This window comes from Rhinopithecus bieti, unplaced genomic scaffold (genome assembly GCF_001698545.2).
Source record: "Rhinopithecus bieti isolate Rb0 unplaced genomic scaffold, ASM169854v2 scaffold_34876, whole genome shotgun sequence".
Lineage (NCBI taxonomy): Eukaryota > Metazoa > Chordata > Mammalia > Primates > Cercopithecidae > Rhinopithecus > Rhinopithecus bieti.
Window position 1 is genome coordinate 1,156,234 of NW_016814760.1, and position 133,585 is coordinate 1,289,818.

At 44.4% G+C, this 133,585-nt stretch overlaps 3 protein-coding genes, 1 long non-coding RNA gene and 1 pseudogene across 7 annotated transcripts in view; 1 reads left to right on the forward strand and 4 right to left on the reverse strand.

Annotated features, from left to right (window-relative positions):
* The window catches only part of BATF3 (basic leucine zipper ATF-like transcription factor 3), a 14,516-nt gene extending 11,193 nt beyond the window's left edge, over positions 1-3,323 (forward strand). For both annotated transcript variants that reach the window (XM_017851958.1, XM_017851959.1), the window contains exon 3: positions 2,761-3,323. In XM_017851958.1, coding sequence (XP_017707447.1) covers positions 2,761-2,949 — 189 coding nt within the window. In that variant the 3' untranslated portion in view covers positions 2,950-3,323. The remainder of the gene's footprint in view (positions 1-2,760) is intronic.
* A 32,347-nt stretch (positions 3,324-35,670) lies between these two features.
* Positions 35,671-36,192, reverse strand: LOC108515230 (riboflavin kinase pseudogene; annotated as a pseudogene).
* Positions 36,193-58,996: 22,804 nt separating this feature from the next.
* Positions 58,997-61,322, reverse strand: GARIN4 (golgi associated RAB2 interactor family member 4). The gene has a single exon (XM_017851933.1). The coding sequence runs from the start codon at positions 60,890-60,892 to the stop codon at positions 59,108-59,110; it is 1,785 nt and encodes a 594-aa protein (XP_017707422.1). The 5' UTR covers positions 60,893-61,322; the 3' UTR covers positions 58,997-59,107.
* A 3,654-nt stretch (positions 61,323-64,976) lies between these two features.
* On the reverse strand, positions 64,977-119,001 carry ATF3 (activating transcription factor 3). 3 transcript variants are annotated; one of them, XM_017851934.1, is made up of 5 exons: positions 76,753-77,009; positions 75,193-75,268; positions 70,503-70,746; positions 67,542-67,649; positions 64,977-66,403 (listed from the first exon to the last, which is right to left on the reverse strand). In XM_017851934.1, exons 2-5 carry the CDS (start codon positions 75,246-75,248, stop codon positions 66,206-66,208), a joined length of 606 nt encoding a protein of 201 aa, XP_017707423.1. In that variant the 5' UTR covers positions 75,249-75,268; positions 76,753-77,009; the 3' UTR covers positions 64,977-66,205. The 3 variants fall into 3 exon arrangements, with proteins under 3 accessions (XP_017707423.1, XP_017707425.1, XP_017707424.1); XM_017851936.1 differs by lacking the exons at positions 75,193-75,268; positions 76,753-77,009 and adding an exon at positions 118,850-119,001; XM_017851935.1 differs by lacking the exon at positions 75,193-75,268 and having other exon boundaries at positions 76,753-77,073.
* Positions 119,002-128,237: 9,236 nt separating this feature from the next.
* Positions 128,238-133,585, reverse strand: part of LOC108515234 (uncharacterized) — a 7,973-nt gene continuing 2,625 nt past the window's right edge. Inside the window, exons 2-3 of the long non-coding RNA XR_001881465.1 lie at positions 130,213-130,249; positions 128,238-128,455 (exon numbers count right to left, since the gene is read on the reverse strand). This is a non-coding gene — a long non-coding RNA (uncharacterized LOC108515234). The remainder of the gene's footprint in view (positions 128,456-130,212; positions 130,250-133,585) is intronic.

Sequence of the window (133,585 nt, forward strand, 5' to 3'; positions counted from 1 at the left end):
GTGAAGCCACATGTTCCCAGAACAGCCTGCTGCCCTGGAGAGTGCTCCAGAACACCCTGGGAGCCTGCCTGGGGAATGGCTCAGATAGACTTTACAGGCAGCCCTGCCAGACCCCTTGCTTCTGAAAGGGAGGAAGATGCCGAGAGTCCATTATGAAAGGAAAGGATGGAGTTAAAGAAAAAGCAGAGGATGAGGGCTGAGGAATCACTGAGCATGTAGATGCTGGTGGTGTGGTGCATCAGGTGGAGGTAGAGGAGAGGAGTAGCAGAAGTTCCTAGGTCCTTTACATTTCTGATCTTTGGGGGGAGACATTACTTAATATGAATGAGATTGAATATGATACAAAATAGAATAGAACACATAATAAAAGATGTGGTTCCTGTAGGTACTGTGGTCAGAGAAGCCTTCCTAGAGTTGGTGGGCTTGAGCTGAACCCACGCAGAAAAGGAGGAAGGCAGTCCAGTTGAGGATAACTGCATGAGCAAAGGGGCAGGATTGATAATTTGCATGTGTCTTTGGGGGCTATAAGATCAGATTTCTTTAGTGATACTCCCTTAAAATTACTACTCAGAGAGAAAGTGTGAAGAGTAACACAATTGGGCCCTGAGCTTGGGAAATGCATGGTGTGCATGATACAACAAAGCCTTACTATAAACTAGAAATGAATGAAAACATTTCAGCAAGATTTAAATGAGATTGCCAGCCTAGAGAGGGTCTCTATTGGCATGCCGTAGAGCTCTGCTATTGGCTATTTATTGTAGAACTTATTAATGACTTGGATGAAGAAAAGGAAGACCTGCATGTTAAGTTAGTGGATGGCTTAAAGCTGTGTGCTATCATCATTCATGAGACAATGCAATTGAGATTCAAAAAGATTTTGCGATTTTGCTGGGCTGGAAGATGTCCAAATAAGGAATGAAATTCAGTGGAGATGGATGTAAAACCCTACCCTTAAGCCCCGTAGCATCCATCATCATCCAAGGACAGACAAAGAAGCAGCACAGGCAGACAAATCTTGCATTTCTGTGTAGGCTCAGGAAGAATCCTCAGCAGCTTGGGCCCAGCACAGGAGAGGTCACTGCCACACGTTTGCCCTTGGCATGGTCTCCAGAACCATGCATTGCATCCTGGGAGCAACATTTTCTGAGATATTCTGGCAAATTGGAGTATGTGTTGGTGAGGGTCCCCAGAAGGGCAAAGAAAAGCCTGATGCAAGGAACTCAGAGGACCTGAGACAACTGAGTTCAGAGAATATGTAAAGGGAAGTGGTACGGGGCTGTATCCTAACATTTCAAGAAATGCGATGTTGAAAAAAGCATTGGATCTACTAGGTGTGGTTCTATTAAATAGAACCAAGCCCGATAGGTACATTTGAAAGTGGGAGAGTTTGGATCAGTACAAATAAGGGCTTTTTCTTTTCTTTTCTCTCCCTCCCTCCCTTTCTCTCTCTCTCTCTCTCTCTCTCTCTCTCTTTCTTTCTTCTTTCTTTTTTGTGTTGGGATCTTTCTCTGTTACCCAGGCTGGAGTGCTGTGCTGTAATCATGGCTTATTGCAGCCTCGAAATCCCAGGCTCAAGCAATCCTCCTGGTGGAGCCTCTCAAGTACCTGGGACTATAGGTGTGCATCACCATGCCTGGCTAATTAAAAAAAATTTTTTTAGAGATGGGGTCCCACTGTGTTGTCCAGGCTGGTCTCAAACTCCTGGCCTTAAGTGATCCTCCCACCTTGACCTCCCAAAGTGCTGAGATTACAAGCTTGTGTCACCATGCCCAGCAAAGAGGATTTTTCTTTTTTCTTTTTTTTTTTTTGAGACGGAGTCTCGCTCTGTCGCCCAGACTGAAGTGCAGTGGCGCAATCTCAGCTCACTGCAAGCTCCACCTCCCGGGTTTACGCCATTCTCCTGCCTCAGCCTCCCGAGTAGCTGGGACTGCAGGCGCCCACCACTTCACCTGGCTAGTTTTTTGTATTTTTTAGTAGAGACGGGGTTTCACCATGTTAGCCAGGATGATCTCGATCTCCTGACCTCATGATCCGCCCGTCTCGGCCTCCCAAAGTGCTGGGATTATAGGCTTGAGCCACTATGCCCAGCCCCTAAAGAGGATTTTTCTAGTAGAGCAGCCCAGAAATGACAGTCTGTCCATTGAGGGCAGGAGTGCCCAGAACAAGCTGGATATGGATGGTTTCTACATTGTGTGGATTGGGATAAGGTTTCTCTCTGATCCCCTGCAGTTCTACGCCTCTGTAAACTCTGATGGGGAGGACACTGAACAGGTGAGTGCTGGAGCAAAGCCAAGGCAAGGGATGTTTTCGTTTGTTTGTTAGTGCAATCAACAAACATTTGTTGTGTTCCAGGTACTGTTCTAGGTGCTGGGAGTATAGCTGTGAACCCAACAGAGATCTTTGGAAGCACATCAGCATTTGGGGGAACTAACTGCACGGGGGCATGAGGGAGCTTTTTGGAGTGATGGCAATGTTCTGTGTATTGATCAACACAGGTGTATACATTTGTCAAAACTCACTGGATCATACTTAAAATAGATACATTTTATTTTATGTAAGGTATACCTCAATAAATAGTTTCTCCCAGTGGGAGGGGAGAGACACTCATCAAATAGACAAATACCTGAATATCTGAGTGGTGGAGGGGACATGCGTAACGAGACAGCTTTCATGGGCAAGAGGCAAGCAGTGCAGCACAGGAGGACGGAGGAAGGGAAGACCGCATCAGAAATGATGTTGCCCATTCTTTGTCTCCTCCAGGAATATGAGTGCCTGGAGCAAGAAAACACCATGCTGCGGAGAGAGATCGGGAAGCTGACAGAGGAGCTGAAGCACCTGACAGAGGCACTGAAGGAGCATGAGAAGATGTGTCCGCTGCTGCTCTGCCCCCTGAACTTTGTGCCAGTGCCTCCCCGGCCAGACCCCGTGGCCGGCTGCTTGCCCCGATGAGGCCAAGGACACTCCTCTGCCCAACGAGGAGCCTTGGTCATTTTCATACCAGGGAGGAAGGGTTTCCCTTCACAATTGTATACAGGGGGCACCTGTGGCCAGGCCTCCTCCTGGGAGCTCCAGGACTAGCCAGCTGTGTCCCCTGCAGACTGGGCTCAGCATGACATCCAACAGGCGCAAGACTCACAGAGCCCTTGTGCAGATCCAGCATGGAGGCCACCCTCAGGAATGACTTCTCATCCACCCTGGCAGCTATTAGGTTCTGCTGTTATGCAGAGCCATTTCCTCTAGAATTTGGATAATAAAGATGCTTATTGTCTCTCCCTTCTCCAGTTCTTGGAATTTAGAGGCACAATACACTTCCTTTTCCTGGAGAGGTCATCTTTTGTCTTCTCCGGGTGTTCTGTGGCTCATGGGTCTTGCTTCCCTGCCTGGCTACTCTCCCACAGCCACCTCCATGGCAGACAGGGGAGGTGGCTTTAGGGGGCTGTGTTGGAGCATAAACCAATGGGACTTCCTCGCCACTTCTAGGCCTTCAGAAGTCTTTGACTCAGCTGGGTCACAAAGGTGCATGCTGGGTGTGACCCGTGTCTTTGTCATGCTCTGCACAGCCTTCCACCTTGGCCAACTCTCACACCCATGCTGGACTTGCATGGGACATTTTCTATTCCAGGTTGGTTTTCTCAACTGCACCGTCCACTCCCAGGCCACCTTCTTGTTCTGTAGTAGGTGTAGGATGGGGGAGAAACTTTGTATTAGTCTGAGTCACAACTGAGTGGAGAAATTTGTCTCTTTATTTAAACAAATATTTGGGTAGATGAGAAGAGCAATTTCTTTTCAAAAAGCCCTGTCTGCCCGACTCTCGTCTTTTGGGAAAAGCAGAACCAAGCCAGGTTGAAGATGGCCCCAGCAAGGAAAGCCAACTGGGAAGACACTTCCCATCCTCCAATTCTCTTTTTCCCTGGAAGAGACGTGGTTCTGGAGGGTGGAGCCATTCCATCATAAAGGGAACAAGAAATGGGAACAGAAAGGAAAGTGCTTGGTTGTAAATGTAGATGGTTAAAGAAGAAAAGAAACAAGAAAGAAATAGAAGGCAGCCCCCTCCCAGGGGTGAAGGACTTGCTGACTCTGGGCTACTCCTCTCAACGCCCCCTTTCCTAGGGAGAGTTCCCCTTCCTACTGGAGGCCTGCCTGGTCTCTAACACTCACAGGCTGAAGGCTGCAAACTTGCCCTTGTCAGGCGTGTTGGAAGGCTGCTGTTAGCGAACAGAACTCTTGCCTGCTGGGAGTTCAGGGGCAGAAAGCATGATGCAAGATTTTAAAACAAGAGACATTAAAATAATTCATTCTGAACCCTCCACTTTGCAGAGAAGGGGCTCAGGTGCAGCGAGGGGAAGAGACTTGCTCAAGGTCCCCCATGGGTGAGCAGCAGAACAAGGCTGAGACCTCAGGTGGTCTCCCACCTGATCCTCTGTGAATTGAGTCAGGTTGATGCAACAAGGAGATAAACTGGGTGCAGCTCAGCTAGTGTCAAAATGTGGCCTGTCTTTCCTTCTGCACGGTTCAGATGAGCACCCTGTCTGTGGTGGTGGACTTAGAGCCGGGGCCCCGGGGGTCTCTGCAGCGGTGAGTAGGAACATACGAAGTGTGTGCCTGGCACATGCAGGAGTTTTGCTGCTGTTGACTTTCAACTCCAGGAATTTGTGGCCTCCAGGAGTCTCAACTTGATCCTGCAGAACTTCCAAGTTCTCCAGGCTTGTGGACCCCTCTGACTGACCCGACTTCCAAAATCCAGCTGTCCTGACTGTCCACTGACCTGCTCTGTCCCTTGTGGTCATTGCTGTTCTACTGTATGCTCTCCTACTCCACTGCTAACTCCAGGGTGTCCAGGCCTGCTGGCCCCATTGGCCTGCTTGTCCATAAGCCCTATCCAGCCTGACCTCAGGTAATCCCCTGGCTCCACGTCATAATCCTCATTAGTCCCCTAGCTTCCATTTGAGTAGAAGGCCTTGCCATCCCCCAGCCCCTCTACTCTGGCTGGGAGGCTGGGGAGGAGAGGGTCCATGGGGGATGAGGCAAAGGACTATGTCCTGGAGGTGACGGTGCATCACTTCCCCACAGTTCAATGGCCAGAACTCGGTCACCTGGCCCCATCCAGCTACAAGGGAGGTCAGGAAATTAAATTTAGTCAAGCGCTCAGTAGGAGGAAGAACTGGGTTTGGTGAATATCTGTCAGGCTCTATCATAGGTTCCAGCCTTTTCTCCCACCCTCTCACTGAAATTGCCTCCTTGGAGTTTACCAGTAAGCTCTGGTTAGTAAATCTAATGGTCACATCTCACGTCTTATTTTCCTTTACTTCCCAACAGCCTATGACAACGGCTTTTACCTTTGTTCTTTGTTCTACCTGCTTCTTCTTAGCCACCATCTATCTCTACGCTGATAACTTTCCCATCTGTATCCAGAGCCCAGTTATCTCTCTAGGGGGCAGCCCTGTGGATCCATCCAACTGCCTGTTAGGTGTCCCTCAGAGGATGTTTCAAGGCACATCCCACTCAATGACTCAACATGGCCCAAGATACACTCATGATCTCATTGTCTTCCCCTCAAACATGCTTCTTAATCTGTTTTTACCTATTTAATCAAGGGTCCGTCACCCACCTGGCTAGAAACCTATTGATTTCTCTATGTTCCCAAGCTAATCTACCAAGTCCTGTCCATTGTGTCTCCTAAATGTCTCCCAGATCCAGCTGCTTTGCTGCAATATGTTAATTGCTTTATCTGTCTGTGATCGAGAACTTTATTCAAATTGGCCACTGAATCAGGTGTCCTCCTCCCTAGCTGCTGTGTTGAGCTTGAGGTTGAGCTTGAATTTTGGGAGGATCAAGACTGCCTCTACTTTCAATGTGAAAACAATACATTTGGAAGAAGGGAACCAAAACTAAGGCAGCCCATGGTGCTGAGGGTCATATCCCCTCCGAGATAACTGGAGACGGGACCAGAGTCCTGAAAAACAAATGTCCCCTGGGCTACTCCTACCTGAAAAAGTAAAAATTCTGCAGAGTATAAGCCTGAGAAGGTGCTGCATTCTTCCAGGAGGGACTAGGGGAGTAGACAAGCTGCTGAGGACTGGATTTGTGTGGTTCTATTCGTACTGCCGCTGGGCACCAGGCCTTGTGCTGGGCATCTGTATCTCAAGTCTCAGAGTGGCTGCCTGCTGGGTTTGGAAGGAAGGCAGCCTGAGAAAGGCCCCCTCGGCATAGAAAGTGTCAGAGAGGGAGGAAGTCCTTCCTTCACACCCACACAGTCACACCACTTCCTGTCCGCAATCCCGCCCTATATTGCACCAGCCAGCCTTGAACCTTGGGGTTTCCATTCAGTAATCAGGACCCAGTTTTGACCCCAGATCTTGGTAAAGAATGATGACTCTAACAGACAGGAAAGCGAGAGTCCCAAAAGCCCCTCTCTTCTTTCCCACCACTAGGGTCTCTGCCACCCGGGGAGGTATTTACTGACACAGGGCTGTGGGCTTTGCCCCAGCAAGAACTAGAAAAAAAAAAAAAAAAAAAAGGAGGCCCCAGCTCTCAGTGAAACACCTTCCCTCCCTTGAGGTCCAAGAAGTCCTGGCAGGGTCATCTGTGCTGCATGAAGGAGGCTTGTAGAAGAGAGCCAGGGAGCAAAAAGAAAGAAGGAAGAATGGAGAGGAGGAAGGGAAGGAAAGAGGGATGGGAAAGGGAAGGAGGGAATGGGGATCCTTGTTCTCTGAATCTAACTCATCCCTTCTCCTGGGGAGGTTTTGCTGAATCCACAAGAGGGTGTGCTGGGGGAAGTTCCTCCACACTCCCATAATGCTGCATAATTTGAGATTTGAGGATGTGGCCAACCAAGGCCCGAATCTCTGGAAACTGCTGTATGCTTGGAGTCATGGGAACTTTTCTGGAGTGCCCATTTGGAAATGGACTACCTTGATGAAAGTATCCTACCCTATCTATGTGAGACAAAGGAGATAGGTGTGGTCAACACCACCACCATGGACATCGTCTCCATTAGCGTGACCCACACCAAAAGTTTGTATTTAGCAGTGGTGGTGCTCTTGGGATGGTACGCTTGAAGGGCTTGAACCCCTAAGTCCAAGGCTGTGTTCATTACAAACTGCCCCTTGAAACAGCTCACCTGCTCTCTTGGCTGTTCTAGCATCACCTTTTTCTGGTATGATATTCTTAAGAAGACCAGAAATATCATCACAGATCAGAACAAAGGCTACTAGACCAGAATTCTAACCATAGCCCTGAGGGAAAGTGCAAGGGAGAGTCCACTGTTTGCATTCTACCACACCATCCTGAAAGGCCAGAGATGGGCTCTGGAACTTCCCTGATTTCCCTTAATAACCTGCTACTTATCTATTCATTTCTTCGTCAAGACTCATCTAGAACTGGGTTTTCAGTTGCCTTGTGTAGGATATAAGCTTCTGCTGTGCTCTGAGTTGGCCCCTGTGTTGTCTGAACTTGAGGGTGGCAGGTTATTGGACAATGTGTAATCATTACTGTTGCCCAGAAACCTGAGAGGAAGGACCATTTTCCAAGCATCCTCAGCTTTCACAGAGCTTCCTTAGGCTTTCCTTCATGCTAATGGTAAGACCAAAAAGTACCTTCCAGAATGTCACAAACCCAGAGAAGATTCGATTCACCAGGCAGTACTTTCTGAAATTGAGAAAGCAAGAAAGTTTGAGAAACAACAGTGGCGGCCAGCAACCTGAGGCTGAGAGTGGAAAGAATAAATGAAAGTACCTCCCAGAAGTTATTTAATTGTTACAGCTAATTTGCAAATTAGCTGTAACCATTTGGAATATGGAATCTTTATTAGTAATAAATTATGCTAATCATAAATCATATTAATTATAAATATTTAAATATTAATCATTTTTGCAAATTATAATCATTACTTTCAATAAACTAATTTTATAAAATAAATACTAATATAAAATAATTAAAATACTGATTAGTTATTCATTTACAAATTATTGTTCAAACAATGAAAGGTTAAGTCCCCATTGTGTACATCATGGGGAAACAAGACACACAAGATAAAGACACATCCCTCACCCACATACACCTGAAAGGGCCCCTTGTCATACCGCTTCCGAAATCTCACCTCCAGACCTGTCTCATTTTGATTAGAGGAAATCTAATGCTCTCCACCATCTGGTCTGAACAGGGAACATGCCTACTGAGATTGTAAGCGACAGGTCAGAGAGTGTTTTATTCATTCCTATACGCCTGGTTGCTTAGCACCATGCCTAGCACATGGTAAGCACTAAAAAAAAAAAAAAAAATCTGTGTGACTGACTGACTGAATGGGTACTCCCTCCCTAGTTGTCTTCATCCCAGGTAAGCCTTTACCCCCTACTCCAACCCCTACAAAATCACTTTCATATTTGTGATATGAATTTCTCATTGTTGTTTCCCCATTTAAGAGCATGGACATAACCTACTTTCTTTGCTCCTAGAATTCATCATCCAGGTCAGTTTGCCTGTTGTAAATGTGGCGTTCCCATAAATTAGCGAAGACGTTGCTTAAGAAAGGCCTTGTAATAACAGTGATGAAAGTGACAATAGGCTGATGATGACGATGGAGATGTGAGACAGAAATAGACACAGGACACAAATCTCTTCAGTTGTTAACTTTAATTTCATTTAAATGCTGTAAATACAGTTATCACATTTCTATCTGTTCTACATCATTACCGTGTAAGTCCTTAATATTTGCTTAGGATTACTTCATTTATCATGTGTGCACAGAGGAGTTGGGTACACAAATCACCCATGGTCCTGGCCAGAGGAGACAAAAAGCAAGAGAATTTGACAGGCTGGCCATGTAGGGAAAATGTGCAAGAGGTAACTATGCATTGTCTAGAGGACACCCCTCAAGTTATCTGATAAGAGTCTTGCAGTGTCTTTGAGCTTTGACAACTCTGTCAATTGTAGCTGATTCATAACAATGCAAAGTCATTATCTATAGACATGCAAATTATGTCCTCCCGTAGATGATCAATTTATTTCCCTTCCTCTCCCTTGGAAAGACCAGTTTGCCTCCATTTGCACATTCATGTTGATATTCCAAATCTGGAAACATGCCTGTTTTTCAGATTATCTTTTGAACTGGTTACAACTGCTTGGCTCCCTCATTGATTAATGATTTCCAATAAATAAAAGTCTTAACACTTGTATATTTCGTATATAAATAAGAGCATGATTTTGCCTTTTAAAACATATTTTAAACAGTGTCAAATGAAGCTAGTGTTTTGGAAGATGTTTATTTACCCCAAATGCACAGAGACACCGAGAAAGTCAGGGCATCATGTATTGACTGTGTAATTTCCAAGGAGCAGAGAGTCCCTGGGCCACCTCACCTGTTCCGCTGTCCTGGGCTGCCTTATCCTGAATTAGGCCCTCCTATCTGCTATTCCTCCCCCTCATTTCTGTCCAACTCCTAAGCACCTTTAGGGCACAGGCTAGACGCTGCTTCCTCAGAAGACTTCTGTGATCTCTGACAAATTTGATCAGAAGCTTTTCCCATGTGCTTCCCTTGACTCTGAATCACAGCATGCATCCCATTATATTGGTTGGGTTTTTTTGTTTGTTTTGTTTTGCTTTGTTTTGTTTTGTTTTGAGACAGAGTCTTACTCTGTCACCAGGCTGGAGTGCAGTTGCACGATCTCAGCTCACTGCAACCTCCACCTCCTGGGTTCAAGCGATTCTCCTGCCTCAGCCTCCCAAGTAGCTGGGACTACAGGTGCGCGCCACCATGCCTGGCTAATTTTGTATTTTAGTAGAGACGGGGGTTTCACCATGTTGGTCAGGCTGGTCTTGAACTTCTGACCTCAGGTGATCCACTTGCCTCAGCCTCCCAAAGTGCTGGGATTACAGGCTTGAGCCACCGCACCCGGCCATATTGTTGTTGTTTGTTTAAGTAAATAAGTAAACAAATGACTGTGTCCTGATGTGAAAGATGCCACAGCATCTTGTATCCACCTCTTCCAGTGTCTGGTGTCTGACTTCAAGGAGAAAAACGCCTTGGGCCTCAGTGAAATCTTTGTGGTAGCATTTCCCTTTCCTCTTCCTCAAGGGACGCATCACCTTCTTTGTTTATTATGTATTTCCACATGCTTGGGAACCCTTACTAACCACCTGTTCCACCTTTTCTTTTTCTTATTTTTCTCTTTGTTGTTCTTGTTTCCTTCCTTTATCCTCTTTAAATAAACTGCAGAACACATATTCGAACATGTATTTGTGACAAAATACTTTGAAGGCAGCGAGATCCCAGTTTCTGTCTGTCCTCCCAGAGGCCAGGGACACTTCATGGGCACAGTAAAGGAGCGAGCAACTCCCTGAGCTCGGCCTGTGAGTGACCTTGAAGCCAGTGTGAACAGGCCCTTCCCACCTGCAAAAGAAAACAGTAGCATGTGCTCCTGTGAGGCATCTGACCCTGTAGAAACTAGGAAGGTACAAAATTGGAGAAAACTAAGAGGCCCTCTGGGACCCAGAGCTGACTTAGCAAATCTGTGCACTTACCTGGACCAATTCTTTACATAGATAAGGAGAAAGATGACACATTTTAGAAATATCGGGACCCCCTTTCAAACCAGATTCCAGAAAGGCTCTGTGGCGCAGCCCCATTTCACCCCAGGGCTGTGCAAATGTGGTTGGTGGTCACTGAAGCTTCTTTGCCTCCAGCTTATTGGGTGAGAAAATATGGAATCCTACGTCTTTAAGAACTGAAACCATCTAGAAACAGGATTTGATACAGGAGACTTCCCTTTTGCTGTTCAAGTTTCATCTTCAGTTATCAGGAACTGAGCGGGGGCACCAGGACTTGGAGCTACAGCAACACAGGTCTGTGAAGCTGCTGCTCTCTGGAGATGAATACTCTTGTTTCTTTTTGAATGTACCTCACCACCGTGAAAAGTACGTTTAAGAAAAGTCCCTGGTAGACTCTGCATGTCCCATGGGTTTGCTGGAAAAGAGGAACATCAGCTCTAGTCCCAGATGCTGGCCAGTCCCAGGCCTCCCTGGCACTCCCCTTGCCCAGCACTACTCCTGTCTGCCTGGGGTTGAGCCACAGTCTGTGCTTGGTGGGAAGGCCAGCTGACTTACAGCAGAGTCAGGGGACTCTCTGTGGAAGGCTACAATGTTCACTCAACTGAATGGTCCAGCCTACTCATTTTGCAGCCAAAGCAGTCGAGGCCTAAGATGCCAGCAGCATGCCTCCCAGAACACTCAGTGTGCGTGGGGGTGGGGATCCAAGAGTCCTGACTTCTGTGCTATGGTTTTTCTGTCATTCCTCCAAGTTACCCATGCCCCTGCTTTTACACAGGCTGTGTTCCAGGGTGGCTGTGTTGGTATCTTGTTTGCCCCTGACCCTACACACCTGGTCCATTCTCCACTCTTCTTTGCTCATGCTCCCCTGATGGCCGGCTTCCAATCACCATTAGCCAGTGGGAGGCACCAGTTGGAGACTGAGGGATAAGGAGGGTGGTGATGGGGTGTATTTTTTGTCTGCGCTCACTTGATTCAGAGGCTTGGCCTGGCAATGGCTGCATTCTTCCAGGAGCCCAGCTCCTCCTCTATGGCTCCAGTCTCCACTGGGCCTCAGTAATACCATCCTCTCCCTCTGCCCCTTCTGGCCTCCATGTGGTAATAGCTTCCACCTTGGAGAGCTCCTGGGTGCCTCCACATCCCTGGTCGGCTCCCTAGCCTGGCTGTCATCCCTGGAAATATCCCTTTATTAAAATCTCTTCAGTGGAACAATGTGAGTAGAATCCTGGAACTAGACTCCACGGGTCAAATTTGTTCCGGCATTCTAAACCAAGGGACAATTGTCTAGGGGCTAACAAATTCTATGCTAAACAACAAAACCATGGAGAAAATTGCTTTATAGTAGCTCAGAGCCCTAAGATTCAGCAGCTGTCCAACAAATGCTCAGAGCACACCTTTCTCAGCAGCAGGGTCTGCCCCATGGAGGTAAAACCTAAAGGGCAGCTGGGGTCAGCCTGTCTCCAGCTCTCTGCCCTGCTGGACCCACTTGGGGGGACTGAGTTTCTGAGCTCTCTGGAGGGTGTGTAGAGATCATTTTTCTCTCAACCTCTCTCTCATCCCCACTGCCATGCATAAAACTAATCTGCTTTCCATTTCCCAAATCCTGGAATATGAAATCATTATCTACCCAGCTGCCCAAGCTGGAAACCAGAGTTAATTGGATTTTTTTCTTCCACCAAGTCCAGTTGGTGTTCATATCCATCCTCTCTTCCAACTGTTCTCCCTTCTCTGTCCCCACAGGCACCACCTTGTTTGAACCCGTAGTTCTCAACCAGGATCAAGCAGGAAGTTTGTTTTTTTTGTTCAAAATTCAGATGCTTACCTGAGCACCCAGATGCCGGCACTGTTCAGTCATCTCCTTTGAGGCGCCTCCCTTGAGTCACCTAATCAGAGCTATTCTTTCTTCCTCTGTGCTATTGCAGAACCTCATGTGTGTCTTTGTCACAATCTTGGTCTTATATTTTTCTATTTTAGATTCATTGTATTATTTTTTAAATTCTATGTAAATTTATATGTCAGAATCAGCTTGTCAATGTCTAAAAACTCCAGCTGTTTTCACCCAGGATTATGTGAATATAGATTCTATATTGAATCTATAGATCAATGTGGGGGAAACTGACATCCTGCTAATAGTGAGTCTTCACTATTCATAGACGGTGATACAGTTATTCATGTATTTAAATATTCTTTAATTTTTCTCAGTGATTGTTTTTTTTTTTTTGTGAGACAAGTTCTTGTTCCGCCACCCAGGCTGGATGGAGTGCAGTGGCATGATCTCCTAGGCTCAAGCGATTCTGTCGTCTCAGCCACCGGAGTAGCTAGAACTTCAGGTATGCACCACCATGCCTGGCTAATTTTTGTATTTTTTATAGAGATGGGGTTTCACCTTGTTCGAGACCCAGGCTGGTCTCGAACTTCTGTGCTCAATCCATCCACCCACCTTGATCTCCCAAAGTGCTGTGATTACAGGCATGAGTCACCATGCCCAGCCTCAGTTATGTTTTATAATCTTCAGTGTAGAAGTCTTACAAATCACTCATTAAACGTATCCCGAAATATTTCATGCTCTCCAAGGCTATTGTAAATGGGATTTATAAAATTTTAATTTTTCAGTTGTTTGTTGCTAGTATATTCATTTTTGTATATCACCCTGGTATCCTTTAACCTTGCTAAATTCTCTTATTAATTCTAGAAGGATTGTGATTTTTTTTTTTAGATTCCATAGGATTGTCCATGTAGATAATCATTTTAACCTGTAATTAGAGAAAGTTTTACTTTTTCTTTCCTATCTTTTATGACTTTTATTTCTTTTTGTTGCCTTAGACATTGCTAGGGGTTCCAGCACAATATTTCATAGATATGTTCAGAGCAGTTATCCTTTTATTGTTCCCTATCTTAGGGGAAAGCATTCAGTCTTTCACAATTATGTTGTTAGCTGTAATTTTTTTCAGATTCGCCCCTTGTCAAGTTGAAGAAGTTCCTGTCTATTCTTAGTTTGCTGAGAATTTTTATCATAAAGAAATATTAATTTTGTCAAATGCATCTTCTGCATCAATTGAGATGATTATTTGATTTTCTCTTTTATTCTGTGGAGAATTATTAATACATTGTTTTTTTTTTTTTTTTTTTTTTTGAGATGAAGTCTCGCTATGTTGCCTGGGCTGGAATACAGTGGCAGTTCACAGGAGTGATCATAGTGCACTACAGCTTCACACTCCTGGGCTCAAGTGATCCTCCTGCCTCAGCTTCTCAAGTAGCTGGGACTACAGACATTGATTCATTTTTTAATGCTGAGTCAACCTTTCATTTGGTCATGCATATTCATTTTATATATTGAGGATTCAATTTGCTAATATTTTGCTGAGAATTTTTACATCTATGTTCCTGAGGGATATTGGTCTGTAATGTTTTCTTTTCTTTCTTTCTTTTTTTTTTTAGACAGAGTCTTGCTCTGAAGCCCAGGCTGGAGTGCAATGGTGCGATCTCAGCTCACAGCAGCCTCTGCCTCCTGGGTTCCAGCTATTCTCCTGCCTCAGCCTCCTGGGTAGCTGGGATTACAGGTGCACGCCACCATGCCCGGCTAATTCTTGTATTTTTAGTAGAGACAGGGTTTCGCCATGTTGGCCAGGCTGGTCTCGAATGAACCTCAGGTGATCCACCCACCTCAGCTTCTGAAAGCACTGGGATTACAGGCGTGAGCCACCGCGCCCAGCCTGTAATGTTTTTCTTAAACGGTTTTTGTCAGATCTTAGTATAAAGTTTTATTTTTTATGTTACAATTTAATTTTGATCAAAAAATGCATAATTTAAAATGCATTAAGGCTTATGAAATAATTAGAATTACTTTTAGCAACAAATAACAGAAAAACCCAAAATATTTGTGCTTAAACAAGATATGTATATATTTTCATATAAAAGCAGACTAAGAAGAAGAGAGCCAAGCTGAGAGGGCAGCTCCACTGTGTCATTAAAGGCCCAGGCTCATTTTCTTTTCTGTTCATCCTTAAGGTCACTACATATTCCAAGATGATTGCCAGAGCTCCATCCGTCAGGTCTACATTCCAGGGCAACAGCAAGAGAAAGGAGAAGAAAAAGAAAAGGGTGTCTGCTCCTCACTTTTACAGAGCCTTTTCCAAAAGTCTCACATGACATTTCTATTTATGCTTCATTGGACATCATTTTGTCATATGGCTACATCTAGTTGCAAGGAAGGCTGGGAAGTGTAATCTTTCAGCTGAGGATATTGCCCAGGATGCAGTTTCTAAGGAAGAAGGAGAGGATGGATGTGATATTATGCTGAGCAAAAGGAGCCAGGACACAAAAAGAGTACATAGTATATGATTCTACTTCATAGTGACAGAAAATAAAATCTAACTTATAGTGACAGAAAACTCATCGTTGATTGCAGACCAGGATTGAATGAGACAAAGTACAAGGAAACTTTTTGGGATAATGGAAATGTTCTGTGTTTTGATTGTGGTGATGGTTATATGACTATATGAATTTGTGAAAATTCTTCCAAATGTATACTTAAAATAGATGCATTTTTGCATATAAACTATACCTCAATAAAGTTGATTTTTATAACTATGGAAAATCCCAATGCTATAACATAACTACTCTTAAATTTTGTTCATTTTCTTTAAGTCTTTTTTAAATTTGCTTATTTTACATAGTTGAAATTGGAATGCACGTACTGACTACGGATGTTTGCTTTTCTCACTTTACATCATAAAAACTTTTCATGCTGCCATATTAATCTTCACAACCATAATTTTTAAATGACTGTATAATCCTTTGGGAATTTAAAATGTAATATATACATTACATTTATATTTTAAAAAATCAAAAGTACCAAATAATACACTGTGAAAGTAATTCTCCCAGGTCCGGCCTTTAAGACCCTTTACTTCGTGGCTCACGACTGTAATCCCAGAACTTTGGGAGGCTGAGGTGGGTGGATCGCTTGAGCCTGGGAGTTCAAGACAAGCCTTGTCAACATGGTGAAACCTTGTCTCTACCAAAAATACAAAAACTAGCCGGGTGTGATGGCGTGTACCTGTAGTCCCAGCTACCTGGTACCTGTAGTCCCAGCTACCTGGGAGGCTGAGGTGGGAGGATTGCTTGATTCAGGAAGTCGAAGCTGCAGTGATCCATGTTCATGCTCCTGCACTCCATCCTGGGTAACAGAGTGAGATCCCATCTCAAAAAAAAAAAAAAAAAAAAAAAAAAATGCCCTTAACTTAGAAGCAGTGGCTATTCCAGGTTCTAAGATATACAACCAGCAATATTCTGTGCACATAAAGACTATACATGAAGACCGTTTCCTCTTCTTTTAGGCACAAATGAGGTGATACTAGATACAGTTGGCCCTCTGTATCTGAGAATTCCACATCTGTGGATTCAACCAACTGTGAATTGATAATATTTTAAAAATCCAATATAATAATAAATAATACAAATAAAAAACAACATAGTATAACAACCACTACATAACATTTACATTGTTTTGGGTATTATAAGTAATCTAGAGATGATTTAAAGTATATGGAGGATGTGCAGAGGTTATATACAAATAGTATATACCATTTTATATAAGGGACTTGAGCACTTTCAGATTTTGATATTCTTGCATTGTTCCTGAACCAATCCCATGTGGATAGGGAGGGACGACAGTATTTGCTTTCTCATGTAATACATCCTGGACACTATCTCATGTTCACACATTGAGACAGGCCCTATTCTTTTTAACTACTGCCTAATACTCTATGGCATGGACATTCTATACTTTATTGAACCAATAACTGGTAAACATTTAGGGTTTTCCCAGTTCTTTTTCTGTTATACATGCCACAAGACATAATATTGAAGTTTTGAATCAGCTACCAAGTTATAATAGATGTTACTTTCTAAAGGAAGTGCTAGGCTGTATACAAAATTTACTACAAAAGAAGTTTAAGACTGGTTACCTGACTGTTGAAACCTCTCAGTTACACTGAAGATATAAAAGAGTGGAGACAGGAGAAGATTGCAAAGAGATTCGTGAGGGCTTCCTCCTTTCCCTGAAGTCAAGAAAGGGGTATCCAACAGGTAGCTCAAGAAATATCCTTGTTGCTCCTACTGATCTGGAGGCCAGCTGCCAGGGTCACGGTGTGTGAACCCACCCACTTGATCTGTTTTTGAGGCCAAACCCCAACAAGGTCTAGTACCAGCTGTCCTCAGAACACTGCCACTTGCTCAGAGAGAACCAGCCCTTCTAGCATCATTGGGAGCAAAGCAAAAACTCTGCAAGTCAAGTCATTGCCCATGAGGACAATATCCAACAGGTGCTTCTTGAACTTCAATGTGCATTGAAAGCACCTGGAGATCTTGCTAAACTGCAGCTCCTGGCCCAGCAGAATCAGGAACTGAAGAGTCTGCATTTCAATCAAGCTTCCAGGTGATGCCAATGCTGCTGGTCTGCAGACCAAACTTGGAATGTAGAGGACTTACAAATACATCCCAAATAATACATTCCAAAGCCAAAGTCACTTTATAAAAGCATTCTTTTGGGTTATCTCATTCATTCAGAATAATTGAGGTAGGGAAGATATTCTGAAAATTTGAGGAAGTAAATTATTTAAAAATTGTAAAACACAAGTGCCTTTATTTTATTTTTTTTTGAAGGCTATGTATTTTCATTGCATAGAGTGACAGAGGTTGACAAGAAGGGGGTTCTGTGAATCTACCTCAATAAAAAGAATAGAATTATTTGAAATTTCTAAGTCTGTTTTTTTACTAAACTCAAGACCCTTGAAACAACTTGAAAATGCCAAATTCTCTCCCACAGGCTAAAGTGCTACAGCTGATATTTCATGCTAATAGCCATTTTTAGGGTTTTTTTTTTTAAGCTCTCCTTTATTGTGTTCGCATGTACACATTGAATAAATGAGCAAATAGTTGAGATCCTTTGCTTATAGATTAGTTCCCTCATAAATGGCACAAAAGTAAGCTTTGGTTCCATCACTAAGTTGTTACAAAGTCTGTGCACTGTCCAGATGAATGACACTTTTCTAAGACCTGAGCCAGCCTGACACCAGTTTCCTTCCCATGCCCCACACCCCCAAGAATTAGCCAGGGATGGGAGAGTGTGTTCTCCTGAACAAGGCTGAGTAATCATTTTTGCTGCTCCTGCAAAGACAGCTGGTAAGAGCCTGCTTATTATCACCTCCCCCTGCCTGTGTGGGGGTGCGGGTGGGTGAGGTGGGTTGGCAGGGAAGTGAAGAGGCTGCTTCTGGAGCCTGCTAGGTAGATTACTGTGTGGCTTCTCCCTGAGTCATCAGGGCAGGGATGAGGCTGGAGGAGTGGGGTTTTCCTACTAGTATCTGAGTTTTCTTTAGGTGTGAGAGGACATAAATGGTTCCAGCAACCAGGCCCACAGCTGCTGCCTCATTTGCATGATGATTTATATGGAAGTCCAAGGGTAGGCATTTTTCTAGGGTGTTTAGGCAGATTCATCCTTTATGCATATGTATACAAGTTAGGAGTTGTTGGGGGTGAAGAAGGATCAGGGCACTCTGTTTTTGACGGTTTCCCCATTTCTGCATTTCCACCAGCAGTGCCAGCTGCTGATGTCATCCTAGCTGTGAAGCCCAGCATCGAACCAGAGCCTACCTTACCAAAAGCTTTATGTGGGGCTCTTGGGGTTAGAGAGGAAGGACGTGAAGAGAACTAGTGAGCACAGCCTTGGCTTTTGAGGAACTGACAGGCGGGAGCAGAAGCAAATACAGATCCTGAGAACCCTTATGAAGGAGCTTCTGTGCAAATGGCTGTAGAGAGCACAAGGGTGGTGACCACATAGAAAACTTGGGTGCTATGGCCTGGGGAAAAGCAGAGATGAATTCACTGTGGCCTCTAGGTCTCAATTTCCTCCTGCTACAGTGAGACTAATAATACCTACTTTGCTCTGTTGCTTTGAGGATTAAATAAGATCATGAATGTAAAATGCCTAGAACAGTGTCTGGCTCTAAGTGGTATCTGTCATAATATTAATTATTATTAATAAGACAAAACCATAGAGAAACCAAGATCCTGTCTTGCATATCCTACTTCTTTGCTGCCTTTTCTATTGTGAGAAAAGCCTGCCCTGCGCCCTCACTCCTTCAAACCTTGGGTTTTCTTTGGGATCTGCAAATATCAACAAATGGCTGGACAGACTGCAAGGTGCCATCTGTGGCCCCCAAACAGGACAGACCAAGGTGTGACCAAGTAGCTCACTTGAGGGTAAAACCTGGGACTTCAGCCTCAGGGACAGCGTAACTTCCCACTCTGCAACCAGCAGGCTGTAATGAATTGGGAAATTGGGGCTCCATGGGTAGAGTAAAAAGAATGCAGGACCAAACTATATTCAAATCTCGGCTCTGTTACCAGGTGTGTAACTTTGAGCAAGTTGTTTAACCTCTTTGTGCCTCGGTTTCTTGATCTGTTAAATGGGGATGATAATAGTACCTACCGCATAGGGATGTTGTGTGAATCAAAAGTGTTAACACATACAGTTGTCTCTCAGTACCTTCGGTGGATTGGTTTCTTTGGGTAAAGAGAACCCAAATACTGGCAGGAAAACCTCGCTCCTCCAACTTCATCCCTGCCCTGATGACTCAGGGAGAAACCACACAGTAACTTACCTAGCAGTCTCCATGGACATCAAAATCCAGAGATGCTCAAGTCCCTGATATAAAATGGCTTAGTATTTGCATTAACTTATGCACATCCTCCTGTTTACTTTAAATCAACACCCGATTACTTATAATTCCTAATACAATGTAAATGCTATGTAAATAATTGTTATACTTTATTGTTTAGGGAATAATGACAAGAAAAAATGTCTGTAGATATTCAGTACAGATGTTTGGTTTTTTAAAAATACTTTCTATCCACAGTTGGTTGAACCCACAGACATGGAAGGCTGAATGTATGAAGTACTTGGAACGGTACCTGGTCCAGAGTAAATGCAAGACAAATGATCAAATTTGGCTTTTGAAAATTTTTGATTGAGGGGTGATTAGGGTGTGAAGGATGTGTGGCCAGAGGACTGAGGACAGCTGGGTGGGCAGACAGAGACCTCCACTTGCCATGGTTTATGCGTCTTTAGGGAAGGAAAGGACAAAGATGGTGGCTGGGATGGAGAAGGATGCGCTTCTGCAAAGTCAAACAAAACTCCAAGGAACTCTCACTAATATCCTAGGAGCTTCCACAGGATATCAGGGCTCTGCCCAGGCCACCATCTCCTCATCCTGCAGAGGGAGGATGGATTCTGTCTGTGTGACCCTTCTGTGAACCACACCTGCCAGCTGCAGCCTGTGCCGCCCAGCCCCGCTGGCCTGCTCCTCCTCGGGTACATTGGTGCATGAACCTTGCCCTGGGGATGTCTGACTTCTCTACCACTATTTTTCCTTCTTTCCATTACTGCTTTGCTTTAAAAAACTTGCTGAATGATTTGTATTAATATTTGTATAAGCCATCTTAAGTTATTCCTGGAATAGGCAGAGAAATAAAGAAATAAACCACCTAGTTCCTAGTGTTTTTAACTTTCTTAAAGTTTTTATAGCAGTGGTTTTCAAATTTATTTTTTTTAAAGGATCCCCCTTTTAAAACATGAAATCTTTTCTAGAAACCCTAACATATGTAAACAACCTGATCATGTTAAAGCAGGGAAAAGGACCTCAGCACCCACCCGCTGCTCACCCGCTGGCCACTCCCTGCCCGCCTTGCCTACCCCCTTGTCCCCCAAGGCGTCTTTACCAAGTCCTATCTCTGAGGGGCACTGTTTGTAAACCATGAGTCTCTTCCATGGAAACCACACTGTAATGTTCGGTATTTCATTTTGGTGCAAAAATAAGGAAGTGAGATGGTTTCCTATGACCTTTTGGACAATTTCCTAATTATTGCTGCTAAACAGCAATATCTATACCTGCTATATCTATGTCTGCTATATAGACATTAACTGCTAAAGAATGAATATTAGTTAACCTCTAACAGGAAATAACAAAATGAAAAAAAGCGAAAGTCCTGTTTACCTTTCTATTACAGAAGATAATCATTTGTGAGTTTAAGTAACAATTGAGCTTTAATTATCACTGACAGAATGAAAACAAGTAACAGCTAGATGCAGATCTTCAATGTGAAACACAAACAAAATACAATTCAAAAGTAGTTTAGAAACTGAGTTTTAACTAATAATCAGTACAACTTCTACATCAGCTACCCCCAGTCTCCACCAGTACAGGGAATTCTCCATTCCTCAAATTGTGTCTACTTTCCCATCCTTTCGTGTTTAACCCTTTCCTCAAATCCCAGCTCCTTCGTTCGTGAAGCCTCGTGTGATCTACCTAGTCCAAGCTCAGTGGCACTTTATTAAATACAGTCTGCTCTATCTTAGGGTGTGGGCTGAGTCCCCTCACTGAGGGGGCTGACTTGGCATCCGGGCCACTTTCACACAGTGGTCAGCCCTGCCGAGCGCAGTGGACACCCAACCACTGTTCCTTCCATTCTCTGTCTCATTCTCCCTGGTACTCAAGATGGTGCCTGCTTCCGAAAGAGTTAAACTTTATATGACTGTGTTGGTAGAAAGACAAATACATTAAATTCTCTTTCAACATCAAGTTCATTTTTTTCTGATTTTAAAAGAAGTTAAAATATTTACATAAGCCCCTAAAAGCATGACGGGCCCTTGGTGATGCTACTGTGCACGTATATAAAGCTGCCACTTTACTAGCTATGTGGACTTGGTCAATTTACTTAACCACTCTGGGCTTTAGTTTTCTCATTTGTAAAATGGGGATAATGATAGCGCCCAATCCGCAGAATTAAATGTCAGCTATGACTTGCCTGCATTGCAAAGTTAAAAATAGGGAAACACAAAGGATAATATCTTCTTGATTTCTTTTTATGCTCTGATCCAATATCAAATTAGCTTTTCAGCTTATTTTTGGCAAACATAAACTTCCTATTTCAAAGGAAAAGCACTAGAAAGAACAAATGAAACCAAACCAAAAGCTCTTCCGAGACATCCAAGGACTCTCGCCAAACTGCAACTTGATGAGTTCACAGTAAATGAATCAGAGACATATGGTTTAGATTCCCCACTCAAAGTCCTCAGAGGGAAACAGGAAGGCCAAGGACTCCAGAGAGCAGCTGGCCGTGTCATCCCCACTCTGCCAGCTGAGCAAGAGATTACAATGCCCTGGAGCCCCTCAGGCATCTCCCGGATGGTCCTTTCCGCTGGGCTCAACTCATGTTTCTCATTTGACTCTGTCTTCCTCCGGAAAGAAGATGTCACCCAGGAACTCTAACTGGAAACCGGATAGTTACCAGGGCACCCAAAACCCAGTATTTGATTATTACTTCATCCTTGACCTTCATTCCATTCATTCCCAGCTGCAGACAGTAGGATTTCTAAGGAAGAGTTAAGAGGGTAGAGGTGGTAGACTGTCTCTCCGTGATTGTTGTTTTCCAGGAACTCAGCTTGTTGCCAGAGAGAGGTCACACACTAGAATGTTCCCAGTGACCAGCAAGGGAACTCTGGAATGACTCATGTGAGGACCTGCACCAGGAAAGGGAGGGTTATGGCCTAAAACCACACCACCCCCCTCACGGTATCAAACTGCATCCTTTTCAGTGACAACTTCAGCCCCTGCCCTTCCCCCACCAGGAAGCCTTCCTAGATGAACCAGAAGCACTTTCTACCCCAAGCCACCCTCACACCTCCAACACTTCATTTGCATATGTGGTTAGCTTTTCAATGATATCAGAGCAATCTGTGAACAGCTTCAGCAGGTGGCCCTCTGACGTAATTGAATAAATTGGATGGTTAAAGATCTGATTGAGGCCAGGTGTGTTGGCTCACTCCTGTAATCCCAGTGCTTTGGGTGGCCTAGGAGGGAGGATTGATTGAGCCCAGGAGTTTGAGACCAGCTCCAGGCAACATGGCGAGATCCCCATCTCTAAAATACAAAATAAAAATTAGCCAGGTGTGGTGGCAGGCACCTGTAGTCCCAACTACTCAGAAGACTGAGGTGGGAGGATCGCTTGAGCCCCAGAGTTTGAGGCTACAGTGAGCTATGATTGTGCCACTGCACTCCCGCCTGGGCAACAGAGTGAGACCCTGTCTCAAAAATTAAAAAAATATATATATGACTGAGAGCCAGCTTGGTAAGTCCTTCAGAGCCAATGTGTCTGGCAGTCAGTCAACACACATGGAATGATTGCGCACTGGGGAACTGCAGTGCAAGACAGAGATGTGGAGGAAAGACCTGACTCTCAGAGATAGAAAAGTCAGGAAAGACACAAATAAAAACCCCAAAGAACTCCCAGACACAGACCTCTACAAATTGACTTATTAACCTTTTGGACCCGATCACAGCGGAAGCAAGGGCTTCACACCATACGAAACTGGGTCAAGGCTAAGGTGTCGGGGCAGGTTCTTCTCCTCTGCTCTAGCAGGCTTTATGTGGCGCACACTCTCTCCAGGACACAACACAAGCACCATACCCCCACCACCCTGGCCCCCGTCACCCTCTCAGAAGGGGCTCCCTGGCCTAGCAGAGAGCAAAAGGCTACAGCTCTCACCACTCAAAGCTGGGCACGACCCGCCCCAAAGCAGAGAAGTGGAGGTGAGGACACTCGATAACTGCGCCAGCAGGGCTGTGCACGAAGCCAGCACCTGAAAGAAGACAGGAGGGAGGCAGAATTGAAGCCAGAGGCTGTGGTTTGTGGTGGTCACTATGGCCCACTCTGATTACTATGCACCAGGCGAGAGCCTGTGCTGGGTGCTCCTGAGCATACAGATATGCAAGACACGGCCCTTGGGGGTGGGATGTCCTATAGGAGAAATTAGCCAAAAACACAAGGCTGCCTGCATTGAATGCCAGATGATGGACACACACCGTAACTGTCAGAGGAAAAGATATAATATTTACTGAATACTTACAACGTGTCAAAGCACCTCTAAATGGTTTAGATGTATTTAATTTTTCCAACAGCCCATGAAGTGATTACTAGTATTATTTCCACTTTATGGATGAGAAAATTGAGGCTCAAAGAGTCCTAAAGAACTTGCTTGGTGTCACACGATTTTTCATGGTAGATCCAGATTTTCAACTCAAAATTCTACCTCTCCATGTGCGCGCGCGCGGACCCACGCACATGCATGGTTTTCCTGATGGGAGAGGACTCTGGCTTCTACGCATAATTTATTTTTGACACAGAGGGGGAACTTCGATGGCTGAGTTTTCAAGCAGAGGTATGTCTTCCAACGAAGAGTTCATTTTTGATGTTTAGTTGTGCAGTCGTTAAGTCTGCGAGTTGCGATCCTGCTTCAGCTGTGCTGTGGGAGAGCAGTGGCCCAGGACTGACTGGCAGGGCTGGGGAGGAACACAGGGAAAGAGGAAGGGAGGGCATGGGAGGGGAGAAGCAGCTGCCCCCGGCTGCCTAGGAGTCACTGGGGAGTCCCAGCCCGCCCTTGGGCCTAGGGCTCCCTGATGGTGCCTCCACTCTTCGCAGGGCCAGGCGGCGAGGAAGGAGGAGGGAGGGAAGAGGAATCCCAGTGGGGAGTGGGAGAGCGTCCTCCGCAATCGCTTGGGTCCTCCGAGGGGCAGCCTCGGAGAGGGTGGCTGCAGCGCTCGGAGTCTCCTGGATCTCAGCGCCATCTCGTGGCTGCTGGCAGGTTTGCCTTGGGCCCTCTTGGCGCACACAGAAAACCGGAGCTCTTCCCAGCAGCGGCAGGTGCTCTCCGACCAGCGGTGAGTCCCAGGGGGCTTTCTCCTGCGTCACCGAGCCAGGAGGGGAAGCGGGCATGGGTGCTGGGACCAGATTTGCCTGGCTCTGTGCTCCTGGGTAAGGACTGATTGTCAAGAGTGGGCCTCCAGTTCTACCCCAGGCCCTGAGGGCCTCTTGTCCTTTTGCTGGGAGCCCCCACCGTTCTCCCCTACTCCCTCCTGTCTTCTCAAAGGATAGCATAATGGAAGAAATCATCCTTCGAGTAGGCAGGCCAGAACCCTGCCCCGTTGCTTATAAGCTGTTGTTCGCGCCTCTCTCTGGGTCTCAACGGTGTCATCTGTTAAAGGGCATAGTAATACCAGGAGGAGAATATATTGTAAAGCCTCTGGCACAGTGCCTTCAAGTAGTAGGAACTTAATCCATCCTTGAAGGCGACATCATCTTCAGTGGTTACAACAGGTCTCAGTGTTGGGGAAGCTCATGCTTAGCAGATGGTAGGTGCTCCGGGAATATTGCAAACGAGTAGCCATGCCTTCTTAGCTCCAGCCCAGGAATGGGACAGTCCTAGTGCTAGATGTTTGCCTAGTCCCATAGATGATAACAGTCCAGCTGGTCTTGCAAACCTAATAAAAATAACTGTCTATTCTACCCATCAGCCCGGGAGAATGCTCCAGTGTCACTAGTGACTCCTGCTCCCACATCTGCCTGCAGGAAGCCCTCTTGGAACAAAAGCGTCTCACTTCTAGGAGGCATCAAGGTAGTGAGGGGAGAGGGCAGTGGTGTGGGTTACATAGACCTGGGGCTCCCTTACCAGGTGAGGACCTGGGACAGGCCACTAACCTCACCAAACCCCATGTTTGTCCTCTGTAAATCAGGGATATTATTATACTTCTCACCTCTTTAGGCTTTTATGGAATTAAAAGAGATTATTCATGTAAAACACTTAGCATGGTAGTTTTAGTGTGCATCAGCATCACCTGAGGATTTATTAAAACAAGAGTTGCTGGGCCCCACCTCAAGTTTCTGAAGCAGTAGGACCGTGGTGTGGCTCAATAATTTATTTGCACTTCTAATTTGCATCTCGGGGGATGTTGGTGTAATCTGTCCAGGAACCAGACTTTGAGAAGGACTAATCTAGCACATACTAGACCTTCAATGAATTTTTATTGTCATTCCCCACTTAAAAATCAAAAGAGAAAATGAGGACATACAAGGAAATGCAACCCAAATCCAGTCAAGTAAAACTATGAAACCCACATCTAGCTAGACATAAGAACAGTTCAATTTACCAAATGTTAGTTGAATGCCTTTTTCTATTTCTTCCATATATTTTGTTGGGCAGGGATTCACTCACATGCCCCATCTCTTCAGATGCTCATAACAATCTTGTGAAGTACATTAAGAGGTGAGTGACTTGCTTACAGGCACACAGCTCTGGAAGGCAGAGTACAGTCTCAGTTGGAATCTGCTGACCCAGCTGGGTCCTTTGTAGTGCGTCTCAGACACCTCTGCGTGCGGGTGGAGGCCGGCTGGGCTGATGTCAACGTGTCTCAGGCGCTGTCTTCTGAGGGCTTCCGTCTTGACTGACTTTCCTGGCCAAGCTCACTCTCTTAACCAGCTCACACTGCTTTGGGGTCAAGTGTGGATTGGTTTATCCTTGCCAGGCTCACTTGCTCTCTCTTCTCATCCACTGAACACTTGGTACTTTCAGAGCATGGCTTCCAGCAGAAGGATGCGGCCATCAGGGCCTGGGGTAGACTGAAGGCTCACCCTTGACAATCATTCCTTATCCAAGACCTCTAGGTTTCAGGAAGAGTCCCCTTCTCCCCCATCCTGGGCATCTAAGAGGCCTCAGTAGCAAGCCACCTGGAGACGTGGGAGGAGCTGCCATCCTTCCCTACTCTGTGCCTCCTTTGCCTCTCCCAAGTGGGGTGAAGGAAGGGAAGTGCACTAAACCTGGGTGGACTCTGGGATGCCAGGATTTTCTCTTCCAGTTTCCTCCTACAGAACCCAGATGGTTTGGGTATTCATGGTTGGTGGAACGAACATGGCCTTAAGAGCAAAATGACCTGATTTGAACCAATGCCAGGTCTCTGCTACCGAAATACTTGGTGGTCGTTAGGAAGTCCCTTAACTTCTTTGTGTTAGTTTCATCAGCAAAAATAGGCACAGGAGGACTCGCCTTTCAAAACTGCTGTTTGGTTTGAGTGGCATCTGTGTGTTAAAGTTGCTGGCACCTAACGAGCAGTGTCTTAGTCCATGCAGGCTGCTGTAACGAAGTACCATAGAGTGGGTGGCTTACATAAAACCGGAATTTATTGCTCACTATTCTAGAGGCTGGGAAGCCCACAGTCAAGGTACTGACAGATTCAGTGTTGGGTGAAGCCTGCCTTCTGGCTGTGTCCTCACATGGTAGAAAGGGTGAGAGGTCCCTCTTCAGCCTCTTTTATAAGGGCACTAATTCCATTCAAGAGTGCGCCACCATAATCACCTCCCAATGGCCTATGATTGGGAGGTAATCATCGATAAGGCCCCATCACCTAATACCATCATATTGGGGTTAGGATCTCAACATATGAGTTTTTTGGGGGGTGGAGGGCACAAACATTCAGACCAGAACAAACACCAAATAACTCTATTTTCCTTCATTTGGTATTAACTAAGCACTTACTGTGAGCCTATCTGTGGGGGTACACAGGTGAGTAAGCCAAAGTCCTTGCCTGCTGGGAGCTTCCACCCCATACCCTTGGCCTGTGTGGACAATGAGGCAGGCCTGAGACCAGATCTCACTGGGGGAGTTGGGTGTAGGAGGCAAGGCTGCCGGTCTGGGGGTGAGCGCTCAGGGTGTGAACTCTGCAGCCAGGGCGACTGAAGCTTGCTCTGGGCCTGCTGGACTTGATTCACAGCTAATGGTTTTCACAGCTTTGCCTTGGAGGCATGGAGAGCCCCATGACTCACCGAAGCCTCCTCCACTCAGCAGGCTCTGCTCTGGCATCCTTTGTTACATGTCCATTTTCCCAGTCATTCATTCATTCCTTCCACAAACATGTGTCAGGAACCCAAAGTGTGCTGGACCCTGGGGTCTGGAGTGTGGAAGACAGACTTGACAGGGAGGCTGAGCGGGGATTATACCCCACCCATCTTACCTCTCCTCACCAAGCCCTAAGAGGGGTTGGGGGTAGGGGAGTAGGAGCTTTTCTCCAAGTTGTCAAGGCTCACCTCATGGGGTTCAGGGAAGCCTGATGAAGGAGAAGTTTCTGAGGTTAATTGGGCTGGATGTGGCTCTAGAAGGGATATGGGATGAGGAAGGAGGAGGCATTGTGCTGGGGGACCAAGAGAGGAAGGTACCACTGACACCTGGCTTGGAGGAAAGGAAACCAATTTGGGTTCAGTGTAAGTGTTCCCTTGAATTTCTTTTCTTTTAGAAGATGAAAAATGAGTGAAGAGGCACAGAGTGGGGAATTGGTGGATAAAAGTGAGCACAGAGAGAGGGCGAATGCTTCCAAGGCCCTGCTCCCTCGAGCCCTCATGCCCTGTCCCTCTGTCTCCTCCACCTCCCTTCCTCCACAGGCCATCCTCTACTCTCTCATCTCGTCAATGTCCCCCCTACCCTCCAGACTATGTCTGAAGCTCCCAAGGAATAACTGAAAAGTGCAGTGACCCCTAAACCTGCTCCCTCCCATCCCACTCCACCTCTGCATCCAGATTTTGCTTCAAAGTTCTGTCCCAAGACTTATATCCAGAAAAGAAGTCCTACTAAGAAAAACAAGTTGTCTTGATCAGAAGGTGGAAGGAGCAAACAGCCTCCTTCACACTGAGTTACGGGTTACTCTGCTAGTGAGCTTGTGAGCTGTTGTTAGTGGGTTGTCAATGCCAACTCCAAACCCCATTTAAATCCTGGGGAATAGGGAAATTGCTCTTAGAGGTCTCGTTCAAGGTTAGCTGACGGATGGTGACAGTTGAGTGACTTGTCTAATGATACGCCATAAAGATTCGTTCTCTCCTCTTCCTTCTCGAATTTCCTTAGGGAGGTCCCAGCCATTCTTAAGAGCTCCCTTGTCATCTCTGTGGCCACAGACCAGCTTCTGACCTCTTCCCCAAGCACCAGAGCCTCATGGTGCTTAGGAGCTTTGGAGTCAGGGGCCTGGGTTCTTATTAGCTGTGGGAACTTGGGCAAATACTTAATCTCTTGGAGCTGTAATGTCCTCATCTGTAAGATGGGGATAAAAATATCTACCCTTTGGGATGTTATGAGAATTAAATGGGATAATGCATGTGAAGGGCTTATCATGGTGCCTGGTAGAGAGTAATCTCTTAATGTTTGTCAGCCAATACTAATGATAGTAATAACATCTCCACTTGGATGACCTACAAGTACCTTAAACTCGGTATTTCTTCCCTATAAACCAGCTTTCTGGCCTCCCTTTCTGGTTCCCTGTGAGGGAATCAGCATTCTTCCTACAAGTCTTTGGGGACAAGGTCACCTGGATTCTACTTTGTGCCTTTCTTGTGACCTTTCTACCATTCCTTTATGGCCATGTTCAGCCCTTCATTATGTCTTCCCTGGAGTCCCTGATGCCAGTCTCTCCATTCAATCCTGTCCACATAGCCACCATATTTGGCTTTTGGATTATGTCGCTCTCCTCTTTAAGAACCTTCAATGGCTCTCTAGTGTTCACTACCAAAGTAACCACATACTTCTTACACTTCTCTCCACAATATGCCCCAATACACCTGACCACCCACCTCCATGCCCTTCCCCTTGCCCAGCTTTTCTCCCTGGAAGTTTATATAATTGTCTCCACCACCCTCTTGTTCTCCAGTATGTGCATCACCAGCAGGACAGACTTGCAGCACCTATTCTGGGTGAAAAAGAGATTCTTTTGGGGGTACCCTCAACCAACCTGGTCCTTTCTCCACTTGGATTCTTCTCAACATTGACCCTCTTGAAAGGATCATAAAAACTCACTTTAAGGCATATATGAGGAGTTTTGTCTCCCAGGAAGGTTTGCATTGTATCTCTAATGGTAGAGTCTCAGGCACTGACTTCCCAGGTGAAGGAAGGGTGATTTTGGGCTGGGGGTGCCTTCCTGAAACCTCTGAAGAAACAGCACACCAGCACCTCAGTCAGCCAGCTGCATCCAGGATCAGTGTTCCCCCTAGATCTGGTTCACTCTTTTGAAGCTTTGTAAGTACCAGAAGTGAATTCCTAGCCTTTCTTTGAGCTGTCTTTGTCCAGGCATAGCTGTAGAAAAAATTGTGAAGTGGCGTGAAAAAAGTGAAGGGTTTAGTGTAGTAAATTCTGCAATTTTCTTTAAAAAGAAACCACTACATTTTAAAAAATAAAAATACTATGTCCTATTGTAAGGTAAATGTATTTCTACATACACATATACACAAATATACTTAAGGGATAATTCAGTTGAGAGTTGTTATACATCTTTACCATAAAAATCCTTGGTTTACCCAAATTAATGTTTCTCCTGAAAATGAGAATTCTTGAATTACATTGGATTTGGGGTAACAACTACTAATCTATAGGATGTGAGCATCTGGTAGGTGCCCAATATATTTTTTATACACCTGCATATAAAGTGCAAATACTCTGGGCTGGACAACATGGTTTTCAGTTGCCCGTGTGCACGTGTGCGTGTGTGTGTGTGGTAATACATTCTTATGCATTCTATCCAAATGGTATTCTGAAATAATACTGTGGCTTTATTTGATGCACTTGTATTTTTTTCCCATTATGGTTCGTTTTGAATATACCCACAATTACTGTTGTCAGAGCAGTTCCCATTTCACTCTATAAATGTAGATTCATACAGTGGTGAAATTTATACAGTTGTGATTTCACAGTGATGAAAATCGACACTGAAGAGCTGTTTCAGCCCTGTTCATCTCACCTGCTGACTACAGGTGTACAGGAAGAGTGCTGATTTCCTCTGCGCCAGCCTGGGCATGACTGGTTATCCAGACTGGGCTTCCAAGGCAAACTCCACTGGTTCTAGTTTGTAAACTGTAAAGGGAAACGGCTTTACTTCCTTACATATACATTTTCTAAATAAAGCCCTAAAAAGTGGAAAAAAAGAAAAAAGAAAAAAATAAAGGGCATGAAACCAACCAGAAACTACACAAAGTACTCATCCGTGAGAGGAAGAGGACCTTGCTGCCAGGCTGTTGGGGAAGCAGGAGATCCTAGAGACTCAGGGAGGCTGAAAACTGGAACCCAGGGCAAAGGTTGGTGTGTGCCCACGTGCACACACACACATGCACACACTCAGGCATACAACAGGACCCCCAATAGAAAGAGCTGGAAACACAACTCTGGCATCTTAGGTGTCTCAGCCCACAGCCTTGCCCAAGCCCAGCAGAGGCTCAGTCTGCCCCTTCTTATTTGCCCCATTGCCCATGATTCTCAGATGCCAGAATCCAGGCTCTATCCCCATGGCTCCCTGTGGAACGTCCTGGGCACCTCCTCAGGGTGCTGGGGAGACCACCATAGGGCAAGGCTCATCACAGAATAAGACTCAGGAGGCCTGGGTTCTCCCTCTGCTTCTGCCTCCATATCCGACTCAGATTCTTCTATTACAAAGAAACTCAAAGATCTCCCAGATCTCTTCCAGCTCCAACAGCAGATGATTATTTTGGAAAATAGTGAAATTCAGAGAATCCGTTTTTCAGAATGTTTTGGCGCAAATAACAAAACACTTAGTATAAGATAACTAAATGACAAGGGCCGATTCATCACAGAAAATCCACAGTTCAGAGGGAGGTGATTCCAGGGTCATTGTGGTGGCTCTGAGAGATCAAGGACCCAGGCTCCCTCTGCCTTCTTTAGGGCTGCTGCTGCCTTCCTTCGTGGTGGCACGATGGCTGCAGTAGCTCCAAGCTTCTCTTCTCATGTGGCGGCTTCTCAAGCAGGAAGACAATCAGTGAGGAAAGCCTTTCCCAGAAGCTTCCAGTGCTTCCCCTCAGGTCTCTTTGGCTAGAGCTGGGTCACAGGCCTAACCTTAGACCTGTCGCTGGACAAGGGGATAGGACTGACCAGTCATGGTTCCTATACTTGGGCCAGGTAGAGATATGAAGAAATAAAAACTTGGGGTTCTATTAGCAAGAAAGGGAAGGGGAGCAGCCATTGGTTGACCAACAGTGCCTGCCATAATCAGGGGGAGTGCGTTCAGGAGCAAGAAACCAAGAATATCTGGTTGTAACCAGGAAGGACATTTATTGGAAGAAACGTGTTGTGTGAGTCTGGAGGAAACAGTCTGGAAAAAAACCAGGAAGCACAATAAATGCCTTTTAGCTGGAGTGGCTTGGTGTGGATTCCTCATCACAGTGGAAGAGTTCTAGTGCTTCTGGGCTATGTGTCACTCATTCAAGATTGAAGTCTTGGCAGCAATATAGTATTGGCTCTGGCTGGGGTTCAGGCATATGACCTGGATAGCTGAGTGCAGAGAGAAGGAAGACTTGGCCTTTTTAGTCTCCGAAGTGGCCACCCACCAAGACCTTATATAAAAGGAGATTTCCCTCCAATAGGAAAGAGGAGTTGGATACTACTTGGCCAAAACAAAGCCAGATGGCCCAGCTAATATCCAGGAATTTGAAAAGCCCTTATTGAGCCTGTGGCCTGGGAAATGGGAAGGCAATGGCTGGACTTACTTATGGCCACCATGATTAATTGCCAGGAAGTAAGTCATGACTATATGCTTCATATGATTTTGCAAGTTTTATTAACAGCTGGGTAAGTTTACTTTGATTATAACATGACTATCTGTGTCCACCAACTTTGTAGTGTGGCTAGTTGTTTACAATTTTAAGAAATTATAAGAATACAGTTGTTAAACAAAAAAAGACTTAGAAGGAACATTTAAAAAGTTACTTAGTCTCAGAGCTTGCCAGCTGGATACATCACACCTGAGTGAAGCTGTGGAAAGGCTCCGAGACACCAGAGCTGGAAACAATGCACTCAGCTCCTGAACACGCTTGTGAGTCCCTGGAAGATCTGTGGTTCCTTTTTAAGCAAAAGGATAAGTAATGTCTTTTCACCTCAAAGTAAGGCCATTAAGCTCCAGATGATCCTCAATAAGGGACACCGTCCTCTCAATATTCAAGAATCACCTTCTACAGGGGCCGCTAATCTGCCCATTGTGGGATATGACCTAGGTGAAATCCTGCTTCTGTATTCTTTGGACCTGGCTCCATACCACTTTCAGCAACTCATGGAGCCAACTCAGCCTAGACAGTGAAAGGCTAAGACCTACAGAACGACCACCGCCCCTTGTCAGCAGGAAACAGTTACAGAAGACTGGACTTCATCCACTTTCCACCAAAGATTTGGGGTTTTGGACTCTTAAGGCAGGGGTAAATGTTACAGTAGGTAGCTAGTCAGGTATGAGCAGGGCAGGAGAAGGCTCCCCACCCACACACACACCAAAGTGTTGGGCAACCATCGGTGATGGCCAGGTGGTTGTTAACAGTTTGTTTAAAGTAATAATCGGTCACAGCTGGCGCCAGGGAAAGGCGGACTCCTGATAGATAGAAAACACCTGAAACTGATCAACAGCTTCCCAATAAGATCCTGGAAGTATGCCAACAAATCAAACCCCCCCCCCCCCCCCCCCAAGTCAAGATGTCAAGCTGTGCACTTGGTTTCTTGAGTCGCCTGATTGGCCCTCTTTCAAGTTGTACTTTCCTTCTTTCCTTTCCTTTTTTTCCTTACTGGCCTAAAGCTTTTAAAATAAACTTCCACTCCTGCTCTGAAAAAATAATTGCTTAGTTAAAATTTATTTCAAGGCCTGAAAACATTCAGACTAATCAAAATGGCACTACTGTAACTTCTTTTTTTTTCTTTTTCTTTTATTTATTTATTTATTTTTTTGAGACGGAGTCTTGCTCTGTTGCCCAGGCTGGAGGGCAGTGGCGCAATCTCGGCTCACTGCAACCTCTGCCGCCTGGGTTCAAGTGATTCTCCTGCCTCAGCCTCCTGAGTAGCTGGGATTATAGGTGCACGCAACCACACCCGGCTAATTTTTTGTATTTTTAGTAGCGACAGGGTTTCACTATGTTGGCCAGGATGGTCTTGATCTCCTGACCTCGTGATCCACCTGCGTCGACCTCCCAAAGTGCTGGGATTACAGGCGTGAGCCATCGTGCCCAGCCTTGTAACTTCTTGTAATAGAAAATTAATATAAAACTTTCAAAAATGTAGATACAGTTAACTAACCTCTACTAACCTCTATGCACCATACCATCCATCTTAAAAGCAATGGCTATTTAACAAAATGGAAGGTGACAATAAAGTATCAAAGAACATTCACACACTTAAAGAGAACATAATTAACAGCAAGCTAGTCAGACTAAACAAACACAAATGTTTTCAGATTTTTCGTGTTTATTTTTAACTTTGCTTCATAAAGCCACGTATAACTGAGACTTCCTTCAAGTATAGGATTTCTAATATTAAAAATAATATTTTCTACATAGCTCTATAAAGAAATGAAAAAAGCCACAAGCTGCATTGTTTGCCGTAAATTCATACACCAAAAAGTAAAACGCAATCCAATTAAATTTATACATGTTTCCCTTTTGTCCAACAACTGCTTCAGATGTTTTCTATGTACTTTCAAAATATTTTTATTAAAGTCAGTTCAAATTCATTTATGCAGATTAGGAAAAAAATGATCCATAGTGAATTATTTTTAAAATTACCTTCTATATACTTCTATCCCTCCACCAAACCAACCACCAAATCTATTACTAAAGTGAACAATAATGCAATATATTGTTTGAAGGGGCCCAACGCAATCTGTAATCTTAATTTTCTAAATATCCAAAGATTTCAACTTTCTGCCAATATCAACAAAAAAACTCAAGTGGCCAAAAATCACAGTCAGTAGGAGGAAAAAAATCTACAGTATGAAGACTGTTTAACAAAACCTATGCCTTTCTCTCAGGCTACAAGCATTCTTAGACTAGCATTAAATTACATTGTGTGTATACAACTACACCAGTTTAGATTTGTCCTGGAACATATAGTTACATTAACAATAAATAATTTTCTAAGTATTTTATAGTTTAATTGGCTCTTAGATAGGCTAGAGGGAAAACAAGCATTTTGTGTGTGTGTGTGTTTTTAAGAAACTGGTGCATATAAACGAACGGCTATGTGTTCACTTAAATCTTTTTTTTTTTTTAAATATGTTCACTTAAATCTTGAGGAAACCTAAGGATGAAGTCTGTTGTGTCTTTGTTTTCCTAAAAAAGGAAAAAAAATCAAAGTCAAGAAAATGTTAAAGTCTTACAGATATCTACAAGAATATCTACTCTGAAGAAGAAAGAAGTATTATCCAACAAAAAGGAGATCTATAGATTAAAAAAAGTTTATCTTACTGTCTTAACAACAATAAAGATCTGCAGAGGGAGTCCAGACCACTTAGAACTGAGGCAGCTCTATACAGAAATGAAAATGGTGCAACGATGTGACTGCCCAGATAATGACTAAAGCCAGGTGCAGTGGCTCAGGCCTGTAATCCCAGCATTTTAAGAGGCTGAGGTGGGAGGTTTGCTTGAGCCAAGAGTCTGAGACCAGCCTGGGCAACGTAGGGACACCCGGTCTCTACAAAAATATTTTAAAATTTAGCTGAGCACAGTGGCTTACCCTGTAGTCCCAACTACTCAGGAGGCTGAGGTGAGAGAATTGCTTGAGCCCAGGAGGTCAAGGCTGCAATAAACCTTGATCACCACTGTACTCCAACCTGGGTGACAGGCAAGACCCTGTGTCAATAAATAAATAAATGAAAGAAAGAAAGAAAAAAAAAAGAAAATGACAAAAAACAAAATTTCACAAATGTCTTCATGCTTATAATAATATATTAATGCATCATATATCACAAATACAAAGTCTGGAGTTTTCCCCTTAGGCTTATAATAAACTATAAAACTCCTATTTAATATATTTACTTTTATAAGTCTTCTCTGTTTAGGAGTATATGCTATACAAGTACATACATGCTGAGTTTTTGCCATGAGAGCTATAGTTCTCATCTCAGATTAGTGACTTGCCTTTTAACCCATACTTACATACATTTCATTTCCATTATAAGACACTTAATACCCTTCTAGTGGTACATTCTAATCAACACATTTTGAAAATCTTGATTTTTAAATAAAGCTTGTTATGTATTTAAATAAATGAAATCTGTTAATAATTTAACAGTTGAAGCACAATACATCACTATGTTGTTTTGTTTAAACTAGTTCACAGCTGTAGGAAAATGTTTGATTTTACAACTATAACCGAGGTGAGACTGGACAGTTGTAAGCAGTGAAATACTAGAATACAGTGAATGAATAAATAAAATTTTTAAAAAATCAGTGGCCATTCATTATTTTGTTTTTAGGAGCCTGGAAGAAATGGTCTTCTTTAAGTTTCAAATGTTCTGGTAAATGTAGGCGTTTCTTAGCTTCCTCAGTATCACCTTGAATTGCTGAAAAAAGTGACTCTAAAGAATCAAAGTTCTTTCAGGTCTAGGTAGCCAAGGATGGCCACATTGAAGATCTCGCCGCGGAAGTCCTGATTGAAGATACCCACGATATGCGTTTCCATGGCCTTATTTGTGTTCTTAGAGTATGGGTTCCATCCTATCCTCATGATCATCTTATAGACATCTCCACTTCCAGCACTGGCCCAACCATAATAAACGCCAGCGCATGCATCAGCTGGAAGAGTACTACTTGTTCAGGAAAGTTCGCTGTGGCCATGCCCAGTGCTTGGATCCACAGCACCTGGCCTGGGCAGAAGTAGAGCTGGTGCCTCAGAATGCAGTCCACTCGCTCGGGGCACAGGCTGTGGCCCAGTCCACGCTTTGCCCAGACCCCGCACAAGGGGTCCATCGGGGGACTGGGTGTGAACTCTGTGCTGGGGCAGACGCCCACGACATGCAGTGGTGGGTGGGTCTCTCACGCCGCCGACCCCAGGAATAGTTTCTGAGGCAGCTGGACTAGGGAGTACTGTCATCTGCACCTGCTTCTCCCACACACTTCTCTGATGGGGGCCCCCAGGGACGACACTGATGGGAGCAGAGGCTTCTCAGGGATGATTTGGGGATGATTTGGATGGGGAAGGCAGAGAGAAGAAACAAGTGGTTTTGGATTATGCAAGTTCTACTGTATTGATGCAAAACTTCAATTCGTCCGCACCACCTCCATTTAAACGGAATCAAACACGTGTTCGCACAGCATCAGTTTCACCATGTCTGAGGCCCCGGACCCGGGTTGGGGAGAGGTTTGCCTGAGCATGCTGCAAGACCAGGCACAGCCAGGGATGTGCAAGTGCACACCTGCACCCACACAGGCGAACACAGCCCAAACGTGCAGGCACACAGTGCCGTCTCTCGGCGGACAGACTGCGAAGGGAAGTGAAGTGAGACCCGAGCCGGGTGCCAGGCCAGTGAAAATCCTGAACTGGCTGCTCCTGGCTCCGGAGAGTGCAGATTCATAGGGTATGTTCAGGTGAATGCATGGGTTTTAATGCGTGCTAAGAGACCTCTTTAATGGAGGTTTCAGGGTAAGATTCAATCTTTACACTTCATGACAGCCCTGGCTCCCACCCCAGCCATCATCTTAGGACATGTCAAACGTCCTCTCCAACAACCACTACAATTCAGACACTTCAGATATTTAAGTTCTTCCCCTTGGTGCAAACAAACCCAGCAATGGCAGTTATTGCATCATCTAAAAAGAAACATTCTCTTCACAATTAAACTCATTCTTGAGTATTCAAATCCAGTGACTAGGCAATCTTAATCATCTTCTCTAAAGCAAACAGAAATTTCCGCCAGATTATCAGGCCCACTTAACTTCCTGAAGCCAGTCCCTGAGGGAGCATCACCAAGTCTCCTACTTAGACCACCGGGCTTGAGGCAGCTCTGGACACCTTGGGCACAGTCAGGGAGAGTGGGAGAAGGGAGTGGAGGGGCGCCACCTGCTTCTGCCATCTGGGTCGCTCTGCGTCTCAGTCCCCTTCAGCTAGAGCCCTCCCACTGCTCTCATACACCTCATACTCAGATTTCTGACTGAAATCCTCTTCCCCATCTCTGGCCAGACCACAAGCTCTTTCTTGTCTTGGTGAAGCCACAGGTGTGTGACAGCTTGGTCTCCATTTGCCCACCAAACCCAGCCTCCTCACCACTGGCCCCTCAAGTCCTTCTCTCCTCAAGACTTCTTTCCTGACTATCCTGCCCCCAGTCGACCTTGCACCCCAACCTTGCTCTCTTCTCCACCATCACTAAGGAAGGCTTTTCTTGCCTACTAGACAACAAGCTTCTTCCCCAGGCAATTTATTTTCCCTAGCTCAAAGGTTACCATTCACCCTTGGTGTTTATTGACATGATTTCACTGAACTACAGATGTAGCATGTGTGGCAGCTGGGGTGTGGGGGAGAAACAAAGGTGACCTGTACCATCTACACGTGACATTCCTTTCAGTTTTCCTTCCCAGTTCGTTTGTTTCTTTGTTCTTGCATCAAACATTGCCCATTTATCATTTGTCTGGTACTGTGAAAGACATTGAGCATAATAAGATAGATAAGACACAATTTCTCCCCTCAGTCCCCAGGGGAGCTCGGAGTCTAGTAGGACAGCAGTTAGAGGTTCACAGCAGATAGCTACAATACAGTGTAGTGAGTGCAGTGATAAGGCATTGTGGGAGTGATGCAGAGGGGCTCCGAACCTGGGTGGGAAGGAGGCTCAGCTGAACGTTGAAGGATGAGTAGGCAATAGCCAGGGGCAGGTGGGGGCAGGGGGAGGGAGATCGAGGGATAGTGGTATAGCAGGGAAAGGGAACTGTGGAAGGCACCATGACGTGTGCTGAGAACTGAGGGTAGTTTGGAGTTGCTGGAACTGAGGTTTGAGGCAGAGAGTGGTGAGCGATGAGGCCAGAACTGCTCTAATTCTGGGGGGTGCCATACATACTGCAGTCGTCATGATAGGTAGCCCCTGTTGTGCACAAATTTTGTGGCCTTAGTCCATGGCCCTGAATGTGGCTGAGAGGTAAAGCTAAGCTTGGTGATAAGGACTACAATCTGATAAGGACTGAAGAAATTGAACTTCAGCCTCATGCTATCCCCAGGTGGCTGAGCCCCTACCATGCTGTGTCCCTCTGGGCACCCATATGCTGGTCTTTTCCTTCTCACCCCTTCCTCCTTAGATCACAGGCTGTTAGAACTAGAAGAAACCTTAAATGCCATCAAGGGCAATCACTTCTTTCAACAAATAAAATAACACGAAAGCAAATAAAGTCCCAGAAAAGGGATTGGTTTGCCAGAGGTCACATAGTCAGTGGTAAAATCTTCCAGGTCTGTTTTTCCCCCAGACCCACTTACCTACTGGCAATATCCCCAACATCCACCCTGCCCCCCACAACTTCTCCTGGTGTTTTCTTTCAGGCATTTGGATGTGGCTGAGGCTGATTTGCCAAATCCCCTCCCTAAACCTTATGGTTAATGAATTGGGGGTGGGTCCTGGCAGTTGGACAATGAGGCCCCTGGAGAGGTTTATTGGGGAGCTGTAGGAAATGCACTTCCTTCCTGAGCAAACTTCCAGAAGTGCCAGGTGCTCCTGGATGTGTGGGAAGGACCTGCACACAGCCACTGGGTAGAAATTCTCAAAGGAAGTTTGGAAGAAGGGGAGCCTTGGGAGACACACAAATGTAAGGCAGCAGAGCTCCCATCTTTAACATTCCCCCTCACCCCTTTGGGAAAGACTGCCAGAGACACCTGTACAGCCTGGTGTGTGGTCTGGGGTGACTGTAGAGAGGGGCAGTCAAAGGAAGAGAGACTTTCCTGTTGCCACCTACTTGGTAGTGTCGTTGGGGTCGGGGGCAAACACTTGGAATTTCAGGCCATGATCAAGGAGGGAGCAGTGGTCCCCCCCACCCCACCCCCGTGATGCTGGGAGGCCTGGAAGAAGCCTAGAATGCTCACAAGCCCCTGGTGCTTGTGCAGCTGTAGGCCTGGGTTGCACATGTATCAATTCTGTGTATCAACAGCAGGTGTTTATCCTCTCTTCCCCTATTTTCTCTCCCCTTGATGTAAGCTGTCTTGTGACTTGTTTTGGCCAATGGAATATGAGAGTAACACTAGCAGGAGCTTTAAATGGGTTTGTGTGTTTTGGCTTCATCTCCTGAGCTTTCCGGGTTATGAGGAGAGCTTGTCCTGAGTGTCTGCTAGAGCTTGTCCTGAGTGTCGGCTAGTTCCAGGACGAAGACCCACAGTCTGAAGCAGAACCACAACATCCGATGTGCAGGCTATTGAATGAGAAATAAATACAATTGCCATCTGAGATTTCAGAGTTGTTTGTTAAGCAGCATGGTCAGAGCAAACCCTAGAATACAGTTATTTTGAGAAAGACTGAAAACACAAACGACCAGTGACAACACAAAAAGGTTTTCTTCTCTCATGTAAAAGTCCAAAGGTAGGCCATCCAAGGAGTCACCAAGACCCAGGACCCTTCCAGCTTTCAGTTTCATCCTCTCCAGGTTGTGGCCTTCATCTTCATGATCCAAAGTGGAGTGAGTGATCAGAGTCCACATTCTAGCCAGCAGGAAGTAAGGCTGAAGGATGGCAGAGGACATGCCTGTCCCTTTAAGGAGACTTCCTAAAAGTTTTACACCGGCAGTAATTTCGAAAATATTTAATGACCAGTAAGGCATGGGTTTCAGTTAATCAGAATGAATGCCAGCTATAAACAACAGGTACATCTCTACCTGGGCATGTGGGGTAACTATCAGCCCTGATCACATCTTTCCACTTACAGATTTCATTGGCAGATCTTAGTCACATGACCACACATAGCTTCATGGAAGCCTGGGAAGCACAGTCTTTACTCCAGACAGCCTTGGATCCAAACACAAGTTGGAGGTTCTAGTATGGAGGGAGAAGGAGAAGGTATTTACAGTGGGACAGCTAGTGTCTCTGCTACGCAATTAAAGACACTTAGCAGAGCTCTTGGTACAGGTCCATAAGCCCTTTCCACAATTTAAAAAAGAATTTTCCAAGTTTCTCTGAAAACTTTCATGAAAAAGTATTTTTCATAAATCATTAGTCAGCAGAATCTGACCTGATGTGTCTATTCAATTTGGGGCGAATATTCATACATTTGCTGCAGAAATATAATGTGTTTGATTATGAGATACTACCCTGGATCCCCCTACATACATACAGTATGTATACACATACACATATATGCACGTACACAGTATTACCTTTATAAAATCTAAAAAAAGCCTGAACTTGAAGCACGTTTGCAGGGTTTTGGATAAATCAGGTGATCATACATCCCAGTTTTACAATTGTAGTCCTGGTGAAATTATTGATAGCTCCCCCACCCCTCCTTTACACTTTCAAAATTGCCTGGTTTGCATGATAAATTATTTGGTCAACCTGTGGATAAGGGATTGTGTATCTGTACAAAGTTAAGCTCTCAATAAACGGCAGCAGTTATTACAATTCCCAAGTCGAGCTCTTATGGCCCCTGTGTATATACAAGAATATACTAAAATTTTTTAAGGTAGCCATTCAGTTCCTCACACCTAAACAGTACCCTCATCCCGATTTTGGCACCATTCTTTATGAATTGGCTTCCAAGACTGCGTGGCAGCCAACTTCATCCCAGCTGCCTCTTAGTGGTCACAGGGTTGGAAGTAGTGAGCACTAAATCAAGGCTGTTTTATTGAAGCAGAAAAGGGACTAGCACATTTTGAATGTTGACAGGCTATTCTTTCTTTATTTATGGTGAATTTAAAAATAGGCCTGGAGATGACTTTTCGCAGCTGAATTCTGCACTCATGATATCCCCTTTCCACAGGAGAGATGTGGAGAACATCCGACTGGAAAGTCCGTTTCTTGATTTGAGGTTTTTCCTCCAGGTTCCACAGTCAGGAGTTCAACTCCCGGGACAGGCGCCAGTGTCTGTCTAAGCAGGGCCAGGCCTGAGCAGCATTGTAGATGGTCCCTTTCTGTTCCCTCCTCCCTGCATTCCCTCACCATCCCTGCTCGACTTACCCTCTTCCAATTTCCCACAGCAAAGCACAGTGTGATATTTCCCAAACTTGGCTCATCTTCATTTGCATCTGGGGGTGTTGGAAAACACAGATTGCTGAGCCCTGCCCCCAGGAGAGTAATCGAGGAGGCTGGGGCCAAGGCCACAAATCCGTATTTTTAACTGTCCCCTTGGTGATTCTGAAGAGCACCCTAGATCAAGAAACACTGGGCTGGCGGCTCACACCTGTCATCCCAGCACTTTGGGAGGCTGAGGTGGGAGGATCACTTGAGGTCAGCAGTTCGAAACCAGTCTGGCCAACAGGGTGAATCCCTGTCTCTACTAAAAATACAAAAATTAGCCAGGCGTGGTGGTGCGCACCTGTAATCCCAGCTACTTGGGAGGCTGAGGCACGAGAATCACTTGAGCCTGGGAGGTGCAGGTTGCGGTGAGCTGAGACCATGTCACTGCACTCCAGCCTGGTTGACAGAATGAGACTCTGTCTCCAAAAACAAAAGAAAAAAGAAAAGAAAGAAACACTGGCATAGTGCAATGAGCAAGGGCTTTGAAATCAGACTGGAGTTCAAATCCAGCTTCTGCCACTGTGGTCATGGGCCATTACTAAGCTTCTTTGAGTCTCAGTTTGCCCATTTGTAAAAGGTGAAAATTGAGAAAAAAAACAACAACTATATATAGTTGTTGTTATTGTTGTTTTGAAGGGTAGCATTTTGCTCTGTTGCCTGGGCTGGAGTGCAATGGTGTGATCAGCTCACTGCAACCTTAAACTCCTGGGCTCAAGTGATCTTCCCGCTTTAGCCTCCCGTGAGTAGCTAGGACTACAGGCACCTGCCACCGTGCCTAGATAATTTTTTAAATTGTCGTAGAGAGAGATTCTCACTATGTTGCTGAGGCTAGTCTCGAACTTCTGGCCTCAAGCAATCCTCCTGCCTCAGCCTCCCAAAGTGTTGAGATTATAGGTCTGAGGCACCACACTCAGCCAAAACAATGTATTTAAAGATCCTGAAACCATAATAGGTAGATTAAAAGGACTCAATAAATTATAACTTCCCCCAAGTTCTGAATCACAATAAAGCATAATTGATTAATAAGACAGTTGTGGGTTACTCTTCCAGAGAGACCAGCCCAGCATTTAAAGGGGGAGGGACAAAGTGTTAAGACCAAGAATCAATTCTCTCGCGGGGTACAGTGGCTCACCACTCATAATCCAAGCATGAGGGGTTGCAGTGAGCTGTGTTTACACCACTGCACTCAAGCCTGGGCAACAGGCTGTCTCCAAAAAAAAAAAAAGAAGAAAAAAAAATTAATTATTCCCTAGACCTTGGTGGAAATGTTTGAGGGGAACAGGAGAGATCTTCCTAGCCCCTGTAAATTATACCTAAAGGATTTCTTCTTCTTTTTTTTAAGACAGAGTTTTGCTCTTGTTGCCCAGGCTGGAGTGCAACGGCACGACCTTGGCTCACTACAACCTCCACCTCCCAGGTTCAAGCAACTCTCCTGCCTCAGCCTCCCAAGTAGCTGGGATTACAGGTGCCTGCCACCACGCCTCGCTAATTTTTTTTTGTATTTTTAGTAGAGACGGGGTTTCACCACGTTGGCCAGGCTGGTCTCTAACTCCTGACGTCAGGTGATCTGCCTGTCTCGGACTCCCAAAGTGCTGGGATTACAGGCGTGAGCCGTCTTGCCCAGCCGATTTCCTATCTTAATGGAAAAATTTTAAAACCTTTACCCTTTATTTGTCCCTTGCCAATAATCCTTTTCCTGTCCCTCATTTCAAAATCAGATTGGTGTGATTCTATCATGCCAAAACTACTGATTAATTTTAGCTTATATTTGATAGAATGCCAGCCTGTAGGGGGAGAGTTGATTAAGTCTGTTTCTTTTGTCATAATCATAGTATAGTCCCTATATGATATTTACTCAGCTCTCTTTGGCTTGGGGCAGGGATAACAGGATGCAATGGTGAGCTATCAATCACTGATAATGGCTTTGGTAGGCTTTCATGATGGCCACAACCATGTTCCATGTCCTGTAAATTCATAGCTCCACATCCATGGGATGGAGCCACAGGTGGAAGTGGTTCTTGGAGGAAGGTGGTGGAGAGGACTCTTTTTGGCATGAATGCCGAAAGGGTTTCTCCAGCTCTCCAATAACAACAAAAGCAGTTTTGTCTCCCATGTTATTGTATGCAGTCAACAAATATTTATCAGTTGCTTGCTTGATTTTATGTTTCTATATATGCAATTTCTCTAAAATCTTTAGGAATCTAAAGTTCTTGGTTCTAGGAATCTAGTTCTTGGTTATGGGAGAGGCATGGAGGGGGAGAGATGAAGTGTGAGATTAGATAACATTTTATAGTTTAACTTTTACATTTCTGCTATATTGTGTGGCTATATGGCTTAAGGAGAGAAGATGGTCTTTGGAGTTTGACATGCTTGGTTTCAGATCTTGCCCCCACCATGCTATTATTGAGGATAAACTCTCAGTGGCATAACCCAGTGAAACTTTATCTCATCTAAGTCATAGTCTAGTGCAGGGGGCAGAGGGCAGGGTGATGGGTGCTCTGCTTCATGTAGTCATTCAGGGATCCAAGCTCCCCTCGTCTTCATCACATGGCTCCATGGTACCCTGGGTCATCCAGATAGTGATGTGAAAAAGGGAAGTGGAAGCTCATCTGCAAAGTCTTTACGGGCCAGGCCTGAAAGTGGAAAAAATCACTTCTGTCCCCATTTCAGTGGCCAGAACTCAGTCATGTGGCCTGCCTAACTGCAAGAGAGCTAGGAAATATAGTTGAGTATGTGTCTAAAAATGAAGAAAATGGATACTAATGAGCATTAAAAGGTTCTGCCACAGCTATTCATCAGCTTTGTGACCTTGAGCAAATGACTTCAACCTTCTTAGCCTCAGTTCACTCATCTGTATAATGGGAGTAATACAGATCTCATGGGACTGTTGTGAGACTTAGAGGAAATAGTATACATGACGTGCTTGATACCCAGTGCATCCTTCCCATTTTAAATATACAGATAAACAGTTTTTCCTTCCTCTGGGCAACTCGAAATATTGACTAGTTGAAAGTTGGCCTTCAGCAAACTTTTATGTCATTAGGGGAATATGGATCAGCACACACAGCTCCTATGCCCTGGGAGTAGAGGGTTGAGTTTGGGTGATCTCTCAGGGAGGCAGTAAAGTGGTCCCTGAATCTTGGGGGAGTTTGTCTTAAGGTATTTTCACAACATATGTGAAGGTTTTGCTGAGCTATTATCTGAATAAACAGGAACAGTGGTTCTCTAGTTACTTCAAGGAAAGTACCAGAACAAAATGATTTCCATGCAGCACCAAGCATTTATGTTAATAGAAGTAAAAAAATCTGATGGAACTACTGGACTATTACAAAGACTTTGGAAGAATCTTTCCTTCTCTTGAGATCTTTAAGAAAAGGTTAGTTTCTTTTTTCTTTTCTTTTTTATTTTCTCCTTCCTTCCTTCCTTCTTTTTCTTTCCCTTTCTTTCTTTCTTCTTTCTTTCTTTCTTTCTTTCTTTCTTTCTTTCTTTCTTTCTTTTTCTTTCTTTCTTTCTTTCTTCCTTCCTTCCTTCCTTCCTTCCTTCCTTCCTTCCTTCCTTCCTTTTTCTTTCTTTCTTTCTTTCTTTCTTTCTTTCTTTCTTTCTTTCTTTCTTTCTTTCTTTCTTTCCTTTCTTTCTTTCTTTTTCTCCCTTCCTTCCTTCCTTCCTTCCTTCCTTCCCTTCCTTCCGCCCTTCTTTCTTCTTCTTTCTTCTTTCTTCTTCTCTTTCTTCTTTCTTCTTTCTTTCCATTTCTTTCTCTTCTCCCTCCTCTTCCTCTTCCTCCTTCTCCTCCTCCTTCCCCTTCTTCCTTTCTTCTTTCTTTCTTCTTTCTCTTCTTCTTCTTCTTCTTCCCTCCCCCCCCGCCCCCTCCCTCCTCTTCCTTCCTTCCTTCCTTCCTTCCTTCCTTCCTTCCTTCCTTCCTTCTTTCTCTTTATTTTTTTCTCTTTCTTGACAGGGTTTGGCTGTGTTGCCTAGGCTGGAGTGCAGTGGTGTAACCTCAGCTCACTGCAACCTTTGCCTCCCAGGTTGAAGTGATCCTCTTGCCTCAGCATCCTGAGTAGCTGGGATGACAGGTGCCACCATGCCTGGCTAATTTGTTTGTGTTTTTGTAGACCGGGTTTTGCCATGTTGCCCCAGCTGGTCTCGAACTCCTGTGCTCAAGAGATCTGCCAAGTGCTAGGATTATAGGCATGAGTCACTGCTCCTGGCCAGAAGAGGTCAGTTTCTATATTTTGGGGCTGTTCAGCACATTTCTTTTTAGGATCAGAAGAATGGGCTGAGGCTTCTGGGGCCACCTTCATCCCTCCTGTCCTTTCATGGAGTGGTCCTTTTCTCCCTTCTTCAAGAAATGAGGCACCTAAGCCTTTGTGGCTGAGTTGACCTGCCTCTTAGCCTCTGAGGCCTGCTTTATAGGAACCTCCAGAATGCTTAACCCCTGATCGGGTTCCAGAACAATGTCCTAGAACATACTGTGCACTCGATCAGCCATACCCAATGAGAGCCAAGTTCAAGAGGGTCAGTGTAGGGAGATGCAAGGAGAGGAGAATAATGAAGTGCTGTCATGGGAAGAAGATATAAATAAAATGCCCCTGTTTCCAAAGAGGCAGTACAGCCCACAGGCTCTGTTCTCGGGCGTGCCGTGAAGCTAAACCAGAGCTCAGAGTCAAGACAGGAGAAAGAAGGCACAGGCTTGGCGGCCAGACGCTTTTTCTTCCTCTGCTCTCTGTTGGGTGGCTTAGAGGATGCACACAGAACCCAGACTATGCTCTTTCCTCTGAATGACTTCCAGCCACATCCCTCCCCGACCCCAAACTGAAAGCCATTCTATTTTAATATTTCTCTTGGGAAGTAGATTCCAAAATTTCCCTAAGTCTTCCCGTAAGAGGAGACTCTGATTTCCATTAAATCCAGGGTCACATAGTTTTCTATATTCATTTGCATTTGGTTTGCATAAATTAGCATGCTACCAAGTCCTGGACTCTGAGTCGAAGCAAGCCAGGGAATTAATGCAAAAAGACTCAAGCTTCTGTGCCCCTGGGAAATGGCAGAGGAAGACAGCTTCAGCCTCAGAGCACACAGCACTGAGTTGTAAGAAACAGGTCTCATCATCCCCTTGGCCAGCAGATTTTCACCCTGGGCCCACTGAGAAGCCTGCCAGGGGGTCCTCTGTTGTCTGGACCCTGAGGCTTCATCCTCAATGTGTTGGAGCCTAGGAGAGAAGATTAGAGTTATGCGGTAGGTGTGGGAGCTGTGTTTGATGGGATAGGAGTTGGGTGAGGAGGGATCCTCGGTTTTGGGTAAAGGCAAAAAGGCAAGGAAGCCAGGAAAAAGCAAGGAATTGGAATAAAGACAGAGTGTGGGAGAAAGGGAGTGAGCTGGGTACAGGGGTGGGAGCAGATGTAGAAGGAGGAGGACAGAGAGTCTGAGTCGGGATTGAGACAGCCCGTGGGAAGTGGACCCCTAGTGTAGAAACAGGAGAACCAGAAAGGAGAGGTAAGAGGGGGCAAGAGTTGGGGGAGTTAAGTAGAGGCAAGCCAGCAGGCAAGCACTGCATGGCTAGTTGAGAATGGAAAGGGGACGTAGTGATCTAGGAAGTTTCTGTTTAAAGGCAGAGAGTGTATGGTCAGGCAGTTTCCCCAGGGGCTGTATCTATTTTCTTGTTTGTTTTTTGTTTGTTTGTTTGTTTTTGTTTGTTTGTTTGAGATAGAGTTTTGCTCTTGTTTCCTAGGCTAGAGTGCAATGGTGCAGTCTCCACTCACCGCAACTTCTGCCTCCCAGGTTCAAGCAATTCTCCTGCCTCATTCTCTCGGGTAGCTGGGATCACAAGCATGTGCCACCACTCCCAGTTAATTTTGTATTTTTTTTTTTTTTTTTTTTTTTTTTTTTGAGATGGAGACTCGCTCTGTTGCCCAGGCTGGAGTGCAGTGGCGTGATCTTGGCTCACTGCGAGCTCCGCCTCCTGGGTTCACGCCATTCTCCTGCTTCAGCCTCCTGAGTAGCTGGGACTACAGTCGCCCGCCACCAGACCCGGCTAATTTTTTGTATTTTTAGTAGCGACAGGGTTTCACCGTGTTACCCAGGATGGTCTCGATCTCCTGACCTCGTGATCCGCCCGCCTCGGCCTCTCAAAGTGCTGGGATTACAGGCATGAGCCACCGCACCTGGCCTGTTTCTATTTTCTTTTGCCAGACAGGTTAAGTTAGACTGGGGTTTCTTGCTGAGGTCTGTCCTGGGACTGTCTGAGGTGTCACGAAGAGCCCACAGGTACAGACAACAGATTTGAAAGTGATTCCAGGCACAGCAGATTATAGCAAGACGAGGCTCCAAGTTGTTTTTCCAGAAGTAACAAGCTGCTCCACTACCCACACATGTAACTCATTTTCCCTGTGGCCAAGACACTCCTGTGCCTGAGGGAAAGGCAATGTCTGCAGCAGAAACGGAGCTGTCCCCCAGCCAGGGGAGAGAGTGGCACCTGGTATGGTATCCAGTGCTCTAAGGCATGGAGCTTATTGACTGCTGACTGTAGACCAGCCACTCACCACAGTGTAGGTTGGAAGTCTCCTAAGGCCATGCATTTTGCAGAGTCAGCCTGTGGTGGGGCCAGGAGTGTGGGCTCCAGTGTCACCCCTTTGGGATTTAATCCTGGCTCCACCTCTGAGGGCCTTGGATAAGTTCTTGTAACTCCTCTATGCCTCAGTTTCCTCATCTGTAAAATGGGAACAATAATGCCTACTTCATAGAGTTGTGGGGAAAGAACTAAGCACGATAATCCCCGTAGAGTTCTTAGAAGAGTGGCTGGCAGAGAGGAAACACTCAGTACAGGCTATGATGACACACGGCAGCCCTGATAAGATGCAATAGAAAGATTGCAGAGGTTGGAAAGAAACACCGGATGGGCTCCCAATTGCTTGGCTCCGTGCCCGATGTGGCAGCTGCTCTTACAATTTCAACTTCAGTTGCTACAGCCACGGCAGCAGGCTGTGTGGATGATGGCCAGGTTCAGGCGCTGGCCAACCACAGGTTGGGAAATGGCACTGTTAGCTCATGTTTCATCTGGTTTAATGATGTTTCTTCCTGTTTTAAGTTTTCCTTTCCTTTTTTAGGGGAGTATAAGGGAAAGAAGTTGCCCCTTCCTTTCTTTGGAGAGAAGGAATCCATGAGCTGGAAGGAGGGACCCTGGCACGAAGAAAGGCGCAGGCCCCTCCATAACTTGTTTCTACCACTCCCCTTCGAGGGCCCCTGGGGAGGGTTTGTTAGTCTTGAATCTGTGGCCAGGAGAAGCCAAAAATCCTTCGTGGGGTTTCCGCCTGTCCTAGGCCTCCTCTCAGAGCTAGCGGAGATCTGCTGGAAGGAGGCCAGGAGGAGGGGATGGATGGATGCCATCATGCCTGGATGGAGGACCAGAAGGTCTTTATAACAAATATAAAAAATATTTGTGGCGCTCCTAATATGTGGCAAACTGTGGTAGACCTGGATACCCAGAAACACGGCCACTCGCCTAAAGGAGGTTGCAGGCTATACTAATTAAAATAATTATTTCAGTACCTTCTTATCAACAGAGTCCTCCATGGAGACTCTTTCTCCCCCTGCCCCAGGCACACAGAAGCCTTGAGGTTCTCATTGTGGCCCCACAGTGACAGCACACCCAGGTGGGACTCTCAGCTTATCACTGATTTGCAGAGCTGCTGTCTTGCAGCTAAAAGCAATGTGCTGGTGGATTTAAAAAAAAGTTCTGGGAGGCTTCTTAGAAGGTCATTCTCCACATCATTAACTATTCAGATTCTGGAGCACAGTGCCAACCCCCCTCTGTTTACCACAGCCTTGATCTTCCTCTCAAGATCCAGTTGTTAATGCTATGGGATGTCTGGTGGCCCCACTAGGGCTCCCCCAACCCCCACCTCGAGCCTTAGCTTCCGCCTGTTTGGAGCTGTTATCAGAGGAAACAGACTTGAACATGAGGGAGTTGCTGTCTCTTGGGCCTGACCAGAGAGTTGTGTTTTTTTTGGCCTATATCACCTCAGATTTATCCTCAGCCTGACCGCAGTCATTATCAGCTAAATTCACCATCTCTAGATGCCCAGAAGATTTCAAAAGTGGTCTGTAGGCGGCCGGGCGTGGTGGCTCAAGCCTGTAATCCCAGCACTTTGGGAGGCCGAGACGGGCGGATCACGAGGTCAGGAGATCGAGACCATCCTGGCTAACACGGTGAAACCCCATCTCTACTAAAATACAAAAAAAAAAAAAAAAAAACTAGCTGGGCGAGGTGGCGGGCGCCTGTAGTCCCAGCTACTCGGGAGGCTGAGGCAGGAGAATGGCGTAAACCCGGGAGGCGGAGCTTGCAGTGAGCTGAGATCTGGCCACTGCACTCCAGTCTGGGCGACAGAGCGAAAAAAAAAAAAAGTGGTCTGTAGGCTGCCAGTTGGTGTTAGAGTTCAGAGAATCCCTGGACTTCAGCATTAGAAAGGAGCAGCTGCTGTGTCGGGGGTGTCAGTGGCTGGATGCAGGGGCTGTTGCACTGATCCCAACTTCCTCCATTCACAAGCCCCTCATCCATCTCTGAAGACTGGACCAAAGCCAGGGCTGGGGTAGGCCTCTCTGGGCACAGGGTCCTGTTAGCATTAGTTTCATTCCTTCACCAAGAGGCCTAAAGACATTGGAATGATGAGGCAATTAATGTGAAACGGAAACAAGTGGCTTTAGTTCCAGGCATTTGAAACCGAAAGGAAGCTGTTGACATTCTTTGAGACCCACTCTAGGCTATGCTTTATGCTGTGCTAGCCAGAACTCTGCTACTTACTTGAAGTAGGACCTTGGGAAAGTCCCTTCTCTAGGCCTCAACTTCCTCATATGTAAAAGTGCATCTGGGATTAGTCAAGACCCTTCCAAGCCTGACATGCTATGGGTCTAAGTATCCCAGTAATCTCTCTGTCACCCAGGGATCAAAGATTTACAGATGTGTAGGAGAGATGGGGAGGAACGGATTAAGACATGTCCTTATGAGTTTAGTTAACTAAAAGGGTGGGGGAAAGAAAGGGAAGTAAGAAAATAAAGTGAAAAGGTGGAAGAAGGCAGAGTGTAAAAGAGGGAGTTAAGGAAAGTACAAAAGATAGAGATGTCTGCTGCAATTTCTCAGTACTCTTCAGATACATCCTGGCCAGGTTTACTTTCTTAGGGGGCAGGATAGATTGTGAGGGTGTGGAAAATGGTATTTTTTCTAGGAGAGTCATAATAGTATTGCCATCCCACATGCTCTTATACGATGTGACCTTGTCATTTCTCTACCAAGATAAATGCAGTCTAATTTCTCTCCTTTTAAATCTGAGCTGGCCTTAAGACTTGCATGAACAACAAAATGTGGTGGAAGTTATTCCAAGTGACTTCTGAGGCTTGGTCAGAAGCAGCTTTCCCTTAGTTACTTTAAGACGTTTGTTCTGAGGGAAGCCAATCTGACCACCTGAGGCCATTGTGCTGGAGAAACCACACACAGGCATTCCTGTGGACAATCCTAGCTGAACCCTGCCTTCTAATAATTTCCCTCAAGTCTTATCAAATAAGAGAATGAAGCTATCTTGGACCCTCTAGGCCAGCCCATGCTCCAGCTAAGTATTACCGATCAATTTCACTTTATACCACAGGGAGCAGAAGAAACACCTAGCTGAGCCCTACCCAAATTCCTGCTGTGTTTGTGCCTAGATTTTTTTATAAAACAAAAAGTACTGGAACAGGATGGTAGGAGATTTTTTGGTTTGTTTTTTAAACCCTTGTTTCAAACAGCAATGAAAAATCCTTAAAAAATGTATAAATAAGACTTTGAGGTTTTAGAGGTGTGAAATTTCAAAAGAAATCTGGAGGCCGGGAGCAGTGGCTCACACCTGTAATCCCAGCACTTTGGGAGGTGGGCAGATCACGAGATCAGGAGATTAAGACTATCCTGGCTAACACAGTGAAACCCCGTCTCTACTAAAAATACAGAAAATTAGCCGGGCATGGTGGCAGGCACCTGTAGTCCCAGCTACTCATGAGGCTGAGGCTGGAGAATGGCATGAACCTGGGAGGTGGAGCTTGCAGTAAGCCAAGATCACGCCACTGCACTCTAGCCTGGGCGACAGAGTAAGACCTCGTCTCAAAAAAAAAGAAATCTGGAAGCCAACTTTTCATTTGCCCACTAAGGACTTTAGTACAAAACTACCATCTTCTGTAGGTCATCATATCGTTTTTGTTTTTGTTTGAGACAGAGCCTCACTCTGCCACCCAGATTGCAGTACAGTGGCACAATCTTGGTTCACTGCAACCTCCCCCTCCCAGGCTCAAATCATCCTCCCACCTCAGCCTCCTAAGTAGAGAGGAATTGCAGGTATGCACTACCATGCCCAACTAATTTTTAAATTTTTTTTAGTAGAGATGAGGTCTCACTGAAGCAGTGTTGTTCTCTGGGGTAAATACCTGGGTTCATAATCTGGAGCCAAGAAGATTAAGGACATGAACACACACGAGGAGTAAGTTTAGAAGCAGAGGTTTAATAGGCAAAAGAAAGAGAAAGGAGGGCTGGGCACAGTGGTTCACACCCCTAATCCCAACATCTTGGGAGGCCGAGGTAGGAAGATCACGAGGTCAGGAGATTGAGACCATCCTGGCTAACACAGTGAAACCCTGTCTCTACTAAAAAATAGAAAATTAGCCAGGTGTGGTGGCGGGTGCCTGTAGTCCCAGCTACTCAGGAGGCTGAGGCAGGAGAATGGCGTGAACCCAGGAGGCGGAGCTTACAGTAAGCCCAGATGGCGCCACTGCACTCCAGCCTGGGTGACAGAGGGAGACTCTGTCTCAGAAAAAAAAAAAAAGAAAAGAAAGAAAAAGGAGAACAGCTCTCTCCCTTGCGAAAGAGAGGGTCTCCCAAAGGGGAAAACCCAGCCTGCAGTGGACTACACCCGATTTTATAGGCAGGCTTGAGAAGGCAGTGTCTGATTTATGTAGGGCTCACAGATTGGTTTGACCAGTATGATGTTTACATAGTATTGGGGGAAGGCTGCGTGCCCCACCCTAATCTTATTATGTAAACGGGGTCTTTGCCTGGCTGGTGCTGTACTGTCTTCTTCTTACTGCACATGTGGTTTGACAAAAGGAAAGGAAGATGGAGCTGCCATTTTGAACATGCCTAGTCCCAGGTAGCCTTTTCCTATTGGCACAACTGCTGGCATTCACCTGTACAAGCTTCCAGCTTGCTTGTCTATGTCTGCAGCTCGATTTTACAGGCTGCTCTTTGTAGAAAAAAAAAAAAGAAACTATTTTGGGACTGCTTTTCATGAAAAGAGAAACCTTACCAAGGACTCGCAGTTAAGAAGAAATTAATTCCTATATCATTACTATATTGCCCAGGCTGGTCTCAAATTCCTGGGCTCAAGTGATCCTCCAACCTCATCCTCCCAGAGTGCTAGGATTACAGGCATGAGCCACTGTGCCCGGCCATATTGTATTTTTTAAAGTACATTTTATCATGAAAAAGGGAGAAAAGGGACCACATCCTACCAGAATGGCTAAAATGAAAGAGATAAACACTACCAAATTTTGACAAAGATATGAAACAACCAGAACTCTCATATATGCCTGGGGCAGCGTAAAATGGCATAGCCACTTTGGGAAATAGCTCAGCAGTATCCACTAAAGCCGAAAATATGCATATATTCAATTCCATTCCTAAGTATACACCCTACAAAAATTTATGAGCATTTTAACCAAAAGATCTGTGTACAAATGTCCATAGTAGTAATCTTTTCTTTTTCTTTTCTTTTGCTCCAGTCAAGTGAGAAGCAGTGATGTTTTAGTATCCAAATGCCCATCAACAGCAGAATGAATAAATAAATTGTACCATATTCACACCATGGAATGTTGTATAGCAAACAGAATGAATTAACTATTACCAGAAAAGACATGGACCAATCTCATAAACATGATGCTGAAAGAAACCACAGTCAAAAAAGTACATTATTATGTGATTCCATTTATATGTAGTGGGAAAAGGAAGCAACATTAATTTATGGTGTTAGAAGTTAGGATAGTGGTTACCCTTAGGGGTAGTGGCTGAAAGAGATCATGAGATGGTTACTGAGGGTGTGCCATGATGTTTTCTTTCTTCATCTGGGTGCTAACTGCCTGGGGTTGCTTACTTTGTGAAATACCGTTGAGTGGTATGCTTCTGACCCGTGCACTGCTCTGCATGTGTGTTATACTTCAAAATAAAACAGTAAGATACAGGAGGAGGGACATAGTCTCAAAGCAAAGGACAGGTTGTTTTGTTTTGTTTTGTTTTGTTTTGTTTTGTTTTGTTTTGTTTTGAGACAGAGTCTTGTTCTGTTGCCCAGGCTGGGGTGCAGTGGCGGGATCTTGGCTCACTGCAACCTCTGCCTCCCAAATTCAAGCGATTCTCCTGCCTCAGCCTCCTGAGTAGCTGGGATTACAGGTGTGCACCACCAGACCAGTTAATTTTTGTATTTTCAGTAGAGACAGGGTTTCACCATGTTGGCCAGGCTGGTCTTGAACTCCTGACCTCAGGTGATCCACTTGCCTCAGTCTCCCAAAGTGCTGGGATTACAGACGTGAGCCACCATGCCCGGCAAGAACAGGTCTTTAAAAAATATATTTAACTTTATGAAAAGTTTTATGAAAAATATACTATATTTGTTCACATTTTTCTCATCTCTCCTTGAACCAGTATAAATTGCTTTAAGACAGGGCTCTGGGGCTATGCCAATGTCAGTGGGAAAAGAAAACAGGGGTGACAAGATTGGCATCAATTGATGCTGTGAGGAACAGGCCAGCTCTTTAAGGAAGGTGCCTCTCAGCTGCTCCTGGCTTCTGCGCTCATAGTTCACACGCACTGTGTTGTGTGCATGTCTAGGAAGATGCTTCCCAACCTTTTGCAGACCATGGCATACGCAGAAAATGACAACATTGGAATGGCACACTGGCGTACCAATTGGGGTTCCTTGCAGTCAATGCTGACTGGCCTCATCCTTCAGCCGCCCCCGGGAAGAGAGATCAATACATTGGCACATCTGTGGGAAAGCTCCCATTAGAGAGTGTGGGGAAGACATGGGCCTTCATGACACATTTCAGGTTCTCTAAACTGGCAAAGGGGAAGAGTCTGGGCTTCCTTTGACCTTTTGTTCTCGAAGAGCCCAGCTGTGCACACCCCTCACCCCTGCACTATAGCTCCCATTTGGGCAGTGAAAAATCACAGGACCCAGGGGAGTTATGCAGCATTTGGGAATGGAGACCTGGAAAGCCATACGCTCCTCCTTGCTTTTCCATGAGCCCCTCTTCTTGCTGTCCCCTTTACAACCAACAGTCCCTGCAGGGGGAAGGCGCTCTGCTTTAGTCAGTTCCACCTCCCTTCCAGATCTCATCCTCCTTGCAGCCTAATTTTCCTCACACTCTCATGCTTCTTCCCACTGCTCACCTCCCACCCCTGGCTCTCCTCCAGCACATCACACACACTGCGCCCAGGCACGCTGAGCTTGTCTGCCATCTATGAACAGGCCCATGTCGCCCAAGCCCTTCTCTTTCCCTGTCACGCCATAGCCTCTTCCAGGAGTGCTCAGCCTGCTGTTTCCGCTCAGACCTCCCCTCCTCAGCAAAGCCTCCTTCTGCGTGCTGCCCGAGAGCCATCCCTGCTTGGGTCTGTGTTACTGCTGTGTATGGCAGCATCTTCACGGTGCCTGAGTTCCCATCTTGGCCCATCGTAGGTGCTCAACAAGTGTTTCTCAAATGACCACCAGCCTGCAGAGGGACCCTGACACTAACTCCACCCCACCCCGACTCTTGGCAGTCACTCACTGTCCCCTTGATGGGAGCCCAGCCTCTCGGGGGACCTGTCTTGTGGCCATTCCATGCTTTGTCCCCTCACTGCCAGGAGACTAGAGCCACACTGCCTGGTTGAGACTCATCTTTACCAGCTCGCAGCTCTGCCCGCTGCCTGTTCAGGCGTGGCTGCCAGCTGAGGGATTGAGCTGATTACAAGTGAATCAGCACCAGGCTGATTTTGGTGTGAAAAAAGGGAAGGGTGACTGTGTCTTAGCCTCAGTCCTGGCTCCCCTCCTTCTAGCCCTGACCTGCAGTAACAGCACATGGCCACCAGAGGCTCTACTGGGCGACTCATGCCCGGAGAAGAGCCCAATGGGAGAGCATCTGACCCAGCTCCCAGCAGATGAGAAAGGAAGGGTTCAGGAGACCTCTACTCTCAGAGGTCTCTAGAGCTGAAGCCCCGCAGCCCCACCCAGCTGCCCTATCCTTGTGTTTTGCCCCTCATGGGTCTAGAAGCTGTTTTCTCACACCTTAACATCTTCCTCCTTGCTTGCCATGAGTTCCTCTGCTTGCCGCCCCCTTTACAGAACAACAGTCATGGCAGAGGGAAGATGTCTCCACTTTTGTCAGTTCTGCCTCCTTTAGGAGAGTGTCAGGCCTAACCCATGTGTGCTCTGTCTTTCAGGGCATGGAAAAGACAATTGTCCTGTTTCATCTTTTCAATACCTCTTGACTCTCTCCCCCAGTCTCCTAACAGCCAGTTAGGTTCAGGGCCTCCTATCTCTGGCCAGGATTAGTGCAATGGCTTTCTGAAGGGTACCAGGCTCCAGGAAGCCCCTTGCCCATCAAGTCTCCACCCTGGAACCAGACAGCCCTCACTGCCATCAGACATCAGCCTCCAGTGGCTCCCAAAGGCCAGACATCCACACAGCACCCCATGGCCCCAAGATCTGGCTGCTTGATTTTCCTGCCCTGTGTCCCTCCTCTCCTCTGCTCCTCTACCCAACAATCGCCCCAACACACTGTGATGTTTCAAGTCTTTGTACTTTGCACACATTTTCCTCCGTGGCCTAATTCCCTCTCTCCACCCCTCACTCCACACCTCCTCTACCTTTACCCTTGCTCCCCATTCTTCCTTCACCTGGCACACAGCCCTACTTATCCTTCAAAACTGCCACTTCCTCTGCGAAGCCTTTCCTGACTCGTGTCCCAAAATCCCTCCTCTGAACAAATCCTGTTCCCTAAACGTGCATCTGTCATTGTATCCGTCACTCAGAGTTGCAATAATTACTCACACACATGCCTGTCCTGTGTCCTCCAACGGCTCTGTACCTCCATGTGGGACCCGTGGCCAGCATACGTCGGTGGTGCCCAAAAGCTGTTGCACTGGAGTTGTTCCCTTTGCCCTATCACCTCCCACCTTGAGCAAGTCCTTTAGATAACCTGAACTCCAGTTTGTTGATCTGCAAAATGGAGAGATGTGAGAATCAGAAGAGAACACGTAATGAAAGGGTGTTATAAACTGCTAAGGGCTGTACAAATGTTTGTATTGCATTTTTGTCTTCCAGACCAGTGTTTACCTACAGTTGCCTGTGTGGAAATCAGAAGATTAAAGGAATGCGATGTGATCTTTTTGTAATTTCCCCACTTGGGTCAAGGGAAAAGCTGGTCGAGAGTAAACCATTAATTCATCTCCCTGCAGGCCCCCCAATCTTCTCTAGAATTCTGGGTTAATGATTCTGAGGTTGTTTTCCTCACAGAGCCAATTCATGTCTAATCTTTGGCATGTTCTCCCCTTTGTTAAGAATAACTTGACTCACTCCATTAATTCCTCATCTTGGGGTCAGGAGCCTTGTTTTGCAGAAGGAAATGATGGCTGCGTGTAGGTCTTGGGCCTTCTTTCTTTTTCAACCCCCGTTCTTTTATGGATTCATGCCTACAATTCCTTCTATGGACAGAAGAGACCTCTCCTTACCTGCATAATGAAGTGTGTGACTTTTCTCAAAAGTAGCTTTAGGAATTAACTATGGAGGTCCAAGTAGCAAGGATGCTGTGACCTAACTGGTAACCCCCTCATGTGTGGTTTAATTGCTTTTGGAATCCCAGCAGAAGAAATTTTCTGAAGATCTGGTATGGAGAAGCCATTCTGGGCCTGGCTTTTAAGTGTTTTATTAGCAGCTGGGTGAGGACTGGGCTGCAAAGAGATACAGCCCCCATCAGAAGCGGTCCCTTGTGGGGAGCAAAGCCTGGAATTCCAGGAGGGAGGTCTGTTTCTAGCTGAGGCAGAGGCTGGGGAGCGAAGCCTGGGAACCAGACATGGCTTAAGGGTGGTCTGGACACTCTTGAGATAAGGCCAACTAAGGACTCTGAGCTCACTGAAGTTCCAAAGCCAACTCACAGCAGCTCACCACCAGGCATCTCCCCTGCCCCCACATTCTCTCCTCTCAATCGAGGAATTTTGGTGCTCATCTCTATAAAGTTTAGACCATGGTGGTAGGAACGTGGTAAGTCTCAAGTTCTTGTGTTGCCTGATTCTCCTTGGATTTGCTAGTTTTGCTTCCTTCCCATGTCTCAGGCAGGTCTTTGCATAAAGAAGTGGGCTGGTAGATCTGCAAAGGTCCCTGTGTGACAGGAGCAACTTTCCCTCTTGAGCCTCAGTGTCCTCTTCTGTAAAATAGGGATATCATTCTTTCTTTCCCAAGGCTTTTTGTAATAATGTCATTCACATCTGAATCTTAACCAAATGGGCCTTTCAGACTTAGATCACGTTTGTGCATGCGTAAAAATGAAAGCATTAAGGAGAAGGAATGGGTGAATATATGTCTGGAGCAATAACTTCATCAGAATTGCCACGGTGATTGTAGGACCATTCTGATTCCAGAGGTATTAACATGCAAAACTCAATATTGAAATGCAAAACCCAACAAAATAATAAACATCCTTGTACCTACCTCCTTGCTTAAGAACTAAAACAATTCCCAACGCCACTGAAAGACTGCGTTCACCTCCTTGATCCAATCTCTTGCCTTCCCACCCCAGAAGAAGACACTGTCCTGAATTTTTTCCCACTCCCATGGTTTTGTTTTACCAAACACGTATCACATATGTAACATATTATTTGTATTTGATCTTGTTTTTGAACTGTCCTTTAGGTAGAATTTTATCTTATTCTGCAATTTGCTTTTTAAAGTTTTTGAAAGAGCAAAAGTTATCTATGCATATAATATGTGTAGCTGTCATTTTTTGTCACTGCATATACCCCTCTCAATTCTGTTGTCAGAAATTTAGGTACTTTCCAGTATTATTTTGCTATTAACATTTTCATGACTGTCTCCTGGAACATGTGTGTTTCTTGGGAGTATACTTAGGAGTGGAATTGCTAAGTCTAGACAATGTGTCCTCCCTGCTCTGGTTGCCAACACATGCTGCTGCTCCCTTACTCCCTCCGCTGAATAGTGCAAGGGGATGAGAGTTCTGTTCTTGCTTTGTCTTTGGATCTTCCAGGGTTGGGGGAACAAGTTTATAAAAAGGATGGGGAGATGGTGGAGGTAGAGCTTCCAAGCTCCCAACCAGACTTTCAGCCATAGTCCTGGCAAACCAAAGCAAGGAAGAGGTTGAGGAAGGCTGGAGCACTCATCTAGGCTCTACTGAGCATGCGTGTGAGGTGGGGCTCCCCTTGACTGGATCCTGGGGTCTCAGGCTGTAGCACAGTTGACATCACAGAATCCACTGTGAGGTCACTGCTGGGCTGTGGGACATAAAAATTTAGCCAGCAAGCCACTCTCAGATGTATGGTTCTTTATTTAAACGGCAGTAAAGAACACTGGAATAGGCTCTCCAGGGACACTCCTATGAGCTCTGGGCTCCTTTACAGCTTCCATCTCTGGGTCTTATTTAATGGGCTTCGAAGGTCACTGTCTCCATGATGTCCGGTGTCATAGAACCAACCATCTCCAGCCCCTGGCCACCTTCTGCTGTCTCGGCCATGGCCACGTTGGTGCTCCTCTCCACCGTCTTAGCCATGATGTCCACATCTCTGCCATGTGGTATGCCCACTGCTTTTGTAGTCAGATTGGCTCTGACGTTCCTCAGGAAAGAGCTGATCCTGCCAAGTCTCTTGCTGGATTCGGAGCCGGTGGTCGATAAACTCCTCCCAGATTTGTGAGAGGTCCTGGACTCCTTTGAGATGGGCGTGTGGCTGACACCTTTATGTGAGTCCCCGTGCCTGCTGCTCCCTGGGCTGCCACAGCCTTTCTCCTTTTTGTCATCTCTCCTGGCTCTGTGGCTGAATGAGGACCTGCTGGAGGACTTTCGGGCAATCTTGTCCCCCCTTGTTTTGTGGTGGCTTTCACCTGTCCTGCGGCAATGGGAACGCCTTCCGAGAGCCCTGTCCTTTTCCCTTCTTTCCCTCCCCTCCTTGCAAGCTTCAGCGCTGGCCTGGGTTCGCTCCCTTCCATGCTGTCCACTCAGGCTGCCCTTGCTCTGCCGGGTGGAGACAGGAAGTCCCGCTGCTGCATCCATGTCTGTTTCTGCAGCAGTCCTGCTGGTCAGTTCTACTCCTGCAATGGCCAGGCTCACGCTGCCCTCTCGGGAAAGGCTCATGGACGTGCTGGAAACATGCTCTGAGGACTTGCCTGCAGCCCCTGCCACGGCCACCTTCGTGCTGTTTGGAGCCATGCTGGCAGTGCCTGCAATGGCCATGTTGCTTTTGCTTCCTCCTGCGCCTGTGGTGGCCACCCCAGCTATGGCTGCGCTCACCTGTCCAGGGGCAGAATTGGCTGCTGCCACACTCAAGGCACCTGCTATGGTGCCTGTTGCTGCCCCTGCAGCTGCCCCTGGTGCTGCTGCCTCTTTAGTCGCCCCTGTTGCTGGCTCCTCAGCAAGCTCCATAGATGTTTTGGGGGTGGATACATTGAGCACGTAAGTGGGTTTGTGACAGTCATGTTGGAGTCTCTCCCCTCCAGCATAAGCAGCAGAAGTGGCCCCACACACCTCAGAGACCATGTGGAGGCTCCGGATGCTGACCTGGTCCTGATCCCCCTTTCCTTGAAGATCCACGGCTTCCAGGCTCCTCCTGTCTTCCTGAAACACAGGCATCCACATCATGTCTTCAGCTGGAATGCCACAGGTACTGCTGTTACTCTCCATGGGTGGCCGCAAGAGGTAAATTAGTTTTTCCCAATAAGCAAAGAGGTCATCCCGTGTGTTGAGAGCGGGACACAACTGCAGATAGCAAGATCTGCCAGTGGCAAACTTCAGGCGCAGCTGTTGTTTCTCATGGTCGTGAACAGAGATCCGTACAAACTTCAGGGGGAGGAGCCTGGTGAGCTCTAAGTTCTTGGCTGCCTTGCGTTTTTTTCTCTTGGTGGCCTGGCCATGTCCAGCATACTCTTCACAGCCGGTGGCTGGTCGTGCCAGCAGCATGACATCTGGGAGTGGGAGGATGGGGCTGGTTCGTGCAATGCCCATGGTCACCATACGGACGCGGTTGTGCACATCAATCACTTCTCCCCTTTTGGTGATCTGGATAAAGTCGCTCTCAAATATCGGTGCATATTTGAATATATCATACTCCCCCTTGTATAGTTGTCGCTGCAGTCTCCCCATTGTGGTGTTGAACATGCTCATGCTGGAGCCACTCTGGGCCGTATAATACGGCAGCAGAGAATCACCATTCATGGCTGTCTTTCAGCGCAATGGCAGGGCTGGTGAGGCAGGTTTCTGGGTCTTCCTTGGCCTCGGTGGCAGATGAGGGACCAGTGGTGCTCCTGGGTCACAAAGATGGCTCTGCAGCTTGTCTCTCAATCCCACCCCACCCCCCACCCACAGGCCCCTGCTGTTGCCTGAGAGCCTGCCAGAGGCCGGAGTGGGGGTGGGAGTACGGATGATTGCTGTGGGGGGTTCTGTAGGGTGCCTGAACTGCAGACTCTTCCAAGATGTAGAGATGCAGGGTGGGCTCCAGAGAGGTTTTCTTCTGGGTCTAACCCCCTGACCTCCACCTCCGGTTTTTTAAACTACAGTTTGTAGTCTCTCTCCCTGAGAGTCTACAAACTGTAGTCCTAGTGACAGTAAGTGATCACCCTTTCTGCCTAAATCCCTTTTGCGGCCATATTTATCTTCTGCTTCCCTTTGTGACCTGCTGCTGTCACATACACCTTTGTTGTCATCCCCCAGGCCAGGGCCATGATCCCCTCACTAATACTCCATTGCCCTCATAGAGGACAGCCCCACCCTACCAGGTACTCAAGTGGGTGCCAAAATAAAAATTTTTCAAATGAGAAAATGTTGTGTGGTTGCTTCCCTTTCCTCACTCCCAATTCAAAAGATTCAGTAACTAGACAGGGTCTATAGGAATGCAAGATAAGGGGGACAAATTTGAACCATTTGAGTACATGGTTTAAAATTTCTTTTAACCTAGAATTGGCAGTCTTGGTTCTTAGCCCACTCTTCCATAAAGATCTCAGTTCATGCTGACAACGGAAAACTTTAGTAATAACCTCAACCTTTAATAATAACGAGAGATTGCTTCTCCTAGGTGCCCTACTATGTAGCAAACTCCATTCCAGTTTGCTACTATTGCAACTCTTCTCATCTTACAGGTAAAAAAACTGAAGTTGTGTAACTTACCTACATTCGTAGAACTTGTAGGCAGTGGAGGCATTATTTGAATACAGGTGTTGCTGCTTTTAAAGTCTTCCTTCTGAACCACTACAGAACTTACAAAAAAAGCTTGGGCAAGCCAAATAAGTTGCATAATTAATTCTGTGTGTGTGTGTGTGTGTGTGTGTGCATGTTATGGAGAATCCAGGACAACCACTTCAGGGAGGGGCTGCGCTGAGTTGGGGATTAAATTATCCAGGGGGCCACCTCTATTCCTCCCCTCCATCATGTTTATACCAACATCCTATGTCAGGGAGCCCAGATATCTTCTCAAGTGTTTGCCCCATGCCTCTTCTTACCCCCTACCCTGTGAAATGCCAGGAGAAGAGGGTAGGATGGAAATTGTAAGCTTACATTCCAGGAGCTTACCAAAGGCCCTCCTCTACTCACCTCTCTACCATGCAGAAGTAGTTTGGAAGCCATTTACACCCATGGGGAGCAGGTGCCACTATACCTCCTGCCTTGCCGTGCCCACAGAGCTAGCCCAGGAATAAGTTATTTCCAGGCTGTTACCTGGAAGTTCTGAGAAGGAGCCCCTGCTTCCAACTGTCTTTTCTCCAGCTTGACATTGGGCCTGAAATCCTACCTTAGAGATTCAGTCCTTGAAGATAAAGGCTAACTCTTTCTTAACATACACACACCTGTCTATCAACTGATGGATAAACGAAATGTAGAGTATCCATATAACAGAATACTATTCAGCCATAAAGAGAAATAAGGCACTATTACATAATACACTGGGCTGACACTTGAAAACATTATGTTAAGTGAAAGAAGCCAGCCATATTGTTTGAAAGGTCACATATTGTATGATTCTATTTACATTAAATATCCAGCACAGGCAAGTCCATAGAAACAGAAGACAGATAAGTGGTTGCTAGAGGCTGGAAGGAAGGGGAATGAAGAGTGACTCCTTAATGGGTACAGGATTTCCTTTGGGGACAATGAAAAAGTTCTGAAACTAGATAGTAGTGGTTACACAGCATTGTGAATGTACTTAATGTCACTGAATTGTACACTTCAAAATAGTTACAATGGCAATTTTTTTGTATATTTTACCACACACACACACACACAAATGTATATACTCTTGTTTGAAACCATTGCGGTTGAAAAAAAGCATAGGCTTCAGCTTTGGAAAGATCCACTGTGAGACCTCGAGCAAGTTACTGAGCTCTCCACTCCCTCATCTGTAAAATGGGGATAGCAGTTGTTGTGAGGATTAAATGGGATAATACATGTGAAGTGTTTAGTGTATTGTCCTACTCAATAAATGTTAGCTTCTGTTAGCATTAGTCCTCAACAGTCCTTTTAAGTGTAAATTCCTTCCTGAAAGCAGTGTTTGATGAGACCGTGTTAAAATCTTCTGGAGTGAGAGCCACCATAAGAACACAGGATGCTCATTGGGCAAATGTGGCCTCAGGCAGATTCTAATTGGAAACACTGTTCACTCCACAAAGAAACAGTATATGAACCCAATCAGAGGTTATGGGACAGGGAAGAGAGGAGAAAGCTTGATATGGGTTGGCGTGTTGAAGGTTTATTCAAAGCTCCTGGTGAGAAATTAAGATACAGATGGAAAATAGTATTTCAGTTAACAGAAAGTGGAAAGATTCCATTCCAGAACTCCTGTCCTGGGCCAGAACCCTTTAAAAGCTCTTGACTCTGAAATAGGTATCAGGCCAGCTTTCAGGGAAAGCCAAGGGGGCAGGTGGAAGGCAAGAGAGGGAAGGGAGGGTGGCTTTCCACACCCTGGCAGTGTGACATCACCACTACCAAGAGGAGACAGCTCGGTGCAAAGACATTGTCAAACCGGGTGCTTGATAATGGTGGTGGCCCCATCTAAGCTTATTCTCTCAGATCCCCCCACCTTCCCTTTCCTCTAAATGTGAAACAAAAGAAATGAAATAACTTGATGGTAAATGCATAGTCATCATCCTTTTTAAAATTAAAGCATCAAAACATAACCTTGGCTACATAAAACAATTTTTAATGCATTTGTGACAGAACTTCATTTACACTTACCATACACATCAAGTTTTCTTGCCATAGCCACCATCCGCCCCCAACTTCCTTCCTCTCTAATCCATTGTTGTCCATGGCAGCTTACAAATTGTCTTGTGTTTCATAATGGCTGGTGGCTGGTGCCTCTACCCATAACTAGAACGTAAATGCAAGGGATGTTTTCCCCTCCACCAAGAAAAGGAACATAGATTATCTCCTGAAAGAAGTGGTGAATGGTATTAACATCAGATGGCTCTTGACAGATTAGGAAAGACCCCTGATGTGCGATTAAGAGAGTAAAATGAAGACATCTGTGTCATAAGTGATCATTTAAAGGAACCATACATGAGGTCAAAGAAGTAGGCACAGAATTCGCACGAATGAATCTGACATTTAATGAAGACGGTGCCTCTCTGAAGAATGGCACCAGTGGCAAGTGGCCAGTTTTTATGTCTAGCCTGTGAACGTTATAGAGAAGCACAAAAAGCAAGGGGGCCTGGCTCTCTTGCAGGCCTAAGGAATCATATGCCCTGGAAATTCCAGGAAATTCAGTGGAATACCTTTCTTTGAATTATCACACCCATGCTGTCTAAAATGGTTATCTCTTTCTTCCTCCAGTACCCCTTCCCATTCTTTTCTGATATGTATTTGCCAACAATGAGACACACATTTAGACATAACAGATGTAACTCAAGTGAGTAACTCTCTGAGAGGAGTTCTGTGGCAGAATGTTAGGGGTCAAAGGTTCAAGCTGAACAGCAGATGTATGTTTCAGGTGTTTGTACATTCTGAGAAAATAATTAAGGTATCTAGCAATTCAGATTTTATATCAAAATTCTAAACACCAAACTGTTGATCTAAAGGATATGTTTGGTGCCATGTTTCAGGGTTTGTCAATGAGAAATTGAGCATAAGGTGCCCGAGACTAAGGAACAGGACTGAAAGTCAACTATCCCATCTAGTGATGCCCCAAAGAGCAAAGGATGACATCTGGAGAAGTTTAAAGCTAGGCAGCCCCCATAATGGGGAGGAAAGGCAGGGAATGGCTAGATCTCAACAACCAACAGATTTAAATGAACAGAAACCAACACAACATGTGTTTACCATGTCTTGGTTCCAATATTTATTATTCTGTCAGGTTAGGAATACTAGGATAAATAAGTAATATTTTCTCTTACAGAAAATTGTAATGATATTATTGAGTACAATTAAACACTCTGAGAATTTCACAGAAACATCAGAATTTTAACAGACAGTAGCCAGCATCCTTGTGGCCAGTGTGAGTGACTTCTCACAGCTGCAAATGCCCTGGGCCAGATTTCTTAAAACAGCTACATGACAAAAACAATGCTATTGACATCCAATAATGCTGAAGCCTGGGCACCACCTAGGCTCCACTGACTGGGGTTTCCAAATATGTCTCCACTGACTGTGGTTTTTAACCACAAGGAAAGGAAAATGGAATATTCTTTGGCTTTTCCAGCCTAGACAAAACTCCTGACCTAAGTCATTGAGTGGAGAGTCCTAACCCTTTGGAAGTTGAACTTTCTGCTTTCTTCCTGTGACTTTGGAACTGAGTTTGCAACAGAGGACCTGCCATCGTGCTGTCCATGGATTTTGTGTTAACACTGGGAGAATTCTGTTCTCCAGGGGCTGACAAGCTCTTCTGGCCACCTGAATATCTTGAGATACTGCACGTGGTGACAGCCCCACACACCCCCAAAACTCTTAGAAACCAGATCTGAGAAAAAGCATATAAAAGTCACTTCAGTGTGTGTGACACAAACATCAAAAGAGCACATTGCCTAGTTTTCTCGCACACAGAATTTCTGGACATAACAGCATATTTGCTAGAAAGCACAACCCTGGCCATTGCACAACTTCACTAAATGCTGTTCTCACTCCACATCCCCTACAAGTGACAATGGTAGCCACAGTGAAGGAGATGGCCCCATCCCTCCCACCCAAGGTACAGACACTTCTGCATGAATCCTAAGGGTGGAGGGTGGGCATCCTGGTTTTTTGTAGAATCCAGATGAAAGGCAGCCAGGACACTAGCTGGGGGCCATCTGGAACATAAGAATGGCCAGCATGTTAAGGCCTAAATCCTGGAGTTGAGGCAAGGATGCACTTGCCCTGGTCTGAGACCCACTCTGGGGCAGAATGGGAAGGGCCCACTGAGTCATTTCAGGACCTCCCGCCTTGTTGGTTCTCTGCTGCTGGGATTCTAGAGGTACACAGGAAGACAGCTCTCCAATGGCTTCAGGGTTTTGGGTATAAAATGAGGATTCAATGAGGACTCCCCAGTTGCCCCCATACCACGGCTGCTTAGCTCTGCAATGTTCCTTCTTTTATCTGTTGGATAAAGAGGTTTCTCTCATCTTCTGGAGTCCTCCCATTCTGAGCCCGGACAATACACGTGGGCCGATGAAGGTTGAGCATGTATATCAAATGCTGCTTCTCATTCTTGAGTTCCTCAATTTGAGCCTTCAGTTCAGCATTCACACTTTCCAGCTTCTCTGACTCCTGGGGGACAAGCAACAGAGGCATCAAGAAAGGAGCCAAGGGCCAGTGAGGAGGGAGTGGCCTGGACTGCTGCCTGGATGCAGGGGTGCACCTGGGACACCCTGGGGCCCATCAAGCTGGGAGAGGAAGATGGGAGATGGGAGAGCAGCACTAGGTTTAGGAAAATGCAGACCCTCTTCTTCAGAGAAGCCCTGGTGATGCCACAGAGGCCGCCTGTGACTCTACTAATACTGAAGCTGCAGAGGAACCAATAGTTCAGATACCTCATTTGCATGAGTCAACAGCCCATATGCAGGTCTTCTGGAACCCAAAAGGGCCTTGGGAGCTGGGGAGAAATCCAGACTCATGGAGGCTTAGTCGATTCTGAGTCACAGATCTCAATGAGAAGCTCATCTCCCCAGAAAAAAATGTATATGGCAACACACGAAATTCCCTAATTTTCACTGATCCCCTGAAGCAATCAACATAACCCTTTGGGGATCTGTAGGACCTGGGTTAAGACTCTGCCCTGGCCTAACCACATTTGGAGGAGGGACACAACCACTGGAAAGACTGCTGGGCACCACCGGCCACCCTGCCTACCCACAAAAGCAATACCCCCTAGTGTGTCTCAAGGCGGGCCGGCTGAATGCACCCAGGGGCTCAGCTTGCTGGCTAAGCCAGGGAGAAGGACTGTAGAGTTAGGAACCAGACAAGAATGCAAAGCAAATGTAACCACTGCTTGTGGATTAAGGAAATTACTTGTTTGAAGAGATTAATTAAAGGCTTTTCATAGTGAGCCAAATGAGAGCTGGCAGCTTCCTTTTCTCAGGAAAACAGTCAAGTGAAGCCTCTTTAACTGGGTTGGCATGTCCTGCAGCCTGGAAGCTGATGGACATGTATGAACCGGCCGAGGCTGCTGGGAGTCGGGCATCAGACGAATTCACACACCGGCTTTTATACATCCACAGTCACATCCATTGTGTTTAGTGCTTTGCCACCTCCTTATTCTGCAACTGGCATTTCTGCTACCAGCTACAAGGCCCTTCTTGGGAAATTATAACCAGGTAAGGGGTTTTCTAACTCTTCTTCTGATAGCCACATGAAGCTGGTGAGGACAGGCATGAGTGAGAGGAAGGGAAGGCTAGAAGGCACTTACTTTCTGTAGGCACTCCGTCTTCTCCTTCTTCTTGTTTCGGCACTTGGCGGCTGCAATCTTATTTCTTTCTCGCCGCCTCTTTTTCCTTTCATCTTCTTCAGGGGCTACCTATAAAATCCAAAAGGGACACATTTAAAGGGTAGTAAGAAATGCCACCTATCTCAAATACACTGCCTTTTACTGCCAGCAAAAGCTGGCAGACAAGGTCCAGTGCTAGCGCTAAAGGACCCCGAAAAAATAAAGCTCTAGACTTTTGTGTGAAAACCCCTACACACGCACACACACACACACACACACGTGAGTGAAGAACAAAAGTCAAAGTTAAAATTATACCAGCAATATATTAGTAAATTAAAAGTTAGCCAATTTTGAAAATGCATTTGGATTTTGAGATGAGGATAATATGCCAATTGATAACTATTGGTACTAACTGTAATCATTTAAAGCCGAAACAGATTCTATTTGGTAAACATCTCCTTTCTTTGGGAACCAGGAATGACCTCAGGATCATCACCTAGCCACCCTCTCCCGGCCTCTTCTTCGATTCAAGACGCAAGGGCAAACCCCATTCACCTCTGACTTCACCTGGAGCATCAGAGCACCAGCTTCCCAAATTTGGGAGAAGCCTATGATGCTCCTGCAGAGAAGGCACCTAAGCCCATTCCCAACCAAAGTGGCATTAATCGGCCCATGCTGGGGTGCCACCTGCAAGTGGTGAACTAGGACCATCTTTTAGGTCAGTCTCACTACTCCTTGCCCAAAGGCTGCAGTCATGCCAGTTTAGTAAGCGTGAAACACTTCCACTTGCCACCACGAGGAAAAGTCCAATAAAATGGTGGAACCTCAGCTCTGACATCCTTAAGCCACTATGACATCACCAGAAGCCGCCTTCCAGACTTCTCACCATGTTCATTATTCCAGGGGTCTTATGCAAGGTTGCCAAGTGTGGAACAGTGCAAGTGTGTAAGACAGAAGTGAACTTGGAGCAACACCTGGTCCCAAGGCTGTGAACGTTGCTACAGGGAAGGGTGGGGCAGGCTGCCTGGTCCTTGCTCTACTGTCTGGGTGCTTGGGTACTAGTAGTGATAAAAATAGGGACCACCACACTCCATGCTTCTTCAGAACAACTGGACACAGAAGGTGGCCTCATCCTGACTCATGGCTTTTAAGTGCCATCTATATGCTGATAATTTCCAACTCTATTATCTCTAGCCCAGACTCTCCTCTGAACTCCAGACTCACATATTCAACTGCCTGCTTGACATCTCCACAGGGGTGCAGAATAGGACAGATCTCCTGCTCTTGCCACCACCCTAACCCCTATAATCCCAAATCTCAGCAGCAAATGGACGCTCCATTCTTACAGCTGTGCTAGCCAGAAAACTCGGTCACCCTTGAGTCTTCCCTTTCTCTCATACCCCACATCCAATCTATCAGCAAATCAGCTTTACCTTCAAGTCAGATCCAAAGTCAACCACTTCTCCGCACCTGCACTGCTCCCTCCTGACGCAGTCCCCCGCCACACCCACTCATGTGGATTCCTGCCACAGCCTCCTTTCTGTGCATTCAGCTTCTGTCTTGCCCCTACTGCCCATTCTCAACATGACAGCCAGGGTGATCACTTAAAAATATAAATCAAGGCTGGGCGTGGTGGCTCATGCCTGTAATCCCAGCACTTTGGGAGATTGAGGCAGGGGGATCACCTGAGGTCAGGAGTTCGAGACCAGCCTGGCCAACAAGGAGAAACCCCATCTCTACTAAAAAAAATACAAAAAATAGCCAGACATGTGGCGGGCACCTGTAATCCCAGCTATTTGGGAGGCTGAGGTATGAGAATTGCTTAAACCTGGGAGGCAGAGGTTGCAGTGAGCCAAGATCATGCCACTGCACTCCAGCCCGGGTGACAGAGCAAGACTCTATCTAAAAAAAAATGTGCCTGTGTGTGTGTGTGTGTGTTGAATCTTGTTGCTTCTCTGCTCAAAACCCTTCTGTGGTTTCCCACCTCACTCTGAGCACAGGGCCACATCTATACAACAATAGTCTGTAAGACCCAATATGACCAGCCCCTATTTTTCTCCCACCCCCATACTCTGCCCCACTGCACAGCCCACCAGGCACCAATACTCCCACCTCAGTGCCCTTAATTTCTTTTATCAGATACCCACATGACTTCTTCCCTCTCCTCTTTCCTTCTTCCTTTCCTTTTGACCTCTGCTCAAAAGCCACTATCAGTGAATCCTTCCCTGACTTCCTAATTTAAAACAGCAACCCTGGCTGGGTGCAATGGCTCATGCCTGTGATCCCAGTGTTTTGGGAGGCTGAAGCAGGAGGATGGCTTGAGCCCAGGAGATTGAGGCTACAATGAGCCGTGATCACCCCACTGCACCCCAGCCTGGGTGATGGAGCAACACCGTCTCTAAAAGCAAAATGAGTCTTATTCCGTCACCCAGGCTGGACTACAGTGAGGTGATCATGGCTCATTGCAACCTCAACCTCCTGGGCTCAAGCGGTCCTCCCACCTCAGCCTCTCAAGTGGATGAGACTACAGGCATGTACCACCCTGCCCAGCTAATATTTTTATGGAGACTGGGTCTCATTGTGTTGCCCAGCTTGGTCTCAAACTCCTGGACTCAAGCGATAATCCCACTTTGGCCTCCCAAAGTGCTGGGATTACAGGTGTGGGCCACCATGCCTGGCCTGAAAAGTTTTTAAACCCACCAACCCCACCCCTACCTGTTCTCTTTGCCTCACTCCCTGCTTCTTTCTCCTTTGCACTCATCTCTTAATGTATTTACATGTTATGTATTGTCTGTCTCCTCCCAGGAGAAGGTAAGCTCCCTGAGGGCAGGGGTTTCGTTTGTTTCACTCTCAACAACAGCCCCCTGCCTAGAACATGCCCAACACACAGTGGCTGTGAGCAAAACATGTGCTAAAAGAATGAACACCTGTGGTAGAACCCACCTCGGCTTTTGTGACAGACGCCCCAAGGGGTCTGTCACTGACCGTGACTGACTCCAGCGCAGAGGACATCCGGTGGCAGAGGTGCTTGTTCTGGATGGCAAACCTCAGCTCTTCCTTGACAAAGGGCGTCAGGTTAGCAAAATCCTCAAACACCAGTGACCCAGGAGGGGACAGGCAGGGGACGATGGCAGAAGCACTCACTTCCGAGGCAGAGACCTGGCCTGGGTGTTGAAGCATCATTTTGCTGAAAGACACATTGAAACCCAAACTGTTTCAGGGGCTCTGGGGCATGGGATCAAGTCCCTTTCCTCCACCAGACCTCCAACACCAGAACCCCACCCTCAGAGAAAAGTCCCATAAGCCCTTGGGTTTCTGTTTTGTTTTCGTTTCGTGCCATCCTCATCTTAAGTAAAACAGTTTCTTAAAATACACACAGCTCAGTGACATGAACAAAATGCTTATTTGAAGTTTATAAGGGATGATGTTTCAGGCTACTCTGAATTCACAAGAGCTATGAGTTTTGGCTGGTGTGCCTATGTGCAAATGTGGCCTCAAACAGTCCTGAAAGAGGAAGAACAGTTTTTAAAAATCAGTGAGGCCATTTTAAAGATCATGAGTAACCTCATTTTCAGCCTCTTTTGCAAAGAGGCTTGACATCAAGTTGAAACTATCAGTGAGTGGAAGTAAAAGCAAAAAGTGGGAAATCCTTGAATTTAGCAAATACATCTCTGAAGCTTCTCTCCCGGAAGTTGGGCCCAAGCAATGGGAATGAGAAAGGTAACTGTAGCCAGGTGCGTTTCTTCACCCCAGACTTTGGCAGGGGATGGGGAGGTGGATTCTTAAGCTTAAGGCTGGCAAAGCAAAAGGCCTTAAAGAAAAGTAAGGTGCTGTATTGTGGGGGAGTTGTTCAGACCTGTGGTGTAGGGAGAGACTTAGGCTGGGTGTGGGGACAGAGAACCCTGGGGCTGGCTCTGGCACTAAAGAGCAGTGACTTGAGCCAGTCACTTCAGCTCTCTAGGACCCAGTCTGTGTCTGGTAAATGACTGAGAGCTCCTCCAATGCAAGCATTGAGTCTACACCATTGCTTTACCCAGAGCCTGGCCCAGCACCTGACTCGACATGCCTCACTGGCCAACTGAATAAATGAAGTGGGGATGGGGCCATCAAATCAAGTGCCCCCCATAGTCCAAGGTTACTTTTCTCATTCCCATTTCTTGGGCCCAACTTCTGGGGGAGAAGCTTCAGCGATGTAGTTGCTAAATTCATCTCCCTCTATTATTCTATAGCTTAGTGAACCCAAAAGGATGACAAAAGGAAAAAAAAGAGTAGAAGTAGTGACAGTTACATGGACCCAATTTGGAAGAGTCCCCCATAAGTCTTGGCCTGCTGTGTACTCCCTCCAGCAGTGGCCATTCCCCCTCCTCCCTGCAGTTGGTTCCCAAGTGGCAATGAGTATAGGGATGAGTGTAGGATGAGTGTGGTCTGGGCATTCCTCTCACCAGGGAGTCTGTGGTCATTAACACAGTCCAGACAGAGAAGAAGCCCTCTGGCAAGTCTCAAACATTTAAGGAGTGCCTCCTTCATATCAGAAGCCTTAGGGGCACTATCTCATTTAATCCTCATGAGAATCCAGTGAGTTAGGATTTAGCCCCCTTTTATAGATGAGATAACTGAGGTTTAGACAAACTAAGTCATTTGTCCAAAGTCACAGAATTAATATGGGGCAGCATCAGGATTTGGAATTAAGTTAGTTTGGCTCCAGGATTCATGCCCTTAATTTGTACATTGCAAAAAACGAACAAATATTATTATACATTACAAAAACAAACCAGTATTATGTTATATTGCACAAACAAAACAAAAAACCTGAGCAAATATTTGGGGGACAGGCCTTAAGGTAGGTGGGAGGCCTGGAAATGAAGTGATGGAGGCGAGGCTAAGTAAAGATTCCTGGGGATAACTTGAACTCTGTTTAATGAACTGCTAATCTTTATGTCAGGGTGCACACCCAGGCTGCTTGCTACCTGCCCTCTGGGAGTGTGAGCAAGTGGGTCTCTTATCCACAAAATTCTCATACTGGGGTCAGAAGATGAAAATCTGAAGCCCACTTACTCCATTATGTGTTATCATTGTACCTCCCAGTAGCTTTTTCTCCTCTGTTAAAGAGGGCTTGTAACAATCACCCTATTTTCCCATAATATCCTATGAGGAATTGAGGAACTAATACATGAATATGCCCTGGAAAACATTCCTTTGGCCAGGAGCTCCATGATTACTAGGCCTCCCAGAGATCTCTCCAGCCCAGGGCTGGCTCTCTGACAGAGGCTCTGTGGGGTCCAGGAGGGAGGGTGGCTGGTCACCCTCTTTGATCTCAAAGGCTTCTGAATAGAATACCCTGACTTCAACTCCCCCTGGAGATCCAACATACACCAATGGAGGCAAGACTTCCAGGCCAATGAAAGCTGCCCTTAACTAGTCAAAGAAACCCAGGCTATATATGTAATTCTTTTCCCAAAGCCCTGTGTCATGAGTCAGAACTGAAGTTCTTCTCTCAATTTAATCCTATAATCTTAGGATGCTGGGAGGATACTTGTCGCTGTCAGGCAATAAATTCTGAGAAACTAGACTTCTAAAGCCAGAGGCTTAAGATTCTCCCATGTATTCATGTTTCCCTGCCCTTTCCAACTTTATTAAAAACCCAGTGATTCAGGGATGACATTCAGAGCTACCACTGGGCTAGTCTTTGATCGGAGGCCTGAATGGCTCCCTTCTACATGGGTACTTTGAATTTCACTGCAGTAGACTGTAGTTCCATTTCACCACCCAACTAGGTTTATTAATGAGCTCTCAGGGCTTGGGGTCTGCTGTTTGTGACTCCCATCCCCGACCCTTCTTCTTATGTAAAGTCAGCAGTCCCAATGAAAGAAGCTGAAGAATGTCAGTGGTATGGAATGCTTTTATGGAAAACATTGGGTGGGCTTACTTGGGGACAGAAATGGTTGTAAAAATGTTAAAAGTCTTTCAGAAAATAAAACAGATGTATCTGTAGAGATCTGGGTTTTCTTGGCACTAGGCTAAAGCTTAACTTCTTGGGATACTTTCTAGTTATTCCTTTACTCAGTCTCTTGAGTTATGATTTAGCCTAGACTCAGGCTGTGTCCCCACAAGAAAATGAAGTTAAATTGTCAGACAATTTTTCAGAAAGTTGAGATCCTCAAACATCCTGATCATTGAAAAAAATTGTTTGGGGACCTCAGATCAGAGGTGACTTTCTATGCTGATCATAAAATTGTTCAGACTTGCTACCAAGAACTTGCATTTTGTTTCTGCTTGATTATTTCCAATCAGAAATCATGTTGTACCATTGGTAGTTTCATCATTTTCAAGAAAGTGAAACTTTACTCATGTATTCCTTTAACTGGAAATTCAGCTCCCAGATTTTTATTTCCTAGTAGCTACAGCTACATTGAATTTTCACTTTTAATTTTCATCCTCTTTCCACTAAGCATTGCTCGCTAACCATCTTATGTTACTAGGAAGCCAATACTGGCCTTTCACTAACTCTTCATATCTTGGTCTTCCTCCCAGACCTCTTGAAGATTGTAGGTGCAAAGCTGGGCATCAAGGGCCAGAGACAATGTTTCTAAACCTATCAGTGCCACTCACAAACTAAGCACTCACCAACAAATCACTTAGGCTTTCTGGGCCTCTCATTCTCTTCCTCTGTAATTTGAGATCAAAACTGCCTGCCCCAAAGGGCTGTGAAGAAGGATATATGAGATTTACATACACACTGGGTAGTCATTATTACTGTGACTCCATCTTCTCCATTTCAGGAAAAACTCATTCTGTTGTTATCAGTTCAATAAAGCCCTGTGAGTGAGGAATTAACTAAAACCTTCAAGAAATTCAGGTCATTCAGAGCCTCTTTTGTACTCTGATTGACCTCAGGTTCTTCACAGACCAGGTAGATGTCACCCCACTATTTGCTGACACCAGCATTTCTCCATTACATATTTGAAAGAAAACCAATTCTCACTTATAAACCATTTCTCCCTTGGAAAGCTTCTGTGGCATCTTGACTATGTCCTTCCTCCTCCCCTGGCTGGGTAACACTTGAAGCCACTGGCCTTGTCCCATGCCCAGCCAATTTTAAAAAGAAAGGAATCATGGACTCTATCTAATGGAAATCACGCCCTCTCAATATAGAATCATCTAGGTCAGATTTTCATTTTGTAATGAGTACACTGGTCCAGGGAGGTAAAAATGACTTGCCTGAGTTCATAAAGCTGGTGAGTGGCCCATCCCATGCCAAGCTGCTGACCACCCACCAACTGCTCATTTTGGTCCATCACCAATAGGTATCACCACCTCAAGGGACCAAGCAACAAGGCAACCAGAGAACAGAGCCATTAGCCAGGTAGATAAGGGGTCAAGAGTCCGGGCACTTGGTACCAACCACAGAGGAGACTTTGACAGGACTGAGGCAGGGAGGGGCTATCAAAGAAAAGGGCCATGGAGAGAAAGGAATTCTATAATGGCTAAAGGGCAAGGAGGAAGAGAGAGAGAAAAAGAAGGCTCCCAGCACTGTCACAGATGCTGGGTGCTGTATCTTATCCCCACTGCGGGCGTGGGGTGCTGCCTTCTTTGCTGTCTCTGAAACAATTCTGACAGTAACTGCAATCCTCACCTCATCCCATCTTTGACCAGGATATCCTCAAAGCAGGAGCCTGTATGCTGTAGCATTATTCTACAACCAATGCGAACTGCAAAACAACGGGGACAGTAATACCAATTTTTTTGCCTTCACTTGAAGTTGTGGAGACAGAAACTTCGAACAGAAGATATGACTGTCACCTACAACGAAAGAGGTACATTGAGAGAACATCCAGATTTTCTGGCTCTCCTTTTTTTTTTTTTTCTGGCTTCATCAAGGATTTAGTAACTATTTTATCTGTAAGAAAAGCATATGTGACCTATGCAGTGAAATTAGGAAATAGAAAACGTTTAGGAGGAAAGGAAGTAGATGAGAGACGAAAACGGGGGTGGGGGAGCAAAGAAGGAGAAGGATTCCAGTGGAAAGAAAACTGGTGAGGGAAAAGATGCCCTGCAGAAAAGTCCCCTTTCCCCCACTGTCTGGACACCGGTCAATGACATTAGATAGAGACCCACACCATTCAAGTCCCCCCACTGGCTCCTTTTCTTCCCACTACACCACTCCAGAATCTGAAAATCTCCAGACAGAAAGGACCTTAGCAGTTATCTGGTCCAACCACTGCATTGTGCACTCCAACACGAAGAGGGGGCCGGTACTGCCCATGTGCCCTTATTTACCGGCTCGACATACTGGGGCTCAACGACATCGATTGCAGTGTAAGCGCTCAGAGTCCTGGCACTAGACCACAAAGCCATTCTGTCAAATATCTGCACAACTGGCTCCACACCCTCGCTTCCCCGCCACGGTGGGTCTCCCGCGGACCCGCCGAAGGAAAAGCCAGAGTGAGAGTCCCAGGTGTGTGGGAGTCCCGGGCTCAGGTTCCAGACACCAACCGGTGCCGGGAGCCCTTCCCGTCGTCCGCCCTGGGACAGCGCGACACCAGCGCTCTCCACTTCCAAACTTATCCCAGCTAACTTTTTCTCGGGGTTGCCTTCACGGTCCTGCCGCCAGCGCTCCGGGGTGCCCAGGGCGACCCCCAGCGGCCGCGCACGCGACGCCGCCCGTCCTCCTGCCCCTTCCCCATTCATTCCTCTCGGCGCTTGGGGCAGCCCTCCCGCAAGCCTCTGGCCTTCGTGCCTCTCTGCCGACCCCGGGAAGGATCGGCTCCCTCAGTGCCGTGTCTCGGAGCGAGGGATGCAGCGGGACGGCGAGCTGGGCAGCCTCGGACACCCCAGCGCACCCGCCCACCCACCTCACGCCCTCTCCCAGCCCGGCAAGCCAGCGCCGTCTGCGGAGAGAAGCGGCGCTCCAGGCTGGCGGCAGAGTGGACGCCCGACCTCCGTCACCAGGAACCTTTCGCGCCCCAAGTCAAAAGAGAAAGTTAGTTCTTTCGCTTTGCGGGAAACTTTTCGAAGCGCCGAGGAGCAGCGGTGGCTTACAAGAAGTTCAAGCCAGAGTTATTTCCAAGCCGGAGACTGGGGGCGCGGATCTGGGGTGGGTCAGGGGTCGGCGGACTGGTTACTTAGAGGGGCGCGAAGGGAATGAAGGCAAGCCGCCCTCGTCGCGCTCACTCCCTTGGCTCCCAGCGCTCACCTCCAGGCTCCGCTCGGGGCGGCCAGGGTCCGGAGGACCGGCAGGGTCGGGACGGGGTCGGGCGGGCTGTTTGTCTGGCCGGCGGGCGAGCACCAAGGACTCACGGCCGGCGCGCGGGCTGAAGGGTGCGCTCGGGCGGCGGCGAGAGAAGAGAGCTGTGCAGTGCGCGCCTGGCTGCGTGCGACTGTGGCTTGGAGAGCGTTGCATCACCCCTTTTATAGCCCTCAGGCTGACGGAGCGGTCGTTTACTCCGTGTTGCCAGTCCCAGGCTGACGTAATGCTATTAATAGCTTCCCGGGAGAACCGGCCGAACCGAGCGGAGGAAGGGGGGTGGGGGAGGGGCCAAGGCGGGGCGGAAGGCGGGTGGAGATGGGGGAGCACTGGTGATGCAAGTTCGGGGAGGAGCCAGCCGAGGCACGTTCCCCCAGCCTCGCTCACTGAGACACACACCAGCCCGCCCTCTCTCTCCATATCAGGACCGGAGTCGCCCGGGATAGCCGCCAGATGTGCGTACTCGCTGCTGCGTGTTCCAGGCATGACCAATGGTGCCCAAGCCAGCGGCATGACTCCACCGCGCTGGCATCTCTCCCTCCGCTAGGTTGAGGAGCGGGGGGGCGGGGAAGGTGGGGAGGCGGGTCCCGGCCCCAGCCCAGACTAGGTGAGGCTGGGAAGCGGGCACGACCTTTCTCTAAAATGCGTGGTCATTTTCTGGAGCTTCAGGAAAATACCCCTTCCCCCACTGGCTTCCTACTTCTCTAGCAGGGACAGAGTAGGGGCAGAAGCGTTAGTCTGTGATGTGGGGAAGGTGTCCAAAGTCACCCTTCGGTGTATCCACGCCGTTACCCGCCGGGTGTGACCTCCGCGGCGGGGACTACGAGAAGCCAGCCGGTTAACACAAAAGAGGAGGACAGCCCTCGGCTGGCACCGTGCGCCGGAGCCCGCGGCCCCGGACCCTCCACATAGACGCACACGCAGGATAGCTCCGGGCTCCGAGACTAGGGCTAGTGGTAGGACAGTATCGGTTCGATTTTTCTTCTTCTTTTTTTTTCAATCACAAAGCGTTTGAAATCGACAAGAACGTCTCAGTGAAACCAACAAGAGCGTGAAAAGATCGGAGTCCCAGAGGAATCAGAGGCAACCCGGTGGGAGCGTAGGAGGGGGCAGAAGCCAGCGGCCAGGACGAGGGGGAAAGAGAAGGTGCTTTGGGGTTCGCGAACCTGCCCAGGCCTGGGGGTCGCCCCGCTCTCAGGCAATATTTAGGGAAAACCCATCTTCAGCTTTCACGTGTTCTTCTGCTCCCAGAGCCTACTGGACTGGGACCAGAAGGCCCGGAATGGGGACGCACTGACCACAGGCGGAACCCGCAGCAGAAATCCCCTCTGCCCTCAAGCCAGGGTGGCGGGAAAGGCGGGGCCCCGTAGCCGAGATTCAAGCTGAGACCTCAGCAGAACTGGGTTTGAACCTTAAAAACGATTTCCTGATTCTTATTCCCCGACCCCAGCAGTTTCTGCTCAGAGAGTGGCAGAACCAAGAACCTTCTTGACTGCCTGTGGATGACTCTTTGTGAACACAAGTGTGGCCCGGGACTTTCGCACCTGCCTGGGAGGGAGACTTGCGCGGCCGAAGGGTGTGGGGGCACGGCGAAGGGCAGAAACACCTCCTTTCCACCTGCCACTGGGAGAGAGGCGGCCGAAGGTCATAGTTTGGTAATTTGGGGTAGAAACTAGAGGTGTCTGGAGCCCGGGTCTCACTTGAAGTCCCCAATTCCCCCCCACCGGGGTTCCTCGCCGCCAAGCCCGACCTCACTCAGAGCACCCCTCTCCCCAGGGGCCTGGGAACACGCGGAGGGCGGCCTCGGAAGTCTTTGCGCCCCGGCGGGCCCTGGAGCCCTGGGGTTCCACGCGGGATCCTCAGAGATCCTGCTCTGCACCTGACCTGATTTCCAGCGGCGTCGCGCGGGAAGTGCAGGGCGGGTGTTTTCGCTTTACTTTTTGCCCTGGTAACGGCTCTCCCGGCCCCACCCTCCACTCCCACGCCCTCATCCCCGCGCGCCGCGCAGCACACCTCCACAACCCGCCCTCCCGCTGGAGTGCGCGCAGGTGAACTCCGGGCGTGTCGGAGCAACCCCGAGAACACCGGGCGGGATTAGATGGAGGAGTGTTTGTGCATTTGAATGAAGTTATTTGGTATCTCTACTTAGCTATTTTATCTACTTATAGATTGTCCTGGAATCAATAGCACCATTATAAAGTGAAGCAAGGAGAGGAGGGAGAACATGTGAAGCTTTTTACTCTTTTTCTGCTGTGAAACAGAAATCTTTCACCAGTTTACAGGTTGAACTATGATTCCATTAATACACCCAAGCCAAATCTGTGGAGATCTGGTCCCGTCCTTAAGGGGAAATTCCAGTTAGGTCGTCAAGTACGTAAACAGCCAGACCGGCCTCCACAAAACCTCAGGGGCTCTGCCTTGGGAAGGGAAGGGTAATTGGGGTGGGGGAGAAGCCCCTAACACCCTGGTCGGGTTATTTTTATTACCATTGTGCCTCCAGTTCCTTTTATCAATCTTGCTTCATTCTAATTACTACTCTTAGTTTGGAATCTCCAAGTTACACCTGGATAGAAATGCTGTCCGCTGTTCACAGAAGTCTGATCCTGACATTCTAAACCCTAAAAGTGATAAGAATCTTGACAGAGAACTAAGTCCACTCCCACTTGAATGAAACTCTTGTCCAAGGAAAACAAAAACTACTGCCTGCCTCCCTCCCCTCAGCCCCCAGGAGAACCCTGAAATGCCTGCTGAATTGAGAGACTGGAAAAGAACAGAGCAAGGCAGAGCCCCTGAGGTCTTTGCCACAGGAGAGTGATCAACATCTGAGTCCTTTGCATCCTCATTTTACCCTGACTTAAGTTAATGCCACCAATGTCCAGTGTGCACACTCTCAGCACACACACAGGCAGTGCCATGCAGAGGAGGGCACAGAAAAACTTTCCACACCACAACTCCTCTCGACGCAAACCAAAGAATGGCTGTCTTGCCTTAGAAGGAAGCCCTGTTTAGGGTGATTTCAGGGGTTAATCCTCAATGAAAGAGGGTTAAGCAGAGACTTGAAGATTGCTGAGGTTTTATGCTGGTGAACGGCCTGGGGAATCCACATTCAGATCAGCCTTGGTATGTTTTGCTGCGTGAGATAAGAGTTGGAGACTTCATGCTGGGACATGTGCAAAAGGAAGGGAAAAAATTAAAAGGGGAGGGGAAGGAACTGGGTAATTAAAAACAGCCCACTCGTGGCAACCAAATCTAAACAGAAAAACATTGCAGGGAACCAACGCAAAAAAAAAAAAAAAAAAAAAAAAAAAGTTCGAGATATTTAATAGTTCTAGCAGTTTCTTAGTTCAGTGCACAATCCCTTCCCACATTCCTCTGCCCCATTACTCTGTTCTGTAAACCCTAAGACTGTATTCGTGCCCAGAATGCTAGAAACACAAGATAAGATCCGCCAGAGAAGCGGCAGAGTACTAGCAGCCCTGTCTGCCTGGCTCAACCTACTTCTTTGCTTTGGAAAGGGAGTGGAGTCGATTTTCTTATACTTTATTCTGTTTCTGAAGCCCACTCTTTCTACAAAGTCAGTTTGAATGTGGGGATTGCTAGTTTAAAAGCGTCCAAAATGGGCATTGTCAGGAAACAGGTGTAGCATCACACAGTAGGTACCAAAGTGTGGAAGGCACTTGGATTCTGGATTCAGCACTTAGATGCTGTGTCACCTTAAGTAAGTTATTTCTTCAAACAAAAAATGACACTAACAATAGCGCCTAATGCGTAAAATTGTTGTGACATTTCTCTGAGGATGTGGCACCCAGTCAGCCCTCAATAGTGGTATCGTTAATTAATTATGAATCAAGAAAAGCTTTCTGAGGTACCCCTGAATCTCTCCAGGAACTCATTCAGTACCCCTTGTCAGTGGCAAATAGTGGATGAAGTCGAGCGATCTCCAGGAATGACAATCATAAGGGGGTGGGTATGAGAGCCCAGGCAGACACCGATGAGAGCGGTCCCCATTCCCCATCATAGCAACTCCACCACACACCTGGGGCTCTCCTCAATGCTGGCTGGCCCTGCCAAGTATCCTGGGCTAGGAGCAGGGGATTTGGATTCAGGGTCTGGTTCTGTCTTTGATATTCTTGAGCAAGGCACTCCCCCTTTCTAAGGCTCCCAGCTTTTCTGAAGTGAGGAGCCTTGGACTGAGCTCTGATGGTCCTGAATGGGGACCCTCTGCCAAAGCCACCCTATGGGCTTCTGGCAACTTACCCTAAGAGAGATGGGGAGAGAGAAGACATCATAGGTAAGGCACTGAATACCACAAGGACAGACCCATTTATGCAACCTTTCTTCCCCTCCAAAAACTAGAGTTAAGAAATGTTGTCCAACTTAAACACAGCCTGTCCTTCTCCCACCTCCAATACTTTCAAGAGTTTTCATCCCCATGGACTAGGTGCCTTGTGAGAGAGGGGCGTGGCAGAACACCCCAGGCATGGATTACATCTCTGGGGACTTCTTACGTGTAGCCCATCATCAACAACCATAGACATCTACCTTGGTCTACAGGGCCAAAACCCAAGTGGCAGATACTCCCATTTGAGAGATTAAATCCTGGAGACCCCAGAATCCAACATGAAGTCCTGGAAGTCAGGGGATTAGTAGGACTCAGGAGACCTGGGATTCATTCACAGGTTTACCTCCAGTCAACTGAGTAAGTATACAGTGAGTATACAAGTCATAAACATGATGTCTCAGTTTCCCAGTCTATAAAACGGAACTACTTAGCATTGACTCTCCCTAGGTTGTAAGAATCAAATGAGATAGTAGATGTGAAAGTAATTTGAAAATAAAAGATGTCTTTGGGAAAAATTTTACTATAATTTTTTTGTCATTATGAAAATTTGGGAAACAGACAAGAAAAAAATATTACCCACAATCTCAACACTGTCAGCACTGTAATGTGTTTCCCTCTAATCTTTTTTCTCATGTACATGATTTTAAAATATAGTTATGATTTTAGATTGCATGCACTTTTGAAATTTGCCCTTTTTCTTTTTACCTCGAATGGTATATGGTCTTTCTTCTTAAAAATATGTCATTATAAAGTATACCATATATGCAAAAGATTACATAGAACACACACATATATACGTATACATTTTGATAATAAAACACATTGGTAACCCACCACTCAACAAGTAGACCTCTTTGCCTCCCAGAGGTAACCACTATGCTGATTCTTATTACCATAACTTGCCAATGGATGTTGTATGATTTGTTTAATCATTTCTCTACTTTTAGAATTTAGAATGTTGCTAATATTTGCTTGAATGCTATACAAATTTAAATCTTTTTATAAGGGAAGGGGCATCAAATACCATCATTGCTCAGGATGCTTAAATGGGGTTAAAGAATGAGTCTTGATGTCTACCTTCAAATGCTACACAGGGCATATATATGGTAGACGATGGAAGGACCCCCAAAGATTGTGACCACTTGTGCATTTTCCTTGTTTCCTAACATCCAAACAAAAAATCCTGCAGGCGCTTTTCCCTTCTTTTTTAATCCCTGCCCCTCTCTACTTCTCAACCTCCTTTATTTTCTCTTCATCTACCTTGAAACAGAAAATGTAGTCTGCATGGGCTAGTGGTACAGAATTAGAGCAGCCAGGCTCTGCTTCTCCCTGTGCCTTCAGGCAAAATTCTCACTGTAGCTCGGGTAGCTCTAGCATCTCTATGCCGGTTTGGTGACATGAGTGGCTACCAGGTAGCTGGTCACCTCAGTCTGCGCCTGAACAGGTGCAGATGTTTGTTGATTCTCAAAACTAAAAGACACCATAGCAAAAAGGACCCTAGAAGTCATTCACTTCCATCTTTCTCAAACTGGACATGAGCACACACAGGTGTACCAGGGCCATAAGATAAACAAAGGAGTTCTTACTTGAGTGTCTGCCTTAAATAAAAAATCCTTAAAATGTTGTGTTATATTAAACATATATAGATACGTGGAATTTGAATGTAAGTCATACAAGGATTTCTAAGGAAAGAGAGAAGATATCAAATACATTCTCGGTTTAGCATCGGCTGCCAAAAGTTTTATTCCTGGGATCTTGAGAGGATTAGTTCCCTCCCTTCTTTCTAAGTGTAAAATGCTGCTATGTAGCATTCTGGGTGTTCCAGGCTATGTACTAAGCCCTTTACATACAGTTAATGCTTTTAATTATTGTGGCCACCCTTTGATGGACCTGTGAACATCTCCATTTTATAGATGAGGAAACTGAGGCACAGACAGGGTAAATAACTTGCCAGAAGTCACTTAGCTAGTGAGCAGTAGAGCAGGATTCAACCCAGGCAGTCTGACTCCTGAGTCTGAGTGCATAGCCACGATACATACTACCTCCTGGCAAGTGCTCACGGGAAACTTGGGATGCTCTGATGCAGTTCAGGGCCCTCATTTGATGGATGAGAAAACTGAGCTTACAGAGGAAATGTGGCTCTCCATGGTGTCAGAATCATAAATTTTCATACCAAAAGGAACCTTAGCAGCCATTGAGACTCGTGAACCCCTTTTTTGCCCTCCGCCCGGGGAGATGCTGCTTTTGCTAAGATTAGGGTCAAGGTGAAAAAAGCTGATTGTAAGAAGAGCACCCTAAAACATTTCAGGGGCATCCTTAGCTAGTGGCTGACAAGGTATACTATCCCTGGGGCTGAAAAGGGGGTGGTGCAGGGTAGAAGCCAGGGATGGCAGAAAGAACCTGTGGTCAGATAGAACTGAGTTCAAATCCTTCTGTTGCCACCACTTATTTTGTTTTGAGAAGGACCTATAACCTCAGTTTCTCCTGTAAAATGAGGATAATATCTATTTCCTCATTTATATCTGTTTCCTTAATCATGAGATTAAGGAACAATGCACCTTCATTATACATTGTATACCTGTATCAAAATATCTCACATACCCAATAAATATATACACCTACTATATAACCCCCAAAATTAAAAAACAATTCACCCTCAAAAGTGCCATTAAATAAATATTACGTTTTTCCCTCTTCATGCCTTATCCTTGAAGCTACCAAGTCATATGGAAACCTGAGACACCAAAGTGTCTAGACCCTCATGGAAAGTTCCGTGCCTCAGGCTGACTTACTGACTGATTTGAAAACAAATTTTAAAAAACTTGATGTGTGGCCAGGTCATATTTAGTAATTACTATTTACTGAGCACATACTACATGCCAGGCATAATAGCACTTTAAAAATACCCAGTATCTTATTTCATCCTTATAATAACATGTGAGGTAGGTTTTTTTTATCTTGGTTCTACAGATGAGGAAACCAAAGCACAGAGAGGTTAAGAAAATTGCTCGCAGGCACTTGATTTAAACACAGATCTGACTTATTTCAAAACTTATATTAAGCGATACTGTCCTCAGAATCTTAGAGAGCATGACGTGTGTTTACTTTTCTTTAGCCTTGCCTCCCTTGTTGAAAATGAGCACCCTCGCTTTACCGAAGTATTGCTGAATGCACAGATGCTTCTAGAGCTGACCTTACCAGAAAATTCTTACTCCTGATGTCCCAGAGGATTCATGCTTAATAAATTCCAGATCCCTGTGCCCTCAGGGATACTTTCCCCTCTGCCAAATTTGCAATTATTTCATAATTTGCTTTAACCACAAACATAAGCCCTGTTATCGACTGAGTGAACTGAGTAGAGCTTTTTGGACTTTTATTCTTTTCCCAAAATACGATGAACTTGAATCATCAGATGATGAACTTGTACTTGAAACTAGAGTGGCAGAGGGCAAAGTGAGTCACTCCAGTGAGTTTATGCCTATCAATCAATGCATCAAAATTGTGTCCCATTACCAGACACTGCTCTCAGCAGTCTACTTAGACACCTTGGGGATAGAAGGGCAATATAAGAGCGTTTCTTGACCTGAGGAGTTAAAAATCTTGTTTAGGTGGCAAATTAATATACATGAAGCAGATGTGCAGCAATATAGTGGGTATTATATATATTATATATATATGTATGTGTGTATGTTTAGTCCTCCAACATTTTAACGAGCACCAGCTATATGCTGGATACCGTGTCAGAAGCTGCAGGTACACAGTGATGCATATCTGCCTTCCAGGTGCTCACAGCTCATGGGGAGACAGACTTGACAACAACTAGTTACAGCTTGATGCAGCAAGGGCTAAAGTGGGGCAGGACGACTCTGCCCAGGAGAGCTGGCAAGAGCTGATGGCTGAGGTGACTGTGGAGCTGGATGTTGAGCTGACCATTTTCTAGGCAAGGGAAGTGGACAGGCATTCCAGGCATAGAGAAAGTCATATGAAGAGGCTGTGAGTGCCAGGAAGGGGCTGTGCCCTACTCATCTCTGTCCTTAATTCCAGCTCTTTGCACAGTTCCAGGCACATGCCAGACCCACAGTGAATATGCATTCATTCAGTGGATGAAAATACAGAATGGAGAGAACATGCAGCGTGTTTGGAGAACAGTGAGGCAATTGCTGAGCAGGAGTATTCGTGGAAGAGAGTGGACGTTAGGGAAGCAAGTCGGGGAAGAACAGACTGTGATAGGCTTTGAAGATGTAATAATCAGTTTGGACTCTATCCCCAGAGACAAAGGGAGGGGGTCACAGGGTCTGTCAGTGGCAGATGGACACAAGCAGATGTTTTCCAAGAAGACTGCTGGTAGAGGGCTGAGGGTGGGCTGGATGGGAGAGGAAGATGCCCATGGAGGGCCATCAGGAGGCTGCAACACTGGTCAGGTGAGGCCATCGGAGGCCGGATGAACTGAGAAGATGGTGGTATCCCCACTCTCATATGTTGTTCACTCAAAATAAAAATTATTCACAAAACACAATGCTCTTATGCGTAGTGAAATTAAAATAGCCTTTTCCCCTGGATCTTTTCATTGAAAAATTCAGGATTGCTTCATTAAAGCTGAGCTTCCCTCACTTTTGGGGGCCCTCCCCATTACAGGTACCCTAAGCAGGTACCTGGTCAGTCTTGGGAGTATAGCAGTGTTGCCTCACCTGAGGCAGGGCTGGTGAGGAAAACAGGAGGGGATGATTTGGGGAAACTTCCAGGCAGACATCTTTGGATTTTGGCAGCAGCTTGGTTGTTAGGGTAGATGGAGAGGGGAGGAATCCCCCTATCTCATATGTTATATAGCATAGCACTGGGGTGGGAAGAAACCGACTGGGTATTGTAGGGAGTAGAAGTGGGAAGAGACTAATAAGTGCATTTTGGGACAAAATGCTTAGCAGTGGGATGTCAAAGAAGGGAATGGTCCCTAGCCATCAGCATGTTGGGGATATCAATGTAATGGAAAGACTCAGGGGGGAGAGGAGAGAGAGGGAGGAAGGAGAGCCCGGCTGGGGCCTAAGGCGTAATGTAGGAGTCAGTGTGGATTATTGGAAATTTACAGATAATTACCAAGTACCGTGAAAATCTACCTCACTGGTTCACAGCTGTAATCTGTGCTTTCCCTCAGGCTTTGGATAACAATATTTGCCCCAGCTAGCTTTCTTATAAAGTGATTAATGAGGACCAGGAATTGTCCCTCAAGAACCAGGAAAAGTCAATGATGCTCAGCCTGACATAATTGAGAATTGACAAACTAGACACTTATTTAAATAAGTCTTTTTTCAGTGCTATGCCACTATTTTAAAAGATAGTCACAAAGAGGTTACAACTTACGGAATGCTGTAGAGATAATGTGAGTTTTAAATGCAAGATACATATCGTCTCACCTCAGTTAAAATGGTTTTATCCAAAAGACAGACAATAACAAATGCAGGTGAGGATGTGGAGAAAAGTTAACCCTCGTACACTGTTGGTGAGAATGTGAATTGTACAGCCATTATGGAAAACAGTTTGGAGGCTCCTCAAAAAAAACCAAAAGTAGAGCTACCATATGATCTAGCAATCCTACTGCTGGGTATATACCCAAAAGAAAGGAAATGAGTATATCAAAGAGATATCTGCACTCCCATGTTTGTTGCAGCTCTGTTCACAATAGCCAAGATTTGGAGGCAACCTAAGTGTCCATCAACAGATGAATGGATAGAGAAAATGTGGTACTTATACACAGTGGAGACTATTCAGTTATAAAAAAGAATGAGATCCTGTCATTTGCAACAACATGGATAAAACGGAAAGTCTTTATGTTAGGTAAAATAAGCCAGGCACAGAAAAACAAACATCATCTGTTCTCACTTATTTGTGGGATCTACAAATGAAACAATTGAACCCATGGACAGAGAGAGTAGAAGGATGGTTACCAGAGGCTCGGAAGGGTAGTGGGGGTGGGGGAAAGTGAGGATGGTTAATAGGTTACAAAAAAATAGAATGAATAAGACCTACTATTGATAGCATCGCAAGGTGACTGTAGTCAAAATAATTTGCTTGTACATTTAGAAATAACTAGAAGAGTATAATTGGATTGTGACACAAGAGACAAATCCTTAAGGGGATGGATACCCCATTTCCCAAGATGTGATTATTCCATCTTGCATGCCTGTATCAAAATATCTCATGTACCCTATAAACATACACACCTACTATGTACCCATAAAAATTAAAAATAAATAAATTTTAAAAAACAAGATACATATGAACACAGAACAATCATAACTCAATAAAATCGATCAATAAACAACAAAATACATAGAATAAGGGAAATAAAGAAATTTCCATAAAATATTAAAAGTAGTTGTTGGAAGTATGAGTGGGTAACCTTTTCTCTCTTCTACTTATATATTTCTGAATTTTCCAATTGTTTTATAGTATGGTTGTGCTAATTCTTAAAAGATGAAAGTATAAACTTTCATGAAGGCAAAAACTAATATTACTGTGTGTCTTTCAAAGACTGTATTTGTCTACTTTTTTCCAGTCCTGCCATTAAGGGGTACTTAAGACTGAGATTCCATCCAAATCAAATCCTAGCTTAATTAAATGTATCAAGCACTCCTTGAACGCCTACCATGTGCCAGGGGCTAAGATGGAATCCAGGAAATAACAAAATCGTTTCTAAGGTAGGAGAGGGAATGATGAATTAATATTCAATAAGCTCAGTTTTTGTCCTGCTAAACCTCACAGTGACTTACATAAGCGAAACAGAAAGAAATCCAAAGTGTTCTAATCTACACTGAGAACACTGTGGTAAGTGGAAACAACCCTGGGCCAAGGTTCAAGTTCCGGTTCTGCACTAGCTGAGAAACCTGAGGTCCCTCTCTGAGGGTCAGATTCCTCCCGTGTTAGTCAAGGAGGTTGTGCTAAGGGAAGGGCTCCAGAAGACAGCAAGAGTCTCAACCTCTGCCACTTGCTGGCCTGGGACATTGAACATAAAGCTAGTATGACCCACCTTGCACGGTTGATATGGGGCAGGGGGTGAAAAGATAGATAGATGATTGCTAGATAGATGAATGGATGGATAGCTAGCTGGCTAAATAGAGAGAGAGAGAGAGAGAGAGAAATAGAGATAAGTCAGTACCCAGAATATAACAACACATTAGTAAATGGGAGTTTCTATTATTATAAATTCTGAAATTCCTTACAGTTCTTCAATTTTGTGATTATAAGCGCTGTGTCTACAGGCGCTGATGGTGATGAGGATGATGATCATGATGGTGGTATTACTTTCTAAGGGCCCCTTTTTTCTTGTAGTCATTCCCTATTGACCAAGGTTCTACAGACGAGACACATACCTGGTCACATAAAAGTGAGTCACTGAAGAGGCCCCATATTTTCTCTGTGTTGGATGTGCCTTGCTGGACAAATCACCCCTTTCCCTCAATTTCCAACACTTAGTCTCTGTTTTCTTATCTGAAAATTTGCCCCCACAACTTCCTCACATAAAAGTGCTGTGAGGAATAAATTCATACACTTATTAATCACCTATTGAGTGCCTACTGCATGCCTGGTGTTGTTCAAAGAGCTGGAAATCCAAGAATGAACAAGACAGACAGAGGCTCCACACTGGGCACTTAGCAGATACCCCAACATTAATTTCTCCTCTTAGGCTTAATTTAAATGGAAATAAGACAGCAGTGAGAATTCAAAGAGATTCTCAATTCAGAAGAACGAGTGTTATCTCTTCAGCATTCCTTTAAAGAATTTGGGAACAAAACACTGACTGTTAACTAGTTCACCATTCGTGTGCTAGAGGGAAGCCACCTTCTTTTTCCCCCTTCGCATTGGCCTTGAAAGGGAGCCAGTGGGTGAGAGGGGACCTTGTCATTTCTTTCTGACATACAGAGCGTTAGCTTTAACTTTCACATTCCCCACAGCACTCTGCTGCCTTGGCTCTGTTACATGTCCTGACATGTAGAACCAAAGGAAACACAAAGTGAAAATGAAACAAATGTTCCACCTGAGTCACTGTCTGTGTTTCTCTTTTATCACCAAAGCAATGAACTCCCACACAACTGAGGCTTGTTCTATTTAGGTTGTAAAACGTCATCTTTGTAATTAAAGCACACTATTATTGTTATAAAGTAAACAATTGGAAAACATGTTCTTAGAAACATCTCTCTGATTCATAAATATTTGGGTGGTGAAATCACAGAAGTGGAATGCTAACCTTGCTAACACGCTAGTGATAAGATCAGTAGGCACTTACATTACACAGGGGAAAGTTAGCCTTAGTGTGCAGTAGAAAAGTGAGATGGAAAAGAGGAGTTATCTTGTAAAGGCCATTTGGAATCATGGAAGTTTAAAAAATATAAACTATTTTTTCTCATGTTAAATTTCACTTCACTTGTGTTGAATATCAGTTCACTGAAGGAATATTTTGTTCCCACTCCACTGGGGCCACACCCCACAGGCACTTTAAGCCCCAACCGCTTGAGGCGCTAGTGGTTTCATTTTCTCATCAAGCCTCTCAATCCAACATTTTTGTCGATGACGGAATTTCCTCCTCCTCCTGCCACCCAAACCTTTCCATTTGCAAAACTACTGTTTCATTTTATCTTTCAAAATCCAGTTTCAAAGTCACTTCCTTGTGTAGGTAAAATAATGTTAAGTCACATCCAGGACTAACCATGTAATTAGCGGGGCCTATTACTAAATGCAAATGTGGAGCCCCTTGTTCAGAAATTATTGCGAATGTCAAGTCAGTGACAGCAGAGCATTAAGCCAAAGTGAAACTTGTTAAGGGTGAGACTGAACAGGTCATCCGGCTTGTGAAGGTGGCCATGGACACACCTTTTCTGTGTTCCCATAGTTCTTAGAGGATATTTTTGTTTCTTGGCCATTCAGCATCTATCCATCCCAATTCAAGTAATGGTTTCCCAGTTTTCCTCTGGGAAAGCCACTCCCCTCACATTTCTGGTCCGTGTGCATTGGGTGACCAGTCAGAGCAAACCAGGCCAGGGACCACTGTGGTTGGTCCAGGAAGGGGTTCAGGATCCATGTAGAGCCACTGTGTTGCAGGAGTACTGGGCTGGGGCTGCTGGAGGCAACTTACTAGCTGGACTTGAAGGCAAGGGGCTGTAGCCTGGGGCTGCTGAGGTTGCCACGTGCAACTGGAGAAAAAGGACAGAGTCAAGAGGTTCTACATCAAACTGGGTGGCAGCCACATTTTCTGCCGTTTCCAGTTGTATGAACCAGCAAGTCCCCACTTTTTGTTAAGCCATTTTATACTGTGTTTTTCTAACCAGCAAAAGAGTCCTAGGGGCTACACATCTATTTGGTCTTTATGTACATATTTTTATACATGTGTTTCCCTATAGTTTTATTAACTCCTTGGGAGTGAGTATCCTATTTTGCTCATCTTAACATCCTCAGTGGTTGAGATATTATTAAAATATCCTTTTACTTTTTAAATAAATAGAATTGTAACAGTAGATGGCAAAACAATAATTGACAACCCTGTAATTATCCTCGATTTCTGTTGTGAAACTTAACCAGTCTGTAGAATCGGAATGGCTGTGAGCCCCTGCACATGTATTCAGTTCAATACATGCTAAGTCCAGGTGGCCAGGCAATCAACCAATGGGTTAATTCTGCGCACAGGTGCTGGCAACACTCTATTCTTTCCCCTGACCTGTAGGCCTGTAAGGGGCCCAGTAGCTTCAGCCCACAAAGCACATTCACACCCATTAGCTCGTCTGCATCTCCCACAACCCTAAAAAGGGGTCAGGTGGGGCGCTTCATCTCCATTTTACAGACTAGAGATTGAAATAGAGTCTGGGCAGTTTCAGCAACATGTTCTGTTTGTGTCTATAGACCCAGGCTCTCCTGTACCCCCTGACACCCTCATCTGAGACTCTTCTGCCCTCTGTCTCTGCTCCGTCTTCTCCCTCCTTGCTCTTTGACCCTTCCACCCTAGTAAGGCAAAATGTGTAAGAGGTAGAGTGACTTTTTAAATCTGACACCAGTAGGACTCTGTTTATTTATAACGGCACAAAATAAGCACAATGCCAACTCTGGAAAATTGTTAGTTTGTCTGTTTGTTTAGTTCATAGTCTCTGAATATTTACTTTTTATAAATAAGTTATTTGTATTTAATTTTAAAAGAAAAATAATGAATCCCAGCTAGAAACTTACAATAACACATGTTATAGTCCTTGCCAATCTTCCATTACATTCATGAAGCATGTAGACTACCTAGGATGTGTCTTAGCCTCATGCATCATTTCTCCAGGCCTCATCTACAGGGGCTGCTGGCCAGCTGCTCTTCAGCTCCACCGAGCCCCAAATGGGAGGAAATGGAATTCAACTTCACAGGGAGGGCTAGACCAGACAGAGAGAAGACTGATGCTCTGTGAGTGCTTAGACATTGGAGCAGGCTACCAAGACGGGTGGGTGACGATTCCTTCTAGGTGGATGTGTGTGCCTGAGTGGGCAACTCAAGGACTAATTGGAAATAGGGAGCTATCTTACGTGAAATCTGAGAGCTCAAGAATTCTGGGAGTGGCTACTGAACATCACAGATTGAACAGGGACTTTGGGGAGGTTGTAAAGATCTACAGAAAAATAAAGACAACCCTAGGGCTAAGAATGGTGACTGATATAAACAGAGACGCAGACACATAGGTATGCTTACAATCATTTACAAAGTCTTAAGAACACTTTTTTTGTTTTTAAAGAGACAGGGTCTCTCTCTATCATCCAGGCTGGAGTGCATTAGGGCAATCATAGTAGCTCACTGCAGCCTTATCTCCTGGGCTCAAGTGATCCTCTAGCCTCAGCCTCCCAAATAGCTGGGACCACAAGCACATGCCACCATGCCCAGCTAATTTTTAAATTTCCTTTTTTTTTTTTTTTTTTGGTGCAGATGGGATCTCACTTTGTTGCCCAGACTGGTCTTGAATGCCTAGGCTCAAGCCACCCTCCCACTTCAGCCCTTCAAAGCACTATGGTTACAGGTGTGGGCCACCAGAAGCAAGAACACTTATTTTTAAATGCCATATTATCAATGGATGTATTGGGTTGGCAGCACCCAAACCCATAGATCTGTTTTAATATCTCAAGAATTGAGGCCATCAGATACAAGGGCTTCTTGCTGTGATGTAATAGAAAGTGCACAGCCCACCAAAGGGGTTGAACCTGAATGAAATCCGGACCCTAGATCTGACCATTTGTTTTTGTGAAATTCAGAGGATAGAGGAAATGGTTAAACAATGCTGATGATGTAATCAGCCAAATCCAGAATGAGGAAAATTCTACAGAACAAATTACCTCATTTCTTCAACAAACAAATGGCATGAAAAATAAGGAGAAAGAATATGGTAGGTTAAAATAGACTTAAGAGACATATCAACCAAATATAGTGTGGACCTTGTTAGGATCCTGATTCTGTCAAACTAACTGTAAAAGGACATTTAAAGACATACTTTTGGAAACGTGAACCTAGGTTAGCTAATTCAATGACACTAGAAAATTATAATTAAATTTGTTAGATATGTTGTGATTATTATCTTAAAAGCGCTTATCAGTCTTTAAAAGTAATAAAATACTTAGATGAACGTTGAAAACATTATAAGTGAAATAAACCAGATTTTTTTAAATGCTGTATGATTTCACTTAGATAAAGTGTCCAAAATGGTCAAATCCAGAGACAGAAAGTAGAATAGTGGTTACTAGGGGCTAGGTTGAGGGAGAAATGAGGAGTTATTTTTTAATGGGTACAGAGTTTCAGTTTATGATGCAAATGTTTTGGAGACAGATGGTGGTGATGGTTGCACACAATGTGAAGGTACTTAATGCCACCGAATTGTACACTTACAAATGGGTAAAATAGAACATTTTATGTTGTGTACATTGTACTACAATTTTAAAAGAAGTCCTTATCTGTTAGAAACATACTCTGAGATGCCTATGATTTGCTTTAAAATACTCCCACCCGACAGAGGTTGCAGTGAGCCGAGATCCCTCCACTGCACTCCACCCTGGACAACAGAATGAAACCCTTTCTCAAAATAAATAAATAAATAAAATAAATAAAATTCCCAGCCTACCCTACCACCCCATAAAAGAAAAGTGTGCGGAAGGGGAGATGAAATAAGATTGGCAAAGTATTGATAATCGTTAAAGCTGGATTTCATGTATATGAGGATTTATATATGTACGTTTGCAAATTCCCATGATTAAAAAGTTTAAAAATGACTGCAGAATGCCTCACTATCAAGGATAAATGAATACAGTGCAAATCTGCCCACAAACGTAGCTGAGCCCAGCTGATTGGAGGAGTGCACACAATGGACTGGGGCCGAGGGATGGAGAGTATTTCCCATGGCCAGTCCTTGGCCATCGGGTGTCTAAAGAGCACTTACGTTTTCAAAACTACATCCTGACCTCTGCTCTTGCCAGAACATCCCAGTGACCTTCTCAGCTGGTTTCCTGAGCTTCTGGATTATTTTTTCCACAGACATAAGCCAAGATATCACTTTAGATTTTCCCCCTTGCAAGAGGAGTCTGGTGGCAGTTGTTGAATATAGTTGAGGAACAGAATGACACAGGCTGGTGAGAACACTCATGAAAGGTCCTGTCTGTCTAAGGAGACTGGGGAGACTGTGGTGCAGGAGGCTCCATTAGGAAGAGGGGTCTTAACACATGCCCTTAAGAAGGTGGGGAAAAGTATTCCAAGTAGAGGACTCAGAATATGCAAAGATAAGGAAGCGTAAAAAGGAATATGTCTCTCTCCAGAAAAGGAGAGCAGCCACATGTCCCTGGTACAGGATACAGGGGAAGAGACAGCTGGGAAAGTTGGGATCAGATGGTGGATGGTCTTGTATGTATTGCTATGAATTGTATTCTTTCAACAAACTGACAGGCTACCAAGGGCTGTGTTCTTTGCAAAGATGTACAAGAAACCAGGCCCATGAGAGAGGAATATTTTTCACTTCTGGGCAGTCTTTCCTCCTCATCTATGTGGTTGGTGCATTTACCTTATAGTAAGAGCCATGAAAGTACATTATCCTGCTCCCCTAATGCTGCCCATATCCAATGCTAACTTGGTAAGTCTTTCAACAGGAGACTCATTAAGCTTATATTACCACTCAAAGTGGTGCCCAGGAAATGTGCAATTTCTGATGGCACAATAATACAGATGGCCACTGCAAAATGAGTATCTGCATTTATGGCTCCTGTGTTCACACTGAATTCAATTTTTGAGTATTTCCACCTGTTACATTTTAAAAATTGAAGTAATACATGCACAAGATAAAAGAAATCAGATAATAAGGAAGTGTTTATATCGAAAACTAGCAGGGCTCACCCCACACACATGCCACCTGCCAGAGACTACTACCTTTAACGGCCTCTTTTTAAAATTATTTGGATGTTGAACTTCCTAACTCCAAAAAATATGCTTATGTGACTTTTTAAAAACAGTTTCTTGGTTAGTTTAAGACATTCTTTTGTTCTTCTTCTTCTTTTTTTTTTTTTGAGACAGAGTCTCACTCTTGTGCAGGCTGGAGTGCAGTGGTGTGATCTTGGCTCACTGCCACCTCCGCCTTCCTGGGTTCAAGCAATTCTCCTGCCTCAGCCTCCTGAATAGCTGGGATTACAGGCGCTCTTTTGACTCACCTCTATAAAATAGAATATAACTTCCTATTCCCTTCCCCCAACTTTTTTATTTATAATTTACTTCTTCTATGGGTTTCTGCTGTACACTTATATGATATACTTAATCTTCTATTTCTTCCTCCATCTAGAAAGTAACTTTTGACTCCGTAGTACATTAGCTGAGGATATCAGCACAGTTCCCTTCTTTCTGTCTGTCCCTTGCTCCCATTATCTGCTATTTGTACCTTTAATTTTGCATCAAGAATGAAAACATTTACAATGAGCTCTGTTTCCATTCTCATGTCTTCCTTGCTTTGTGGGTAGGTTGATTTTAAGAGTGGAGAGCTAATAGACAAGGTTTGCATTATTATGACTATGTCAACCCAGGATTGCTGTGATGCCGAGGAGTATGCTAGGATCACATTTCTCCACCCAGCCACAGTCACCACTCATGGCCACTTCAAGGAGAATGCGCCTGGTGAAAGCAGAAAAACAGACTCTCTCTTATGATCTGGGTTCAAATGTTCAAAGTGATGCTGTATTTTAGATGGCTTCAGATTGAGACAATAATTTTGTTTTAAAAATGTAAATACATCTTCATATTCACAGAAAAAATGTATATACATGTATTACTTATATTTTTGAAAAGGAAGTTATTGCCAAGTATGAAGGTGACTAAAATGTGGCAGCATTTCGAGCATTTGAAGGAGTGATTACGTGGATGGTAGAGGAAGAAAGCAAAATTCAAAGTGTCCAAAATGAGAAATAAATAATGTCCAAATGGAAAAAGCAGGAAATGAGCAGTATACACACATGATTTATAAATATGGAGAAGAAACAGTGAAAAGAATAGAAAGCAACTGCCTTCAGGGAGTGGGAATCAGGTGTGGGGTTGTATGGGCTGGGAGACTGGTTTTGTTTTGTTTTGTTTTGTTTTGTTTTCATTATAAGCCTTATAGTATTGTTAGAGTTTTAAGCTTTGTACATGTATTACTTTGATAAAAAGTAAATTAAAATTTAAAAAGAGAATAATTGTCCTTCTCATCCTACCCACAAGGTAATTACTGCTGCCCCAACATGATAGGCACTGGGGCACTAAAAAGATAATCCAAAGCTCTTTGTGCGAAATGAATCATGTCTCCCGGTGGTGACACCCTAGGGTGATGAGATGTGATTCTTTATTGGTAGACACAGTGTCCGTAAACCTGTCTTTACTCTTGAGCCAACTGGGTCTACCTTTTCCCTGGGGGGAGCTGGTGGAAACACGCTGGGTTAGGGCTGTTTCTGAGCAGGGTGGTGAGTGGAGAACGTGTTGTTTCAATTAGTCCCCTTGACTAATCCACGCCCTGCCTGGAGTCTCCTAGTCCTAAGCCTCTTCTGTTGGGTTTCAATGTCTCCTTAAAACAAGCTTCTCAAGGCGAGAGGGAGAGACACCTGGCTGCAGGGGTAGAAGAAGCTACTGAGGACAGCCCTCTTGAGTCAGGCTTAATGGCTAATTTTCCCTGATCTCAACATCCCCCTTCTCACTCACCTCCCACAATCACTGTCACCCCACACACTGAGTCTCACAGGGGTCTACAGAGGGACTGCACCACCCCCCGCCCCGCCTGCCCCTGCCGCCCCAGCAGGTGCCTTGCTTAGACTGCTGCATTGCTAAACTAAGTACCGGCACCCCATTCCACACTCCCCATTTTCCACAATTCTGTTGACATCTCTTGTCTGCTGTTATCTGTCTTCCTGTCCTGTCATTTAAGATAATTCATTTTTTAAATCCCTGCAGTGGACTTGGGAAGAAAGAGAGGAGATACACACATATGTATGAATGAATGGTTAATGCTTCATTTTAACTGAAGTTACAACTGACTTTCAAATGGAAAGGCTGGATTTTATTTGCTGTTTTCTGCCCTCTGTTTTAAGTTCATATTCTGGGGTATTTCCATGTTAGCAAAACTTTGTCCTTTGACCAATGGCAGCATCCCTGAGTCCAGCCTGTGGGCTTCTAAGCATGTGGGTTGGTCACAAGAGGTGCAGACTAGAGATTGTGGTTTGCGTCACGTAACCCAACCCCATGGCAGCAATCCTGACTTCTGCAAAAGCCCACTCACAAGTCAGTTTGGAATGCAAAACATATTTTCCCATAGAAACAACATCATAAAGGAATATTTTAGTTCTCAGGTCAGCTTTCCAAAAAGTCTATCTGATGCAGATAAAAGCTCATAGGTACAAATATTCTTCATTTATTAATGTATTCATCCCCAGCATTTATTGAACACCAATTATGTGTAATTTAAGCATGACATTATTATTGCAGGATTCTATCAAACACAATCTTTTAAATACATCACTTTCCTCTATTTTTTAGCTTCCATTGTTTTTAACTTGGAAGCTCTTCTCCAAAATGTAATCTTCTTCTCCCGCCTTCCCTCTAACTCACCCATTCCACTTTAAGAGAAAAAGGCAAAACTTGTGTCAGAGTCGGTAAAAATGTTCATTTGGTCAGTGACAGAAAGTTCCCAGAACTTCTCTGCACCTAGAGGGCTCCTGTGCCCTGCGGAGGGCCCAGCCCAGTGTCACTTTCACAGTAAGAAGCTGCTCATTGTACTTTCTCCAGGGCCCTCCAGGGACTTGGGTAAAATTGAGAATTGGCTCCCCGTCAATTATCTTTGGGATTCCTAAGGTTGCAGCACTGACCTGAACAAAAGTCACTTTTAAGGCTTAACGTGATAATTGTTGGCTATTTTTTGCCTTCCCATAAAATTCAAAGGTAACTGGAGCATGTTGCCAGTTCAGCATGTTTATTTTCTCCTACGTCAATTCATGTCTGGCTTCCAGAGGGCTCATGCTGTCCACTCATGAGGCACGGGCGACAGCTACTTTGTGGTGGAGATTGGAAACTCTCACCAAATGAAGTTCTTTGGCACTTTCTCCAAAGTTATTCAGGGCAGGAATATTATTCAAGATGGTAAACTCATACTGATGTAGTCATTCATTCATTCACCAAATACTCCTTTAGTGCTTACTGCATGCCAGGCACTGTGCTTGGTGCTGAAGATGCCCCATGGAGTCACTGCTACATCATTAACTCTGCACTTTGAGCAGCAAAGAGGAAGAAAGTACCATGTCCTAAGAAGAGTATTCCCTCCCACTGACTTGCCCCAAATAAAAATTCACCAGCTTAGGAGAAAAGGGAGAAAGGGGAGAGGGAGAAATAAGGGAGCTGCCTGTGTGGGTCCTCCTTCCCCAGTCATGCTCTGGGTCAAGTCAAGAGATAATAGAAACTTCATGACAAATTAGGGAACCCCAGGATGGAGGTTCCCTGAGCCCCCTTCCACAGGTAACCTCCCCCAGAAGCCTGTGTGTGAAGGTAGAAGAGGCATGGCTGAGTGAGGCATCCAGGCAGATGGGCTGAAGACAGACTCACAGTCTAGTGCAAAAAGAGGAGCCAGGACCTCCCCTGACCACGGGCAGGACCCTGGAGGGTCGAGAGAGGCTACAGGACACAACAATTTTGGGAAAAGGAGAATGCCAAGGCCACTGGAGACCACAACAGATCCTAGGTCATTTGGGAGGAAGTCAGGAGGATGGATGCCAATGACCAAAGGCCCAGGGGACTCCACACTTCAACAAAGCCACTGTGGACAAAGAACAACAACCATAGAGCAGGTGCTTCTCTCTCTTGGCACCAGGGCAAAAATAACCCTCGTTTTACACACACACACACACACACACACACACACACACACACACACACATCCCCCTAGAAATGAGAGCCCCTCTAGGAAGAATGTGAGAAAATCTGCCTAGGTCAATAACCGGAAATGACCCTGTAACTCTTCATTTGGCTGAGGTTATCTGAAGAAGACTCTGTTTTCTGTGACAGAGGGAGGGTTCAGAACTTAAGAATTACAAAATATAATCTATTACAGTTTTGCACACATGAATATGTGGCCTATGAAACTTGCTCCTGCTTCACACACAAATAAATGTTTAAAGCCACATATCTTCATAAATTCTCAGGGAAAGCAAACAGGTGCTGAAACAGAGGGAAGCCCCTACATTGGATGGGGTGGTTTGAGGTGGCCCCTCCATGGAGAGCTCCCCTGATGGTGAAGTCTGAAGGAGAAGGTGCCAGCCAAGCAGAGAATCCTAAGGAGAGGGCTCTGGGCAGAGGCAACAGCACCAGCCAAGGTCCTGAGGCAGGAAGGGATTCAGCTGTTTGAGGAATTGAAGGAAGTTCACCAGGACTGGCCATGGGGGCAAGACAGAGAGAGCCAGGCTGAGTCTGGAGAGGTTGACAGGCAGGAGGCTCCAGCAGCACCTTTGCGTCCCCAGGGCTCAGCAGCCCCAGAGCTGCCACACACAGGAGCCCCACTTGCCTTTTACTCCCCGGCTGTTAGTAATCCTTCCTCTCACCATCTTGTGGATCGGCCTCACTATTCAGGCACTTCTCCCTGTCCCCTTAGAGGCTCCCTCACCCCCTCGGCCCTCAGAATACATCTTATCTTGTAGGGTTTCTCTTCTCCTTTTGGTATCTGACACGTTGGAGAGGGAACACCATAAGGTGATCACAGGACTGGAGAATGGGCAGCCACAGGGCTGTGTTTACCATGCAGATTCCTGAGTCTCTGCCCCAGGTATCCTCACACACAAAGCCTGCCTGGGGTCCTGCGATCTGAGTGACCAGAAAGTTCCCACAAGAGTTCCATACAGGTGGCCTGGGAGCCGCACTTGGAGAGACTCCAGGTGAAAGAGAGAGGCCATGTTAGGCAGAAGGGGGAAGCGAGGGGCAACTTTATAAAGAATTTTTTTTTTTTTTTTTTTTTGAGACGGAGTCTCGCTCTGTCACCCAAGCTGGAGTGCACTGGCCAGATCTCAGCTCACTGCAAGCTCCGCCTCCCGGGTTCACGCCATTCTCCTGCCTCAGCCTCCCGAGTAGCTGGGAGCCCGCCACCTCGCCCGGCTAGTTTTTTGTATTTTTTAGTTGAGATGGGGTTTCACCGTGTTAGCCAGGATGGTCTCGATCTCCTGACCTTGTGATCCGCCCGCCTCAGCCTCCCAAAGTGCTGGGATTACAGGCTTGAGCCACTGCACCTGGCCTTTATAAAGAATTTTAACTCCAGCATAGCATGATGATGAATTTTATGTGTCAGCTTGACTGGGCCATGGGGTGCCCAGATATTTGGTCAAGCATGATTCTGGGTGTTTCTGTGAGGGTGTTTTGGATGACCTCAGCATTCACACTGATGAACCAAGCGAAGCCGATTGTCCTCCCCCATGTACGTAGGCCTCATCCGGTTATCTGAAGTCCTGAAGACAGCAAAAAGACTGAGTAAAAGATAATTCCTCCTGCCTGACTGCCTTTGAGCTGGGACATCAGTTTTTCCCTGCCTTTGGACTTGAACTGAAACATCAGCTCCTCCTGGGTCTTGAGCCTCCCAGCCTCAGACTGGAACTGCACCGTTGGCTCTCCCCAAGCTTGCTGACTACAGAGCTAGTGGCCCATCAATCTCCGTAATTGCATGAGCCAAGTCCCTTGCAGTAAATATCTTATACACATGCGTCTTATTGGTTCTGTTTCCCTGGAGAACCCTGACTAACACAGGGAATAACAGCTGTTTTCTGCTTTCAGGACGCTCAGAACTTTGTATTCCAGTGGGAGAAAATCTGTCTGGATGGTAAAAGTTGTTCATAAATACGTACTGGTATAAGAAATCAAGAAGTGGTATGCAGCATAGGTCTCTTTGGGGGACTTTAAGAAATAATTATAGCTGCTATTTACAAGTACTATGAGTACCCTGTGTGTGAGAGGTGATATTTTATCTCCTCCCCTTGTAAATACTTATGTAACGTCTGGCTTTCTTGCGTTTCACCTACCATGAGGGCAGAGATACGGTCTGTTTTGGTCATCACTGTGTCTGTGGGAGAGAGCCCAGGATATGGTAGGTACTTGGAAAATACCTGTTGAATGCGTCAGTCCTTGTATTTCTAATCTTTACAACAATGCCACATGGTAGATACTATGATCCCCATTTTAAATAAAGGAAACTGATGCCCAGCGGGAGTGTTGTTATTCTCCAATTACTATGCCCCACCCCTTCCATCCACTTCCTGCCCTCCTCTGTGCCCTGAGGGGCTCAACTCTACAGACTTATAACCTGTACTCCTGGCTAGGGAAAGAGAGAGGTCAAGGTTAGGACCCCTGTTCCAGGGCATTGTTCTGACAGTGGCTGTGTTTCTCCAGGGCCACAGCCCCTGTCAGGTGGCTCTTGTCCATGATGCCAGCTTTCAACAGGATCCAATAAAATATTCCCTCCTCTTGCCCTGTAGGCCTGGGTGGTGATGGCTTTCTGCGATTACTAGTTCCTCAGTGCTTCACCATCCCCTGTGGGTTCCTGTAATCCTGCCCAAGCCTCAGTTAATAGTCCCTTGCTAAACTCTCCTCAGTTAAACCTGCTGTGTGTGCCATCAATTTCCTGCTGGCATCCTGACTGATAAACAGAAATGAAACTCGGGAGGCTGAAACAGGAGGATCACTTGAGCCCAGGGGTTCCAGAGAGTAGTGCACTACGAGCATGCCTGTGAACAGCCACTGTACCAGCCTGGGCAACATAGCGAGACGCCATTGCTTAAAAAAAAAAAAAAAAAAAAAAAAAATAGAGAGAGAAATTAGATAACAAAGTCACACAGCTAAAAAGCAGTGGAGGCAGGCATCAGACACTGAAGTGTCTAGATATGAAGCCCATTTTCATTTTGTTATACCTCATATTCTTCTCTCAGAAACTGGGTAGGAATGAGCCTGCCCCATGACAGTCTATGCTTTCCTCTAGACCATTCCATAACCCTGGCATTCTTTAGCACTCTCCCTTTCCCTAGAGAGACGAAGGATGGCAGCATGGAAATAGGGCTCAGCCTTTTGCCACCCAAGAGACCTGGATTGGAATCTAAGTTCTGCTACTGACTTTGTGACTCGGCAAGGGCTTGACTTCTCTGAGCCTCTGTTTCTCGATGTGTAAACTGAGAGTCATATTTCAGCGGGAGCTAATGAGGATTAAGTAAGCAAATGTATTTCTATCAAGAGCTCAGTCAAGTTGGCCTTTCTTCTCCTTTCTCCTAAGCACAGGTCTCATGGAAAGGCCGGAATACTTGCCTGAAATCACTCAGTCTCTGGTTTAAAAGTGCTGCTCAATCCCTCTGCAGGGAGAGATGTCAGGAGCTTTGACTGTTGAAAAAAACGCACAGGCATGTTTCAGAAGGTGGATTCCAGAGCGCTCAGTGCAGGGGACGGAAGCCCAAGCCTTCTTTCAGGCATTGTTTTACTGACTTTCTTGCGACATGGCAAAAGGTGAATCTCATGACCAGTGTGTGTTTTCTCCAGCACTAATGACTGTGACTAAAATAGAGCTTTGTGGGGGAGAACCCACACAGCCCTCCCCTTGGAGAAGTTCTGAAGGCTGCCCTGCTTTGCTTTGCCAGGGTGCACTGGGTTTGAGAGCCATTGGTTGGCGACTTCAGTCTCTCTATAAGCCTCAAAATGTGCAAAAGAAAACACGTTAATACAGGCTCACCAATACAGAATTTACAGAGGCTGGCCTGGTTCCTTTCCAAAAGGTGGTGCACAATGAAAGTTAACTTCTGAGGTGGGAAGGGTTGCCAGATAAAGGATAGGGTGCCCAGGTAAGTGTGAATTCCAGATAAACCGCAAATATAAGTCTGTCCCACTCAGTGTTTGGGATATAGTACACTAAACATTCTTTGTTTCTATTTGAAATTCATGCTTACCTGGGCCTGGTATATTTTCATTTGCTAAATTTTGCAATCCTGTAAGTGAGGGGAAGGGAGATGTTTCACTGGCTTACAGAACATTGTTTTCAAGCATTCTTCACACATTTCAGAAGCTTCATTTTACTCAGAAACCAATGTGCTTGTTATGAATTGCTTTTTTATACTCATTAAAAGAGGACTCTAAATAGCATCCTATCAACTGAGTTCTGATGTCTACTCCTTGAAATAATAAACTGTATTTCCTTAAGAATATGCAATTATATCCTTTATCTAGAAGCCATGTATCTGAAAACTTCAAATATCAAAATGCTGACAAACTTTTATTATATCTATGTGTAAGATATTTCACATGTATATATTAAGTATGTCTTTGAGTACTCAGTAATTACTTTATGATTTTCATTTTATGAAAATCAAAGTCACCGTTGTGTGGCTTGCATTTTCATAGTATGGACCATATTTTGTTTATGCTGTTTATTTCTCTTCAAACCATTAATAATTATATGATAAAGTATAATTTTTTATTGCAGTGCAAGTGTCTAAGGAACCACAAACAGTTTTTGTATTTTAAATTCCATAAAACATTCTTCCATTGACAAAAACAACGTCAACAACAACAAAATAAAACTCCTACAACACCCATAAGAAATGCCATGGGGTTCATGTAGTTCACTCAGGGCACTGCTGAGCTTTTCTTACATATCTACTCAAAAGTTCTTGGTTTTTGGACTTTCCATCTCAAGCAGGTAGAGGGGAGCAAACTAGGAATGTGGCTAGGACTTCCACTAAAGTGAGGTACACTGAGAGCATAAGAGCAGAACCCCACTGAGACACAGGACCAGGAACTCCAAGAGTCCTGCAGGGGCCAGCAGATCTGCGCACGCGCCAGCCCTTAGGCAGCAGCACTGTGTTACTGAGACACATAATCATGTTGCATGTCCTCATGAAAACTTTACATTACATCCAAGTCAATAGTTTTGTCTTCCCATCCCTCTCTGGAAAAGGTATCATAGCACTTTAAAATATACTATTCTATGGCCAGGTGCAGTGATTCACGCCTGTCATCCCAGCACTTTGGGAGGCCAAGTTGGGCAGATCACTTGAGGCCAGGAGTCCAAGACCAGCCTGTCCAACATGGTGAAATCCTGTCTCTACTAAAAATACAAAAATTAGCCCGGCAGGGGGGCACCTGTAATCCCAGCTATTCAGGAGACTGGGGTGACAGAATCACTTGAACCTGGGAGGTGGAGGTTGCAGTGAGCTGAGATTGTGCCACTGCACTCCAGCCTGGGTGACAGAGCGAGACCCTGTCTCAAAATAAATAAATAAACAAACAAAATGTATTACTATAGTTTTGGGAATCCTAGACAATGTCACAATTTTCTCAGAAAACTAGAGTGCTGCAAATGTGGGGTAATTAAAATTGGATTTTAATATGCTTGTCCTTAGTAGTGAACATAGAGTGAAGAATGACTATCACATATTACATAAGAAAGTGAAGGCTGGGTATGGTGGCTCACGCCTGTAATCCCAGTGCTTTGGGTGGTGAAAACAGGTGGATCACTTGAACTCAGGAGTTTGAGACCAGCCTGGCCAACAGTCTCTACTAAAAATACAAAAATTAGCCTGGTTGTGGTGGTATGCACCTGCAGTGCCAGCTACTCGGGAGGCTGAGGTGGGAGGGTCACTTGAGCCTGGGAGGCAGAGGTTGCAGTGAGCGGAGATCATGTCACTGCATGGGCAACAGAGCAAGACCCCATCTCAAAAAAAAAGAAGTGGAAATTTGAAAGAAAACAGTAGTGAAAATGAAAGCATTCTCCTCCCAATAGAGTTCACACTGTATTGAGAGGAAGAATACAAGTAAGTAATTGTATCCATCAGGATAGCTTAAATTATTTTTTATTAACAAAGAACTCTACAATTGTTTCTTTCTTTTTTTTTTTTTGAGAGGGAGTCTAGCTTTGTCGCCAGGCTAGAGTGCAATGGCTTCCTGCCTCAGCCTCCCGAATAGCTGGGATTACAGGCACACACCACCACACCCAGCTAATTTTTTTTTTTTTTTTTTTTTTTAGTAGAGACGGGGTTTCACCATGTTAGCCAGGATGGTCTCAATCTCCTGACCTTGTGATCCACCTGCCTCGGCCTCCCAAAGTGCTGGGATTATAGGCGTGAGCCCGGCCTACAAATCTGTTTCTTAACCAAGGTAGTTTATTTCTCATTCACCCTACTCCATATCGGCTGGGATCTGCTCTGCTTTTCTCGGAGCCCAGGCTAATGAAGCAGCTATCACATCTGGATACAGCATTGTCATTCTTCCATGAGATGCTCATTTTATAGAAGAGAAATCCTGGATTTAGGATGATTAGGTGGCTTAACTAGGCAAGGGCAGAACCAGCCCTGAAACCAAGGTCTTTTAATCCCTACACCAATGCTTCTTCTCTTCTACAGATAAGTTGTGCTGTGTACTAGGCTGACTGTTTCCCAGAGGGACTGGGAGTAAACAAAGCTCCAGGTTAAACTCCAAAGGTTCAGTCCTTCAGTTTTTGATATGTTAGCCATCATTCATTGACTCAGTTTACCATGTGTTGGCACTATTTTATGCACTGGGGATGCGATGGTGATAAAAAAAGATATACTGCCCTGGTCCTTGTGGTGCTTAGAGTTTTATGATGGGGAAGGTACATGGAACTGAGCTTCCCAAGCTTGGAAAGGAAGGCTAAATAAAATGGCTCCAGAAGGCCGGGAGCAGTGGCTCATGCCTGTAATCCCAGCACTTTGGGAGGCTGAGGCAGGTGGATTGCCTGAGGTCAGGAGTTCGAGACCAGTCTGGCCAACATGGTGAAACCCTGTCTCTACTAAAAATACAAAAATTTACCAGGCGTGGTGGTGCACGCCTGTAATCCCAGCTACTTGGGAGGCTGAGGCAGGAGAATCGCTTGAATCTGGGAGGCAAAGGTTGCAGTGAGCCAAGATTGTGCCACTGCACTCCAGCCTGGGTGACACAGCGAGACTCTGTCTCAAAAAAAAAAAAAAAAAAAAAAAAAGGCTCCGGAGAGTTGCCCAGGGCTCTAGCTCCTAGAAGTTTCTTGCCTAGGGGTGTGGGAGGACACAGACACAGCCTGGTGGGTGGGAATGAGTCCATGACTGGGTCCGCTCTGTCCCTATCATCACTGAGCAGCAGTAACCCTGAAATCCTCCCAGAGACTCTGGTTCTGGGTTGGGGAGCTGGAGGGCTGAGTGGACCATGGCAATAGTGGAGAAGAGGGAGGGATGAGCACCGAGTGAAGAAGAAAAAGACAGAAAACCAAACCAAACAAACATCACTTTCCTCTGAAATGAGCCGGCAAACTCAGCTTTCAAAATACATGAAGAAATCTAATGCTAAGGAAGACAGCCAACAAAGTGAATAGTCAGGACAGGATTCTACTCCCGGTTAAAAGTAGAAAAAAGAGCCAACTAAAAAAAAACCTCAGAAATGATTAGTATAAACATTGGAATTTAAAATGCACCAGATAGAACATTTCTGGCCTGGATAAAGTTGAAGAAGGCATTAGTGAAGTGGAAAAGGGTGCAGAGGAACACACCCAGAATGCAGGCAAAGATGAGAAAGTACAAAGAGACATGGAAGATTGACTGATCACATTGTACACTATAAATACATATCATTTCATCTGTGAGTTAAAAAAGATTAAAGAGTTAAATGAATTTATCTACAAAGGAATAAAAATTAGTCTGACAGCAAGCAGTCTTCTCATAGATACCAACTCTCATGTAATAAAAATTCTGAAAGAAGAGAAAAGAGGAAATGACAGTGTTGCAATATTTAAAGAGATAATGGCTGAGAATTTTCTAGAAGTGAAGATAGATTGCAGTTGAATTGCAGAAGACTGTGGATAAAGAGATAATCGTAAATTAACAGGTATCACCTCACACGTCAGAATGACTATTATCTACAAAACATAACAAATGTTGGTGAGGATGTGGAGAAAAGGAAACCCTTTCACACCATCGGTGGGAATGTAAATTGGAACAGCTATTATGAAAAACAGTATGGAGGTTCCTCAAAAAATTAAAAATAGAATTACGATATGATCCAGCAATCCAACTACTGAGTAATAGGTTCAAAGGAAATGAAAACAGTATGTTAAAGAGATATCTGCACTTCATGTTCATTGCAGCATTATTCAGAATAGTCAAGATACGGAATCAACCTAAGTGGCCATTAACAGATGAATGAATAGAGAAAATGGGGTATATGTACACAATGAAATACTATTCAGCTGTGAAAAAAGAAACAAATCCTGTAATTTGCCACAAAATGGATGAATCTAGAGGACATTATGTTACGTGACATATGCCAGGTACAGAAAAACAAATACCATGTGATTTCACTCATATGTGGGAACTGAAAAAAGTTGATCTTACAGAAGTAGAGAGCAGAATGGTGGTTACCGAGAGCTGGGGCCGTGGTCGGGGTAGGATGAGGGTGGGGCTGGTGAGTTGAAGAGATATTGGTCAAAGGATATAAAGTTTCAGTTAGAAGAAATAAGTTTGAGATCTACTGTACCACATAGTGACTATAGTTAATAAGAATATATTGCATTCTTGAAAAATGCTTAACAGAGTGAATGCTAAGTGTTGCCAGCACAAAAATGATAACAATGTGAGGTAATGTACATGTTAATTAGGTAGATTTAGTCATTCCATGTTATAATTTTACTCTAAAACATCACATTGTACACTATAAATACGTATCATTTTATCTGTCAGTTAAAGAAAGGTTAAAGAGATAAATGATTTTATCGACAAAGGAATAAAAATTAGTGTGATAGCAGCCTTCTCATAGACATCAATAGATTCTAGAAGATAATAAGGGCAATAAGTTGAAAGTGCAGAGGGAAAACAAATATCAGTCTAGAATTCTATACCCTGAAAAATAAAGAATTTCAGGCATCCAAAGATGAAGACAGTTTACCAACCACAGACTGTCACTTAAAGAACTACTAAAGAATATTTTATTTTGGGCCGGGCTCGGTGGCTCACACCTATAATCCCAGTACTTTGGGAGGCCAAGGTGGGCAGATTACGAGGTCAAGAGATCAAGACCATCCTGGCCAACATGGTAAAACCCTGTCTCTACTAAAAATACAAAATCCATCAGCCGGGTGTGACGGCACGTGCCTGTAGTCCCATCTACTCAGGAGGCTGAGGCAGAAGAATTGCTTGAACCCGGGAGGCGGAGGTTGCAGTGAGCCGAGATCACACCACTGCACTCCAGCCTGGGTGACAGAGTGAGACTCCGTCTCAAAAACAAACAAACAAACAAACAACAACAACAAAAACAATATTTTTTTAAAATAACTTTTTTATCTTTAAAACTTTAACTCTGGAATAAAAATAAGATGGGGAACAGGGTCCACATGTAATTAAAAAGTGCTGAGGTCCTTGCTGTGGTCAAATGGACAAGTAAAGTTCTACTTAAGAAAAAAATAGTAAAAGCAAAACGAAAAAACAAATAAAAACAGCACAATAAGTAAGTGTTCAACTTTAAAAACTAGGCAAGAACAACAAAGAAATCCAAACTAGAAATAGGAAAATAATATAAGAGAAGAATGAAAGAAATTATATTTAGGGAAGATGAATAAAACACAAAGTTAGTTTTTTAAAACAGCTTACAGAAAAAGATAAACCCTGAGCACAACCAATAAATAAAAAAGAGAAAAACACAAACAGAAAGTGGGAATAAAAAGGGATAGAAATAGATACAGTGGAGATTTTAAAATACATAAAAGAATACTATTAACTCCATCTGAATAAATATGGAAACTTAGAAGAAATAAATAATTTTCAAGAAAGAAATTAAAATTTGGTAATTTATTCAGATAAAACCAGAACAAAGCCTTAGCTACTAAAGGCATTAAATTATTAATCAAAAGTTCTTCTATCTCCGAAGACACCAGGCCCAAATATTTACCAGATTTTTAAGAAATAGATAAGCCCTGCTTTAAAAGACAAAAATTCTTTCAGCAGAGGATGGGAGGAAAAAGAAGAGAATGTTCTATACTTATTTTTGAGATATAAAAAACAGACAGGACAATCCAAATAAGGAAAGCTTATAACTTAATCTTCATTTTCATGGAGATTACAAAACCTTAAAGAAAATATCTGACCAGTGAAATTTCATCTCAAGAATGAAAGAATAATTCCAGATTCAAAACCTATTAAATTAAAAAAGGAAAGACTTTTTCCTTTTTTTTTTTTTTTTTTAATTTTTTTAGTGTCTCAATAAATGCAGAAAAGGTATGGACAGAATATAGCATTCATTCATGGTTTTAAAAATCTTAGCAAACTAGGTATAGAAGGCAACTTTCCTTACCTGACAAAGGCTATACATCAAAACTCTACAAGCAAATATCATATTAACTGGTACTATTTTAGAGACATTTTCATTAAAGTCAGAAATTACAGAAGGATGTAAGTTCTAAGCCTCTATTCAGCATTATACTGAAGTTCTTAACTGATGTAATATAAAAGAATGGAAAAAGAGAAAGATTAGAAACCGTTATTGTTTGCTGAAAATGTGATTGTCTACATAAAGAACTCAAGAACATTTACGTACTCTTAGAACTAAAAACTATCCAGCAAAGGTTGCTAGATACAAAAAAAACATGCAAAAATCAATAGCATTCTTAATAGTAATAACTAATTAGAAAATATATTGGAAAAATCCCATTTATAATAGTAACAGAAATTATATGGCACCTAGAGATAAATTTGTTAAAAGGTATGAAAGACCTCTAAGAAGAAAACTACAATAGTATTATTGAATAAAATACAAGAAGATCTAAATAAATGGAGAAAATTACTATGTTTATTGATTAGAGTACTCAGTAATAGAAAAATGTTAGCCATCTTGGTGGCACCTCTGGTGTAGTGGTATCACGCAAGATTCCCATAAAAATATTAGCCATCTCCATATTTATTTATAGATTTGATGAAATTTTCATATTAAAAATCCTCAAAATGTGCACAATTCTTAAGAAGCTAATTCTAAATTTCATGTGAATGGGCCAGGAAAAGCCAAGAAAATTTGGAAGAAAAAGAAGAGAGGGTAGCAGGGCTTGTCTTGTTAGATATTTAGACTTACTGAAAAGATTGTGGTAGTATTGGCATAGGGAATAGAAATAGATGAATGGAACCGAACAAAAGCCCATAAATATCCTATGTACATGAGGAAGCTCTGTACATGACTGAAATAGCCTCACAAAGCAATGGGAGGAAATTGCGGAACCGGGACAACTGGTTATCCATATGGGAGTAAGTGAAATTAGATTCTCACTCACATCAGCCATAAAGATTAAAGACACAGATGTGAAAAGCAAAACTTTGCAACATTGAGAAAAAACAATATATAGGAAGATACACTCATTATCATCAAGTACAGAAATTTTTTATATAAGATACAAACATACAAACAATAAAATAAGAGGGATATATTGGATCACATTAAGGCAAAAAAACTATGTGTTAAGAAAGACAATATAAACAAAATGAAAAGATATTATAGAACAGGAGAAAGTATTTGGGATGAATATAACAAAATGGGAAGTATTTCAAGAAACAAAAATTATATAAGCTTGATTATTTGATCACAGTGCAGTATAACTAGCTATTAATAATAGAAATTAAAACAAAAAATAATTAAAGCATAAGGACAGAACAAAATTAAACAAAACAAAATTAAAGTATAAGAACACAGCAGTTAGAAGATAATTAAAATAAGAGCACAATATATCAAAAGGTGTGAAATATTGTCAAAGTTGTACTAAAAGTTAAAGTTACAATCTTATTTGTTTTCATTTTCAAGGAAAGGAAAAATAAAAGCTTTCAACCCAAGAATTTATAAAAACAGCAATGACAACAAAATCCCTAAGAAATCAGTAGAAAGAAAAGACTAAAGGCAAAACCAAAACTAACTGAATTAGGACACAGGAAAACTTACAGAATTAATTCGAGAGCACTTTTTTAAAAAAGTAATAAAGTAGACAAATATTAGAGAAACTAAAGAAGAAAAAAAACCCTATGGATAATAAAATTAGAAAATAAAAAGGGGAGGTTCAGCACCAGATAAGGAGATATTTTAAATACAAGACAATACTTTGCAAAATTATAAATTATAAATCTGAAAATCTAGATGAAATGAATAGTCTGAAAATATATACATTATCAAAATTAGAAGTATAAAACCTACATATGCCAATCATGGCTGAAGAACTTAAAAAAGAAAAAAAGGAAAGATTTCCCCCCAGGAAAAAAATGTGCCAAGGCCTGGAAAATTTTATAGGAAAAAAAAAAAAAGAAAACTCTATAGGGAAAAANTTCAAACATTGACAAATATGGAAAATTTATCTCATTTACTTAACAGAGATAACCCTGATGTAAAACCCTGAAAAAGACAGCTCAAAAAAAGAAGATAATAAACCTATCTAAATTGTGAACATAGAAAAGAAAACCCAAATTCAGGTAACAGTATCAAAATAACCCAAGGAGGGTTTAATCTAAAATAAAAGATTTTATGTTTTAGTATCTTTAAAATCCAACAGTGTAATATATGACATCCACAGGCTAAAAAAGAAAATCCAAGTAAGATTCTCAATTAATGCAGGAAATACATTAGAATTCAACGGCTGGTCCCTATTAAAAAAATAATTACAACTTTAAGAACTTTTATTAACATAACAAAAAGTGTTTATTTCAAACAAAGTCATCTTTAAGGATGAAATACTAATGCAATATTATTAAAATCAGGATCAAAACAAAGATATAGTTTGTTGCCATTTTTACTAAATTTTGACCTGAAAGTTCTAACCAATGAAATAGGGCACTTATAAAAATAAGATGCACAAACACTGGAAGGGAGAAAATAGATTTGTAATTACTTGTATATGATATAATTACATTCCCAGAAATTCAAAAGAACAATTCAACTAAGAATTATTAGAACCAATATGAGAGCCCAAGAAAACTGCTAAATATAAAAAAGACACAAAAGCCAGTACCTTTTGTATACACAAATTTTCTGTATAAAAATTTGTATATAGAAATTTGCTACATTGCTTTTCTATATAGAACTATTATCCAATTAGAAAATATAACTTTTAGAAAAGATAAAATGACAATAGCAAAAATCAACAATGATAACATTGGAAACTTCTATGGAATGCCTTGGAAAAGCTATAATGAGAATGTGAAGGACCCATATAAAAAAATTATACAATGCTGTTGGAAAATGTAGAAGATTTGAATACTAAGCTTTATGGCAACGACATCTGCTTTGCAAATTAATTTGAATGGTCAATATAATTTCAATAAAAATCTCAATAGTGTTCTCTTCAGAATTTCACAAAATCATTCTAACATTCAACCAAAAGAATAATTAAGCATGAACAGCAAATAAAATGTGGGGTTTTTTTTGTTTGTTTGTTTTTTGAGACTGAATTTCACTCTTGTTGCCCAGGCTGTAGTGCAATGGTGCAATCTCGGCTTATTGCAACCTCCGCCTCCCAGGTTCAAGCCATTCTTCTGCCTCAGCCTCCTGAGTAGCTGGGATTACAGGCATGCACAACTACGCCCAGCTAGTTTTATATTTTTAGTAGAGATGGGGGTTTCTCCATCTTGGTCAGGCTGGTCTCCAACTCCCAACCTCAGGTGATCGGCCCGCCTCAGCCTCCCAAAGTGCTGGGATTACAGACATGAATCACCACGCCCAGCAGCAAAGAAAATGTTGAACATGAAAAGGAATGATGAGTCAGGGGCCTTGCCAGCTCTTAAATCATTTTTAAAAGCAAGTATCAATAAGAGTATAGAACTGACAAAAGAACAAGTGTAAAAATGTACATATCAAGACATAGAATAGCTATTCTGAGACCACAGTACATATGAGAACTCTATGGTAAATAAAGCATCACAAATTAGCAGAGAATAAAAGTATTGGCCAGGCGCGGTGGCTCACACCTGTAATCCCAGCACTTTGGGAGGTCAAGGCGGGGGAATCAACTGAGGTCAGGAGTTCAAGACCAGATGAAAATGGCCAAAATGGTGAAACCTCATCTCTACTAAAAAATACAAGAACTAGCCAGGCATGGTGGTGGGAGCCTGTAATCCCAGCTACTCAGGAGGCTGAAGCAGGAGAATTGCTTGAACCTAGGAGGCAGAGGTTGCAGTAAGTCGAGATCGCACCACTGCACTCCAACCTGGGCAACAGAGTGAGATTCCCATCTCAAAAAAATATATATAATAATAATAAAAGTATTATTCAATACATTGTTCTGGGTTAAGTGATTATTTAGAAAAAAATTAATCTAGAGATTTACCTCAAATCATAATCAAAATAACTTTTGATGGATAAAGAGATATAGTTAGATGTAAAATACATACACATTAAAATAAAATAAAGAAAAATCAGAAGCACATGAAAAAATGTTCAATAACTTTATCAAGGGAATGCAAATTTAAATAACAATAAGCTACTACTGCACACCTAACAGAATGGCTAAAATAAAAATGTCTTACAACACCAAATGTTGACAAAACTTTGGAGCAACTGAATTCTCATGCATTGTTGGTGAGAGTGTAAAATGGTATAACTCCTTTGGAGAAAAGGCTGGTAGTTTCTTATAAAATAAAATATACATCTATCCTATGCCCAGAAATTCCACCCATAGGTATTTAAGAAAAATGAAAGCATATGTCTATAAAAGGACCTTTACAAGAATGTTCACAGTTTCATTATTCATAATGGGACTAAACTGGGGACAGCCTGGTGTCTATCAATAGAGGAATGAATAAACAAACTGTCATATAGGCATACTATAATGAAAGCTTACTTTTAGTAACAAAAAGACACAAATTTCTGAAGCTAACCAACACAGATGAATTTCAAAAACATTACGCTGTCAAAGAAACCTTATGCAAAAGAGTTCATGCTGTGTGACTCCATTCTATATAAAGGTCAAAAACAGACCAAACTAATGATGAAAAAACTAAAATCTGTGGTTGCCTATATGGGTAGTATGGGAGTGAGGACCAGCTGGGAGAGAACACGAGGAAGATTTTCAGGATGATGGTAATTTTTATTTTTTAAAAAGGTCTATAGATATGATTTATATAGCACACTTATTTAAAGGGTACAATTCATTGTTTTTTCGTATCCTCATAGATATGTGCAACCATCACCTGAAAAAGTCATACCCTTTGAGTTCTATGTCTTGAAAAGCATATGCATCTGTCATTTGTCAAAACTCACTGAATGATCCATTTAAGATTTGTGCATTTCCCTGTAATTACATAAAATATGGAAATTTTACCTTTAAAAGGCTGTTTTCTATTAGAAGAAAATATGATAATAGTTTTTAAGTTCTATATGAGAAAAAAGTCATTCGTCCAGAAAAAAAATTGACAGATTTGATTACTTTAAATCTTAAAATCGTACCTGTGCCAAAAATATATAACTCCATTCAAATGTAAAATGTCAAGCCAGGGAATTTATTATTATTTGAAAAAAATAATAGATAAGGAGGTCTTTGTTGATATATCTTATATACATATAAAACATTTTAAATCACTTTAGATATTAAGATTCCAACAGATGTACAGGCAAAGGCTCTGAACAGAAGATTCATAAACAGAAAATAAACTAGTTAACAAACATGGAGAAAATTTCTTTGTGTTTATAGAAATTAAAATTACATCAAGAGCTACATATATCAAAGACTGTATGATTCATATATTATTTGGTTTATTTATTTTGAGAAATATGTTGATTCTTTTGGGGAAATATATTTAAAGTAAATAAGAATTGCCATGAACACAGATTTAGCTACAATAATGTTTATTACAGTACTATTTACAATATTGATGAATCAGATATTACCCAAATATTTAACATAGAGTATTAGTAAGGTAAACTACAGTACAAAAATAATACATTAACTTGGGACTCTTGTACAATCATTAAAAATTATGTTGTAGAAGAAGAAGAATTCTTATGAGGTGGAAAGAATGAAGTGGGAAGATGTTTACATTTCAAATGAAAAAAAAAAAGCCAAAAAATATGTATTGGTTCTGTTACACTAGCTCTTTCCCCTGCGTCTCCACTGTGGACACACAGGCATTGAGCTTCTGTCTACTGTCTCCCTTCTCTTTTCCCCATTTCCCTTTGGAAGCCATTCCTGTCTTTTATCCTAGTAAGAAGGAAACAGGCTCGCATTAGAAAAGTGGCAAAATGAAAACAAGAAGGATATACAACTCTGTTCTGGTTAACTTTTTTATTGGGGGAAAAGTATTGCCATGATTAAAAATTCAAAGTCAGAAAGTGTATATGATGAAAAGTCTCTCTACCTCGTCCTAGGCTCTTTAATTAGTTTCTCTTATCTCCTTCCAGACATACTTTTAGAAAGACGTTTATCAAAAGCAACAAACAAACAAATGAAACACAAGATAATAAAAGAAAAGAAGGCAGGGAGGAAAAGATGGAGGGAGAGATGGGAAAAGAGGGAAGGAAGAAAGAGTAGAAGAAATAAAGAAAAGGGTACCAGGGGAAAAATTCAAATAAGTTTATTCTGTAAGGGCTCTAAACAGCCAATGTTTATTTTAGAATATATGTTAAACATTTGGATCCTTCAGCAACCTGCTACTAACTTAAAAACACTATTAAATTAATATTAAATTGTTTACAAGTATTTTTAAAATAAATAAACCAGGTTCAGAAGGAGCCTTTTTACTTGAGATGCCTTAAGGAATAGCCGTCCACACCCAAATTAGGATGCCGGTCCAACAAACATTAATGAACTACAGTAATGACGGAGTTGGGGAGGTGAAATTACGACTGTATTGGACATGCAATTTTGAGAGAAAGAGAGCAGTGGAGGTTTAGACATTAGAAATGCCCGACCCTGCATTTACCCCATTGGAGAATCGGCCTCGGACAGAAATACCAAATGACAGTCACCAGGAGGACACACTAAATTTGCTTTCTGGCATCATCTTCAAATATTTGGGATGGGACCACAGATCCTGACTCTCCTTAACGGCCATTTTGGATTGATTTGCCGTGAATGGACTGGCTTAGATTTACTGCTTGAAGTAAGCCTAACAATAATTATTAACGGGTCCAGGAGGAAGGGATCACTCAATACAAGTAGTCCACAAAAGCACACCTGAGCCTCTTAGTTCAGGGTAGGTCGATGTTTTTGGTGTGCTCTTTCTCCGGGGCTCCTTCTTTTTCCATGAGGGAGCAAATGTGCAGCATGAAAAGGATGTATACTCAAGGGACAAGGCTTAATAAAATTGTGTTGGTCATCAAAGACATTCTTAAGTAAACAGAAATACTTTTGTGTGTAATTCAGCTTGGTAGCCCCAAAATAATAACCAATTTGTTTATGAATAACTTATGTATAAGTGAATGTATAATTAGTTCACGATTTTTTTCTTAACATTAAAATTTATTGACCACTCTCCATGAGAATGACACCTTGCTAGATGCAATAACAAACCACAAGAGCAGAGCTCTGGCGTTTATAGCTTTTATCTCATTCGTTAATTCTGCAAATACTTACTGAGCACCTTCTATGTGCCAGCTCTAAGTTAGACACTGGGGCTACAGTAGTGGGCAGACCCTGTCCCTACCCTACAAAAGTTCAAGGCTCTTCTTCTGATGTAGGCAGAGAAAGTGTTATTAATATTCTCATTATAAGATGAGGAAATTGAGGCATTCCCATTCCAATATTCAGTTCTGGAACAGGATTGGAGCCCAGCTTTTTGCTCCTGAGGTCTAAATACTTGGCACACTGCACTCCATGTCTCTCAGAACTTTTTCCATAATAATGAGACAAAGGAGCTTTAAGAAGACATTCCCCATCCCCTTCCCATGGGCTTCTGCCCCTGACTTTAAAACTGGGGAAATGATTTTGTCCTTGTTCCTGTTTTAGAAGCAGCAGCACAACCTTAGAATATTATTATAATTATTAATACTGGTAACATCATAAAAATAAATAATTCGTTAAAGTCTTTAAATCCACCTTTTCCTAGAGTTGGGTAAACGGAAAACAAGCTATAAACACATTTTTTCCCCCATAAAAAGATCAGACATGAAGGCATTCAGATAACAATGCTAGATCTGAATTGGTCCTTGGAGAACTCTAAGTTCACCTGCCTTTCATGACATCTGAATCCTTTGCACAGAAACAGAGACGAGACAGAAGGGCTGTTTTTCCTGAGAGCATTTTCTTATTCCTTCACTCATTGCAGCTGTTAGCAGCAGCTGGTTACTTGAGTGTGCTGAACTGCCCACTGCCGTGTAAATACTCTCTCTAACACCCTGCATTACTCATAGTTTGAAAATCACTTTGACTCCTGAAACATAATTATGTTAATGTCAGATGAGTCAGCAGGGGGACAGCATGCTGCTCCTACGGCAGCTGCACCTCCTGCCAACCTCCGAACGTATCAGAGCCTGGGGCTTCAAAAAAAAAAAAAAAAAGTAAGAAAGAAAGAAAGAAAGAAAAAAGAAGGAAAGAAAGAAAAAGAAAACCCCTTTCTGTGGGTGGGAAGAGAAATTATATTTATGGCTCAAAGAACAGCTTCAAAGAAGTGGCGAATTTCACTTTCGCTGCAACAGGAAAGGAAGAGTTAAGTAAAATCGCTACGCCTAGGTTAATCTGTTTATGTGAAGAATAAACAGGAATTTGGAAACTTTCTCTAGGGAATCTGTGACTTTCCCTCAGAGACGGTTCAAGACAAGTCACCCTGGTCACTGTTCAGTCGTGATCCATTAGTCGCCGTACGAGGAGTTTTCACTTTCCCAGGAAGTGATGCCAGACAGTGCAGAAGGTGCATCCTCTTGGGCACCAATAGGAACCAGGAGGTTGCTCAATTTTCAGGGGTCCCCAAACCCTGGATGGCTTCCCAGCGCATGCTTGTTCCAGCGGCATGACCCCCTCAGACAGTCTGCAGCCACTTTTGTGAGCTGTTTTCAGCGTCATTTATAACCTCTCAACTATTTCCCCTCCCTCGGCTGCTGGGAAAGGAACAAGAACTGAGTAGGACAGGGTCAGAGGTTTCTATGGCCTGGCTGGCCATGACCTCTACCCTATCTATGCCCCTGGTCACAGTTCAACCTGCCAGTAACCCCAAACATCACCCCTCAGCCTGCCTTACTCCACCTGCCCTGTCCAAACTCAGGGTGTTGCTTTACATCCACATCGTGCCTCCGAAAAGGTTCTCAGCTTCCTTACCTCACTGATGTCTCACAATAATCCATATTTTATAAATGGGAAAATTGAGTTTCAGAGAAGGGGTGTCTTTGTCTAAGGTCACACAACAAATGGCAGAGTCAGACACTCAAACTTGTGCCCTTTCTGGTCTGCCAACAACAGAACCACAGATCCACACTTAAAGGATGGAAGAGGACCAGTGGGGCGGGAAGAACCCCAAGTGCACACGTTTTTACAGATGAGAGGAATAACCAAAATCTAAAGAGAAACAGTGACTTGCCCAAGGTCACACAGCTTTTACTTGGCAGAACTAGCTGCCAAACAAGATCTCTTGACCCTCATTCCAGGGCTTTTCCTCTCTAACATCTTTACTCCCTCACTCTGGACTTATTCCAGTTTAACCACAGGAAGAACGGGCTCTCCCCATATCCAGCCTATATCCAGTTAACCTATCCATGTTACACTGCTGATACAAAGCATTCTATTCCCAAAACACAAGGGCCCCAGAAGAGGTAGGAATGTCAAGAAGGAGAACACACTAGAAGGAAGGTGTTAACCAACTCCAATGGCTTCCTATTATGAATAATCCATGCCCTACATTGACTACAGCACTGACTAATGGTATCCCCAAATCACAGTTTCATCCAGGATGAGACTGAGATCACATCACTGCCTCACTGGGATGCCACAAGTCATCCCATAGGTGTTATGTAACCTGAAGAGGGGTCAGTAAAAACCTTAATCCAACCTAGAGATTCTGCAGCACTCTAACTCCTGGACTTTTCGATCCCTATCCCTCAGATCACTTCACTGGGTGCCATATGCACCGAACTGCTCACTTTCCCACCCCTCTTCCGGGTGTCACCCACCCAGCAGGGCCACAATGGGTACTCCCCCAGCTGGAGGCTTCCTGACCAAACACCTTTCTCCTGTAACATTTTTCCCACTTAGCCCGAAAGCCAGAGAAAAAGTCAAGACTCACATTTTGGGGCGAGGTGCTAAAAATCCTTAGGAAATGGCAAAGCATCCTATATAGAGGAGGATTTCTCTTCTTGTCACATCTTCCCATCTGATCCCATCCAATTTATCCTCAAGGCATGGTTGGTTAACTAAAGCTAACCCCACCTCTGCCCCCTAAAGCAACCAACAGCTGTTACTATATTGAGTGGCAATATGATGTCATATCATAGGTGACTAACCCACCAAGGCTTCCCTGCGAGCCATCATCTAAATATGACAGCCTTCCATCATCCTGACCTTTTCACAGGAGAAAGCTGAGTGAGGGGCTTGACACTGATCCGGGGCTCTAGTGCATGTCTGCCCTTCTGTATCCAGCACCTCTGGGGACACACATGAGCAAATGAGGACACACAGGCCCCCCATGCACAGATTCTTTTCTAGTAGAAGACACTTTCACCCAAGACACCTTTCTTCCCCTGGCCTGACTTTGAAAATAGTAGCCATCAGAATAGACAAGAATCACAGTCACAGGGAGGAATGAGGAGGCCTGTATATATTTACCATGCTATATATCCAGGTGCTGGATTAGATTCTTTACATACAGTTTTGCATTTAGCTCTCAAAACACGCTGAGGAAGGCATTACAATCTCTGTAAAGTTAGAGAAACTAAGATTAGAGGGGTAAGTAGCTTTCTCCAGGTTACAGGGCTTGGCTCAGAATCCAGCCCAAATCTGTGTGACGCTACAGTGGAATGAACTCTACAGAAAGGTGTTAGCACCTCACTTGGCTTTTTCAAACATCAACTTTATTGTGTAGAACAGTCTTAGATTGACAGCAATTGAGTGGAAAGTACTCAATTTCCCATAGACTTCCTCTTCCCATACTTGTATAGCCACTTCCTTTATCAATATCCCCCACCAGGCTGGTATGTTTGTCACAATCAATTAACCTAATTAACAAATTATTAATACATGAAATCCACAGTTTAAACTGGGGTTCACTCTTGGTGTTGTACATTCTATGGGTTCAGACAGATTTTTAAATACAAGTATCTACCATTATTGTAACCTACAGAATAGTTTCACTGCCCCAAAAACCCTCTGTGCTCCATCTGTTCATCACCCTCACTCCTCAACCCCTGGTAACCACTGATCTTTTTAGTCTCCATAGTTTTGCCTTTTCCAGAACATCATATACAGTCATTCATCACTTAACAACAAGAATATGTTCTCAGAAATGTATCGTTAGGTGATTTCATTGCTGTGCCAACATCATAGAGTGTACTTACACAAACCTAGGTAGTGTAGCCTACCACACACCTAGGCTGTATGGTATAACCTATTGCTCCAGGCTACAAACCTGTATGGCATGTTACTGTTTTGAATACTGTAGGCAACTGTAACACAATGGTAGGTATTTATGTATCTAAACATATCTAAACATAAAAAAGTTAGTAGGTTGGCTGGGTGCAGTGGCTCACGCCTATAATCCCAGCACCTTGGGAGGCTGAGGTGGGCGGATCACAAGGTAAGGAGTTCGAGACTGGCCTGGCCAACATGAAATCCCATCTCTCCTAAAAATACAAAAAATAGCTTCACATGTTGGCAGGCGTCTGTAATCCCAGCTACTTGGGAGACTGAGACAGGAGAATCATTTGAATCTAGGAGGTGGAGTTTACAGTGAGCTGAGATTGTGCCATTGCACTCCAGCCTGGGCAACAGGGCGAGACTGTGTCAAAAAAAAATAACATTAGTATGTTTCACTACTATGTTATGACAACTATATCACTAGATGACAGGATTATTTGAGCTCCATTATATCTTTTTGCTTTTTTTTCTTTTTAAATTTTTATTGTTGTTGTTTTGATACAGAGTCTTGCTCTGTCGCCTAGGCTGGAGGGCAATGGTGCAATCTCAGCTCACTGCAACCTCCACTTCCCAGGTTCAAGCTATTCTCCTGCCTCAGACTCCAAAGTAGCAGAGATTACAGGCATGTGCCACTGTGACCAGCTAATATTTGTATTTTTAGTAGAGACAGGGTTTCACCATGTTGGCCAGGCTGGTCTTGAACTCCTGACCTCAAGTGAGCTGCCTGCTTTGGTCTCCCAAAGTGCTGGGATCACAGGTGTGAGCCACCACTACTGGCCCATTATATCTTTTGGGACCACTGTTATAGCTGCGGCTCATTATTGACTGAAACGTCATGTGGCACATGACTGTATGTCCATGTGTTTTCTATCCAATTATCACGCAGGTTTACCTTTTTTTATTCCATCTATTCATACATCCAATATTTATTGAGCACTGAATAAATGGGATGAATGTTTGCGTCTCCTCCAAAATCATATGTTGAAGCCCGAACCCGAAGTGTAATGGTATTTGGAGGTGCAGCCTTTGAGAGATCATTAGGTTTACATTAGGTCATGACGATGGTGCCCTCATGATGGAATTAGTGCCCTTAGAAGAAGAGGAAAAGATAGGAGAACTCTCTGTCTTCACAGGCACAACACCAAGGAAAGGCCACACGAGGACACAGCAAGAAGGCAGCTGTCTGCAACCCAGGGAGCCAGTCCTCACCAGACACTAATCTGTTAGCACCTTGATTTTGAATTCCCCAGGCTCCAGAACTGTAAGAAATAAATATGTGTTGTTTACACCACCCAGTCTTTGGTATTTTGTTATAGCAGCCCAAATTGACTAAGATAAGCACCTACCAAATGTTGATCTTAGATAACAAGTCCTTAGAGGATATTGAATCTGTTTAGGTAAGTCTCTGTGCAGAGTTGCACCCATTACAGCACCTCATTCCATTAATAAATGCTTATCTTCACTATGACACTTAAAAAAAATTTCTGGCTGGGCACGGTGGCTCACACCTGAAATCCCAGCACTTTGGGAGGCCAAGGCGGGTGGATCACCTGAGGTCTGGAGTTCAAGACCAGCCTAACCAACATGGAGAAATCCCGTCTCCACTAAAAATACATTAGCCAGGCATGATGGCACATGCCTGTAATCCCAGTTACTCGGGAGGCTGAGGCATGAGAATAGCTTGAACCCGGGAGGCAGAGGCTGTGGTGAGTCGAGATAGTGCCATTGCACTCCAGCCTGGGCAATAAGAGTGAAACTCCTTATCAAAAAAAAAAAAAATCTTTAAAAATTGAGATGAAGTCTCACTGTGTTGCCCAAGCTGGTCTCAAACTCCTGAGCTCAAGCAGTCCTCCTGACTCGGCCTCCCAAAGTGCTGGGATTAAAGGCATGAGCCACTGCACCCAGCCAAGAGATTCTTTTTGATTGGGGTTGGGGAGAGATGGGTGGGGGGATAAACAGAAAGCTAGTGAGTGGCTGAAAATATGAAGACTGTGAGGCCATCTGCATGAATAATTATCATCAAACTGTAATATAATATTTGTTATGTATAACAATACAGATACCAAATTATGTGATTATTATTATAATAAACCATTATGCAGCACTTCCTGTGTTTTAGAATTTAAGAGTTTTTACATAAATGGTAAATCCACTTGTTGCCTGAAAAGGCTGTACAGGCTGAAATATAAATAGAATAAAGAAAGTTTCAAATAAATTCCTGGAGGGCAGATCCAGAACAAGTTATTAAAGTGGAGTTAGAAATAATCAGGGTGCATTCCTAACCTATGAGAATGATGTCATGAAGGGCAAGTGCCATAATCCAGCCCAACCCATGGTAGTGTCTCCACTGGAGGCAGAGCTCATGGCCATTGCTAAGGAGTTACTATGGAACTGGATTCCACCAGGGACCCCCGAGCTTCCAGCATGCAGGGAAACCCTTCCACCTCTGTCAGGGTGCAGACCATGTGTGTCTCGCTGCCCCACGGCTCTCCCTCCTCAAAAGTGGAGCTTTGCTTTGTGTCACACAATGAGTCACAGGCACAGTTGGACACTGACCCAGGATTCCTGTTCTTTTGCTTGCCAGGGCTGTTTGCCAGAGATCACAATCCTTCCACATTAGTGGCCAGTTACATTTATGGTTCTTAATGACATTTAATGGGGCTTCTGGGATAAAGAAATGATGAAGAGTAAAGACTGGAAGATAAAAAATTAAAATTGAAATGACAAACAAGATCTTTATTACTGAAGGTTTAAAAATGGCAATCCACTTCACTGTGTCATTCCACTGGGAAATGATTCCTGGGTCTGAGGAGGAACAACTTGCCTGTCTTCAAACAAGGTGGGAGGCAGAAGGAAAGAGGAAGTGGGAATAGCTGGTGGTCATCAGAAACCGTGTTCTCCAATTCTTCCCTATGATTTCATGTCTATATTTACTTCATGTCATTTGTCTTCCCTTTCATCGTATATATGACATGTTCCCATTTGCCATGCACATTCATGCCCTTTGTCCTACCTGCGTCTTATAACAGTGGTGTGTGTGTGATCCATGGAAAAGAAGCAGGCTGGAAGTCAAGCAACTAGAAATATCTACCCCTAACAGGCCGTGGGACCTGGGGAGGCCACCTCACTTAGACCTTAGTTATAAAACAGGGGCTTGCCTGGTTGGCCTGGAGGTAGCATACCACTCTAAGTTTCCACGTGTGTGTGTCCACCCCGAATACAGAGGAAGAAGTTCCTGTTCCCACAGAACCCCCACTCCCCCAACCCCAACAATACCTGAGGCTGCCAGCAGTTTTTCTCTCCTGAGGAGCACACACAAGGTCACAGGCACCAGGAAACCTGTAAGAACCTGTAAGAACTGGAAGAGCAGTGGGCAATGCTTCTATCAGCATGAGGGGCAGGAGCTGGGGACACCAAGGAGAGAGCTTGCTGGTGGCTGGAGACTGGGGGCGGGTGGGGAGAGGAGTCAGCTCTAAACACCTCCCAGGAGTCAGCTGGAGGCGGAAGGTGCTTCTGGTACACCTGGCATGTGTAGCCTGAGGAAGGGGCTGTAATAGTTAGCCAAGGACCAGTAGTGATTGTCAGACGGTAACAGTGACAGTGGCTCACTCACTTTGCTTCATTTCCAGGACACAGTCACCATCATTTTGCTCAAAATTTTGGGAAGTTGTTGTTTCTAATTTGTTTTTGGCACAATCATGCTGTTCCAATGGGAAACTTTATGTTGTTTTATGCTTGAGAGGGGACGATGATAGAGGAGATAAAAAAAGTGTTTCTTCTGCACTTGGGCACATCTGGTCGCTGGTAGGCCAGGTGAGGACTCTTTAAGTAGAATGGCCTCTCGAGTTTCCAGAAAGGAAACACAGAGTCAAGGGTGGGCCTGGCAGGGCTGGGACGGAGAGCCAAGTGGGGTGCCTACGATGCAAAACTGAAGGTGGTGCTCATGGTCAGGCTCTGCAAGCAAAGGGTGGGCGCTTGATGCGATGCCTCCTCATATACCTTCCCGTGTCTGGGCCCTGAGGTCCGCCACCTCCATCTCTGGAGATCTGGTCTGGCGCGGGTTACCTGCTGAAAGGCACTGAGATTGTGTTCCAAGTGGAAAAACTGGGTCTAGGGGACTCACATGCACAGAATAAGACACACATTTCACAGCCCACCTTCATCACCAAAACCAAGAACTTTGGAGCCTGATGACCTGGGACTGACTTCCAGCTCGCCATTCATTAGCTGTGTGACCCAGCGAAAGACGCTTAATCGCGTGCCTCGATTTCTGTCCTCATCAGTAAAATGGGGAGGACAGTACCTACCTCAGAGAAGAGGATTAAACGACAGGAGGACGGAGGCTCATGAAAACACCTGGCACAGAGCAAACCTCAGTAAACTGTGAGTTCCCTGTAAGGCTGTCATGTTGTTTACGACGATGTGTTTGCCAAGGATCCTGGCCTCTGGAAACCTTCATTGGCAACATTAGCATAGTAGGAGGGTTTGGAGATCAGTCCACGAATTTACCACCCAGAGATATTAACTGGTTTCTGGTCACACCACTAATGACAGTTTAGACATAGTTGAAACAGTGATAAATGGGCCTAGTTGGCCCAAGTTAATGGATTTATAAATAAATATTTAAACTACAGCTTTTCTCTGACAGCAGAGACATCAGACAGCAGAGATGCCATAAGGGAAGGGTTAGAGAGTCAAGGGCCATAGAAAACTCTTCCTGACACTTGCTTCAGGCTCAGAGGGCAACTGAGGTGTCCATCTGGTTAACCAAGGAGGGCTTCCAGGAAGAGGTTCTGGGACTTCAAAGAGCCTCCAACTAGGCTCAGCTGTTCTCCCGTGTTCATCATCATCTCAACAGTCAACTCTCTTTAAGTATAAAAGGGTACAAGATGGGTTCTGAGCCTGCAGGTGTGTGAGTGGAGTCATCTCCCCAGAAGTTTCACGATAGCAAGCCTGGTCCCTTTAAGGCATCGAAACTCAGAACATTCTATCAGCTGCCTCGGCCTCCCCGTGGCGCGCTTACGTCACCCTTCGGGGAAGCGGCTGACGTCAGCGCGTTCTTGGCGAGTGGGGCGGGGCCGGTGACTCACCCGGACCGCGCCCCTTGCTGTCCGCCCCCGCCCGGCCGCGCGCACGTGAGCGCGCGCCGCGCGGGTTGCTAATTTTAGCTCCAGCGGCTTCCCTGGGGTCCCGTGAGGTGAAGGCGGATAGAGGGGACGAGGCGGGCAAGGAGCGCGGCTTTCCTCGTCCCTTCCTGTTCCGCCGTGGGTCTTCCTCGAGGACCGGGTCCAGCCCGAGGGATGGGGGCCCACGGGCGACTCGAGGTGCTGGAACGTGGGCGCTTACCGTGGCGAGAACCGAGGGGTCTCCCTGCATGGAAACCCCTCCCCTCCCTCGGCCCTGGACACAGTTGGCGCTCAATAAATGAATCGAAGTTTCTTCCTGGACAGCGACCCTGGGCTTTCGGAAGAAAGCCAGAGGGGCAGGGTTCTGGAAGGTTCCCTGGCGGCAGGGGTGCGGTGCGGGCTGAAATCCGAGCAGGAGCGGGGCGCGGCCCTCGGGGACCAACTGTGGGGGGCCGCGCCGCGGGAGTGGGGCAAGGGCGGGCCTGGACCCATGGGGCCACCGCGTCAGTTGGTGGGGCTCTGGGAGGGACGGTGCCCGCCCGCTGTGAAGGGCGGTGGCCCTTCTAGGGTCAGGCCAAGCTCAGAGGCCTGAAGGTCACCGGGTGAGGAGCCAGCGCGGGTGCCGCAGAAGCCAAGCGCCCTGTCCCGAGTCCTGCGCGAACCAGGATGACCTCCGAGGAACCAGATGAGAGCTGCATATTCAAGAAGCAGTGCCAGACACCTTGGGAAATCGACACTCTCCTGTCCTCGAGTGGGGGTGGGGGTCCTGGAAAGAAGCTCCGTCAGCGTAAAGTGAACTGCAGTTTTGAGTTTGCAGAGGGATCCGCCGTGTCACAGTGACCCGCATTCCTATGATTGGTGTGGTGTGTTTCACAGTCACTGCCTCCCTAGGTAGACTGTAAAACGGCGTTCGTAGAGCCTTTGACCTCCTCATAAGATTATGTTGGAAATTACATGATAGTAAACATAATGATAAACGAGGAGTGTTAAATGGTAGTATGGGAACATTTTCTAGTGGTTGCATCCTTAAAATTTTCTATTTTCAAGTTTTTGAAGGCTATAACCTTAAAAAAAGCTGACCGTAGGAAAATGGTGGAAAGAGTTGTGGAATAAAGGTGGCTTTATTTATGACACGAATAAATGACAGAAATTGATATGTGTCATTTTCCTTTGTTTTCCAAAAATATCACATTGGCCTTTATAAATTGGAAGTTTTTCAGATGTCAGTGTGGAACCTGCAAGATTTTTAGGGCTTTATATCCATCTTAAAACTGGTTTTAAAGGATTGGCAGTTACAATCTAATACTGGTATCTGTAACAAATACGTCCAGAGGTAGGCATACTGGTTTTTTTTATATTGTTATATAGCAACAAAGGTCTCTTTGTCCTAAGTTTTAGGACAAAGTTGCAACCACATTTTCCTCAATGTAATGCTTATGGGAGAAGGGTCTTAAATTGATTTGAAAGCAGGTTGTATTAGGGTTCTCCAGAGAAACAGTACCAATGTGATATACAGGCATGCCTTATTTTATTGTGTCTTACTTTATTGCACTTTGCAGATAATGTGTTATTTACAAATGGGTACCGTTGGTACCGTTTTTTCCAGCAGCATATGCTCACTTTATGTCTCTGTGAGCATGTTTTTAGCAAGAAAATATATTTAAATGAAGGTATGTACTTTTTAAAGACATAATGCTATTGCACATTTAAGACTACAGTGTAGTATAAACAACATATATTTACTGAGAAACCAAAATATTTGTGTGGATCCCTTTATTGTGATATTTACTTTACTGCGGTAGTCTTGAACCAAACCTGCAATATCTCGGAGGCATGCTTGTGTGTGTGTATATATGATTTATTATAAGGAATTGACAAGCAATGATGGAGGCTGGCAAGTCCCAAGATCTGCAAGGTGAGTAAGCAAGCTTGAGACCTAGAAGAGCTGACGGTGTAGTTCTAGTCCAAGTCCAAAGGCGGGAAAAAGCCCGTGTCACAGTTAAAAAGTGGGAAGAATTGTCTCACTCTGGGGAGGGCCAACCTTTTCGTTCTATTCAGGCCTTTAAATGGTTGGATAAAGCCCACCTACGTTATAGAAGGCACTCTGCTTTATTCTATCAATTGAAATGTTAATCCCATCCCAAAACACCCTTACGAAGATACCCCAGAATAATGTTTGACCAAAATATCTGGGCACACCATAATCCAGTCAAGTTTGACACAGAATAAACCGTCACACTGACCTGTCTGATTTCCAAAGATCTTGGCTGTAAAATTGTGACTTTGGTCTCTAAGGCAATTATGAGGGTGAGTTCTTCGTAAATGATTTCTTGGATGTATTTGCTTCTATTGAAACCTTAAGAGGGCCCATCATTTAATTACCTCTTCCTATGTTCTTGATAGTCTTTGTTTTTAAAATCTAGTTCAGTTGAATGTAATAATTTCTTTCACCTTTTTTAGAAGCTGAGCTACAATTAGGTTTTAGGAAGCTGGTTGATCCATCAAGTAATCTATCAAGTAATGTTGATCTATCAAGCAAGTTAATCTATCAAGTAATGAAGCTAGCTGGTGTTAAATAATTCTTTGTTTTTAACTATTAAATATAGGGCTTTCAGTATATAATATAAGCAGCATTATAGTAATATTCTGGAAGTTTAAATCATTGCAATGATTAACAGCATTAGAGTGTTATTTTGTGTTTGAGATATTTTTAAAGATAGCATTGCTTCAGCAACATTGTAGTCATAATAAATATTTTGCAGTCTAAATCCTTATTTTAAAATCTCATAACTTTTATATCCTATTTAAAAGTATTCATATTGATATATTGGATTGGATTATTAGCTTTATAAATAAATACAATCATTGGACCTCTGTCAGTCCTGAAAACAAAACTTGTTTTGCACCTAAATTGTATATTTTATTTTATTTTTAGCTGAGTAGTTAAGATTTCAGGCCTTTTTAAAAAGTCATGTTTAGTCAGGTATAATTTACATGCAGTAAAATTCACCCTTTTAGGTTTAAAGTTCTGGAATTTTGACAAACATAGTCATGTAATCATTACCACAATCAAGATAAAACATTTCCATCACCCCAGGAAGTTCACTTGTGCTTCCTTGCAGTCAATCCCATTCCTGAAAATAAAATTTTAAATAAAATTAATAAATAAAACTTTCTAAAAAACATGTCTGGTTCATGCCACTCTCTGTCACCATCATAAATTGACTTATTCTCAATATGGAATTCACAAGTCATAACATCACATCAGTTGAATAATTCTTTATATTCTTGCTGATCTGGTCAAAGTGAGATCATTCAATGCTCAGTGGATGGCTGCATAGAAACGTTTAAGACTTGAGAGGATACAGCACACCGGGGGGACTATCATGATGACTATTAGATAGGATTTGGTATTTAGGATAATACCAAAAAACTGAAGCATGTTCCTTAACAGGAGCTCCAAGGGACCAAATTGATTCAAATCAAACAAGTCAAAGCTTCGGTAAGTAATATCGGCAGTTCAACAGTATTTGAATCCAGTTGGCCATAATCCTTATTCAAAGTGTGATGGTGGCCGGGCGCGGTGGCTCACGCCTGTAATCCCAGCACTTTGGGAGGCCGAGGTGGGCGCATCACGAGGTCAGAAGATCCAGACCATCCTGGGCTAACACGATGAAACCCCGTCTCTACTAAAAATACAAAAAATTAGCCCAGCGTGGTGGCGGGTGCCTGTAGTCCCAGCTACTCAGGAGGCTGAGGCAGGAGAATGGCGTGAACCTGGGAGGCAGGGCTTGCAGTGAGCTGAGATCCGGCCACTGCACTCCAGCCTGGGCGACAGAGCGAGACTCCGTCTCAAAAAATAAAAAAAAAATTAAAAAAACAAAGTGTGATGGAAATTAAGGACCACAGCTTGCTATAGAACGATCTGATTTAAATAAGTATCCAGTTTTGTCATTAATTTAATAATACAAGCCATAGTAACCTGGAGACCCACTAGAAGTACATAAAGATTAGAAACCTGCAACCTCTGCCTTCCAGGTTTAAGCCAAGCTTGCCATCCACCACTCAGGATTCCTGCAAACCAACTGTTAGCTGCTGCCCTGGACACAGCATTTGTTCCTTTCCCTTAGGAAATTTCCTTCATGTATTTGATGGCAGTGTCTAAAGAAACAGCAGTTTCAGTCAGCTTTGTTTTCAGTTAAGCTTCCTCTACTAACAAAATTAGGGGATAGGCACAATATTCAGTTTTGTCAATGCTGTATACAAGCCTTCAAGTTGAGCAAAAAGGAGCTCTAAAACCACATGATGTTCTAGTAAATATTTTTTCTCAAAACATATATGCTGGCCGGGCGCAGTGGCTCACGCCTGTAATCCCAGCACTTTGGAAGGCTAAGGAGGATGGATCACAAGGTCAGGACTTCAAGACCAGCCTGGCCAAGATGGTGAAACCCCGTCTCTACTAGAAATACAAAAATTAGCTAGGCGTGATGGCACGCACCTGTAATCCCAGTTACTTGGGAGGCTGAGGCAGAGAACTGCTTAAACCCGGGAGGCAGAGGTTGCAGTGAGCCAAGATGGCACCACTGTACTGCAGCCTGGGTGACTCCATCTCAGAAAAAGAAAAAATAAACAAAAAACATATATGCGTGCTATCATCTACCTTTCAAAGGATGACTTCTGCCCATTTGAACCTCTGGGAGTTCTGGTTAACCACAAAGTCCAGGATTTTCCCCCAATTTATGGATTAGTTTCAAATTCCATGTGACTGATGCGCTACTACTGCCAAGAGTGGGCCCTCAGGAACCCCATTGGAATCATTCCTCAGTGGAAACTAGCTTATCTTCATAAACCTAACAGTTGCTCTGGTTTTTTGCTAGAGCATAAGCCTTACCTAAAGCCATCCATAGATTACGGTTCCATGGATTTTCCTGTAAGGAAAAGGAAGTAGTTAGGACATAAGGAAACAGGGGAGAAAGGAAAAAGACCACAGTAAACAATTGCCAGCTGAGAATAACAAGACTTCAAATGTTCATGGTTAAAGATCTGATGAGAGTTCATTATGATGATAACACAATTGAGAAGAAAATTTGGTTATTTCTGTTGCATGCAACATTTTAAGATAGTAACCAGAATTATGACTGATAATGTTATTCCAGACTATCAAATTTCTATGAATTTCATACAATTTCTGAAGCATATTAATAACACATTCACACAAATATAACCCAAAGAAGGTTAGCATTACTTATTATTTGGTAATGCTTCCCGTATAATTTAATATACCAAGTAAGCCCAATTAGCTCAATATTTCTCTTTTCATAAGGAGAAAATCAACTTACAAAGGGCAGATTAATGGGAGAAAAAGCATACAAACTTATTAGCATGCATAGGGGGACTATCACAGAGTGATTACGTCACCACGCAATGGGGCACAGATGCTTGTATATACCCTACTTCTTAGGAGAAAGGGAGATGGGGGAAGTGTGGATGATTTTAGGGTAGCAGTAAATGAATTTTGGGGAATTCAATAGGCATGAAGAACATACAATGGCCTGAGACAAAGTCTGTTGGGCCCGCAGAGCAGACAATGGTTTGTGACAAAAGTCTGTCCAGATTTGTTGACAAACTTCAGTTTTTCTTCCTGTGATATGAGTTCGGTTACTGAAAACTCAGGGAAGGGACCACAGGTAATTGTTTTCTTCTTTGGTGGGTCCAGACTTTAGGCCAATCAGGGAACTTCAGAGAACAGATTCGCCCTGTGCTCTGGGAGAGCGAGTGCGGAGAGGGTTGGGGGCATGTCAGAGAGACCCTGAGAGGCTTCATCATTCATTTCAGCATGTTAAAGTGCCATACTTTAGGATGTTGGTTTCTGAACCCCAGTACCATTGAAGGAGTTCAGGAAATGCCATCCCAAAATATGTATATTGGTATATATATATATATATATATATTTTGGTATATTGATTACTTTGAGCTAAAGGCACTTGAAAAACTGCAAAACAGAGAGGTTCTGAGTTTCCCTCCATCTGCCTAAAGACACATCCTACAACATGAAGTCAGTTGTCACCAAATCTCTGAAGATTAACTCTTATCACAGAAGAGGAGGCCAGAAGTCCACCACACCCAGACCTTGTCACAAACCATCATCTATTCATCTAAGGACTCATTCATCTTTCCCCAAAACCATTGACTCTGAAGATCTTTCTTTTCTTTACCCGCTGGTCATTTTACCCATTCCAGTAGCGGAGTTGAGCCAAGGGACCCTTGCTCTTTTTTTCTTTCTTTTCTTTTCTTTTCTCTTTTCTTCTTTCTTTCTCTTTCTTTCTTTCTTTCTTTCTTTCTTTCTTTCTTTCTTTCTTTTCTTTTCTTTTCTTTCTTTCTTTCTTTCCTCCCTCCTTCTTTCTTTCTTTCTTTCTTTGTCTTTCTCTTTCTTTCTTTCTTTCTTTCTTTCTTTCTTTCGTTCGTTCGTTCGTTCAAAACAGTTTTGCTCTTGTCACCCAGGCTGGAGTGCAATGGTGTGATTTCGGCTCACTGCAACCTCTGCCACCCGGGTTCAAGGGATTCTCCTGCCTCAGCCTCCCACATAGTTGGGATTACAGGCGCCTGCCCTCATGCCCAGCTATTTCTTGTATTTTTAGTAGAGACAGGGTTTTACCTTGTTGGCCAGGCTGGTCTTGAACTCCTGAACTCAAGCAATCCACCCATCTCCACCTCCCAAAGTACTGAGATTATAGGCATGAGCCACCAGGGCCTGGCCCTTCTTGATTGGCCCTTTTCTTGATTGGCCTGCCTGATTATTGCCCTACGCGATTATTAGCTAGGCTGCTCATTGTAATCTCCGTCTTTGGCTTTTATAATAAAATTTGTCCACACTGTGGCAAACAGAGCAGACTGAGTTGGGGCTCCCTCTCTGCCAAACTTAGTTTGGCAGTGACTGTCTTCCTCTACCTAAGGTCACCCTACCCACACAACTATAGCTCGCTCTGGCTTCTGAGAAGAGCTCTTTCCCCTGGCCTTTTCAGACCTGGGGGTGGAAAGGCTTCTTGCTCTAAGGACTCCCTGGCTGTTCCACCATATATAGTCGGTTTTCCTTAGCCCTAGCCTCACCTTTGTAAACAGTCACTTAATTGAATCATTTAAATCACACTTGAGGAGTTTTCTCTTGTAAGCAGGGCCTAAAGCACTCCTTTCCCGTCCATGTCTATCATTCCACAGAAAAGTTTCATTAGGGACCATGGAGCAATAAAAGCACTTTTATGTTTGGTTTGGTTTGATTTTAAAACTATTAGGTTGGTGCAAAAGTAATTGCAAAAGTAATTTTGCCATTGAGAGTAATGGCAAAAACCGCAATTACTTTTGCACCTACCTAATAATAAATGTCTAAATTCACTAGTTGGAAAGCTAAAAGTAGTGCTCGCTTTGGCAGCACGTATAGTAAAATTGGAACAATACAGAGAAGGATGAGCAAATTCGAGAAAACTAAAAGTAAAAAGTATAAAATGTAGCAACTGTGAAAATAGAGAATACTTCAAGTCTTTACTGTGGTCATGTAAGTGGGGAAGAGAGAAAGGAGGCAAAGCAAATATGAAGGGGAAAGTGACACTTCAATGAAGGTAAAGAGAGAGGAAAGGGGATAACAATAACCCCAAGACAGAAGCACCCAGGCTTTGGAGTGTTAATTAAATGATTTAACTGTACCTTGCTGTCATCACTCTGAAATGCTAGTTCTTTATCTGCTTTTTACCCTCAAAATCTTCAGGAATTACCTTTAAATAGAATACCACAGCTGCCCTGGTAGAGGAGAGAAGAATTGCCTTTTAGAATGCAGATGCACGTGACTGAAACTGGCTTGTGGGCTCAAGGGGAATAATCACTCTCTGATTTTTCTTTTGGGTAAATACAGGTTTTCATATATTGGATTTTCTCAGAGTGAGAAAAGAAAGAGTGACAATGAAGAAACATGAAACAAGATGGAGAAATTGAGCAAGAGAATTGTTTATTGAACCAATGATGAATGAATGAGTAAATTGTGAGGGCAAAACACCAAAAAATAGTAACATCATCCTACAACCTACAATATATGCCATTTTGTCATATGTCACTCATAATAAAAAGAGAAAAGGGACAGGTGTAGTGGCTCACACCTGTAATCCCACCATTTTGGGAGGCTGAGGTGAGAGACTCTCTTAAGGCTAGGAGTTCAAGGCCAGCCTGGGCAAAATAGCGAGACCCTGTTTCTTTTCTTTTTTTTTTTTTTTTTTTTG

What these genes read in the sequence shown, in the direction of transcription:
- ATF3 (XM_017851934.1), bottom strand. Translation starts at nt 75,248, where the DNA reads ATGCTACAGCATACAGGCTCCTGCTTTGAGGATATCCTGGTCAAAGAT. An exon ending in CTGGTCAAAGATGGGATGAG is followed by an intron (nt 70,747 to 75,192) that starts GTGAGGATTGCA and finishes TGTGTCTTTCAG; the next exon opens with CAAAATGATGCTTCAACACC. An exon ending in AGACGGAGTGCCTACAGAAA is followed by an intron (nt 66,404 to 67,541) that starts GTAAGTGCCTTC and finishes CTTGTCCCCCAG; the next exon opens with GAGTCAGAGAAGCTGGAAAG.
- GARIN4 (XM_017851933.1), bottom strand. Translation starts at nt 60,892, where the DNA reads ATGAATGGTGATTCTCTGCTGCCGTATTATACGGCCCAGAGTGGCTCC.